Source organism: Schistocerca piceifrons, chromosome X (genome assembly GCF_021461385.2).
Source record: "Schistocerca piceifrons isolate TAMUIC-IGC-003096 chromosome X, iqSchPice1.1, whole genome shotgun sequence".
NCBI classification, from domain to species: domain Eukaryota; kingdom Metazoa; phylum Arthropoda; class Insecta; order Orthoptera; family Acrididae; genus Schistocerca; species Schistocerca piceifrons.
Window position 1 is genome coordinate 427,933,562 of NC_060149.1, and position 144,179 is coordinate 428,077,740.

Here is a 144,179-nt window from a genome sequence, read left to right on the forward strand (position 1 = left end):
ACAATAAAATTCATTATGTAGCACTACCATAAAGTATAAGGCATGAAAACCTGCCAGCACTATAACATTACACTTAGGTTAGCATCAGATCTCTTCTCAGCAGTGGTGTATTACACTGCATCTGAAACAGAAAACCGACAGCAGAAATGTTCTTTGCAAAAACAAACACTGCATAGATGGTACATCATTTAACATAATCAAAAGAACACAACAATGAATTTATTTATTTTTTTTTTTTTTTGAAAGATTTCAGGGTGCCTTCAGTTGCCGTTCTCTTTATTTTATGTATGATTGTACAATTTTGGCCTTAGGCCATTTTCAAGTATTTTATGGATGATTTTTAGTAGTAAATTATGCCTTGTATGTCGTTGCTCCTATGACTCCATGTTATGCTCATAAAATAAATCTGAGATGTTTTAAAACATAGGAGCAATGACATACAAGGCATAATGCTGTGTCTAGACAAGACAGCCTAGACACAATGAGAGGAAGCCGAAAGGCACGCGCTAAGCTAAAGCAGGATGGCGTGAGGTCTGAAACAGGATACGTAATGAATGCTATAAAGAAAAGTACGTAGCTGCTGGAATACTTAACTTTAATCCATCCTTGTGGTACATCTGGAGATTGTGGCGATACAAGTGAGACTCTTTAGATACATGCAATGTTACTAATGGCGCCTTGCTAGGTCGTAGCCATTGACTTAGCTGAAGGCTATTCTAACTATCTGCTCTGCAAATGAGCGAGGCTTCGTCAGTGTGCATCGCTAGCTACGTCGTCCGTACAACTGGGGCGAGTGCTAGTACGTCTCTCTAGACCTGCCGTGTGGTGGCGCTCGGTCTGCTATCACTGAAAGTGGCGACACGCGGGTCCGACATGTACTAATGGACCGCGGCCGATTTAAAGCTACCACCTAGCAAGTGTGGTGTCTGGCGGTGACACCACATTCCTCCCCCCGCAAATCGGTGAACGGTCGTGTTATAAGGCTTCCGCCCGCCGTGGGGAGGACCCCATGTTGACGCATGCGATGAGGTGGGGAGCCTAACAACAGGCGAGGCTGTGCCACCCGCACCCTGCCATTTGGTCTGAGGGGAGCTAGGAAATGCCTGAAAAAGTAGTCCAGGGTGCACGTCAACATGCGGTGTATGCGCCCTTAGCTGTGGAAGACCTTCAATGCAAAAATAGCGGATAACGCTTGGATGGTGGCAGAAGACGTCGTGGAAGACATCCGGACAACAAAAGGAAAATTACTGAAGGAATCCACCACAACCAAGAGGTCCAACTTCGAAAAGTATTTACCCGGGCACAGTTTATCAAAAAGATCGCACGTTGACCCTGGACAAGCTGTCCAAGGGCATCCAATAACGCCTGGGCCTGCTGAGTCTGCAAGCGATAAAATTCGGACAGTATATCTGGCGAAGCCATGACACAAGTAAATGTAAGCAAGTAGAAAGAACAAGACCCTATTTTGACTCGTCGCCAAAAATGTTGTGTCTAGACAAGACTGCCTAGACACAATGAGAGGAAGCCGAAAGGCGCGCGCTAAGCTAAAGCAGGATGGCGTGAGGTCTGAAACAGGATACGTAATGAATGCTATAAAGAAAAGTACGTAGCTGCTGGAATACTTAACTTTAATCCATCCTTGTGGTACATCTGGAGATTGTGGCGATACAAGTGAGACTCTTTAGATACATGCAATGTTACTAATGGCGCCTTGCTAGGTCATAGCCATTGACTTAGCTGAAGGCTATTCTAACTATCTGCTCTGCAAATGAGCGAGGCTTCGTCAGTGTGCATCACTAGCTACGTCGTCCGTACAACTGGGGCGAGTGCTAGTACATCTCTCTAGATCTGCCGTGTGGTGGCGCTCGGTCTGCTATCACTGAAAGTGGCGACACGCGGGTCCGACATGTACTAATGGACCGCGGCCGATTTAAAGCTACCACCTAGCAAGTGTGGTGTCTGGCGGTGACACCACACATAATTTACTACTAAAAATCATCCACAAAATACTTGAAAATGACCTAAGGCCAAAATTGTACAATCATACATAAAATAAAGAGAATGGCAGCTGAAGGCATCATGAAATCTTTCAAAAAATTCATCACAGTTGCAGACCCTATCACACTGAAAATAATGAACAAGCGCTTGGTAATCCTATAAGCTAACATGTTCATTTACATTGTAGAAACACTTCTCAACAAGAAATTATTTTAACTCTGCTCTAAAAGCCATTTCTGTCTCCATCCTCTTTACGTATGTTGACAGTGCAAAATAAAAGTGGTACCAAAGTGGCTCATGTCTGTGAGCACAGGTTATTCTCTCTTGATCCTATGGAGGGATCCACAATAGTGAGTATTATAACTGTGGTAATGAAGTTGGTTAGCAGGTCACCAAGTCTAGCTCTTGTCATCAACACGCATTTGTATATGTAATAGAAGGGTACAATAAACAATCACAACGTTTTAAACATGGGCTTGCAGTGGTCCCTAGCCAAGCATGTGACAAGGCTTTAATAGTATTCCTGTAATGTAATAATTTCATTTAATCGACTACTAATTTTACCCCAGAAAACTATTCCATAAGCAACAAGGTACTGGAAATAACCAAAAGCTATTCTAGCACTATCTGAGAAGCAAACTTCAGAAATAATTCTCAGTCCAAAACATGGAGAATTGAGTCTCTGGGAGAGATTAGTTAGATGGTCTTTCCACTTTAATCAAAATTTCTCATAATTAGAGATAAGAAGACGTGATCCATAACTGATTTCAAGAAAATTTAATAGCAAAGATCACATTTAGTACTTTTCATTACTGATTACTGGTTTCAGCCATGATGACTGTAATCTTCTGATCTTTTAAAAACTTGTTGTTATATTTGCTGCTCTTGTTAAAGATCAGAAGATTACAGTCTTAACTGTTGAAACCAGTAATCAGAAATAAACAGTACTGAATGTGATCTTGACTATTATACTTTTTCAGTTTAAGTCACAGTCAACACAAATTTCTAAAAAATTTGTGCACCGTACCCATTCTAACTCATTTCCAACCAGTACCAGATGGAGATCTTGGTTTTTATTTGTATTCCCAAATTATATATAGTCTGTTTTCTTCACATTTAGGGTCAGCCTGCTGGCACTGAACCATGAATGCACAGACTTAAGAACTTCATCAGTTGTAGAGGACAGATATTCCTTATCATCATTCACAATTACACTAGTGTCATCTGCAAACAACATTATGTTCCTGCAGTGTCAAAGGTGTGTATACCATTTACATAAATAAGGAACAGAAAGGGGGCCTAAACATTACTCTGGGGTACACCTATTTCAACTTTCCTCGCATCACATACTAATCTGATTTTATGATTAACATGAGCTGATGTGAGCTCCACAATCTGGAACCTACTTTTCAAGTATGAATGAACCCACTTGGTTTCTATTCCTTTTGACAGCCTCTGGAGTTGGGGCTGCCACAACTGCAACTATTCACTACATAAAACACTATCATTGCCACTCTCTGGTTCAGTTTGCATATCACTGGAGTGGTGGGATATTAAATATAGTTCTGCCCCATATTCTTTCCTCCAACTGCCAACTGGGGACAATGCACAGCTGTAACTCTGTAGCCTTTCACAGTGTAATACTTTATGATATTCTACTTGAAATTTCTGCTGGATCCTAAAATCAACTCAACCTAATATTTCACCAATCTACTTGGGTGTCATGTTCAAATGAACACTGTGACTGTCTTGCTGAATGCTAACCAATGCCAGAGACTTATTAATGCCATATAAAATGCACTGAGTGTATGCCAAAAGCTTTCAGTGATGCCCAAAATGTTACGTATACGAACAGTGCCACCATGCCAACAGTTAGTAGGAATGAGTAACTGTTTCAAAAAATTGCCATCAAAAATTCTTTGAAACCAAATCAAAGAGCATTAGGCTATGATGTAGGTTAACCACACTTTTAAATCTCATATACATTAAAGCCCTTGCCTCTGTTTACAAAATGATTATTATCTGCCAACCTAATTTTGGTTACTTCCTTAAGAACACAGCCCCAATAACAGGACAGGGCAGCAGCAATCTGTGTCTACTAATATTTCATACTGTGTCCCTCAGTCAAGCAATGTTCCACTACTGCAGATTTCTGTGGTTATTGCAACCTCGTGTTATGGCTGTGTTACACACACCTGCCCTGAACCCTGTTTACAGTCTAGCCTATATAAGTTTTCTCATAGCAGCATAGTCTCTTACATGTATCAGATATCTTGATCCTGAGATTGTTGTTCACAGAGTCCAGGAGGGCAAAAAGCATAAGGTTTCCCAAACACTCAATATATCAACAGTCTGAGGACCCAAAGTCATTGGTGGGGTAGATAGCAACTTATTACGGGCAGATACAAGTCAGTATGCATTTCTATGTAGTGTGTAAATCATCTCTGACACTGACATCCAGTTGAAAGACTTCCACCAAGTCTTTGAGGTACATGGAACAGAAGGCAGAAAACACTGAAAACTACAGGCCCACTCTGATCATTCTTAAAAATCATAGAATCAATCATGAACAGAGTAATGAGTTACATGAACAAATACAACCTTCTTAATGATCCAGAGTTTGGCTTCCAATATAGCAGACGTAACAGTCTTCACAAAAGTGGTACTTGAAGCTCTCAACTTGGATGGCAGTGTTATAGGCACAGCTTTGGCGCTGTTCAAGGCTTCTGACACTGCTGATCATAAAAATACTGGTAAACAAACTAGAAGCACTACATATAAGAGGAATAGATAATGAGATGCTCCAATCACATTTGGGAAAAAAGGCTGCAAAATGTGATAAGGCTAGTGACCCACACAGGCTTCACATGGACTGCAGTAAGTATCAACAGCTGCACGACTTGTGTGCTGTAGTATAGGTTATATATACAAACCTTCATTTTGATTAATTTTATCTACTAGTGACAACCATGTCATAATCCCTACAGTAGTTCCCGAGATTAGCCTTCACATACAGAAAGAAAAATGTAGTGGGGATTTTAGTAATATGTATACAGTTTTTCTCATGGGCCAGCCGCAACTACACAAGTCCATTTTGTAAAATGAGAAAACAGCACAACAGTTGCTTCATCCACAACCTTTTATTGTGTACACAACCAATTTTGGAACACAAGAGTTCCATCATCTGGTGTAAACTGTATTAATGAAAATATTGTGTTACATGACAATGGAAAAGGATCCTCAAGACTGAAATATCAGATAAGGAACTTTGTGGCTAAAATTTCTAAAATGAATTAAAAAGAGAGAGCAGGACATTACTTACAAATAAAATCACTTAACCATCTGAGGGCATCCTCCTCCCAGTGTTGTCATGGAACCAGAGGTTCCGTGTAAAAAGGATAAAAGGGACAAAGAAGAATCCAGAAAAAAATGAAACACCGGACATCACAACACAGCAAACGTCACCAGAATCTTGAAACATGTAAAATGCAACAAAAAGTTAGGGTAGAGAGGGAGAAATCACATATTGTGTGGAATTACTTACATAAATTCCATAAAAACATTCCCCAATGCTGTATGAGTGGGTACACAAATAGGAAAACTATGTAATCACAAATACTAGCCGTGAGTACTACAGATTATTAGATCCCACACATATTAACATAGGTGTGCCTAAGGACCCTATACTGAGACCGCTTCGATTCTTAATCAATGATTTCCACACAATGTAAGACATGGAGAAGAAACTCTATTTGTTGATGGCAGTAACATCATAGTCACCAACAAAACCACCAGAACTCTTAGTTGAGAAAACAAATGAAACCCTCAGTGATGTGTCAGTTGGTCAGTATGTACTAAATTAACATTTAACATAATGAAAACACATAGCATAGATTTCAGCTTAAAGAGAGAAAGCAGCTCTCTCTCTTTAAACATAAATGACGATTTTGGCTGTAATCAACAGTAATGAGAAACAGATTTATTGTAAGTAAAACATGGTAAGTAATGTGCTTTATTTGTATTAGTTATGCTGTGTCTCAGCTACTCACTATCCAGACTTACACCACCATACAGCAGAGGGCCCACACAGTAAGCTGCAGGGATCTCCTTAGCTAGTGTCAGGACAGACATTTTGAGCGACCAGAGGTCACTGGCGTTGTGGACCTACTTGCTTCTACAGTGCGCACGTAGTTTCGACAGTATCCTGGCGCCTCCACCATATTTAGGCCGGTGCTCATCAGTGCTGGGCCAGTTCATTCCTAGTGAGCTCTCTGGGCCAAGTACCGACCACAGTAGCAGTTCATCAGTCAGAACCACTATCAATCGACAGCCATTATCAACGGATTTTATTAATCTCTGTCATCTCCTTGGGCATATTATTATACAATTGTAATCCCTGATAGAAAATGCTATTCAGAGTTTTTTTGTTTGTTTCTCCTTGATATATGTAAGTCTGAACTGGATCTTGTCCCCCAATCACATGTAGAAATATTTGTGACATGCTTACTAATGCTTTTTTCTGCCATCCACAGCAGATTTGTAGATTAACTCACTTGGTTCAGTAAGAATATCCAGTGGTTTTTTCACATCTTACAATGAGCTCGACTATTGATTTTAATTATATTTCTGATGGTCCATTTTGCACTTTGAAAGTTATATGCATGTTTTGCACATTTGATCCCCAATAAAATATGGAGTGATATGTCACCTCATGACACTGGCTGTTACACATTGCTAATGGGACCCCAAGGGCATATCATGCTGATGTCATCCTCTTTCTACTGTCCTTGTGTGTTCATTCCATGTCTGTTGACAATCCGTATTCATCTCTAAAAAATTTGTGTGAGATACCCTGTTCATAGAAAAGCATCCAAGGCCTTGGCTGTAAACAATGGTAAACCACCAATTTAAAAAAGCAGTCAAAGCATACCTCATAAAATAATGCATACTACACAGTTAAAAACTAATTAGAGAACTCAGAGTAAGGATTAATAATAATAATAATAATAATAATAATAATAATAACAATGACTGCTAGCACACAATATTAGTTTCTCACCATTTTTCTGATTTCAGCATATCACTTATAATGACGAGATGATAACTCGGTTGTTCAGACAGGCAGAAGAGAAGATATGGAGGTGTAAGATAGATGTGGCAACACTGTTGTGCTCCTAGTCACCTGTAAATGTGTCTGGCAGGTTCAATGAAAAGTATGGAGAGATTAAATCAATTGTGTATACTTATTTTTCATGTTCCTAAATCATTGTAAAATGACCTTAGGACAAATCATCATCAGGGTCAAACAATCATCAACAACAACAACAACAACAACAACAACAACTACTACTACTACTACTACTACTACTACTACACCCACCTCCATAGCCGAGATTGCTGACACATGCCTGTGCAGTGGCATATAGCTTGGAGGCCAGCTGGTTCAAATCATGATGGTGGAAAATTTTCAGTGCCATTGTTTAGGCAGCAAAGGGAGAAGAGGTGGTGGTATACAGTTCCTGATCACCAGTCTTTGCACCAATGTCCTGGTGTAAACTGCAGTTCTCTCCATAGTGTCACATGAAGTGAGGGCATGCGACACTGTTATGGTGATCCATCCATCGAATGGGGATATTAAGCTCAGCTGCTGTCTTGGCACTACTCAAGAGCAGGCTCTATGCTGGCACCAAACTTCACTCTCTCTCTTCCCTTCATCCTTAACAATACAAACCCAGTGTTACACTGCACAAGCACTTACCACAGTTATCCATACAGCATGCACACACTCTTCACATTTCATAACTGGATGGAGGAAGAAAACAGCAAACCACTTGCACTACGGCCTTGCATAAATTGGCAATGAGGGATTCCTGCATCTGCCCATCGCCCCTATACTCATTTTCCTCATTATGGGACTACTTTGACTTGTGACTGCTACTACATTATGTTCAAGGTGTATCTTATCAAACTGGGAAAGTTTTAAGAAGATTTAACATCAATAGCATGTTGCAACCACTAGCCAAGATTAGAGCCCTTGTGGGGGCCATTACTGATGAGCTGGTGCTAAGGGATCCCAATGCACATAAATATTGTGATATTGTGGGAAAATGCACATTTTTAAGCTAGACTGTATACACAAGTGTGGAACATCACTATCACACCAAGTCCCAATAACCAAATAGCTCGTTCTGCTGAAGCATTGCTTCTCCAAGGAGCAAAGTATGAAATATGAGGAGATACACAGTTGCTGCCACATCCCATTACAGTGTCTTGCATTCTTAAGGAAGCAATTGAAATAAGGCTGGTAGATGGTAATAATTTTATTACTATATATAAAGATTTTCATTTAAGTGAGACATGGAATCCTGGGATAACTTTCAACAACACACAATGCACTATGGATGACAGTTAGAAGATTTGATAGAAATTTTTGATAAAATAAGTTATCTTTGCCTGCTATGACCACATGGTGGTATTGCATGTACAAACTGAAGTGGAGACCACAAATGACAGGTTTTGGTGAAGCTGCTGAGTATTTTCTGTGGCACTGGCATCAACTTGGCACACCCCACCAACATGATCTCACCAGAAGGTAGACCACTGCAATATTCGGTTAGGATGATTTTTAGGATCCAGCAGCAAACTCGAGAAGAAAGCTATTTACAACTGTAGTTACAAAATTAATGGATATTATACAGAAATGAATGTATTTCAGCTGGCTGAACCACAAGATTGCATGCATCATGTCTTTGATCTAATATTTCTGGCATCGAAAGGAAATTTCATTTGAGAAAACTTCAAAATTACAAGGAGACACAATGACTGGTGAGCACTAGCTTGCGTTGCGTGTTAGGCACTTCGATATCTTGAGTCATTACCCCTTTTCTCTACTGATGTGATCTCATTCCACACAAACATCCCATATACGTATGACCTTTCAATGCCCAAGAACACTGCCTCTCCCAACACCCATCTGAAACTCTTCCTTAAATTCATTTATCACCACCCTAGTCAAATTCATCCTCCCATTAATACTCCACATTCGAGGGCCAGAACTACAAACAAAAGAAATCAGAGGGATCTCTATGTGAACTATTCCATCCTGTCACTATCAATGTGACCTTGCTCTACAGAAATATCCCACCAGCACATAGAACTCAAGCTCTTGGAAAATAACTTTTCCAACATTCATCTGAGTGTCTCCCTAAATCTATATTTATAGAAACCCACGCTAACTTCCTCCTTAATCATAACTACTGCATATTTCAGGCTAGGCCCACACACTAAAAAGGAGGAAAGGGTTACTGAGGGAACCAGGAATCCCTCAGCCCCTGCCAGTCTTTTCATTGATCAGAAAGAGAAGTTACTCCTCACGACCCAGAACCTGAGCCTCTTGACCTGTTACAGAATTATCGATGGCATCTTTGTGCTCTGGACTACAGTAAAGAACATCTTCCCCACATCCTGCAACAGCTAAACTACTCAATTCAAATTTGCTTGGTCCTGTTTCAAATACTGAAGCAAGTACCTTGATGTTGACCTCCATCTGTCTGAAGCTCGCATTCTAACCTCAGTCAATGTAAAATCAACCATTAGGCACTTTGACTTTAGACAAAAACATTCCTTTCCTTACAGCCTAGGCATCCACAGTGGCAAAATTATTTGCTCCACCACCAAATACCTTGACACCTATACCAACAACTTCTCACAAGTTTTCTCCTCTGACAATTACCCCCACAGATCTTGCTCTCAAATTTCCCAGGCTGACCCTCCTGTCAACCTCCAACAAATACAACTTTCCCTTCCAAACTCAGGAACACCCCTCTTGTCACCCAGGCCATTAGTGCTTCAATACATTGCTCTGAAAAGGTAATGACTATCTCAGGTCAAGTGCTGAAATGAGATCCTCTCTTCCTGGTAACCTCCAACCACCACCCACTGTCATCCTTGTAAAATCCAGTGTACCCATCCATTACCACTTATGCCAGCCTCACCACTGATAAATCCTACATCATCAAAGACAGAAACAATATGTGAAACTGTGAATTTTGTTTGCTAACTGTAATCATCACATAATGCTTTAACAGTAATGACCACCGCTAAATTGGCTGGGCACATGAAGGCACACAGAATAATTGTTCACTTTGCGGGAACACAATATACGAATGCTGAGCATGCTCTATAGAATATAGAATGACTAAATGTTCACAACACCACACATTTGGATTCTCTCTAGTGGTACAAGTTAACAAGAACTGCAAAGATGTGAACTAGCTCTCCAACATATCCATGCATCCTGCGACCCCCGGGATTTAGCCTCTGTTAACAAATGACTCTCTCCTCTCTTATTAAGTCTTCTTTGATACCTTCGTTGCCCCCCCCCTTTCATACCCGGTAGCTTTTTACCATTTTGCCAATTTCTTTCTTGCAACCTCATTCTCAATTGCATTATTCATTTAATTTATAATTTCTTTTCATCTTAGCCTACCTTTACTTCTCTCTCAGACCACATTGTTTCTAGACAAGTGGGGAAAAGTGCTTACCAATGTAATATCACTGGCCTCCTCACTCGCTCATGCTCTCTCTCTCTCTCTCTCTCTGATGCCTCCCCCTTCATCTTCACCAATAGATGGTTCCCACTCATCCTGGGGTCCAACTGACTTATTTTTTAGTTTCTGACCATCCCCAACTTATGCCTCTTTCCTTCTTGAAGAAGGAACAAACAGTTCTGAAAACTAGGATGGTTTTTTGTCCTATTATAAGTATATATCAGAAGTATTTAGAATTTTGACTCTTGAAGTTAAGTACTGACCAGTCAGTCTGTCCTCCTTATTTTACAGTTCTCCCTCATGTTTTCATTACAGTACTCTTTTCATCTATACGATTATTAAATTCTCGTAAAAATACTGTAGGTGGTAGACATGAGAAATACTAATTAGCTCAATATTGAGATTCCACATTAAATTTAGGGCAAGTAAGTCATTTCACAAGGAATGGTCACTAAAGTATATAATCTGGAATAATATATGCATACTAACACACCAAGATGTCTAAACCAGCATTCGGATTCAGTCCATGTTACTTCAAGTAATATACACGTTTTGAACATGGTCTTCCAAAATTATTTACTTGGACACTTCTACATGCAATCCTCCTCTAGCAAACTAACAAGCAACAGTGACTGATGGGTATATAGCAACTTAAGATTATATTCTACTACAATACTACAAACAGTAGTACTGATAGAGTAAACTTTATAATCAACAGACTGATCTCTCTCTAATTTTGCATCTATTACCTGTACAGTGTACTTTCATAGTCATTTGTTTGTTAGAAGAGGACATGTGGTTATTTACACTAGAGTACATAGTGACAACAGATTTCATTTTCCTCCTCTTTTTCATTTCCACCTCTACCCAGCAAAGAAAGTCACTACACTATACATAGACTTAGCAAGCAAATGTCACAGGATAGTGGGGCACAGATGACGCAGGTGTGTTGTATGCACCCCCCCCCCCCCCCCCTGCCTTTTGCCAGACGCAGTTGTACAGGAGATCAATCTTCTGAGATGCTGTTGTGCAAGTGATTTGTGTAAAATGCAACCCTGTCATGAGCTGATGCCATTCGAAAGGGGTATGGTGGTTAGTGCCCAACAGATGGGAATTTTGATTTTGGCTGTTGTGCAGGAATTTGGTTTCACATGTTCAGTCATGAACAGGGTGTATCGTGAGTTGAATGAGGGTGTCACAGTCCACAATAGATGAACTAACAGCCGTCCAGCTACCCTCAATGACCATGACCAGCGACATTTGAGATGGATCGTCAAGAGTGACAGAGGGGCAATAACGCAACAAATCAGTACTCAGTTCAACAGAGGGCATGCTAGACACATCTCCCTGTGGACAATCCCTTAGAACATGGGTTCCAAGGGGTATGGGAACTGGCATCACATTTGGGTGCCACTGTTAACCCAATGTCATCAGGCACAACTGCTTGCATGTCTTGCCAATCACCAGGGGTGGACACTGGATCAATGGAGTATCGTTATGTGGTCGATCGAATCATGATTTCAACTGCACCATGCTGATGGGACCACATGCAGACCACATGAGTCGATGGATCCCGCCTGTCAAGAAGGTGTGGTCCTAGGCAGTGGTGTGTGTGTTATGGTCTGGGGGCACTTTCCTGGTATGGAATGGGCCCCCTAATTCTTCTGGAAGGGACTGTGAATTGTCTGCAGTATGCTGACCTGCTCAAGGACCATCTCCACCCATTTCTGGTCTTCCAACACCCTGATGGTTCTGTAGTGTTTCATGATCATAATGCACTGCCACATCGCTCCCATGTCACCTCAGAATGGTTCCAGGAACATGTATGGGTGGTCCAAAGACTGAGGTGGCCGGCCACCCCAAAGCCCAGATTTGAACCCCATTGAGCATATCTCTGATGTCATGGAATGCAGGCTCTGTGTTGTGGAACCTGCACACACAAACAGAATTGGTTGCCACTCTGAAAATGATTTTGTGTCAGATGCTTCCAGAGGAGAACCATGGACTTGTAGAGTCACTTCCACGGCATCTCACTGCAGTCTGCAGGGCCCGAGGAGACCCCACGCAATATTAGATGCATATCCCACGACATTTGCTAAGTCAGTGTACTGCACATACATAATACACATTCATCATTATAAACTATCCGCCACCGTAGCCGAGTGAACAGAGTGCCGACTTGTCATGCTGGGGAGCCTGGGTTTGATTCTCAGCTGGGTTGGAGATTTTCTCCACTCAGGGACTGGGTGCTCGTGTCATCTCCATCATTCTCATTGACATGCAAGTTCCCAAAGTGGCGTCGCCTCAAAAGACTTGCACCAGGCGACCAGGTCTACCCACCGGGAGGCCCTCGCCACACGACATTTCATTTTCATCATAAATTCATTGCACATTAATGCACAATTCATATGTATTTCAGCAGTAATTTATGATTGCAATATTTAGTGTGCTTGTATGAAAATGTGTAACCACTAATTTTGTCAATGTCATGCAAAAAACTGGTAAGATTCCCATAACCAATCATAGTGGTAACTGTGATGGGTGCAGGACTGTGCACTACAAAGACAAACTGCAAATACATTATTTCCTTTTTTCGCTGAAATAAGCTTACTCCTAAGTATATTAATCCAAAACCAGAAACTTGTGTATGGAAAGGCAAAAAGTATTTTTTATCTCATGAGGGCCTTGAAATATAAACTGCTTATGTGTTGTGTATGGAAAACACCACCATCAAGATCAGAGCCCTGAAAAGGAACAAGAAATATTTATATGAGGTACGTCTTCACAATCCAATATATGTACATGACTCGTCCATAATAATTAATGTGAAGTGTTGTCAGGATGATTTATAGAGTCTGAGGTATGTAGTAAAGTCACACTATTCCAAGGATAACACTGAGTAGCATCACTCCCGACATAAAAAATTATAAGGAATACACTTCAATGATTGGCCTAAGAAATATTCAAAAAGCCAACAAGTTGCATATCTCACAGCATTATTTTGAATTTGTAGATAATCTAAAGAAAAGCATTCCTGGAAGTTGTTCTGATGTGGATAAGGACATGTGTGATTGAACAAAACTGTAGACCATTAAAATCAATACACATTTCCAAGAACAAGGCTACTCCTTTGTCTCCCCATCAAATGACTGTGTAAATAAAGTAAATCTTTCTTTCTGCAATAGAAAACACATGGTTATGAAAGTTCTTAACAGGTTAAAATTATATCCGACAGAGATTTGGAACTGGATTCAGTTTGAGTCCCAGTTTAGCATTAAGTCTTAATTTGTCAACAAGTTATCCAACATTAATAATTGTTGTCATCATTTTTCTGTTAATAAACATTTATTTACATTTATTGACATCTGATTTGTCTTCGTATAACTGCCAGTTACAGCTATCCAAATTCCAAGAGTGATACTTTGAAATACCATACACACATCCTGCCTAACCACCACGAGAAGTTGTTACTGTAGATGCCTGTGTTCTATGCAACATCAAAATTTAATTAACACAAAACAAAAAGTAAATTACCTATTCAGGACTATTGAGTATTCAATTTTTCAAAACCAATATGAAAATTATAGTATACAATCAATCACAGATGAACATCTTGCAATGAAACACAGTGGAAGACAGAAATAAAAGACAAGAAAACTCCTCTAGAGTACAAGAAACTTAACACAAATGCAAAATAAAGTTATTTAAAACTTTAACATGCATATACTTGGAATTCATATAGTACATTGGATCATTAAAATGTTATAATGATTGTCAGAAACTTTTTTTTCAGGCTGCAGTCAATGTAGCAACAACACAGTGTTTCAACAAAGTATTATATTACAAAACATTTCATTCAGGTAATTAATGAGTCTACCTGTACTTCCATCGTTTTTTCCTGATTTCACTGCATACCTTGATTGTTCAATTTCTTGAAAATTTATGCTCACTTATCACCAGTTTTGTATGTTCTGGATTTTGGTGAACACGAGATACTATTAGATAGCATTTTTCTCCCTAATGTAGAGTGGTTGCAGTGAAGTCATTCACACAAATCATTCAAAACCAGCCAAGGATGAAGGTGTGATTGAGCAAATTTGACATTGACAACACCATTCCCTGTGCATTACTGAGCACACTGAGTGCATTGCTGAATCTTAGCTGTGATGCACTGCCTTATTTCCCATATTCATGACACCCTCCAATTACCACTTATTCGACTTACAGTATTCTCTACACTGAAAGATCTGCACAGATGAGTGGAGTATGAAATATACAGTGTAAGTATTTTCTTTATATGCTTCAAATACGCTATGTGCTCAGAATTATTAAGCTGATACGAATTGTCAAAATATATCAGTACACTGTGTTTCATCACACATAAAAGTAAAGAACAAATTAATCTGCCAACCCAATATTTCTGTGCACTCTTCACAGAAGCCAGTAAAATCATCTTTCTGGCAATATAAAATTAAGCTCTTCAAGTTTTGTTACACACTTACATCCAAAAGGAATCCACTGATGGGATAATATGCAGTCACTGCAAAATGAATCACTGTACAATGAATGTTGACATACAGGTCACAGAAGTTCTGTACAACTTTCACACATTTCTCAGATATCTAAAAAAAAGTCTATCACTCTGAAAAGACACACACTTGATTTTTGTAAACAAGTAAAACAACAATTTTGATGAAGTCTTTACTGTTTTTACATGAACTTATGTTTTCTTGTGAACACAATCACTGCTGTTGTTGTTTCCTTTTGTACTGTGTTGGTTTCTCAAACACTTGCTTCATACCCGCAGCAAGAGTTGTGTGGAATTTCAGATTCTGAGCTGTTTCAGAAACCCAAGGGGAATCAAACTGCGTTGTATCCTGGTCCACCAGGTGCGTATATTTTGTACGCCCACTTCGGCCGAAATTTTTCACCTGCATTACCTTTGGCAGAATAGTTTTATCAAAGTGATCTTCCAAAGTTGCAGCTGAGAAATCACGTTTAAACAATTCTTGATCTTCATCCTATATTACAAACAAAAAGAAAACAAAGTTCCAGTAGAATTCATAACCCAATATAAAAATGCTGAAATCAAGAAATGCATGCAATTGCTGTAGCACTGAGAGGAATCAAGGAAAAAAACCATATATTACAAAGGCAAAAAATCCTAGATCTTCACCTTCATTTGTGACAGAAATAAAACACCCCTCCCCCCACACGCACAGACACAAACTTATTCCTGAAAACATCTTAAAATGGAAAAATACATTTGTTTCACATTTTAGAATGAGGCCAACATCCACAAGCAATATTTCTCAGAATGAAACTGTTTCAGTTCAATAACATACATTAGTGGAGAGTAACGGGATCCTTAACTGTTTTTACAAAATTGGTAAGACTGGCTCTGTGACGTGCAAATCTGGCTATCGTGGAGGTTAAGGAAAATTTATTATGTTGCTATAATGCTCATCAAATTAATATTGGAAATTTGCAGCTGTATGTACATGAAAGGGGGAGAGGATACCTTACAAAATCAACACTATGCTGTTAAAAGGTAGTCCAAGCTGTATCTTCTCCTGGTGTCCTCCACATGTATGAGGGGGACCAAAAAATAATAAAAATTGTTTTACAAAAAATCATTTATTTGACAGAACACTTTCAAAACTTAAACACCTTCAACATAGTGTCTGTCAGACATAATATACTTTTCTCAACACTTTTTATGCTGGTGGAAATAGTTTTTAAACTTGACTGAAATTTGCTGTTTATTGCCTCCAGCATTCTTTTCCTCTTCTTCAACATCTTGAAAATACTTTCCTTACAGGATTCTTTTCTTTCTTGTGATTTTTTAAAAAAACACAGGGGGGTAAATCTAATGAGTAGACGGGGCAAGGGGTGGGAGAAAAGGGGTGGGAGAAACTGTTGTCATTTGGTTTTTGGGCAAAAACTGCTTGCAACTCAATGCTGTGTGCACAGAGTCGTTGTTGTGGGACAAAAGCAAATCTCCTAATTGCCACAATGCAGGTGTTTTTCTCTCACTGTTTCACACAATCATTTTAGTACTCCCAGGTAGTAATGTCAGTTAACTGCAGTACCCTGGGGAATGAATTCACGATGGATGATCCCCTTGCCATGAAAAAGCAAACCAACATGCCCTGGGATCTCACTTTCCTTGCTTTCTTTGGTCTTGGTGATGATGGAGTCTTCTGCTCCTTGGATTGTTGCTCCATTTCTGGATTATATGCATAACACCATGAATCATCACCCGTTATGACTTTTGCCTCAAAATCCAGATCAATTTGTAACTGTTCCTTCACTTCCCAGCACATGCGCAAATGATTGGCTCTCTTGCACATGCGGAATGAATTTTGCCACAATATGTTTCATTTTCCATCAAAATTCATTTGTGTGAACTCCAGGATGTTCCAGCCATTTCCATCAATTCATCAACTGTTCGTTGCAAATTTTTGACATCTTTGGAGAATACCATTTTCGACTTTGTTATGAGATTTGAAAATGGATCTTGGCCAGAAAGTAGTCATTAAAAGAATAAAAAGTAAGAATTTGCAACTTGGAGTGGTTTTTTGTTCTAATCATTAAAAGAAGTTGCTGATCCAAGCTACTTCAGCATGCTGGAAGTTTGTAATTTATCAGCTGTTCTACTATGATTAAACATGACCACAATACAATTTTTTTCAATGTTTACGTCAATTCTGGAAGTCATGATTCATCTTCAACTGATAATTGACCACTTTTAAAATGAGAAAACCGCTTGTAAGTCTTTGCCTGCCTCACAGCTTATTTCTCATAAACAGTCAGAAGCACTGGGAAGTTTTTGCTGCTGGTTTCCCCAACAGGAAACTGAACTTGATGTTAGCACATTGGCAAATGTCCGCCACTGAAAAATTCACAAAACACAAGAAACAGTCACGCTGACCACAATAATGTTTCTACATCAATGCCAAGGACAACTGATACAAAATGGTCTCTAATGAAGGCATTTAGCAGGAGAATTCAGAACTAGCGTTCCACCAACTGCCAGAGAAAAATGCTCATTACTTTTGGGTCCCCCCCTTGTATGTCCTGCTTCTGGAAAACGCATTAAACTAGTCTCACTGAATCACATTAGTTGTGTTCAATAGTTTGTTCCAGTTACATTGTTAATACTGACCTTATGGTCTCCAGATACATATTAAACTCAGTAGTTACTTTTTTATGGAAGTTGTCTTCTTTATTACAGATAACAATACTATTTAATGCTCATCCGTCACAATAAGTAACTGTACTTTGTCTTCCACTTCTGTGTTAGCCACATAAAGCCTTCCAAATGTGTGTGTCATCAAGGAACTACATACAGCAGGTCTTGATATCCACAACAGTATTGCAATTATTGTCACATATGCCTCTCCTAAGAAATTTACATAACTTTTCTCTAAATTAAATTTATGCAAGGACAAACAGAAAATTTTTCTGTCTGGCACAATTTTCATGAAGTATAGTTACTGTTATGGTTATATGTTCATTTTGCAGTAGCATAAACAAATTGATAACTTTATCAGCAGACTAGTTCTGTTTACCATACATGGCATTTGAAAGCATTCATGTTGGATGCATTTTGTTCAAATGTAAAAACAGTGTCATCATACAATTCTATGTTTTAGATAGGTTATAACCAATACACAATTATCCGTCCGCCCCTGGTAGCTGAGTGGTCAGCGCAACAGACTGTCAATTGTAAGGGCCCAGGTTCGATTCCCGGCTGGGTCGGAGATTTTCTCCGCTCAGGGACTGGGTGTTGTGTTGTCCTAATCATCATCGTTTCATCTCATCGACGCGCAAGTCGCCAAAGTGGTGTCAAATCGAAAGACTTGCACCAGGCGAGCAGTCTACCCGACGGGAGGCCCTCGTCACACACCATTTCATTTCACAGAATTATCCGAAGCTAAATGTTGATGTGAATCCTACCCTTCCTGAATTATGTATTAATCACTGCAATGAATGTGGGAAGAGGAACTGGGATAGAAAAAGAAATGAAATGTGTGGAAAGAGGATAAATGACCAAACACAGATTTAACTCTGCTCCTCCCAAATGTGAGTCCAGTGTACTAACAACTGGAACACCCAAATTGGTAAGAAGTGAAACTAAGGTACAAAACAAAGGAAGCATTTAGAGTAAGCTTAGGGGGTCCAAGACTAAGAGTATATTGTTGAGTAAGCTCCAAATTTGCAGTTCTGAGGTACAGGTGTTGAAATCAAGAATCCATGTTGCTTCTGGGGTGAAGCGCAAACTAGAAATCCTTTGAAATAAGATACTATAGGCTACATACATGGTGTGTAAAGTTCTGGAAGAACAAAATTCTGCTGGTAAACTGGGGTGAGGGCTTGTGTCAAGTGAAGTGGGCAAGAGCAGAAGGGAGATGGGAAACAGGAGGGGAAGAGGTTTCTTTCATTGTTTTTTTTAGATCATTAATACATCTGAGACAGAATAAGACAGCATAGGAAACCAGATTGTGGACTAGGCTGATTGTGCAACAAATTATGGTCCAAACTAATACATTTATAACTAACAAATAGGTTGTAGGACAAGGTCATTTTGTGTGAAAAGGATGGTAATCAAGTTTTTTTTTTTCTTGGTTGGTTTGGCATGTACTGAAATATAGAATTGGTTATCAATGAAATAAAGACCAACACCGTCATAGACAATGAGATTTTGAAAATTATCTGTCAAATGTTAGTCACTTGCATGTTCCCTGGGTTATAATTGCAGTCTCTTTTTATTGTGTTGAACAAGTCAATTTAAAACTCTAATACATTCACTCAGGGAAAAATACTACAACACACTGACCATTTACATGCCCGTCTCAAGCCTTTTTTCCCCATACAGTGATTTATTTTCAACTATGTTTCATCTCACATGCAACATACACATTATATTACTACACATTAAGAAATTCTTCTATGAGTAGAAGGAGATATGAAGCAGATATGATTTCACTTTGTGTTTGACGTTACTTTAATTATCTATTACATTGTTTACATCACAGGGTAGATAGTCAAGGATTTCTGTACTAAATACATCACTTCTTCCTGTGCCGCTAAGACAGAGTGCTGGATAACATGTTTCCAAATTGCCTAACTGTTTAAAGAGCTGTCTACAAGAGACTCTAGGACGAACATCACATATTATTATTATTCTTATTACATGCTTCAACAAAACAAACATTTCTTTCCTCAAAGAAAGGTTGCCTCAGAATGCCATAACACATTCATGAATGAAAATAGAAAACTCATTCCCTATATTTTTACCCAAAAAATCAGCAACTATCATTAATAAAGAAGTTGCAGAACTTAGACATTTAAGACGCCCTATAACTTTCGGTTCAGGTTTGTAATATAAACATGTAAGTATTTACAATATTCCATTTCATTTAGTGATTTAACCTCACTCATTATTTCCAATGGTGTGTTCCAAGTCTTATACAGAACAGAATTGCATGTATTGTGTTTTATCAAGTTTCAGTCACAATTAATTTAGGCTTAAAGAAAATAACCAACTATTAATTTTCATTTTTTTTTCCATTTTCAAATATTGAAGTTTCTCTAATTGTATAGTCAGCACAGAGAACTACTCCTGCTTCTTAGTTATATGTTGGCAGAACATTTAGATAAAACAAGACTGAATCCAGTATTGATCTCTATGGTAGATTGGTATCGATTATTCAAGTTTCTGAAGACGCTGTCTCTTGTGAGCACTCACCAAGTTTCTTAATAGACAGGATAACAAGCAGTTACCAGTGCGTTCTCTGATACCATTATATTTGAGCTCCTCTAAGAGAATACTGAGAACTGTACAATCAAATGCTTTTAGTAAGTCACGAAAAATACCACCTGGTAGGTTTTTTTTGTTATTTAAATTTTGTTTAATATACTGTGTGAATTTAAGAATGGTGTATTCTGATGAGAGACCATTTTGAAATGAAAAGTGACTAAGTACACACATTAACAAACATCTTGCATCACCCCTTTATTTCAAAATTTATGGCACAGAAACCTAAAATTGGCTCCAAGGCACTGTCTCTGGCCACTGAAGACAAGACTACTTAAATGTATAGCAGTAATTCTGTGTGCTTGTCTGTGACTCAACATCAACAGAGTAGTAGCCTATCCTTTTCATAATATTATCAGTACTCCATCCTGGATTTTCCATCGTTTTATTTTGGAGTAGGTGTTTTATGGTTCTTGCATACATATTCTTTTCCAGTATCTTTGAGAAGGAGCTAAGCAGTGATACTGGTTAGTAATTAACTGATTATTAATCTGCATCTTACTACCCATCGTATTATGTGGTCTCACAACAGCATATTTCAATCTGTGTGTTATACACAGTTTGATAGTGATGTGTTGCAGATTTCACTGAATACACTGCATGTATGTGAAGGAAAGGATTTTAGTAATATTTCTGAGGTATTATCAACTCTGTGACAGTTTTTGATTTTTTAGGGAGTGAACTATATTCCTAATTTTCTTTGCCAGTACACTGAGTAATTTTGAATTGGTTGTATGTGTGTGGTACTGACATCGCAAGTATTCTATTGCTATATCATTCGAAATGTCCATTCCAATCTTCTGAGTTACTTCCAGGAAATGGTTATTGTGTACTGGCTATCAGACTTCCATCATTTATTACTTGGAAAGTCCACACACTCCTCAACTGGTTTCTCTTTTACATTTTGTCCACACACATTTAATTTTGTGTGGATTATTAATTATAGACATCATACAGACTTTTTGATCCTCTAGCTGCTTCTCCTAAGACAGTAAAGTGCGTCTTGAAATACGAAACTAGTTATTTTTCTCTGTTCATCTTAATCATTTCATATAATTTCCTTTTCCTCACAGATGATACACCTATTTTGATTCCTTCTGTAATCAAATGATTTTTACTATGAGAAGGATATATTGCTACTTACGATATAGAGGTGGTGTAGAGTTGCAGACATGTGCAACAAAAAAAACTGCTATACATTTGAGGTTTCGGCCTAAGGGCCTTCTTTTAATGTAGGGAAAAAAACTACACACACACACACACACACACACACACACACACACACAAACCACTTTAGCACTTGTGTGAATGTGTGTGTGTCTTCTACTCTAGAAGTTCTTTTAACCGAAAGCTCAAAACTATAGCAGTCTTTCTGTTGTGCCTGTCTGCAGCTCAATGTCTCCTCTACATGGTGAGTAGCAATCTATCCTTTTCATAATATTGTCATTATTCAATCTTGGATTTTCCATTGTTTGATTTTGCAAATGCTTTTCTAATTGTTTTTATTAGTGCCATACCCTATTGCTTTTTTTTCTTTTTTTTCCTTCTTCTTAAAGCAGTCATTAAAGATGGATTTCTATCAATGAAAATATTAAATTTAAACAACAGAAAAATTGGGATGAAATAACAACAATACAAATTAGGATAGATTGCTACTCATCACATACAGGAGACAGGCACATTTAAAAGTAGACTATGCTACTGGACAACTCCATCACTGGGAGATACCATGAAAATCCTAGTGCCACTCCCAAGCCTGCATAAAGGAGGAGCATTGGGCATGGGGCCAACAACCCAATCTCAGAAAAAAAGAGCTCATTATGGAACCAAAGGTGAAAGGAAGCTGGACAGATGCATGGACAAATGGCCTTTGCAACAGAAACAGCATATAAGTTGGTATTTAGTGACATGGAAAGTAAGAACACTGAACAAGACTGGAGGACTGCAGAATCTGAAAAAGCAAATGAAGAAATATAATGTGATGATGGCAGCAATACAAGAGGTGAAATGGAAAGGCAGTGGAATATTAGCATCTGGGGCACACACATTGTTCTACAGCTGTGGAAGCAAAGGATATGGAGGCACAAGTTTTCTGTTTGATAATGCTCCTAAGGCTGCCATATTGACATTAAAGCCTGTTGGCAAAAGAACCTGTGTACTACAAATGAAAGCCCACTTCTTCAATATATCCTTCATATGTATATATGTTTCAACAGATGGTGGAAAAAGATATATTCTATGGGCAACTGGAATACGAAAAAGCAAGGGTGGCAAAGCATGATGTTAAGTTGGTTATGGTGGACTTCAGTGCTCAAGTAGGAAGAAGAATTACATAAAAGAAAGCTGCTGGTAAGGAGAGTCTGCATGAAGCTTCTAATGATAATGGTATCAGACTAACTGATATTGCCATCGGCAATAACCTGGTTATATGGTTTTAAAAGCACAAGAATGCAAAGGAAGGATATCCAGAAAGTTACATGGTGTTCCCCAGATGGAATCACAAAAAATCAGATTGATCACATACTCATAGATAGGCAACATGCTTCAGATATATTAGAGGTGAATAGTTGTCGTGGTGCAGATGGAGATAGTGATCACTATTCGGTAAGAATCAAATACCGACAGAGATAGCCAATTAAAGACAGACCAAGTAAACTATTGTGCCAAGGTTTGATGATGCCAAATTAAGAAATGATGAAAATAAAGTACAACAGTATAAAACTATTTTGACAAATAGACTTAATGAAGCCAAAGATCAGGCAGGAGAGGGTATTGAAGAAAGATGGGAAACAGTCACAGATATAATACTTGAGACAGCTGAAACTGTACTGGATAGAAAGAAGCGATCGAGAACACAGGTCTGGTTTGATAAAGATTGTAGGAGGAAGACAGAAGAAAGGAATGAGACAAGAAAAAGAATGCCACAGAGGAGAACAAGAATTACTGTAGAAGAATACCAGGAGAAGAGAAAGGAATCAGATTAGGAATGTAGGAGGAAAAAGAGAGAATTTGAAAGATGGTGGATTGATGAATTAGAAGAGAGAAAGACTGCTCAGGAAACAAGGAAATTCTATATGAGGGTGAATGGTATAAAGAAAGGATTCCAACTCAGAGCACCTTTCTGTAAAGATAAGGAGGGAAATCTGACTGGAGGAAAAGATCAGATTTTAGAGAGATGGGTGAAGTATTGTAGTGAACTACTGAATACAGAATCGGAAAAAAAGGTGAGGTTGATGCTGGTAAGGTAGAAGAGGTGGAGCTGGAAGTAAACAGAGAAGAAGATTATTAGGAATCCGTCAAGGAACCTTCAGTGGAAGAAATTAAAGCTAGTATCAAGACTGTTAAAAACAATAAAGCTCTGGGAGAAAAACTAATAAGGGTTTTGCATGACATTATAGCAGAAATATGGCAGAATGAAAATATTCCAGAATAATGGAATACAGCAATACTCTGCCCTATTCATAAAAAACATAACAAAGCCAACAGTGCAAATTATAGAGATATTGCACTACCCTGCATAGTACATAAAGTATTAGGAAAAATCATGGCTGGGCGACTCAGAACATATGCAGAAGAGTATCTAGGAGACTACCAGTGTGGTTTCAGAACTAATAGAGCCACTACAGATCAGATTTTTACTATTAAACAGATGCTTGAAAAATGTTATGAGGATAACATCAATGTCCACCAGCTGTTCATTGATTTCAAACAAGCTTATAATAGTATCAAAAGGGATCAACTCTGGAAGGCAATGCAAGAAGAAAGAGTACCCAAAAAACTGATAAGACAGGTTCAAATGACTTTGAGAAGAACAGTATGCAAAGTAAAGGTTGAGGGCACTTTATCTAAGGCATTTGAAGTTAATCAAGGATTGCAGCAGGGTGATGTGCCCTCCACTACTCTGTTTAATGTCGCCTTGGAGAGGGTAACGTAAAAGAGACAAAGTGGCAACACTGGAGGAACACTGTTTAATGGAGTGATGCATGATATTGCATATGCAGAGGTAACTGATTTGTTATCCAGGAAGAAACAGGACCTGGAAGAAAAGCTTGGAAAATTAGGAAGATATGGAGTGGAAATGGGGCTGACAATAAATCACTCAAAGGCCAAGTATATGTTAACATCTGGGAAAAGGTATAGTGAAGGAGACAGAAGCATGGCTTTGAACGGGAAAGAATATAAAACCTGTGAGAGCTTTAAACATCTTTGGTCACTGATAACTGAGAATAATGATATGAGAGAAGAAATACATGCATGGATTGCAGATGGTAACAGGAGTCTGCACTGATTAAAGTATTTAAAGCAAGAAGCCTTGGTAGGAATCTGAAGCTGACTGTGTATTGTACAGTATTGAGACCTGTAGTGATGTATGATTCAGAGACTTGGATAATGATGCAAAATGATGAGGAGTTGCAGAGATGGGAAAGGAAGGTAATTAGGAAAATATACAGGCCAGTGAATGATAGGGGGTTTTGGCGAATCGAAATAAGGAGATCAGAGAGTTGCATAACAAATCAGAGAGTTGTATAACAAACCAGATATCATGACAGAAATAAAGAATAATATACTTTGTTGGTTGGGACATGCAGAAAGAATGGTGGAGAGCAGCACAGTCAAGAAAATTTTCAAAGGAAAACCATGTGGAAGCCATATAAGGGGCAGACCAAGGACCAGATGACTAGACAACGTGGAGGAGGACTTGAGAAGAATGGGAGTTAGAAGATGAAGAGCCAAAGCAGCCAGCACAGAAGAGTGGACAGAGATTGTACAGGCCAAGGCCCCACAAGGGCTGTAGTGCCAAGGAGTACATAAGTAACTAAGCTATCGGACAAACTCTTATTCAGATTTACAAGAACACACACACATTCATACATGCACAACTCACACACACATGGGCACTGTTGTTGCATCTCAATGATCAGAAATAACAGTGGCCATGTTTGTGTGGAATTTGTCTAATACCTTGGTTTGCTTTTCAATGTACTTTTTAATGTGCCTGTCAGCTACTCAAAGCATCCTCTGTGTGGTGAGCAGTAATTTATCCTAATGCATATTGTACATAACATTTAAAACTGTTATGTCTGCCATTACACACATCCCTTGAATCAGCTTCCTTCGAGGATGTCTGAAACATTCTGTACCCTGTTCATTAATTACACCAATTTTTGTCATGATACCATTTCATTTTGACCAGGTAAGTTGATAGGAGGGCTTGCTGAAAATTAATACCTAAAAATTTTTTATGTGAAAACTCTGAAAGCTTTTTAAATGAAACAAACATTATTAACATTCTACATCTTTATTCTTCATGTCTACATATTAATTTGTCAATATAGTCTCCCTGGAGACAAATGCATTTCTCCCAACACGAGACCAGTTTGTTGATACTGACACTGTAGAATGATGACTGTTGACGGAGCCACAACCTCACCTCTGCTTGCACCACTTTACTACCACGAGAGTGAAGTCCATGAAGGTGTTCTTTAATGTTCTTTAAGGACTGGATACAGATGAAAATCAGATGTGGTAAAGTTGGGACCATATTGAGGATGACCAATGACAGTGAACCCAAGGCGTTGAATTGTTGCAGATGTTGCAGTGCTCGTATGTTATCTGACATTGTCATGCTGAAGGGGAGTGTGATCCATGTGTGGACAAACTCCTTGAATTTGAAACTCAATTACAGCACACTGTTCGTCATGCATTAACATAGTTATGTTACACACTGCCATGTTACACACAACAATTTGGAGCCCTCTAGCTGTAGATGGCTGCAAATATTTAGACATGAATAATAAAGACATAGAATGTTAATAATATTTCTTTTATTTAAAAAACTTTACAAGTTTTCACAGAAAAAATTCGGAGGCACTAGGTTTCTGCATGACATACGTATGGCTACTTACAAAGTATGCACAGATAGGCAATTATCTGTGAAATTACGTTAATTTGTTGTAGGAAGTCCAATAGTTTTGCTCAGTCATGGGTAATGATGGTGTATATATCATTAATGTATCTGAACCAGAGGGATATCAGACTGCTACAAAGGTTCAAGACAAAACTTTTAAATACTTAAAAACAATTGAGCACAAAAGTGAAGTTAAACATTATAATTAAAACCAAGAGATGTAAATTCCAGTACAATTGACAGAATTACTTGAAACACATCACAGCACACACAACTTTCAGAACAGCAGGGTCCTTCTTTGAGAGGAAAGAGGACTGGGTTGGGTGAAGATGGAAACTGAGTTCCTCCATCGTGAAGGAGTGCCATGATCTATTTCAAATGTTTCTACTGGCAGTAGAGGTAGCTGTTCCTCCTGAAGGTATGAACTGGCCAGGCTTTCTGTCTCTCTGTGATTTTAACCTTTTCAGACCTAATTTTTTATTCACTTATTAAAAAAATATCTGACATCAGTTTTACATTCAGGTGAGTCTCCTGACACCATTTTTCGAAGAAAAACTTTCATATGATCCCTAGTTTTCTATATATTTAATGTACACAATTGTGTTCATCAGGTGTCGAGCTTCGTGTCATACATTACGGAGGTTAACACTATGGATCAAGTATACCACTCTTTATTTCACTTTAAAACAGAAGAAACAATAAAAATAATTTCAAATTACAGTTCTTATTTAAACAACAATGGTCAAAACACTGATTTTAAGGTTTTGTATGAAACTGCAAAAAAATTTCTGTCCTTTTGGAGACGTAAATGAACTTTACATTTTCTGCACTGAATTCTAGGGCGCCCTGTACATTTTGGAAATTTGCAACGACTTGGAGCTCGTACATCATGCAAAGGCAAATGGTCAATGGAATCAAACTGTATCTCTGTACCTGGTCATAATTCTCCTCTTTTTCTTGGTATACCTCTCATGTCGGAAACCAGTCCTTCATCAGTCACTTTCTTCTGGCACAGTATCAATCCATCTGCTACCCTGATACGAAAGGAAAGAAGGTCCATTTGCTTCTCCTTTGGGATAGACAGGTTGTCTGCATCTTGTCTGTGTGCCAACCAACTTTGCGCGATGGCAGCGTCAACAGCATGAAAAATCATACGGAAAGGCCATTTTCGAGATCTGATGAAAACTCTGTAGTAGCTTATCAATTGATCAAATAGTTCCACACCATCCATTGCATAATTATATCTTCTCAATATTTCAGGTCTTTCTACTTTCACATATTTGTGGTGTTTTTTGTCCCAACACTCAACTTCATCCACTGAACCGTTACCAACAAAGTTTGAACAAATACAACTGGACAACAGTCTAACCACTTACACATGATAATGTCATCAGCACTAGTGATTTCTTCTCAGTAACCTCTGGTTTGTTTCATTATTGTTTTACCATCTGAAAAAGGCAAGTTCTTTCCAAATCTGTTTTGACAGACAGTACCTGCTGCATTGATGCCTTGAGATTTCAGAACTTGAAACAGATGATAAGGTAAAAAAAAGTTGTCAAAGTATAATTTATGACCTTTAGCCTACCTTATGAGAGTGGAACAGAAAATTCTAAACCAACAGCAGGAACTAATCCAAATTTTTTACAGTATGTGGTATTTAGTTCAGTTGTAGCACCTTGATACAAAAGGAAATCATGCACTGTTCCACTCTTTTCACATGAAGGCTTTGATTCCCCATGGACTTGGTTTCCCTTTGACATACGGCTTTGCAGAAAACTTCCCAGTGAAAGGAACAATTCCTTCACTGACACAAACATTCTCTTCTATAGGAAGCTCACTGTAGCATTTTCGAATGGCTGAGTAAATTGGCCCGACTTTGTAAAATTTATCTTTATTTTTAGGTGGCTTTTCCAGATTGTTCACCAAGTGTAAATTTGTTCATGATTCTAAAAATCTGTCTCGTGACATGTTTTCCCAAAACACATTTACCTTCAAGCTTGTATCCCAATACATTCATAATCTGGGAAATTTCAAAGTGCCAGTCAATATATGCAAACCAAATAGCATCTCTAGTGCTTGAGGAGTTGTCTGCTTGAATGAGGATTTGCCTCATTGTAATACATAAATATAAGTATGTGCTGCCATGCTAGTGAACAAGTCATCTGGTAGGCTATATATCATTTGAAGTATTGCATTGGAGAACACAAGAGAGATTCTTCAAAATTTGGAGCTTTGTACCTTTCTGCCATGGTACTTAGAGGCTTTCGTTTCTATTTTATTTATTCTTTAGGTGTCACCATTATGTTGTCACACAGGTTATTCAATTCTGGGTTGTTTTCACTGCATAAATAGTTCATTTCAGCATCCACAACCTCTCCATCATCTTCAGATATGGTGTCTCTAGACACATCATTCACACCCACTTTATTTGCTCCAACACGTTTTACTATTTGTGGAGCTTGCCTTTCAATAAGTGGTACACTGTCTTCCTCATCCCTACTCAAACTAAAGTCAGAATTGCCACCATTTTCAATTATGTCCATAATCAAGTCCCAATCTTTCTCCACAGAAAGACATTCCTTATCCATATTTGTAAGTCAGAAGCCAGCAATATAAAATAAAATCATATGTACAGGTCACTTATTCTCCTCCTTGCTGCTGGTACTGAAATTAATGGAAAAATTACCAAACACAACTACCATAGCCATGCAAATATAGCTGATACACATTTTAGGTTATTTTTATTTTACACCATTAAGGACCTGCTGTGCACAAATGTGTACATTAATCTTACCTGGTACATAACACAAATATGAATTGAATGAAATTGCTGAAAATTCCACTGAAAGAATGTCTAATGTTTCCCAAAGAAGGAAACCACACAAAACATTCATAAACAAAACCTACAATATGACTATTATAGCAATAAAGTCAACGAGTAATGGCTTACCACAGAGAGACAACACCAGAGAGTATATTTTACTATGTGGTTCACAGACTGCTCACAAGAGAGCAACAGCTGCTGGAGCATGGCTAAAAGAAACATACACAAATGTGCACAGTGGGTTTGGATGCACCTGACATTTCTTGTCAGCGAAATATTAGTGAACCAACTTTATGTATACAATTGTGACCACCAGGTCTGAAAGGGTTAATTATTTTGAATTTTCCTTTATGTACAGTCAACCATGATGCAACTGACAAAATATAAGAATGACATACATAACACAAGCATTTGCCCAGAAGAAAGCTTTCATTCAAAAGATAAGTACAGTAACTATAACTGTCTACTTATGGTGCTCCCGTATTAACCCTTTTGCAGCTGCTAGGACCGAGTACCCAACCTGCCCGACCGGCTGAAGGGACGAAGGCATTGTGCGCCTCACTGGTGGGTAGCTGACTCAGTTCTATGACTGCTGCATGCTATGGCCATTGTCGGCTAATTGCACATTCCAGTGCACACAGAACCACTCTTCAATAATGTTCTTTATAAAACCCCTATCACACTGTACAGTCATTGTGTTTGCAGTTTTCAATAACCACAATAGATAAATTTAAAATTAATCCAAGCTTTCTGTTTTAAGTTTATCCTGAGATAGGAAAATGTTAGTTTAGATAAATGATAAATTGTGAATGGAAAATTCTGTAACACGAGTTCTACACTAGCAATACATGTGCCAGCAATCTATTAAAATCTCATTAATATCAGGTCAATACATTTCAACATATATTAAGTTTTAAAGTGAACAGTTCTCAGTGAAGACTCCCATAATTTGGACTGTCTTCTGTTCCACATGGCACCCACTGTTGCTGAGAAACTGCAAGTATTTTGCTACACTGCTCACATTTTATAACGTCTGATAGATGAATTGTGTAGGATAATTCATGTCTTTTCACATTAACATGTATCATGTGTACTTAGTAGATTAGGAAATCAAATTACAGATACTAGGCCATGCGTGCCATTTTCTGTTCTGTGTGACCACATGGGTTCTGAGAGACTGCAAGTATTTTGCTACACTGTTCGACCTGATACATCAGTTCTATAGGATAATTCATGCCCTTTCACATGTTTGTATCATGTATTCTTTGTAGATTATGAAATCAACTTAAAGTTACTTGGCAGTGCATGCAGTTTTCTGTTCCACGTGGCTGCAAGAGTTGCTAAGAAGCTGTCAGTATTTTGCTACACTTTTGGCCCTTTGAATCATCTGATATGTCAGTCCTGGATGATTATTCATGCCTTTTAACTTTATATATATTTGTATCATGTGTATATTGTAGATTAGGAAGCCAAGTTACAGTTACTCAGTAGTATATGACTTTTCTGTTGCGCGAGGCTGAAGGTGGTGATGAAAAACTGCAAGTATTTTGGTGCACTGCGCACCTTTTGAATATCAGTTCATTAATGTAATACAGGCCCTTCCGATTATATATCTGTTTGTGTCATTAGTCTTGTGTACATTAGGAAATCAAACTGTATTTATTCGATTTATGTCTAAGCAGAAAGTAACGTCTAAGCAGAAAAGAACCTGGAGCAGGTGAAAGCTGTAGCATTTTCTGACAGTACAAAAGAAGAGCAGATAACAACGGCGCTGGAAGGAATATTGGAGTGCAGACAACCGTGAGTCATCATTCTGTCGTGCCTATTTATCTGCTCCTGCGCCCAGCATCAGGCCTTCCTTCCTGTTGGGGGTACATGAATGCCCTTCGCCATCTGTGTGTTCTACCTGCTGAGCATACAAATACGCCCATAGCTGTCTGGGTGCACTACCTATTGGGCATACACATATGCCCATAGCCACGAAAGGGTTAAAGCTATACAATGAGAGACAATAGCTGTGATTATTATATATTGATAATGAATTATTGATAAGCAAAGGATAAAAGGATGCAAATGAGCAGCAAGGGAAGAATAAAGAGTGAAACACCAAAGACTAGATATATGGCAAGGGTGTTGTAAATAGTAAATGTAACTAGCACTAGGGAAGAAAAATAAGGATTTCAATTAATTACTAAGATTAAAAACTAACGGAAGTGGTAAGATGACCGAAGGAAATTAAAAAGAAGAAGAAAAATGCTGTGATAATGAATCACTAAGAAAGTTGATGAAACAAATGAAGACACTGGGAAACAAAAATATAAATAATTTTCAGCTGTGACGAATTTTTAGGTGAGATTTAATACAAAAACAAAAGGACTAGTTTCTTATTATCATTACTGAAAGTGGACACGACAAAATATCTAACTGAAACAAACAAAGCAGTGAGGCACAGTAGTATATTACCACAATATTTTTTCATTGCCATAAATGATGACACTGCAGACACTCTAAGGTCACTTATACATGAGGAAATTCAGATACAGTTCAATGTAAAACTTAAGAAAAGCATGAATAATCCTGTCAAATGCAAACATTTCAACGAAGTCTTGCACAAGGCGGAATATCTCACCAAAGGAAACATGATCAGAAGGTGAATAATAATCAAACTTTTATCATGCACAAAGTTGAAGCTCAATAAATGCACATAAACAAACTCAAGGCTTACAGGCTACGCTCATGTAGTCAAAACAGATATTCAATGCACTCACCATATAGAAAGCTCCCCGATGATAATATTTCTGCAGAAATTTGTACTTTCCTTTGGCTGCTTTGTTCGTGACATGTTTTGGATTGTTGCGTAGTTCAATTCTGCGTTCTTCTTCTGTCATATTTCTCAGCCGTTCAATTTCCATACGTTCTCTCTCAACCCTTGAATGATTGAAAATATTTTTCATTCACAAGTAATGTGGTCCCCCACTGATAGATGTGTTGCATAGCTCACATTCTTACAAGCATTTAAAATACTATTACTTCAACAAAACACACATTATTTGCAACTGAAATCATAACAGATAGCCCACATTGGAATCTTTACATATGGACTCCTCCTATTCTCTTTACATATGGACTCCTCCTATTCTCTGTATGAATACATCAGATTTATTGTTGAAGTACAGGCACCCCACTCTATTCTACAACTTTCATAATTACTGTACGAATAGAGTGGTGAAACAGACAGCAGGCACACAAAAAGTAACCAAAAGATCAATCAAGGGATGCCCACAAGGGTCAATTTCCAGGCCAGTATTTTAGAATTTGATAATCATACATCTCTTGTGCCAATTAGAAGGGGATGGTCAAGGTAAATTGTATGTGGTGTTGGGGAGGTCAAAGAGCTGAGCTGGAGAGAATGGCATATGGGGTCCAGTACCAAATCCAGGGACAAAGTAGACAATGAACTATTTCTCCACAGATAACTAAAAATACACAGTACATCAGTTTTTCCCTAATACTTGTGAATACCTAACCCTTAGCCACAGAAACCACAGCTAGGACACAGTACCTTGCTTGACTCTGTGGACGTGTATACGTGTCCTGCTATGCGAGTTGCCAGGTGCTGTGGATGTGTATCCAAGCATCACTTGAGCTTTTCTACAGCGCTATGGACGTCTGTATGCAATCTGAGCTGCTGAATTCTCACTGCTGCTGACAAGTTACTTCCAAATATTGATGAAAAAAAAAGTTTCCATTATTTATCACACAAAATATGTGCCTCATTTAGGACACATGAAAATCTGATATGACCAAACGATTCACGAGGTGCATGGACATGAATAGGTGTGTAGTGTGTGTGTGTCAGTCAGATATAAAACCCAATAACTCGAGAATGAAGTGAGATATCATTCTGCTCTCAGTTTTAAATAAAATTTTGATATCTTAGCTATATTTCATTCACTGCAATGTAAGAGCTAAAACTGACTACACAATGTTTGCGCAGCGCATTCTTACTTCTGCAATCTCTTTAAAATTTCATTCAATGTTTAACTTAATCTGATGCAGCGGAGTAAGTATGATGGATAATGAAAAGAAATTCAGTTCTTTATCAAGTGAAGATACCAGACTGTAAGATGTGCAAAAATCAAATATCTTCACTAACAGTTTTCAAAAAATCGAATGATAAATATTACCTATCAGCTGGAATACTGTCTCTCAGCACAGGAATCAGCTTTCGGTAAGCAGTACAGCCACAACAAAAGCCGCTCTCAGCGCTGAATGCAAAGAGCACATCCGCAACAGTGAAAGGATTAATAGTACATGGCCTGTATCCAGCTTACTAGAACAGATTCAACAGGAAAGAGAATATGTGTGAGTGTGGTCACAGGAGATCACCCGACCATATCAACTCTAACCCTACCACTTGTAATGGAATTAGAGAATCTACGGAGACAAACAAATTCCCATATACACCCCTAAGAAACTGTTAATAGTGAATGACAACAGACAATATTGCTCATAAAATTTCACGACATGCCTAAGACAAATACTATAGGATATGACACTTACCAAATCCCCTATTCCGCACAGCACATTTATAACAACAGCAGTAGAAGTGATACTGCAAATGGAAATGTGTGATGACAAACTAGCACGTGGAATTAGTGTTGTAAAAGATGTAGGTATTGTACATCACTTTATAAGCTGATGGTCTTTACTCTAATGGTCCTCTTTACCCCTAACTATGTTTAACAGAGAGGACTGGAGGGGAGGGTGACTGATGGTTGTAAGGAAGAGGCAGCAGAAGCACAGGACAGGAATATGGCAACAATGAGTTCATTCTGCCTGCAGGCAGGAGTTGTGCAAGGCACTCAATGGTGTGGATGAGTGGTAGGAGAGAGAACAGAGGAGCAGGAAGACGGAAGAGGAATGTGTGAGTGCATGATGAGTGATGTTCTGGTCACAGGGGAGGAGTGGAGGTGACTGTGATGCAGGGGCTAGGGGAGAGATCAAGGCCAGGACAATTACAGGACTGACCTATCTGTTGCAAGGACAATTCTCCCAACATCACCATCTCTGATTTATGTAGCTAAAAATCATCATTACAACACATCCTTTGAACCCCCAGTCACCCTGATCTCAATCTCTGCCAGCTGCGGCCTCATAACCACCTACACTCCTGTTCCAAGAGCCTAACTGCACTCATCTTGCACTTACACCCTCCTCTTCCAGTCTTTCCCTCCTGTTCTATCTTCACTTTTAAATTTGCCCCTACATGCCAACGAGTACCATGCCCAATTCCAGTTGCCTGCATCCAGAACAAGTTCACTGGTGCCTCATTTGTATCCCATGTGCCTGCTGTTTCTCACTCCCAGTTGTCTACCACCCTACCCCATACCTCCTTTCTGCTCCGTTCATCCTTTATTCTACTGACCACACCACCCAATGCAACACTTCACTCCTGTTAGGTTGCAGTGCTAGCACAACGAAGTCAGCCAGGACAATGCAGCTGTTTAGGTGTCTATGTACTTTATAGGTTGAAAGGAGTTGTCTGAAAGCATGTACTTAATGATGACTCAACATCTCATCAACTCAGAACCTCAGTTCCTTCCATTATTCAAATTACCATATGTTTGTACATATATGGTAAAAACAAGATAACTAAAAAAAAAAACCAGTCATTTTTTTCGTTTTCACAAGGAAGTATTTATACTTACGCTTCTCTCTCTTCACGATCACGTTTCAATCTCTTTAACTCCCGCAGTTTCCATGCTTCATATTCAACTTCATCATTTTCATCATCAGTATTAATATCATTTAAGGAAGGTTCTTCCGTTTCTTTAACAGCCATTTCTTTGCGAACCTCATCTTCTACCATCTGCACAAAAGAAGAAATGGAACACATTACTTTTATGACACAAAATATCTAAACAGTCACACCACTCATTGCGTTAAATCAATACCACCTAAATCACAAGGTCTTACAACCCTCTGCCAATAGGCATACAGTCAGTGCCACTTTCTGGTATCAGAGCGACCTAGATGCCTGTAGGAATGCTATGTGGAGCCATCTAAACAACTGTTTCGGAGCTGTAGTGTTAGTGAGTTGAATTCTCTTGGCACTTGTTACTCCCATACCTGTGACTCAGGTCTTTGATGTAATTCTCTTGTGAATTTCTGCTCTTTGAAGTGTATACAGCCTGTAGCAGTTCAGAAGTGATCTTCACCATGATGAATAAGTGTTGTGTTCCTGTTTGTGATGGTAATTATGACGAGAAGGTTCACATTTTTAAATTTCCAGCCGATGAGACTACACTAAGGAAACGGTTATCTGTGATCAAAAGAGAGAACTTCATTCCTAGCAAGCATTCTTTGGTGAGTGCCTTTCATTTTAAGCTGCACTTATCAACAAAAGTATATCACAGTTGAAGTTTGAGTATCAGTATGAGTTTCAGTGACATGCGCGCAGTATATTATTTTCCACTTCGTAGGTCTGCCATTTGCACTTCTGCGAAATTGATATATTGTGGGAAAAACAAGCAGTAGACCGGAAAACTGGGGCTATGTTAACTGCACCACTAAGCAAGCAACTACTCCAACAAAACGCAGTCCCAAGCAAATTTCCTAACTGCCCTTCATATATTTCCAAAGTAATGCCAAAAACCAGAGAATCTTCTTCTGAAAAACAGGAATGTGGTGCTGAGCACAAACTCATTAAATATGTTAATATAGGTGGGTAGCGATATCCACAGAAAATGCCATTGCTGATAGTAATGTATTCTTTTTGTTTCATAAGAAAACAATTATCAAATGAAAACTGTGACTCCTTTCTCAGGCTTCAAAACCAACGGCAAACAGCTTGTAAATTAATTCTTGATTGTGTTATGGCCAATGATGATTTTGCAGTTGATGTCTGTGACAAACATTCAGCACAGGAATGGTGTAAATCTGTTGTTTGGGCAGGTGTTAATATTTTGCTTAATAAATATTGTAAAATGGAAAATGACAAGGTGCATAGGTCATTAAACAAAAGGAAACTGAAAACTGTGGTGGAAGCACATATTTTAAACAAAGTAAAAAGAAATGTACATAATTTTCATTAGTAGTCATCCACTTTTGCTAACTTCACTAAGCAAGTTTTCTGTACTAACTACAGTACATCTAAGCTCTCCCTATACATATTTATTTCCTCAGCTCTGATGTTACAAAACTTTCACCATTTTCAATATTGAGAGAATATACTTTGTATCTACTATGTTACTGTAATGAGTATTACTTAGAGGAGTGTAGGATGGTGAGTGAGCTGTTAGGTGTTAAGAGGAAGGACTGATAAGTGTATCTAGTAATAACTGTCTGTCATGTTCCTCCTATTACATATTCTCAATGTGTTTTAAAAATATTACTGGCACTTGTTACTCCCACACCTGTGACTCAGGTCTTTGATGTAAGATATTATCATTTTAGATACTATGCAAATACTTAGTGTGTGTGTGTGTGAGCAGCAGTTAGGTGGTACGAGAAAAAGGGGGGGGGGGGGGGGGGAGTGATAAGTGTCATTAGCCATAATTGCTTCCCTTGTTCTTCCTATCATTTTTAATGTGTTTTGAAAATATTTGGTTTCTGATAGCCAAGAGGTCATTTAAGAGTTTTCTAATTTCTATTGTTCTTTGAGTGCTGCTTTCCTTAAGAATGAGGTGTGTGCTATTGCTGACACATTTTATCCAATTCCTTTGACTCTTATCCTTGATATGAGGTGATGTGGTTTCAGATAGTGTGCAAATGTCAAATAGTGTGGGTGTGGAATTGTGAGAGTGAGTTGTTAGGTGGTAAGAGGAATGGCAGATAAGTGCATCTAGTCATAATTGCTTGTCTTGCTCCCCCCTATTGTTTTTACAGTGGAATATTTGGTTTCTGATATCCACCAGGTTATTTACAAGATGTCTATTTTCTATTATTTTTATTTGAGTTTTGCTTTTTGGATGGATGAGGTGTGTGCTTTTGCTGACACTTGTTATTCCCATACCTTTGAGTCTTGTCCCTCATGCGACAACAATTTTAGTTAGTTAGTTAGTTTCATGTTCCAAGGATCATTTTGCATGATAAACCATAATGATTTGGAATGAGTCATTTTAAATTCACATTGCAAATTCATTTTTACATATGGCTACATGCTGAAGACTTTTAAAAGTATTTTACCATGCAAATGTGAAATAAGCTGTTCCATACTTGTGACCTGAGATGTTGTCTGCTTTTCTGTGAAATACACTACTGGCCATTAAAATTGCTACACCATGAAGATGACGTGCTACAGATGCGAAATTTAACTGACAGGAAGAAGATGCTGTGATATGCAAATGATTAGCTTTTCAGAGCATTCACACAAGGTTGGCGCCGGTGGCGACATCTACAATGTCCTGACATGAGAAAAGTTTCCAACTGATATCTCATACACAAACAGCAGTTGACCGGTGTTGCCTGGTGAAACATTGTTGTGATGCCTCGTGTAAGGAGGAGAAATGCGTACCATCATGTTTCCGACTTTGATAAAGGTCGGATTGTATCCTATCGTGATTGCGGTTTATCGTATCGCGACATTGCTGCTCGCGTTGGTCAAGATCCAATGACTGTTAGCAGAATATGGAATTGGTGGGTTCAGGAGGGTAATACAGAATGCCGTGCTGGATCCCAATGGCCTTGTATCACTAGCAGTCAAGATTACAGGCATCTTATCTGCATGGCTGTAACAGATTGCGCAGCCACGTCTCGATCCCTGAGTCAACCGATGGGGACATTTGCAAGACAACAACCATCTGCACGAACAGTTCGACGACGTTTGCAGCAGCATGGACTATCAGCTCAGAGACCATGGCTGTGGTTACCCTTGATGCTGCATCACAGACAGGAGTGCTTGTGATGGTGTACTCAACGACGAATCTGGGTGCATGAATGGCAAAACGTAATTTTTTCGGATGAATCCAGGTTCTGTTTACAGCATCATGATGGTCGCATCCGTGTTTAGCGACATCGCGGTGAACGCACATTGGAAGCGTGTATTCATCATCGCCATACTGGCCTATCACCCGGCGTGATGGTATGGGGTGCCACTGGTTACACGTCTCGGTCACTTCTTGTTGGCATTGACGGCACTTTGAACAGTGGACGTTACATTTCAGATGTGTTACGACCCGTGGCTCTACCCTTCATTTGATCCCTGTGAAAGCCTACATTTCAGCAGGATAATGCATGACCGCATGTTGCAGGTCCTGTACGGGCCTTTCTGGATACAGAAAATGTTCGACTGCTGCCCTGGCCAGCGCATTCTCCAGATCTCTCACCAATTGAAAATGTCTGGTCAATGGTGGCCGAGCAACTGGCTCGTCACAATACGCCAGTCACTACTCCTGATGAACTGTGGCATCGTGTTGAAGCTGCATGGGCAGCTGTACCTGTACACGCCATCCAAGCTCTGTGTGACTCAATGCCCAGGCGTATCAAGGCCGTTATTACGGCCAGAAGTGGTTGATCTGGGTACTGCTTTCTCAGGATCTATGCACCCAAATTCTGTGAAAATGTATTCCCATGTCAGTTCTAGTATAATATATCTGTCCATTGAATACCCGTTTATCATCTGCATTTCTTCTTGGTGTAGCAATTTTAATGGCCAGTAGTGTATTCTGCTGGTCATATGCACCACTTTTCATTTTCATATTTGAACTAGTAAATTCCTGTATTCTTAATGTTTTAATATGTACCTTCTCTTAGTTCTAGTGCCTTTTTTGTGCTGCATTGTGTGTTTTCTAAATATGTTACTTACTGTGTGTACTCACCCTAATATTTAGATAGGTCTTTTCCTGCTATATAGCATACCTTATTAATTAAAAGATACAGCTATTTCATCCCTCCAACAATCTGCTTGTAGTTTTCCACTGAAAGCAGCAAACTCTTGTTTCACATTCAAGATGCAATGATAGCAACTCTACTGTCTCTAAGATGGCTCTCATTCATATTGCTTATTATCAGCACAGCATTCTTTGCCACACTGTCATTCTGTAGAGTTTGGTGAGAAGTATTTGCACATCTTTGACCATGTGCTATGTTGATCCTGCCTTGAACATTAACTGTGGTTGGACAAGGGTTTCATGTTTGTATTTCCTTTATGTGTCATGAATTTGGATCATCTTGTTTTTCTTCCTCTATTTGCGTGAAAGCTATTTTTGTGTAGAAATCAGTTAGTGAGATGTGATCTCCCATTTGAAAACTTACATCTATTATCTTCCCTACACGTTGTGCTGTGCCCCTCAGCACAATAACTGAGAACCACACTGTTAATATTTAAGATGTTTTGTAGAAGAAAATTTGTTATCTAGAAGTGCAAATGTGATATAGTTTGAGTAATAATTACCATCTGTCCTTACATTAACTATTAAGAGGCTTTGACATCAGTCATTATGTCTGTGAAATGCACATAGCAAATGAAAACATTCACGAGGACTGCTACTTTGTAACTCTGCACAATGTTTCCATTAAGTGTAATGCAGAATGAATGCTTTCATTGTTAGAGTAATGCTGGGCTGTTTCATGCAATTCATAGATACTTCTGTATGTTTTGGTTGTGATCATAGGTTTAGTGAGAGTTATCAGTAATCTTTTTTCCACTTTTATTGTTTACAATTTACTTCAAACCATATATCTGAAACATGTTATGGATGTATATTATGATTTGTTGAATATTGTTTAGATGTGTAAGTTGCATATTCTACAATTTTGTTTGTGTCAATGTTACGAGAATAAAACTGTGTCAGTGCAAATAAAAACTTTGGTACAATTGAAGGTGTCGTATGTTATTTTACAACTGACATACCTTAGGAAAAAATGCTTTATGTCTCAGTAATGTCATTTCTTACAGCTCAACAGCTTTTAGTGCCTTGAATTGTGTTAAGTGCAAAAAATTTTCATGATTCTAAATCTGACACAGATGAAAACAGTAAATGCTTCCGCTTTGTTTCCTGAGATAACAAATCAACTCGCAGTAATTTCATTTATAGTCAAGCTTGATCATCTTAACGTCTTTTACTGTCTTATATTTATCCGTTTCTGAAATGGTGTTAGTGCAACGATTTGGCGAAAGGTAGTGTTGACACTAAGTTCCTTACCTGGGTTGTGTGACGTCATAGTTAAGTTGTGAGGCCTTGTCGTTTATACGCTGTTAGTTAAACAGGGATGAGAATGAGAAACAACAGAAAGGAATTACATAAAAACGGAAATTGAGCACTAACAACTCCGAAAATGGAAATAAAGTAATTCGAAAATAAACCACAAGAGAACTGTGAACTGTAGCATGTGTATGGAGAGAGCAGTAACACAGTACACACGAAACATAAAAATACACAGTTTGACAAAAAAAAAAAAAGTGAAGCACTCAAAACAAGATAGTCAGATGTCAATGTAACTTCATACATGTACACACCATTGGTGGGTATGTAGATTATTAGAGTTGCAATTCTCTGCAACAGGTAGAACAGCCACCAGACTGCATTAGTGCTGTTACTAGGCGTGGCAGGGTATACAATAGTATGGGTGTGAACAGCATCATATGTTGACTGAATACTGTGAAGAACTTACAGATGCTGTGTACTCATGTGAGACAGCATTATAAGCTCCACACATACACAGCGAGGACAAAAAGGGCTTTACAACTTTGGAATGACATAGAAATTTGTTGAGATAACTTACAGAATTGATAGAATTGTCATTTTGTAGCAAATAACCTCACGTTTGATTCACGTAGTGCATCAGTATCCCATTCTGTCACCAGAGGAGCACCAGCATAGTGTACAGTTAAAACAGTTATTTTCATTGGTGTGGAGCATGCTTGCTGAGTGTTTTGGTTTCATGAAACGAACTCTGCAACAAATGTTTGGTACAAATTTCACACTGACCACATTAAAGAACCTCCAAGCAGACCTAAAATTTACTCTTGACACAAGAACTTCATACAGATGTGTTGTTCACTGTGACACGTTAAATCACCAGATCGCCCGCATGCTGATGACTATGTCAAACAGGTTAGGGAGTGCTTTGCTCACAGTCCACAAAAGAATGTTTGATAAGTACTGTGAAGATGTTTACACTGGAAACCATAGAGATTCACAATGACACAACACATTAGTGATGCAGATAAGGTTGCTCATTGGGAATCCTGTGCAGAAATGTTGCATTGGATAGTGGACAAGATATTTCTGAACACAATAGTCTTCAGTGATGAGTCAACATTTCATACCAGTGTCATAGTGAACACCCACCACTGCAGAATATGGGGCAGCAAAATCCACATGCAATGATGGAACATGTTTGTGACAGCCCCAAAGTTAATGCTTTTTGTGCCGTTAGCAAATTCAAAGTGTACAGCCCTTTCTTATTCACAGAGAAAATTGTCACTGGTATTGTGTATCTGAATATGCTAGAAAACTTTTTAACTCCACAGATGAATGAAGATGACCGAGATGGGATGGTTTACTTCCAGCAAGATGATGCAGCACCTCATTTCCTCACAGAAGTCCAAGGTTTCTTCGATAAGTTGGTGGACTGGCTGTGAAGAGCCAATCACATGGCCACCTCGCTCCCCAGACTCGAAGCCACTGGGGTTTCATTAAAGACTGTATGTATGTTCCTCCCTAATAAACAATTTATCTGACCTAAGAAATTGAATCTACACTGCCATTACGCAAGTTATGCAGGATTTGCTGCAGTGAGTGTGAGAGGAAATTGATTACTGAGGGATGTTTGCCACATCACAAACGGTAGTCACATTGAATCAAAATGACACTTGACACTAATGTAAAACTTGAGGTTGTTTGCTACAAAATCATGCATCCACCAATTCTGTAAGTTATCTCAATAAATTTCTGTAACATTTCAAAGTTAAAAAGTATTTTTTGAGTCATCCTGTAGTTTGAAAGGCGCGTCATTGTGGATCTCCATTTGGCCAGCAATCATGCCAGATCTGCGGGGCATTTGGCTGTGACAGTGGCTCTACGTTGGATTGCATCAGAATGTGAAGATAGGCATGCTCATTGTCAAGAGCAGGACTACAGAATCAGTGTCCCATGAATAGGCTGCAACTACCACCACAATACATACAGAAGAAATATTAGGGTATAACATCCCATCTACATGAATATCATTAGAGATGAGGCAAAAGCTCAGATTGTTTTGCTAAGAACTGGGAAGATAATCAGACATGTCAATTCAAAAGAAACATCCAAGCATTTTCCTGGAGTGATTTAGGGCATTCACAGAAAACGTAAATCTAGATGGCCTGAGGCGAATTTGAACTGTCGTCCCTCCGAATGTGAGTAATGTGCCTACACAAATGGCTACATTTAGACTGGTGCCGTGACCAGGAAGCATGAATGGCATCTCACTGTGTTCAATGATGATTCATGATATCCCATTACCCTAGATGGTCATTGTGGGCGAGTACGGCAGAGAACTTGGGAGGGGTCCTATTTTTCCAATGTTTCAGAGAGTCACAGCCACATTACTCTTGGCATCATGGTAGTGACTGAGGGAGCTCTGCTGGCACAAAGGTATGTCACGGACATCCTGAGTCCTCATATGTTACCTCTCACACAACAATATTGTGCTGCCATTTTTCAACAGGACATTGCTCATCCATACATGGAATGCATCTCTACAAACTGCCTGCATGATGTTATGGTTCTCCAGTAGTGAGCAAGATGCCCAGATCTGTCCCTAATGGAACATGTGTGGAACTAACTCAGGCATCAACTATGTCCTAATGCCAGTATCTGCAATGTCGAGGTCCAGTTACTATTATAGTACACTAGCTTGCCTCCAGGAGAGGCTATAATGGCTTTATAATGCCCTTCACAGCTCTATCAGAGCATGCATCCATGTCAGCAGGAATGCAAAGTAACAATGATAGGTGGGCTCATACTGTCAAATTATTCTTAAAGTTAACTCAATACTGTAATCACTGAAATAACATCACATACCCTCTCAACCAGTTAAGGTTCATTTCATTTCCTCTTTCCCTCCTGGGTGCTTCACTTTTTTCATCAGGCAGTGTATGTGATTGCACAAGAGTTGCATAAAATTAAACTTAAACTGACTTACACTTCTTAACTACAATACACACACAAGGATCTCCCCCCCCCCCCCCCCCCTTTTACATTTAAATACATTCTTCCGTATGAATTTTCTGACATGACTTTACATCACAGAGCATACTTTCACCAGACGGGTTCAATGGAGGGGGCAAAGGTTACCTAAAAAATGCAGCTGGCACTGTTTACCTACGAGCTTCTGTGTGTTTCACATCATTGTTTTAGTATAACACTGTCTATAAACTCACTCTAATCTTAAAATACAATCTTGTATTTAACATCATTACCCCATCTAATTCTGTGTAGGACTAGGGCAAACGATGGCCATGATCCAGCAAGTGCTTAAATGTGAAACCCTATCAAAGCCACTGTTTTTAGCTGGGCAACTTGTGATGCTCGCCTGCTTTATTATCTCATTGATGGTCCTCGATGTTGATGTACTACATTGTTATACCGGCTGAAAGACGGGTGGGGGAGGGGGCGGGGAGGGGGGGGGGAAGTTCAACACTGACTACTGTAAATGATGTACCCGACAGCTGCACAGTTGAGTTTCACAGTTCTTTACTTTCACTGTTCACCTTTTATGAAAATGCAGATTATACTCATGTTTGTTAATGATAATAAGTCAAAATGAAAAAAAAAGTATTTAAGGAGTCATATGGCAAAACAAAACAGGAAGTAACAAGATCCAAGCTTGCTTCGTCACAAAGTGAAGACAGTCCTCAAAGGAAACCACCATGAGAGCATGGTCGAGGCCAAAGCAGCTTTGATGCACTGCTTGAAGGATACTGCAACAGCACAGCAGAAACGCATGAGCCACGCTTGCCGCCCATCACTTGCTTTGCATGCATGGCGGGCACATGCAGCTGGCAGTTTTCACATTCAGTATCATGCAGCGCGGACTCACTGAGTGGCCCTGCCACGCAGCTAAGAAAATGTGGACTCCATACAACTTTGTCACAATGTAGCAGCACTAATCGGCCTAGCAAGAGTCGGAATGCCTTTAGGATTAGAATTTTTCATTAGTTGTAGGGCAATTCTTTTATTGAAACGACAAGGAATGAGTCACCTTACAGGATATGTACATGATTAGTTTTAACACTGATGAACATGCAATTCTCCAGTCCTAATCATGCAACCAAACTTCAAAGCTAGGTTCTTTTTTTTACAGGTTACCACTTTCCAGAAAAAAAATCATCTGTGGAATAGAAGAAGTTGTCAAGGAGAGATTTTATGCTGCTTTGTAAATGATTAAAGATTTTTGTTGATGCATATTGAAATCCTTTCTGACCCAGTGACAACTTTAATTATGGGTAATAAAAGCCATATTTTCTTCTAATGCTGTAGGAATGCTATCCTTCTCATATTGTGGTGGATCATTTATAACAAATTTTAGCAGTGAAGTCATGTTTTGTGAAGGAGCAGTTAAAACGTCTAACTTCTTGAAGAGGTATCTACATGACGACTGCGGGTGAACACCATATATTACTCTCATTGCTCCTTTTGTGCCACCAATACTTATTTTCTAAGTGATGAGTTATCCCAGAAAATTATTCTCTAAGATGTTATTGGGTGGAAATATGCAAAATGTAGTGTTGGCAGAAGAGCCAACACTGTTTTTCTAGAGGAGGCCGAAATGCACGCGTTTAATTACCCGCTGACTGGCGTGAGGTCTGGAACAGGACAATATCTTGAGAATTGCACATAAAGTACGTAGATGATGTAATACTTAACTTTAATCCACAATTGTAGAACATCTCTCGTTACGGTATATGCTTCATAATATTAATTATCAATTGAATACGGCGCCTTGCTAGGTCGTAGCAAATGACGTAGCTGAAGGCTATGCTAACTATAGTCTCGGCAAATGAGAGCGTAGTTGTCAGTGAACCTTTGCTATGAACGTCGGCTGTACAACTGGGGCGAGTGCCAGGACGTCTCTCTAGACCTGCCGTGTGGTGGCGCTCGGTCTGCTATCACTGACAGTGGCGACACGCGGGTCCGACGTATACTAATGGACCGCGGCCGATTTAAAGGCTACCACCTAGCAAGTGTGGTGTCTGGCGGTGACACCACACAAAACATGTTACAAGATTGATTAGTTTGTTTCCAAGACTAGGAATTATATGAAGAGCAAGAGTGGCTGAACATACTGGTTTGAGCAGCTCAGTAGTATGATTCTTCCAGTTCAAGTTCCCATAATATGTACATCCAAAAATTTGGAGCATTCTACCCTATTTGTCAACTCCTGTTCATGCACTACATCAACTGTCGATATCTCTATTTGTTGTACAGAACCGAATATACTGTGTTTTCTCAAAGTTCAGGGGGCATTCACAGAAACCCACTTAATAATTCTTTTAAAAATATCATTAACGGTTCCCTCTATTGTTTTCTCCTTAATGTGATTTATTATAACATTAGTATCATCTGCAACAAGTACCAATTGTGCTTGATGAATGTTAAGTGGAAGGTCGCTTGTTCAGCAGGACAGATGTGTTTCACAGCAGTATAGATGAACAAGTACTCATAGGTCTTAAGTAATGCATTTTGCAGCCCACGTTTACCAGACTTTTTAAATTTTTATTTTTGCTTCAAACAGTTGTTCCTGCCATATCCCTGAATACTGACCATTTCTCCTGGGACACACTTTATAAGGAATATGAGTGGACTCAAAACTGAACTCTGTGGGATGCCCTTCATGATTCCTCCTGTCACTAAAATTTTCTCTCCTTTCAACACTGTTTGAATTATTCAGCATAACTTTTTGCATTCTGCTTCTTAAGTTTGATTCAAACCAGTTTTTTGTAAAGCCATTGATTCCATAATATTCAAGCTTTTGTAAGAGAGTAACATGACCTACACAACCAGATGGATTGGAAAGATCACAAAAATACCAGCTGGTGATATTTTATTATTTAAGGCTTCCAATATCTGGTGAGGGAATAATAAACAGCATTCTCAGTTGAGCAACCCTTCTGGATCCAAACTGTGATAAGCTACGAAAATCATTTCCTCTTAAATGTGTGACTACCCTTGAGTACATTACTTTTTCAAATATTTTGGAAAAAGACATCAAAGAGGAAATTGGACAATAATTATTGAAGACTTTCTTGTCATTTTTCTTATAAACAGGTCTAGCAATTGCATGTCTTAATATGTCTTGAAAAATTCCCTGTGCCAGTGTCTTCAGAATCAATGCCACATGAGCTTTTTTTTCCTCCTTAATTTCAGTAACAGATGTTAGTGATAATTCAAGTTGCTTAAAACTTTTGTGGAATGGTATTTTTAATATATTGTCCTCCTTTTCCAAATGAACAATTTAATCTTATTTTTGCTACTACACTTAGAGAGTGATTGTTAAAGATACTCATAATTTGTCAATTATCAGTCACAACATTGTCATTTAGTTTGTAATGGTATCTTGTGCACACTGACAGGGTGTATACGTGGACAAGGAAAAAAATTTCCGGATTTTTCCCGGATTTCACAGTTAAAAATACACTTTATTCCGGGTGAAAATACACTTTTTTCGTGTTAAGTGACAGTACACTCTTCTTCGGCACTGTAAAATTCATCAATTCTTTGAATGTTTATGTTTTTATATACCTATGTTCCTCCCCCCTTGAACCATGGACCTTGCCGTTGGTGGGGAGGCTTGCGTGCCTCAGTGATACAGATAGCCATACCGTAGGTGCAACCACAACGGAGGGGTATCTGTTGAGAGGCCAGACAAACGTGTGGTTCCTGAAGAGGGGCAGCAGCCTTTTCAGTAGTTGCAAGGGCAACAGTCTGGATGATTGACTGATCTGGCCTTGTAACAATAACCAAAACGCCCTTGCTGTGCTGGTACTGCGAACGGCTGAAAGCAAGGGGAAACTACAGCCGTAATTTTTCCCGAGAGCAAGCAGCTTTACTGTATGATTAAATGATGATGGCGTCCTCTTGGGTAAAATATTCCGGAGGTAAAATAGTCCCCCATTCGGATCTCCGGGCGGGGACTACTCAGGAGGATGTCGTTATCAGGAGAAAGAAAACTGGCGTTCTACGGATCGGAGCGTGGAATGCCAGATCCCTTAATCGGGCAGGTAGGTTAGAAAATTTAAAAAGGGAAATGGATAGGTTGAAGTTAGATATAGTGGGAATTAGTGAAGTTCAGTGGCAGGAGGAACAACACTTCTGGTCAGGTGACTACAGGGTTATAAACACAAAATCAAATAGGGGTAATGCAGGAGTAGATTTAATAATGAATAGGAAAATAGGAATGCGGGTAAGCTACTACAAACAGCATAGTGAACGCATTATTGTGGCCAAGATAGATACGAAGCCCACACCTACTACAGTAGTAAAAGTTTATATGCCAAATAGCTCTGCAGATGATGAAGAAATTGAAGAAATGTATGATGAAATAAAAGAAATTATTCAGATAGTGAAGGGTGACGAAAATTTAATAGTCATGGGTGACTGGAATTCTGTAGTAGGAAAAGGGAGAGAAGGAAACATAGTAGGTGAATATGGATTGGGGCTAAGAAATGAAAGAAGAAGCCGCCTGTTAGAATTTTGCACAGAGCACAACTTAATCATAGCTAACACTTGGTTCAAGAATCATAAAAGAAGGCTGTATACATGGAAGAAGCCTGGAGATACTGACAGGTTTCAGATAGATTATATAATGGTAAGACAGAGATTTAGGAACCAGGTTTTAAATTGTAAGACATTTCCAGGGGCAGATGTGGACTCTGACCACAATCTATTGGTTATGACCTGTAGATTAAAACTGAAGAAACTGCAAAAAGGTGGGAATTTAAGGAGATGGGACCTGGATAAACTGAAAGAACCAGAGGTTGTACAGAGTTTCAGGGAGAGCATATGGGAACAATTGACAGGAAAGGGGGAAAGAAATACAGTAGAAGAAGAATGGGTAGCTTTGAGGGATGAAGTAGTGAAGGCAGCAGAGGATCAAGTAGGTAAAAAGACGAGGGCTAGTAGAAATCCTTGGGTAACAGAAGAAATATTGAATTTAATTGATGAAAGGAGAAAATATAAAAATGCAGTAAATGAAGCAGGCAAAAAGGAATACAAACGTCTCAAAAATGAGATCGACAGGAAGCGCAAAATGGCTAAGCAGAGATGGCTAGAGGACAAATGTAAGGATGTAGAGGCGTATCTCACACGGGGTAAGATAGATACTGCCTACAGGACAATTAAAGAGACCTTTGGAGATAAGAAAACCACTTGTATGAGCGTCAAGAGCTCAGATGGAAATCCATTTCTAAGCAAAGAAGGGAAAGCAGAAAGGTGGAAGGAGTATATAGAGGGACTATACAAGGGCAATGTTCTTGAAGACAATATTATGGAAATGGAAGAGGATGTAGATGAAGATGAAATGGGAGATATGATACTGCGTGAAGAGTTTGACACAGCACTGAAAGACCTGAGGTGAAACAAGGCCCCCGGAGTAGACAACATTCCATTGGAACTACTGACAGCCTTGGGAGAGCCAGTCCTGACAAAACTCTACCATCTCATGAGCATGATGTATGAAACAGGCGAAATACCCTCAGACTTCAAGAAGAATGTAATAATTCCAATCCCAAAGAAAGCAGGTGTTGACAGATGTGAAAATTACTGAACTATCAGTTTAATAAGTCACAGCTGCAAAACACTAACACGAATTCTTTACAGACGGATGGAAAAATTAGTAGAAGCCGACCTCGGGGAAGATCAGTTTGGATTCCGTAGAAATGTTGGAACACGTGAGGCAATACTGACCCTACAACTTATCTTAGAAGCTAGATTAAGGAAAGGCAAACCTATGTTTCTCGCATTTGTAGACTTAGAGAAAGCTTTTGACAATGTTGACTGGAATACTCTCTTTCAAATTCTGAAGGTGGCAGGGGTAAAATACAGTGAGTGAAAGGCTATTTACAATTTGTACAGAAACCAGATGGCAGTTATAAGAGTCGAGGGACATGAAAGGGAAGCAGTGGTTGGGAAGGGAGTGAGACAGGGTTGTAGTCTCTCCCCGATGTTATTCAATCTGTATATTGAGCAAGCAGTGAAGGAAACAAAAGAAAAATTCGGAGTAGGTATTAAAATCCATAGAGAAGAAATAAAAACTTTAAGGTTCACTGATGACATTGTAATTCTGTCAGAGACAGCAAAGGACTTGGAAGAGCAGTTGAACGGAATGGATAGTGTCTTGAAAGGAGGATATAAGATGAACATCAACAAAAGCAAAACGAGGATAATGGAATGTAGTCTAATTAAGTCAGGTGATGCTGAGGGAATTACATTAGGAAATGAGACACTTAAAGTAGTAAAGGAGTTTTGCTATTTGGGGAGCAAAATAACTGATGATGGTTGAAGTAGAGAGAATATAAAATGTAGACTGGCAATGGCAAGGAAAGCGTTTCTGAAGAAGAGAAATTTGCTAACATCAAGTATAGATTTAAGTGTGAGGAAGTCATTTCTGGAAGTATTTGTATGGAGTGTATTCATGTATGGAAGTGAAACATGGACGATAATTAGTTTGGACAAGAAGAGAATCGAAGCTTTCGAACTGTGGTGCTACAGAAGAATGCTGAAGATTAGATGGGTAGATCACATGACTAATGAGGAAGTATTGAATAGGATTGGGGAGAAGAGAAGTTTGTGGCACAACTTGACCAGAAGAAGGGATCGGCTAGTAGGACATGTTCTGAGGTATCAAGGGATCACCAATTTAGTATTGGAGGGCAGCGTGGAGGGTAAAAATCGTAGAGGGAGACCAAGAGATGAATACACTAAGCTGATTCAGAAGGATGTAGGTTGTAGTAGGTACTGGGAGATGAAGAAGCTTGCACAGGATAGATTAGCATCGAGAGCTGCATCAAACCAGTCTCAGGACTGAAGACAACAACAACAACACACCGACGTTTTGAAAGACCTTTGATGTGCAGCAACATTTACGCTGCACATTTCTGTATTACGAAGGTATAAATTTGAATTCCACCTAACACCCCATGTAACTTTCCGAAGCATTGAAATCGAGATTGCGAGGTGCTTTTGTAAGTCAGTCATAGCTCACGGTCACGTGATCTCGCCAGCTGATGACAACACAGACACGTAATGTAGTAAGCCAATAGAAAGATAACTCTTAAGTAGCGCGAACACACAAATAAGAAAAGTTAATGGTTTAAATTAATATACATAGCATTCACATATAATATTGGTCTCTAAGATTAATAAGCTGGAAGAGAGGCTAAGCTTCCACATATAATGTTGAGCTGATTTTTAAATTAGAGTCAAAAGTTTTGTGATTTAAGTAATTCATCGTACGTTCTCACACACAGTTCATCTTGTGTTAAAAGGAAATTTGGTTTGAATGTAACGCTTTTCAAACCACCATTCGCAATATTTTCCTGCGATCTGTTAGAAATAGGTTCGTTTCAGCAGTTGGAAGAGAGCACCAGATAATAGGTGTCACTGCGCTTATGCAGCTACGATGACGCAGGAAGCCCATATGTTCGTACGTGTAAAACATTAAAAGATCTTACATTATGTCATAAAAGAAACAAGACATCAGAGGATACTTCAAGAGCATCAGAATTTCGTGAACCATGCTAAAATGCATAATTCGGCTTAAAATGCACATTCATATGTCCAGATTTGTATGTAAATTTTCTTGGAGTACCAATACTGTATTATCTCATGTTTGGTTCTTTATTATGGCATAATGCCATACGTGCACTTGAAATGCAGCAAACAGTTGAAACTAGCCAATAGTGTGAAATTAAACACTTCATTTCAAATAAAAAAGAAAAGATTAATGAAAGCCAAATCTCTTTAGCAAACTGACAAAAATAACTTCACTGTCCTGGAAGGCGATTAATGCTTGACTGTCAGGAAGGTGGAAATAAAATCTAAAACTAACAACATATTTTAGCCTTTCGTAATTATGCGAACGTATTTTAATTCATTTGATTACTCCCGGCCGCAAAAATCCATTTGTTATCATTTAACGTGAGAGCAATAAACTAAGAGGAAAAAACAAAATCACTGAATGTAAACACAGGTCACGTGGAGACGATCATCTCTCCACCACAACCCAGAGGGCATCAGTACCAGATTTACTATATTTCCGAACCGGGGCAATATTAAGTAGTGGCGCCCAGCCATACTTCTGTAACCAGAAGCGAAAGAAGGTACTACTCATACGCGACTCAACTGTGGATACGCAAGAGCCCGCCCACCACTGTTCAAACGAATCTAATTTAAACATTTGTCATATCACGGTCATCGGACGCAATTTGTTGTTAGGAAGCATTGCATAGTCTTCCTAAAGCCTTTGGCCGGCCGCGGTGGCCGAGCGGTCCTAGGCACTTCAGTCCGGAGCCGCGCGACTGCTACGGTCGCAGGTTCGAATCCTGCCTCGGGCATGGATGTGTGTGATATCCTTAGGTTAGTTACATTTAAGTAGTTCTAAGTTCTAGGGGACTGATGACCTCAGTAGTTAAGTCCCATAGTGCTCAGAGCCCAGTCTATAGCCGTTGACACACTTTGCTGTTGGCAGATACACTGTGTTTTGTTGTTCTACACGGCGCATTTCCTTTGCAACTTAAGTTTTATTTTCGTTTTTTTCCTCTCGTTCTTGTTTTGTTGCTGCAGTGTTGTTCTACAACAGCGGGATACAGTAATATCCTTTGTTAGAGTATTGGTTCTTACCAGTCAAAATCACAAAAATTTAGCTGAAAACTAAAACAATGAAAAATTCCCGGAATTCTAAAAAAATCCCGAGTTTTTCCCGGTTTTCTCCCGAATGAAAAAATTCCCGGGTTTTTCCCGGATCTCCCGGTTGTTCCACGTCGTGTACACCCTGACTGACTAGTTGTCCTGTCTCCTGTTTCACAATATCCCATATAGTTTTAATCTCATTAATGGCATTATTAATTTCTGTCAGGATGTGCATATTTCAGGACATTTTAATGACTTCCACTAAAATATTACACTATTTTTGTGGCGAGCAAATAACATCAAAACTTGACTTGTTCTGGCCCTTAAATTTCTTTTTCCTCTTATACGAGATTTTAATATCTTTAATTATTCATAACTTATTTCTTTTATTGGGCTTTCTGGATAAGTTTTTAGGAAAGATACTTTCAAATACTGACCAAAATTTACTACAGAAAACACTGAATTTCACATACGCATCTCTTTCTGTATGCATCTCACCCCATACCACAACTAGTAACTTGTTCTTAAAACACTGTATGTTGGTCTCATTAAAGCCTCATCACTGCTTTGTAGGAACATGCCTCAGAGTTTTAAGGTGCTAGATTCTTTATTTCCATTAACTGTGCATCATGATCAGATAGTCCATTAACAATTAGGCAGACATTAATTGTTTCAACTTGAGCACTGTCTATAAAAATGTTATCAACCACGATCTTGCTATCTTGCAGCAAGACATGGAAAATTCACTACTGAAATTGAAACAGCCAAATAATGATTCAAGTTCATTTTTCCTGTCAGAATCTTTTAACAACCCTATTAATGCAACAACATTCTGAGAAGTAAGGCAGAACATTTATTACTTCTCTACACCTCTTATACATCTTTTCTTTCACCCCGAGAGATGGAACAGTCAATTCCAAGAAACAGAGATTCTTGTGCTGCTCATCCTTCTTTATACAGATAAATATGGACTTATTGTTGCTTCTGTTTTTAAATTCTTTGTTAGGCCAAAGTTCATTTCTTGTCTCATTTGCTTTTCAACAAAAATAAACCCTTACCTTGAGGGTGTACTTGCGACGTTCTTCAGCCATTTTCTTTGCTTCTTGTTGTGCTAATTTCTTCTTTTGTTCTTCTCGCTCTTTCTCCAATACAGTCACTCTATCTTTCTTACGTACAAAGACTGGCTTTAGTCTTGGTCCAACTTCTTCTTCTGAGTCTGGACAAAATTAACAACTAAGTTACTAAAAAGTAAAACAAGAAGTGTAAGAAATTAAACAGTCTGCAAACAAAATTCCAATATTAATGATTTAGGGATGAAGAATAAAATAATTATTACATAACACTGTACAACATCACCAGTTTCCCTCTGCACAGGATTGTCACTGATAATTACTAACAGACGCATATTAAGAATGTAACAGTTTGTGTCCTTAACAGTGAGATGTAAATATAGAACAGGAGAGACAAAGGACTTCAGACAGCAAAATATACAATGGACTAAAAAGCTGTCACGCATAAACTACAGAAATTTTTGAAGTATGTAAGGTCCTATGTCAAGTTTAGACCACATTTCAGTTAAGTGAACTTGATCACGTAATTTAAAGAAACTACTAATGTAATGATGCAATGCTAAAAATAACAGCTATTCACATCATAAACTGTGTACATAATAAATCTATGTTCAAGAGCTACAAAAAGCTGCGGCCGTAGAGAAGTCATAATCAGTACACATCAGTTAAAAGATGTACTTACTACACGCTTGCACACTGCAACCCATTAGGGACTTCCGGGTAATATCAAGTCACACTCTACTATGTCTTTTACATTTTATGACACACTTATTTTAACATCCAAACCGGAAAGCAACGCATCCTAATTGATGAAACATTACAGCAACAAATGCAATAAAGAAAATGAAGGAGGGTACGTAAAGGAAAAGTAATACTTTCAATTTTTATGTTTACTAACTCACCTTAGACGAAATGCTCACGCCGGTCTGAACTCACATCATGTAAGAATTAAAAAGTCGAACAGACCTAATCAATGGGCTCATCCATTCAAAATTTTTCTTAATCTGACACTGAGGTCGCAATCTGCTTTGTCCATATGAGCTCTTGAAAACAGTGATGATGTTATCCCTAAGGTAACGCTAAATGTTGTTGCTGTTGTGGTCTTCATTCCAAAGACTGGTTTGATGCAGCTCTCCATTCTAGTCCATCTTGTGCAAATCTCATCATCTTTGCATAACTACTGCATCCAATTGAAACTGCTTACTAGTCAAGCCTTGGTTTCCAAGTAGAATTTTTACCTCCCACACTTCTCTCCATTACCCAACTGACAATTCCTTGATATCTCAGGCTATGTTTGTTCAATCTATCAATCAATCAATCCTTTATCTTAGTGCGGTTGTGGCATAAATTTATATTCTCTCCAATTCGATTCATCACCTCTTCATTGCTTACTGATCTTCTTTGATAGCATCATATTTCAAAAGCTTCTATACTCCTCTTCACTGAATTGTTTATCATGCAAATTTCACTTCCTTGTCTGGAATATACACCAGACAAATGCGTTCACAAAATACTTACATTTATATTTCATGTTTAAAATTTCCTTTTTCAGAATTTTTTCCCCCTTGCTATTTATCAGTCTGCATTTTTATCCTCTCCAATTCTGCCAGAGTCGGTTATTTCACTACCCAAATAGCTAAACTCATGTACTACCTTTAGTGCCCATTTTCTTAACCTAATTCCCTCAGCATAGCCTAATTTGATTCAACCACATGTCATTAACCTTGATTTACTTTTGCTGCTAATCATCTTATACTAATGTTTAACAATATTATCAATTGTGTTCAAATGACATTCTGTCTTTTGCCATCTCTAACAGAATTAGTATGTCACCAGCAAACCACAACTTTTTATGTCTTGTCCCTGAACTTTAATTCCCTATACAAATTTCTCTTTTGATTTCCTATGCTGCTTCCTTAATGTACAGACTGAATAACATCAGGTATAGGCTACAATCCTGCTTCACTGGCTTCTTGATTAATGCTTCCATTCCATGTCCAACTTTTATAACTGCAGTCTGCTTTCTGTACAAGTTGTAGACAACCTTTCACTCCCTTTATTCCTGCTACCTGCAGAAATGCAATAAGCATATTTCAGTCATCACCGTAAAAAAGCTTTCTCAAAATCTACAAATGCTGTAAATGTAGGTTTGGCTTTCTTTAGTCTATCTTCTGAAATAAGTTGTGGAATCAGAATTCCTTCGTCTATTTCTACATTTTTCCGGAACACAAACACATATTCTCTGATGTTGGTTTTGCCAGTCTTTACATTTTTCTGTAAGTAATTCATGTAAGTATTCTGCAATTGGGCTTATTAAACTGAGGATTCAGTAATATTCACACCTGGCCGCATCTACCTTCTTAGGAACTGGAATTGTTACAGTCCTCTTGAATATATGTCAGTACTTCACCTACCTATTATACCAGAGTGGAATACTTTTGTCATGGCTGGCCCATTCAGGTGTCACAAAAAATAGTGGGAATGTCATATACTCCTGGCCTGGTTTCAGATTACGGTTTTCAGTGGTCTGTCAAATTCTTCTTGCAGTATCACAATTCCAATCTCTTGTTCATCCACTCCCTCTTCCCTTTCTGTAACACTGTCTTCAAGTTCGTTTCCTCTGTACAGCTTCCCCCCCACCCAAACACTGGACCTTCCCTTGTTTGCTTGGTACTGGGTTGCATTCTGAGCTTTTGATATTCATACAGCTTCATATCTTTTCTCCAAATGTGTTATTTAATTTTGCTATAAATGGTATCTATGTTTCCCATAATTATTCATGCTTCTACAGCTTTTGTGGTTTTCCTCTAACTATTACCGATTCACTATTTTGTGTTTTCTGTCAACCTTATTTTTTAAATGTTTGTATTCCCTTTTGCCTGCATCATCTGCTGCAGTTTCATATTCTATCCTTTTGCCAATTAGATTTAATGTTTCGAGTGTTATCTAAAGATTTCAACTAGGTTATTTTACTCATTTGAACTTCTGCTCCCTTCATTATTTCATCTCTTAAGCCTACCTACTCGCCTTCAATTGCATTCCTTTTCCCTGCATCTGTAACTCACTGCATAATAACTCTTTTGAAACACTCGTTAACCATTGGTTCTTTCCAACTTATCCAGGTCCCATATCCTTAATTTTCAACTTTTCTGCAATTTATTCACTTCCAAACTGAAGTTCATAACAAATAGTTATGCTCAAAGTCCACATCTGTTCCTAGAAAGGCTTTTAAACATTTCTACTACCATTATTAAAACTATCTAAAATCTTCTGGCGTCTCATGCCTCTTTCCTGTACACAGCCTTCCCTCATGGTTAGGAAACAAAGTGTTAGCAATGATCAAATTGTGCTCTCTGTAAAATTTTACTAAGTGACATTTCCTCTTTCAATCCTTTCCCCCAGTCCATCTTCTCCTACTATTTTTCCTTCTCTTCCTTTTCCTAATACCAAATTCCAGTCCCCCATCACAATTAAATTTTGATCTTCCCTAATGATCTGAATATATTAATATATTCTTTCATCTCCTCATCATCTACAGAGGTATTATGCATATAAATTTGTACTGAAGTGTTAGAAGTTGGCTTTGTGTACATTCTGGCTACAATGACATGTGAAAGATAGGTAAGCTAAAGGATAGTGATGTGCTGCCCCCTTCCCCCCCCCCCCCCCCTCCCACCACCACCACTGGCCTAGCCAGGGATTTCCACTATCATTGTCATCTTCTGAGTATGGTTTGTTATTGATAGTACACATTGTAATAACAACTTCTGTAGCACCATTCTGTGCTTTTAACTCAACACATGAGGAATGATTCAAGTACTGAGCACACATCATGGCGCAGCACATTATTTTCTTCGAACAGTCAGTGTGTCAGTGCACAGGCTTACCTGAAAACTTTTCCCCAACACCCATCCCGAAAGTGTTCCTTATGAAGAATTAATTTCTGTGCCAGACAAACAATTTAATGAACAGATTAATAAGGCAGCTGTGCGTTAAAAATTCTTTCATTTGCAGAGGCAGCTTAATCAGACTACATTACTCACACTAAGTCAGATCCTCGCATGTGCGAGAAGATTCCTAAGTATCCCGAGCCTAGTTTGCAACAAGTTTTTGAATTAGTGGAGCATCAGGATTTGTAAGACAGTGCAGAGGTTGACTTTTGATTCCACCCCTATCTGTGCCGTACAGAGTAGTGGTAAACAGGTTGTGCCTGTAGTCTGTGCACTGCGGCACACAAAGTCTCGGCCACGGTAGTGATACATCTACATATATACTCCACTACCCACCAAGAGGTGTGTGGTGGAGGACACAATTCACGACAAAGTCACATTCACCCCCCCCCCCCCCCTCATTCCACTCGCGGATCGCGCGAGGGAAAAACAACTGTCTGAACGCCTCAGTACGAGCTCTAATTTTCCTTATCTTTAAATGGTGATCATTGTGTGATCTGAAAGTTGGTGGTAATAATATATGCTCTACATCCTCAGCGAAGATCGGATTTCAGAATTTAGTGAGCAGCCCCTTCTGTTTAGCACTTCGTCTATCTGCAAATGTTTCCCTCTTCAAACTTTCAATGAGATTTGTAACGCTCTCGCGATGGCGAAATGTGCCAGTCACAAATCTTGCCGCACTTCTTTGGACCTCCTCAATCTCTTGAATCAGACCCAACTGGTAAGGGTGCCATACAGACGAACAATACTCTAAGACTGGATGAACTAAAGTATTGTACACAATTTCCTTTGTTGGAGGACTGCATCGCTTCACGATTCTACCAATAAACTGCAATCTAGAGTTCACCTTGCCCGTTACTTGTGTAATCTGATCATTCCATTTGAGATCATTTCGAATAGTCACACCCAGATACTTGATGGATGTTACTGCTTCCAAAGACTGGGCATTTATTTTGTACTCATACACCAGTGGGGCTTTTCACCTTGTTATACACAGTAGGTTACACTTACTAATATTGAGCGATAACTGCCTGTCATTACACTACGCATTTATTTTCTGCAAATCTTCATTGATTTGTTCACAACTTTCTTGTGATACTACATTCCTGTAGACTACAGCATCATTGGCAAACAGTCTAATGCCGCTGTCAATACCACCAACCAGATCGTTTATGTAAATCGTAAAAAGCAGAGGACCTGTAATGCTGCCCTGGGGCACACCTTAAGTTACGCTTGTTTCTGTTGAAGTCACCCCATTCAGTATGACATACTGCTCCCTGTCTTTTAGAAAACTTTCTATCCAACCGCATATGTCATCGGATAGATCATAAGTGCACACTTTTTGGAGCAATCGACAGTGCGGTACTGAGTCAAACGCCTTTCAAAAGTTGAGAAATAGGCATCAACCTGGGAGACGGAATCTAGAGCCTGTTGTATATCATGCACAAAAAGGGCCAGCTGTGTCTCGCATGACCACTGTTTCCTAAAACCATGCTGGTTTCTGCAGATGAGCTTCTCAGAGTCTAGAAAGATCATTATGTCTGAACACAAAATGTGTTCCATGATTCTACAACAAATCGATGTCAGTGAAATTGGCCGGTAATTATGTGCATCCGATTTTATACCCTATTTATAGATTGCTATGATCTGGGCCTTCTTCCAGTCTCGTGGAACTTTCCGCTGTTCCAATGATCTCTGATAGATGATGGATAAGAATGGTGCTATATTTGTAGCACAGTCAACATATAATCATACGGGGATACCGTATGGGCCAGATACCTTCCTAGCGTCTAAGGATCTTAACTGTTTTACAATCCCAGATACACTAAACTCTACGTCAGCCATCCTCGCGCTTGTTCGATAACTGAAAGGGGGAATGGTGCTGCAGTCCTCTACTGTAAATGAGTTTTTGAAAGCTAGGTTAAGAATTTCGGCCTTCTGTTTGTCATCATCCGTTACATTACCCGTACTGTCAGCAAGAGAAGGTATTGAATTATTTGTAGCATTCATAGATTTTACATATGACCAAAAATTTTTGGGGTTATTTTTAGAATCTGCAGATAAAATATTGCTTTCAAATTCTTTAAAAGAATCTCTCATTGACCTTTTGACAGCTGCTTTCAATTTGCATAATTTCTGTTTGTCAGCGAGGCAGTGACTAAGCTTAAAACGACTGTGCGAAATTCTCTGCTTTCTCAGCAACTTCCTAATATGTTTGTTATACCAAGGTGGATCCTTTCTCTCCCCTATATCTTTGCTAGGCACATACTTCTCTAGCACGTGGTGGGCAATACCTTCTGACCAATAATGCTCAATATCTTTTGCGTCCTGCAGAGAATGCTTGGAGCTGACTATGAAGATATTCATTAACGACACTTTTATTTGATTCCCAAACAAGAAAACTCTACACTGTTTCTTTGTTTGTTTGTTTTTTTTTTGCAGCTTCCACTGACATAGAAGTCACAATGACATTATGGTGGCTAATACCATCTTCTAGATTAACTTCCTCAAAAAGATCAGGTCTGTTTGTCACCAAGATATCTAATATGTTCCCATCTTCAGTTGGTTTTTTAACCACTTGCTCAAGGTTGTATGTAGAAAGCGCTCCTAGAATAACTTCACACGAGTCTTTGCTTCTGCCCCCTGTGATAAACGTGTAATTTTCCCAGTCAATGGATGTCAGATTAAAGTCTCCACCTACAACTAATGGGTAATTTGGATATTATTTTAAACAGATTCATGAGCTAGGTACCATACTAGTGGTGTTAATTCTTGCCCTTGGTGTTTCACAGGACACAAGCACCAGGTGTGCCCTTCGTGGCGCTAAGTGGTGTTGTTGTGGCAAGTGCAGTCAATCACGCTGCCTGTTTGCAAAACTGCAAGCCCAACACACACTTTGCATATTCTCCAAAGTTCCAGTCAATGAACGTCAATGCAATAGTTTCAAAGCCAAGCAGTGACTCTAATATAGCACAGGGTAAATCAAGCGCAGCAATGAAAAAGTAACACATTGTTTCTATTCAGTGTCAGGCAAATAAAATGTTTGTGACTTTGCAGATTACCATTCACAAAATACATTTTCAGTTGGACACTGCTGTGTCAGTGATTTTCCTGAACAGAAGCACTTACAAACTGTTAGGTAATCCTAATGTACACTACTCACAGGCAAATCTTTCTGGTTACGGTGGAGGACATTCCTGTGTTAAGTATTAGCAGCCTACCTACCACTTTTCATAATGTTACCAAGGTAGTTTCATTTATGGTTTTGTGCTCACTTGACAGTGAAAACATTTCTGGCATGGATTCTTTTGATTTGTTTGGTCTACACATTCAAAAAGAAATATTTTCTCTCTGTGAACTCTCTTGTGCCTACGGACAGGGTAGCTGGACTGTGTGATGAATTTGGTAACATTTTTCAAGATGGCTTTGGCAAAGCTATTAATTTTGAGGCTCACATTACCAAGAAAGAAAATGCACAACCATGGTTTGCATATCACTCTCAGAGATCAGGTGGCACAAAAACTCTTTTCTTAACAGGACAATGGTGTGATTTCCCCTGTAGCAGCCAGTCAGTGAGCATCACCTTTAGTGATAACAAAGAAACATGCAGGCAGATTACGCTTATGTGCAGATTTGAAGGCAACACTAAATCCATAGAGTGAGATTGACTCTTTTTCCTTTGCCACAGCCTGAGGAACTCATGGACAAACTTAGTGCAGGTCGCTCCTTTTCCACGATTGATCTGCGTGATGCTTATTTGCAGCTTCCCTTAGTTGAACAGACACAACAAATTTTTGTGATCAACACCCACAAGGGGTTAATTAAGTTTCTGAAGTTGCCCTTCAGCTCACTGCTACAGTTCCTTCTTGTTCGAACTATTTGGAAGAGAGTCACTTCAAGTCTTACAAACACCTATCCAATCTCAAGAAATTTCTTCAAAAGCTTTCAGATGCTGGGTTGACATGTAATAAAGACAAGTGTTCCTTCTTCCAGATTCAAATTGAATATTTAGGACATATAATTAATGGTCAAGGTATCCATGCTTTGTAGTCACACTTAACCATCATACAGGACCTCCCAGCTCTTAGGAACGTTAGTGAACACCAAGCTGTATTGGGTAAATCGATAAATTGACTTATTATATTTGGTTCATTCTGAGCACTGCATATATTGCAACTCCATTGCATAATCTCCATCAAAAGAATGTTCCATTTGAGGCAACTAGAGTCAACTAGAGTGTGTCAGGTTGCATTTCAGAAACTGAAAGATGCTTTACAGAGTGATTGTTCTTTGGTACATTTTCATCATGCTAAGCCAGTTGTGCTAGTGGTTGATGCATCCTCTTAAGGGGTTGGTGCTGGTCTCTCACACAGAGTCGAATCACAGAACGAGTCCAATTGCCTTCACATCCAAACTCATCAACAAAGCACAGGGTAACTACTCACAGATTGAGAAGGAAGCTCTTTCTATCTAAAGTACAACCACACAGGCAAGAGTGGCTGCCCATAGCGGCTACTGTCACTGCGTCAGCTGTCACACTGTGGAAGTGGCAACAATTTCATTAGCAGTTAGGCTTGTGTAGCACAGTATGACAGAGCTGCCACATGCCACTGCTGCAGTCGAATGCACCAGCAGGTGCACACAGTTACTCTGGCTTCCGGTGAATCTGTTTTCTGCGGGGAGAGTTAAATGCCTCATCTAGAGTTGCTTCCCCACCCACTGACTCACTAGTCTAAACAAAGCTACACTGCCAACAATTGTGCATCGAGTGGTTCTTCTTTACATTGCATGTGTATTTTTGTGCTATGGCGACTATGCGGAAGCATGTAGTGATTACTTTTGCCAATAAACTAGCAGCTATCAATGAAGTTGAAGAAAGGAAGTTTATTGAAAACTGTTGTCACTAATTACGGAGTTAGTGTTTCTAACATTTCAGAATGGGTGCAGTGGAAATATAAATTTCTACAGCAAGCCACGAAAAATCCTCCTAGAGAAACTCTGAAAACATATGACACTCAAAAAGTAGGTGAAGCTCTTTATCTTTGGTTCACCTAACAATAAGAAAAAGTTTTGCCTTTGACGGGCTTGATACTGCAAGAAAAATATAAAATGTTATCCAAGTTGTTAAGTGAGGAAGGAAAAGGATTTTCTTCAAGCTATGGGTGGTTATACAGGTTTAAAAACAGATACAGCATCCGGCAGCAGAATTTATGTGGAGGAAAATTATTTTCGGATGCAGATGCAGTTGATGTTTCTAAAACAAGAGTTTTGCACCCAAGGTTACACCAAGGATCAAATTTACAATGCCAATGAGACAGGCCTACAAAATCCTTAGCTTGCTCAAAAGAAATGTCTCACTACGACTTTTTAAAAAACAATGGATAACTTTTCATTTGGCATCTAATGCTTCTGGCACACACAAACTGCTCAAAATGCATATCAGGAAGCTGAAATAATCTCGAGCCCTGAACGATGTTGCCCAAAATGAACTACCAGTTTTTTATAGACACCAAAGAAGTTCTAGGGGGTCTTGTGACCTCTTTACCGAATGGATAGGAGATCAGTTTGTACCGAAAGTTGAAAATTGTTTAACTAAAAAACATCTGCCTAAAAAAACCATCTTATTAACTGACAATGCGCCTACACATCCTTGTGAGTTAAAATGTGGCAATTATGTTTCCTTCCCCTGAACGTTACCAGTCTCAGTCAACCATTGGACCAGAGCATAACAGCAACATTTAAATGGCACTACCTTGGGCTATTTCTGGGCACCATCCTACAAGACCCACAAAACAAAAACATGCATGAAGTGCTGAAGGCAGAAAACACAAAACATGCAACTTATTGGTGTGTGCATGCCTGGGATAATGTAAAAACAGAAATTCTTCGAAGGTGCTGGAGGAAACTGTATGATGGGCTTGAAGAAAAAAAATCAGAAAATTTTGGAAGCTTGACAGAAACGGCAAAGAGGACTTCTGGATGTGAAGACAAGGTTATGTGCGAGGTGGATGAAGGGGTTGTCACAGCCAATTCGCAAGAAATCACAGACCAAGAAACTTTAGAAACAGTATTGTAGACAAATACAGATGTGACTGAAAAGCCTGAAGTAGATAACATGGATGACAAAGTCACAGCTGATGGTTTTCGAGCACTAGAGGTAAACCTATATTAAGCATTTTTCTTTCAAAAACATATTGTGTATAAAACACAGAAATTCCAATACTTGTGTTGTTGTTATTATAGATTGCCTTAAGATTTGTTGAACAATGCAATGAGTTACTGCCTGCTGATTCTAATGAAACGATGGCGGGACATGGCTGCTCGTAAATGTATGGAGGGACACAAGAAAGAAACAAAAATTACTGAGTAATTTATATGCTACAAACTACTGAGTACAGTATGCTATAGATAAATATTAATGTACTGTAATCCTAAACATGTAATTTTAAATATAATAAAGAACATAAGTATAGCCTACAAAGTGACTTTCCAATTCAACTCACCTTTCAAAAATACATGCTGTAATTACAGTTCAAAACACTTTAGTACATTTTATTAGACATTCGTAGCTGAACCGAAAAAATATTATCCTGAAAAGTACAGACATGAACCAAGATGACAGAGATCTTAAATAATATTCCTCAGCATGTTCATCTCTTACATTGGTAGCCTTGGCTAATAAGAAGAACGTCATCAATTTTTCTTATGCTAATCCAAAATTATGGTTCCTGCCATTAAAATCAAGACTCCCAATCTCAAAATAGGAAAAGAAAAATTTATCTTCAAATATGAAGCAAAGAAATAAAGCAAGGTGGCACTAGAAATGACAAAACTGCATTCATAAACTCTGAAATGTGGGAAAAATTTTAGGTTGCATGAGGCTGTTATGGACAACTGCCAACAAGAGCATTACAATAGGTAATGGCAATGGCAATCGCATTTCCACATTTGTCAAAAAATTTCAATTTATTGCTAGTGATCCTTGGATAAAAATCTTAAAATGTAAACATTCAACAAGACAGTGAAAAATTACCAAAAATGATGATGTAACTTTGAAAGAAATGGCAGAAGCAGCAGAGAAGTTTTGCATACAGACACGATACATAATGCCAAGATTCAAACTTTGTTATATAATTAACATGACCACCCTAGATGTCTGTATGAATCAACATATAACAGGTCACTGGATTACAAGGAGGCAAAGACTGTTTTGATGAAAAACCTCAATCTCTCTTACATAGTGCAGTACAGTTTAACTGCTCAGGAGAACTGATACATCTTGTATTTTAGATGTATGCCAACAAATTTGATCCGTAAGTTGCTGTTACTGCCAAGAAATGAGAAGAAGAATATAAGAATGTTGTCGTTACTTGCTCCAAGTCAGGAAAACTAACAAAAGAGCTTAATGCAAAATTCTTGGAAACAACATTAAAGTCATACATTGCTAACAATAAGTTCCTTCTATTGATGGATTTGGGTGTGGCCAAGTAGATCTGACACAGTATGAAGACACACTCATAAATGAGGAAGGCGAAGTAACATATACAATAGAGACCATTCTGCCCAAATCTACTTCTCTTGTTCAACCCTCTGACGCATATTTCTATCATCAAGTCAAACACCCAATTAAAAGACTACACAAAACCCAAACTCAAACTCCGCCTGGAAAGGCATCAGAAAGCCCAATGGTACTGACAACTGTTGTGTAATCCTCAGCTAATAGGCATCACTGGATGCGGATATGGAGGAGCATGTGGTCGCCACACTGCTCTCCCGGCTGTTGTCAGCTTTCGTGACTGGAATTTTCTCAGTCAAGTAGCTCCTCAATTGGCCTCAAACAGGCTGAGTGCACCCCACTTGCCAATAGCGCTTGGCAGACTTGGACAGTCACCCATCTAAGTGTTAGCCAAGCCTGACAGTGATTAACTCTGGTGATCTGACAAGAACACGTGCTACCAATGCGGAAAGGTTATTGGGAAAAAGACTACAAAATGCCCCTTAACTGCTACAACACCAGTGAGAATTATCATCACCAGAAGATGCAGTTAAAATACATTTGATCGCACAGCATCAATTCAGTGCATCTGTTTTCACCCCACAGGTTCAGTATGCATCCAAATTGATATAGGAAAACATTCATTTAAGAAACTGAATGATGTATACTTCCCACTTAAGCATATTTCCGAAAAATGTTTTCGCTAAAGAAATGCTTTCATAAAATATGTGTAGTGTGAACACTATTTGTGTTTTAAATGTTTCTCTGTTGATTATCACCCTAAAAATGTAATGTACCTTCTAATAATAAATAAAAAATAGATAATTAATTTCTAGAATTTCTGGAAATTTTTCTGACATTTGAAACTTTGCACAATTACATAAACGAAATCTTTAAACATATTATTTAATTAATTTAAAGTAATCTTAACTAAACTGAATATATTAACTTTAAGTATATAAATTTAACTATTTAAATTTAATAATTAATAGTTTAACACAGCAAGGAATAAAATAAAATGAATAATTAAAAATTGGTAGCAGTGAGAATAGAAACCAAGCCAATTAATTTCCAGACATTGCACTTGGCTGATGCGCCATGCCACTGACTTGAAAATTCAAAAAACACCCTCACAGTGGCGAGATATTCCATGAATTTGAAAGGGGCACCTACTTGCTACAACTAACATAGTTTTGGCCAAATCAGTGAGCCTCATTCCAGAGCCTCCCCTTGTTAGTTATGTGAGAGTTCCTTCATTGTTAGAATAAATTCAAAAAACTAAATCAAGGTGACTCATACTTGGTCAAAGAATAATGATGCGTGAAAATCCAAAAATTATGTAACCTGAAATATTACAAATTTACTGCGGCAGAAACAAAATCTGAACCAGGGTTGTTGCTCCAAATCTCAGAATTCCGTTATTGACAGAAATACAAAACACAAAGAATAATAAACAAATAGCTCTCAAAAGCTTAATGTACAATAATATTCAACATAATACAGTAAAACTGATTTAACCTGCCTTTAAGACTTACCTGTTCCTTCCTCATATTCTGATGACTCTGATTCAGTGATTTCTGGACTTTTGTTTTCATCTTCTTTGTCCAATATTTCAACCTCCTGCACAAAGATATGTATTTTACAGAGGATAAAAGAGAAATAAGGGTTTAATTTTATATAAAAGAATATTCCACATTCCTAGACATGTGACACTTTCCTGAGGGTAATTCAACAATCACCAAACTTCTAAAACACCATTTGCATACCAAGAGTCACATTGGTTACTAATAAATGTTTTATACACAATAATCTTTCCAGTAAGGAATATATAAAAGTACCACTGTACAAACCAAAACACCTAACAATGAGCATAATGAAAGTCTGAACAACAAACAAATTACATACGAATGCAAACCCATCATTTAACAACTGTTACCAGGGGAGCAGAGGAAGAGAATTTTGCACAAGGGTGCCTGCAGTATCTAGTAATTAATTACTATGCCTCATATGTCCAATAAGCCTGCACTGTTCTACACCTGTCATGGACATTTCACATTCCACAAGAGCCACCTGTGAAACAAGTTACATTTTATGTCATCTCTACTGCAACAGCCATATAGCTTTACATCCAACTGTGACTATAAACGATGTTATCTACTTGTATGAATGGCCAATACAACATGAAATGGAACTGATCCAGTAACAGGGCATGCTCTTCAGTACAAAATGAGGAGCTACAACAGTGTCTTCACAGCATATGTCACTAGACTCATCTCCCAACAATATTATCACATTGTACTTACAAAATCAAGTCCATACCCAAAAGCAGGGTCATTAGTAAAATAAAACACTTAGCACTGAAAGCACATTTATTACTAACACTGACATACAAACAGAACAGAACTGACATCTTAGAAAGAGAATGCTCCTATTTACACAAACATCAAATATTCCAGCATAAGAATACAAATATCACAAACATAAGAAATTTCAAGAAACTTCCAGAAATGATGTATACTAAATAACAAATATTTTCTTGTGGTCTGGTCTGAAATGGCAATCTGCAGCACACCTGTCCACAACACTAACTGCTGTGGCACACTACATGTAGCCCAGCTTGTGGCATTGCTCCCTCCCCTGGACAAACGAGACCCACTGTTTCAGAAGTTTTCATGGGAGCTGACAGCGATCCGCTGTTTCAGAAGTTCTCATTGGAGCAGATAACAGCTCCCTGGATCCTCTCGTTCTGGTCATGTTGTCACATCCTCTTCACTAACACAAGCATCGAAGGTAGTCCCTTCCATCGAAGATTTGCAATCATTGAGCAACTTCAGTTTCCATGAACAATAAGCCCCCCACTGTCAATCTGCACCTCAGGAGTGTAATATGGCTTCATACAGAGGACACAGATAATTCTCTATGCTTTTGTCTTTTGATTAAGCGTCATAATCCTTAATCTCATATCCGATATATAATAAGTGACGAAGGATACGATATGGACCAATGTAGTGCTTCATTACCTTTTTCGACAGTCCCACTTTCCACAAAAGCATAAAATCCCATGCCAAGTCCCCCAGGCTACATTTCACTGTACAGCCCTTGATGTTATAAAGATCTCAATCCTTTTCCTGGACAATCAGGGTTCATTCGTGAGCCAGCTGTATTGCTTCTTCGGTCCTGATGAGGTGTTTCACGTAATCATACTGAGTACCATCTGGTTGAAACAGGAACAGTGTTTCCACTGCAGTTTCAGACTAGTTATCTGTCTTATTAAAGTGTCCTCCTGCACCTTTCACCTGTGGGCAGTATGCAGTTGTCATCCTGTGGGTGATGTTGCACATGAAATTACCTCTGACACTACTCTTGACTGGAAAACTTTTTCACTATCAGAGATCACCACAAAGAGCTTTCAAGATCTCACAGTAGCTCAGGCTACCTTTTCCACAGACTATGGTATGTCAGACCTGTATTCTTGATTGACAAATGCAGCTCGACCAAGTCCGCCTGATGGTGAAATTGCAAAACTGTCTTGCAGTGCAGGTAGAAGTGGAGTGGCCCCTGCTTGACAGCTCGGGCATCAAACCCCATGTCATCGCAGCTTTTCAATTCAGTCTCTGCGAAATTCTCAAAGACTGCTCATTTGTCCTGATTGTTTTTCTTTACATGCTAGAAAAACCTGTCCATGTAATAATGATATCTGTTAACAGTGTTTTCACCAGTGTCATATAGCAGATGATTGTTGGTGTCAACTGAGTCACGAGTGGCCCAGTGTACAAACACAAATAAATGGCATCAATGCTTCATGGGTCGCAGCATGTCACCTTACACTGTCAGCAATAATTTATGGTACTTCAGTTTTATTCCATTTTGAAATAGGGGATATAGTCTCAGTTATTAATCAGTCTATATATTTCCATCTGCCTCCATAGCTGAGTGGTCAGTGCAGATGACTGCCACGCAGGGGACCAAGGTTTGATTCCCAATACTGCCGGGGGTTTTTCCTTGGTGGGAGGACTGATAGTGGGTGCACTCACCCTCGTGGGACCAACTGAGGAGCTACTCGATTGATTAGTAGTGGTTCCAATGTCAAGAAACCCAACAATGACTGAAAGAGCAGCATGCTACCTACTTGCCCCCCCATATACCCATCCAGTGACACCACTGGTAGAGGGCGACACAGTGGTTGGTTGGGCCAGACTGGCCCACCTAGGGCCAGAACACTGTACTTTACCTTTTTTACCAACGTATCTCCAATTTTAATCTTCCCCAATACAATCAATAGCAACACAGGTGTTGTCTTACACTCATCAAGAAATGCGGATACAAAACAGGCTGTTCTAAAACTCTTCCTGTTTAATTTTTGTAAAATAAGGAATGTGTTCTGCAAAAAGTTTATGGTGTGTGTGTGTGTGTGTGTGTGTGTGTGTGTGTGTAATTAAAAATAATAGCTCTTACAATACTCAGACATGCCAGAACTATGAATCTGGGTTACTCCTTCTATGTACACTCCTGGAAATTGAAATAAGAACACCGTGAATTCATTGTCCCAGGAAGGGGAAACTTTATTGACACATCCCTGGGGTCAGATACATCACATGATCACACTGACAGAACCACAGGCACATAGACACAGGCAACAGAGCATGCACAATGTCGGCACTAGTACAGTGTATATCCACCTTTCGCAGCAATGCAGGCTGCTATTCTCCCATGGAGACGACCGTAGAGATGCTGGATGTAGACCTGTGGAACGGCTTGCCATGCCATTTCCACCTGGCGCCTCAGTTGGACCAGCGTTCGTGCTGGACGTGCAGACAACGTGAGACGACGCTTCATCCAGTCCCAAACATGCTCAATGGGGGACAGATCCGGAGATCTTGCTGGCCAGGGTAGTTGACTTACACCTTCTAGAGCACGTTGGGTGGCACGGGATACATGCGGACGTGCATTGTCCTGTTGGAACAGCAAGTTCCCTTGCCGGTCTAGGAATGGTAGAACGATGGGTTCGATGACGGTTTGGATGTACCGTGCACTATTCAGTGTCCCCTCGACGATCACCAGTGGTGTACGGCCAGTGTAGGAGATCGCTCCCCACACCATGATGCCGGGTGTTGGCCCTGTGTGCCTCGGTCGTATGCAGTCCAGATTGCGGCGCTCACCTGCACGGCGCCAAACACGCATACGACCATCATTGGCACCAAGGCAGAAGCGACTCTCATCGCTGAAGACACACGTCTCCATTCGTCCCTCCATTCACGCCTGTCGCGACACCACTGGAGGCGGGCTGCACGATGTTGGGGCGTGAGCGGAAGACGGCCTAACGGTGTGCGGGACCGTAGCCCAGCTTCATGGAGACGGTTGCGAATGGTCCTCGCCGATACCCCAGGAGCAACAGTGTCCCTAATTTGCTGGGAAGTGGCGGTGCGGTCCCCTACGGCACTGCGTAGGATCCTACGGTCTTGGCGTGCACCCGTGCGTCGCTGCGGTCCGGTCCCAGGTCGATGGGCACGTGCACCTTCCGCCGACCACTGGCGACAACATCGATGTACTGTGGAGACCTCACGCCCCACGTGTTGAGCAATTCGGCGGTACGTCCACCCGGCCTCCCGCATGCCCACTATACGCCCTCGCTCAAAGTCCGTCAACTGCACATACGGTTCACGTCCACGCTGTCGCGGCATGCTACCAGTGTTAAAGACTGCGATGGAGCTCCGTATGCCACGGCAAACTGGCTGACACTGACAGCGGCGGTGCACAAATGCTGCGCAGCTAGCGCCATTCGACGGCCAACACCGCGGTTCCTGGTGTGTCCGCTGTGCCGTGCGTGTGATCATTGCTTGTACAGCCCTCTCGCAGTGTCCGGAGCAAGTATGGTGGGTCTGACACACCAGTGTCAATGTGTTCTTTTTTCCATTTCCAGGAGTGTACTTATGCTAAACCCCCATTTAAGGAGATTCATTAAAAAGGGGTTTTACGATACATGCTCTCTGATGGATTTAATTATTATGACCTTGAGATACTTGACTATTTTCTGGACACTGATTTGGACTTCATTATTTCCTGTGGCCAATCTTTGGCTTGCACAGATTTATGTCAATTTCCCTAATGTGGCACTGACTCTGTTCTCTATTTGACTACATGTTGTGCCTTCTGTGAGTGACCTGACAATGTGTGTATGTGCACTGAGAGAGTGGTATATATTAAAGTGTCTCTCAGTTTGCTGAACTTACAGTGTTCCCCAGTACTAACGTTTGAGTTAGTGAATAACACTCCAGAGTACTTTAATGGCCAGCAGGTATCCACCTATAGAAGTCTTTGTTGCTGGTTAGTTAAAGAAGAGCCAGGATGTATTGTATTCTGTGCTTTATTTGTATTTAATTAGTATTCAATAAAACCTGTGTTGTTGAAGAAGCAGACTTGTAACATTATCCAAGAAGAAAACACAGTTCAGATAAATATTTATCAATGACAAAGGTGAGGAGAGTGCACCTAACTGTCTGAAACAATCTATCTTTATCAAAATACAAGATACAAATGTAAAACCAGTGCCATTTTGCTGAAGAAAAAGGCTACCAAACTGGGAGACATACCAGAATAACAAACATATGTTGAATTTTTAAAAATTTTTTTTACAAACATTCCACTTTATACTACTTCTACCTTCCTACCAGAAAACTAGAACACTGATGAAATTGTAAATGGTATACTGTAACAATGACATAAATAGTGATGACCGTAAGCTTCAGACATTACAATATTCATGTAAACTTATCACACTTCAAAAAGTGTAATGCAGATTTAATGTTGCTAAATAGTTTCTACTGAATTTCATCAAGAATCTTTGTAGGATATCCAAAAGTATGCTCAGGAATTAAAACTTACAACTTCTTCTTTGCGGCTCAATAATTTTTCTCGAAGCTGTTGTCGTCTTTTTTCTATCTCTGAATCACTAAGTTCTTCCTCCTCCTCTTCTTCACTCCCTTCATCTCGATGTGGTTTTCCATCGTCTTCATCTGATTCACCACCCTGAAGTACTTCAGGGGCATGAATATGTCTGAAATATTTCACACAATATAGTAAGTGTACGTGGAAAACATTACAAAGAAAGTTTCAGAGATGGAAGGAAGAAAGATTAAGGTTTAAATCTAGTTGACAAAATCATTAAAGATTATGTACGAACTCTTCAATCCAATCACACAATTGGTCTCATAGTCCATATGCTCTTACTTTGTTCATCAAATGACTGTGGGGAACTGTATCAAATGCCTTGCGTAAGTCAAGAAACATGGCATCTACCTGGGAACCCGTGTCTATGGCCCTCTGAGTCTCGTGGACGAATAATGCGAGCTTAATGTAAATTTAAATGGTTCGCTTATCCCTCAAAATAAAGGCTTCCACCATTGAACTATTTATTCATCTTTACTGCTTTAGACGATGATCTGAACTGTTGATCAGGTATCTGTGTGAGTGGCTTTTGAGCTCTAATGTTCAGACATTTCTACTGGGCATGGACTCTTCAAAACATTAAATTGGACCATCTTCCATTGTGAACCATATGTTCAGATCAGTACCATTCAGAACATGTAGAGTGTTCCTTTTCTCAATGAGACCACATACCAATGATGAAATCAAAAAGAACACAACAAGTGAGTTTGTTCACCTCAAGGCCAATTTCTCTTAGGTTTTATACATAAAAATTTGCTACAATTCCAATGAGTATGTTCCCCATAGCTACACTTATCAGTTAATTTGTAGAACTTATTGGTCCACTGCAAAGTAAGTTGACATGTGGCAATTCAATTCATGAAAGGACTAGCAAAGTTCTTTGTGAAGATATCTTCTTGCAGTGATGTCATCTCATTCACCACAACCATGATAAATAAAAACAACATTATAACATTTGAATATCATGCCTCTAAGATATAATTTGGAAGTTTAGTATGTTTCAATAAAGTAAGTAGAATCCTTTACATATATATGTGTAAGTTTTTCCCGTAAACAGTTGTAGGAGTGTGGCCAGTCTATTGTGCAAACAGAAACTGGGTAGGTTTATTATTAGTTCAAGCACAGAAACTGTGGGGTGGCTCATTAGAGAGTGGAATTTGACTCCACATATTTTCACTGAGTGTCCCACGGACAGAAAACTTTAGGTTGGAAATATGACTTATACCTTGAGTGAAATTCCAGAAACCACATATAAATAGCAATATACAACTGAACATTTATTTACATTTTTACTTTACACATTTAAAAGACATCTCATACTAAGAGAATGCTGTACATTGCACAAGTTATGGTAGAATACAAACAGGAATTTTAAAGGCAAGCATGTATGAAACTAATTAAAGGAGTTGAAGTGCCTAGCATAGCCTGCAAAAGTTGACTACCAATTTCGATTTTACTTGGACATTCAGCTTCGCAAAAATATTTCATATTGAATCGTACTTCTGAAAAATAGATTGGAGGAACATAAATTTGTTCTACTCTACAGCTGTTTTGGACTCTACAAAAGTGAATATGCAAAGTGATCTGACCATTGTCAAGTGGTAAGGAATGTCCCCTCTGTGGAAAAATACAAGGAATCACCACCAGGAAGAAGTGCTCTGAGACAGCACACGGAAAATTACACGAGGCATTAGTAGCACTATGTGTGTACCCCAGGGAGAACAAAATCAAGCCAAACGCTCAAAGGTTTCACCTTCAAAGTGCTTACACTATGACGACAACTACGCCTCAACAAAACCATATGTGACATATAAATATGCATCAGTGTTGGAAGTTCCTACTTCTAATATGTTCATCAAAACTATCTCAAGAAGCATAATAGGACTGCTTCTCAATATACATCAATGTGTTATCACATGGGATCAACAGCACACACTAATTGTTCACTGATGGTGGTATTGTCAACAGTAATGTATCATTTACTACAGTATTTTTTGTGGAATTCTGGGAACGTATGTTACATGTCTCAAGGAAACAGTACACACAACACCAGTGTGATCTACTGTGTACTTCTCCACTGTCTGGAGTGCTTATTCAGCTGACACCACAACTACTGTAAAAAGATCAGTAGGCTATAAGTCTGAAAAAAACTGTAACATAGATACCCCACACTCAGAAGAAAGTAAATGAGGTATTTGGGAGAAGGATGATTTGTTCTCACAAAACCCTCTTGAGTAAATTTAGAGAACTGGTGTGTAAATATGCAACAGTTCTGCCCCCTCAATTGTATACCTCCCTTGGAGAGCATATAATTAGATAAGAGAGATTAAGAGGAATATTTTCCCTTTGAACCACATGCAAATGGATTAAGACTAGTAGCGGAAGCTGTTAGTATGAAGTAGTCATCACTATACACTTTACAATCATTTAAAGAGTAGAAACATAGGCAAATAATTACAACAGCTTAACTGACATTGTGTTAGTCCACTTCAAGTGGCGAGGTAGGGACAAAATGCAAAATTTTGTGTCATGGCTTCTACAAGTCCTTGATATGTGATAGCAGGTGGATGGTAAAAGGTTTCTCTCCACAATTGATAAAATACCTTTAGATTAGGAGGAAAAGGGGTGATTTATAACATGTAAGATGGCACAAAATGTAGCCCCAGATGTTTCTAACATCCTAATGCACAGTAAATTGTTACAAGACATCAGCTGCCATTCTTTGGCATGCTCCTCAAACTAATATAACACCATCAGACCTCGTGGCCAAATCAAATGTTTTATTTGAAATTGCCATGTAAGAAGTGGGTGATATCAGCCATGAAAGGATACAGTTTCACTAAAGTCTTCTTTACCAATTAAAACTCCCAGAGAAACCAAATTTAATGTCATTCACAGTATAAAGCTGACATCACTGGTCTGTGTACATCATGTCAAGCAGGTGTCTAGCATGGATTCTCCAGACGGACAGCATATTTTGACAACCACTAACACACTGTGACTATTTGGTGTTGCAACATATTTTCACTGTCCCAGGGACCAGTCCCAATGTTCCCAACCCAACAAGAACATAACTGATGATAAAACTTTCGGCAGATCAAAACCGTGTGTCAGATCAGGATTCAAACCTGGGACTTTTGCCTTAACTTTGAAAGGCAGGAGATGAGAGACTACCAGAAGTAAAGCTGTGGAGGTGGAGCATAAGTGATGCTTGGATGGCTCAGTCAGTAGAGCACTTGCTTGCGAAAGACAAATGTCTCAGGTTCAAGCTCCAGTCTGGTATACAGTTTCCAATCAGCACACACTCCTATGAAGAGTGAAAATTCTTTCTGATGACTGATGATAATGTTTGCTCAAGAAAGAGACACACAAAAACACCATCATTCATTAAAAAAAATTATACTCGCTTGCTCTTTCCAGTTGGTGTATGCAGCATGTATCACACTGTCTAGAGCTTAAATTATTTTTACAAACCCTTCCTCAAATTGGAAGACCAGATTATCAACATAGTATACAGGCGGAAAATGGAGGTTTGCATATCAAAACAGTTTGCACAGGTATCACAAAAAGTGGGACACCCTTCATTTATCAGGTAATAAAGCAGACCAGCAAGTTCTACAATTCAAGATCTGGGCGAGAGGGGCTGAAAAGCATTAGAAACTGACAGAGCATCATTAAAATGGATTCACTATATTGCAGATTATTTTACTGTACCGCTCAAGCAATTCCAGTACTGTGCAGCTGATGCTGGCAGGAGCGCCACTTATATTCTCTTCTTGTAGAAGCCGCTCCTGTTGTGGTGCGGTCCTAATCAGTGGGCTATTGGCTGACGTCGCCTCACAGCTTTCTATGCTTTATGTTCTTCATCTTCGTGCCAGCACGTGTCGATATGCCAGAACACTAATTATTTATGTAAATAGTACCGTTGCAAAGCTCAATTAGTGGCCTTCAATAACATTCTCCATTCAATAACAACTTTAGTATTGGTTACACACAATCACATTCAGTTGCTGTAATAATACTAAGTGATTCTCAGGGATGCAGGATATACTGAAAATACCATGCCTAAAAAGGAATTCAAATTCAAGATGCGTTCCACTGCATACCAGATACAATCCGCAAGGTAGAATTGTGATGAAGCTAGCCATTATATTTCTTTAGCCACAGGGCAGGGGCCCACATCTGTTTCCATGCACTAGGCAATCGCTCACCTGCATGAAGGCAAGTGAGGGAACTGTTGGTCACCCAAAGATGGGCTGTGCTGAAAGTAAGTAACGAGGAATAAGTGTTGCACATGTGACTTCACCATCCAGTTGTATTGCTCTAGTTGGAACTTAAAGTGTATGTTGTGGTCTAGTGGGTACAGCACTAAACACCAGCCTATGGGGTCTCGGATATGATAGCAGGTAGGAGCAGGGAGTTTTCTTCACTCCAGTCCCTTCAGGATGGCCCTAGTTCCACTCAACCTGCTATCAAATGAGTACCGGGACTCGAGTTCTTTCTTGGGGGTAAAAAGTGGTTGAGGCGATGGGCCAATCACCCACCTCCTCCAAATACCACAGTAACGAAAGGCACTCTAGCTACAGTCAGCCCAAAAGTCTAGTCCTGTGTTTGTACCAAGGGGTGAGGAGAGGAACCAACAAGAGAGAAAGACTTGGGAAGTTGTCTTATTAGATCTACAAGGAGCCTCTTTATCATGAGGTAGGAATCTGCTATAGACACAGGCCTAGTGGATTTTCTGTACTACATGATTGAGCTCTTCCATAGGTTTTCCGAATCCATTCATGTTTGATTAAATTAAGGGTGACATCTTTCAGTAAGCCTTTCCTTTTACCCCTTTCTCTGCTGTGGTGATTTGCAGGAGATGTAAGGGAAGTCCAGCTATTATATACCTCCATTGGGAGGAGCATTGCGCATGTCATCACTGTTGACAGAGCTTAGTGAACTAATGGTTTTAATCCTATTTTCTTTGGCTTTGGTCAGTTCTTGTTTTAACTTTATACTTTATTTGGAGGTGGGCATGTTTGTATGGGCAAGAAAGCTCACTTTTTAGATGTTTGGTAATGAATATTTTTGTTTACAGTACTCACTGGCATCATAGCATTTGAACATTCAAAGGAAATAGTTCCTTTGCAGATGCAGCTGCAAGTACACGCTGATGGCTGAATTTTTGGCAAGGAATTTCTCTGGGAGGCTGGTTTCTTAAGAGCTTCTGGAAAGGATGCAGTGAATGACGAAGGTTGCATGACCTTGAATGCTTTTTTAGCCTCACCAAAAGGCATTCTCCTTGTTAGCTGCTGTTTACAATTTTTCTTTCCTTGGCATAAATACGACAATCCCTGCTCCACATGGGATGATCCCCAAACAAGTTATACATCTTGGTGGAGATGCACATGATTAATTTGCTCCATGTGCCTTTGATCCACATCTACCATACATAGCTTTAACATTACATCCAAGAATTGTATGTCTAAACTTCTGGTATTTAAAACTTTAAAACATCTCGTACACTTTGGTATGTAGGGCTAACTTTGAGGCAGGTGAACTGAGCAATGATATGATTTGGCAGTAGGGGGAAGTTAAATGTTAAAATGCATGCCGAAGTTCTTTGTAGTGACCTCCCCCCCCCCCCCATAATGCTGTTCACCTCTGAGATGCCAACGTTTGCCCATTCTTCCTCTAATTGTTTGGGGATTATTCCCATTATATTGGGCCATGTCACTATTACCTCACTGAAATTAAGGCTATTATACATTTCAGTCACTATACAGTGACCTATTAAATTTTTGGACTCTGAAAGCTTAGACACTTGTGATCTAGATGTTCCAACCAGCAGAGTGTTGTTTTGCAGTAATTTGAATCCTTTTAAATACCTTTGTGAATGTAAAAGTGGGAGATCTTTTCAAAGGATCCTCTCTTAAGTACTAAATATGAATGTTGAAAAACTTGTGCCCTATTACTTTCTTTATTACAATTATTACGGCATGTTTTCTCAAGATGACTGTTTACCCAAGTGCTCTTTTTTAGCTGAGTGTTGGTACTCCCTAAGAGTTCACTCTTTTCATCACAAGTTTGAGTTAGAGCAATAAGAATCATTTTGTTCCCCTCAAGGGGTGCTGGGGGGAAGGGGGGGGGGGGGAGGGTTGGTTGCATCCACCCATGCACACTCCTTGCTTGGGTAAGCCTTATGCAACTGGGGTGTGGGCAGTTGGTACCCCAGAGATTATCCACTAGTGTCTGTCCCCTCCTCCTCCAGAGTAACAGTCATCCACCCGACTAGCATGTAGCACACCTTGAGGTTGTTAGCTTCTTTTTATATTTAACAGAGGTTTTTATGATCCTTGTGATCCAGAGAGTACAGCCAAAAATCCCCCAACACTGAAATACACAAAATTCCACTGTTGAACCCCACAGTGGTTGTTGAAGCATGCCATGTGTTTTCAGTAATAGAAGGCCAGACAGCACTGACAAACTTGCAGCTCAGGAACACCAAGACTGCCTGGCCTGTAACCAGTAACTAATGACTGGGTCCCTAAGGGGAAAAATAGAACAGTAAGATGTTAGACTTGCAACCCAGAAAGGCAAGCAATACTGGAAGGGCTTGGAGCCTCATGTTGACCAATAATATGCACAGCTGAGTGGAACTTTTTTACTATATAATGCATTCTGTTGTCTAGTTGCACATTAAACTTAGAAAAGATGATGATTACCTGTGTCTTTCAAGTCTTCCTTCTTCATTGGATGCTTCCTCCTCAGCCATAATAGTCTGAAGTCTTCGAAGTCTTGGGTCATCAATTTCTGCTTCTGCTTCTTCTGGAACATCACTCTCCACTGTTTCGGCATTTGGATATGTACGGAAAGGCTGTCGCCTTTTTTGTTCAATAAAATCATCATCATCTGATTCCTCTTCACTGCTTGACATAGGTGCATAATCTGGCCGTTTCCCAGATACATAACGGTGAACTTTCACCTTTTGCATTGACACTTCACCTATAAGAAGGTTTCCATTGCCATTAACACACAAAATAATATTCGCAATACATGAGGGACATTCTGAAAGTAAGTTTTGTCATTTTTTTAAAGAGAAGATGGTACATACGTGACACAAACAAATGTCATATGAATCCACACCTATTGCTGGTTCAATGATGGAAAGTGCATATGGTGAAGAGGCCGTGTCTTGTCAAATAGTTGACTGCTGGTGTTGCATGTTCAGAGAAGGAAGGTAGTGTGTGGAGGATAGAGGATGAAGTGGGCATCCTTCCACATCCACACTCGAAAACATCATTGCTAGAGTATGAGATACAGTGTTAGCAGAGAGCTGCATAATGGTGTCAGATGTGGCATCCACACTGTGTACTGGCTGTGCTCAGGCCCCCTGCAGTGCTGATCTTGCCCCATAAGACTTTCACCTACTCTCTGCTGTGAAAGCCGTACTCTCAGGATGTCACTTCCAAACAAATGCTGAGGTGTAGTAGTCTGTGCGACAATTTGGTGCACTGCAGGCCTCCAAGTTTTATCTGAGTGGTTTCTGGAAACTGATTCCATTCTACAACAAATGTCTCATGTTGTTGGTGACTATGTCATAAAATAGGTATATAATTAATGATGTCATACTGTATCGGTTTTCAGCAGTAAAGTTTCCAAGTGAAAAAAAGACAAATTTACTCTCAGAATGTCCCTTGTAATAGAAATCATAGATTCATTTTAAAGCAGACAATATATTGTCTTATTCCTGAAAATTACAAAAGCAAAGAAAACTAAGATACAAGGACACAGTGTGTTATTTAGTTCTTTTAGAAAAAATCTTACAATAAGTAATAAACGAAAGATTTTGTCAAAGAGTGAAAGGGTCCAAACCTTCACGAACATCAGTTTATAATAAATAAAGAGGTCATAATAACGTCTTTAACTGAAGAGCAGCATGCAAGGTCAAAAACATTGAGATACATATCTTAGAAACATGGCTTGTACTGGTGGCAAAAATATCTCCAATGTCTTCTTTCAATTTCAGAAGGATCTAGAACTTTGCCTACATAAACTCAAAATCATTATTACTGTATGGCATTAAGTGTTTTCTTACATCCTAATGTTGGAACACGTGAGGCAATACTGACCTTACGACTTATCTTAGAAGAAAGATTAAGGAAAGGCAAACCTACGTTTCTAGCATTTGTAGACTTAGAGAAAGCTTTTGACAATGTTGACTGGAATTCTAAAGGTGGCAGGGATAAAATACAGGGAGCAAAAGGTTATTTACAATTTGTACAGAAACCAGATGGCAGTTATAAGAGTCGAGGGGCATGAAAGGGAAGCAGTGGTTGGGAAGGGAGTGAGACAGGGCTGTAGCCTCTCTCTGATGTTATTCAATCTGTATATTGAGCAAGCAGTAAAGTAAACAAAAGAAAAATTTGGAGTAGGTATTAAAATCCATGGAGAAGAAATAAAAACTTTGAGGTTCGCCGATGACATTGTAATTCTGTCAGAGACAGCAAAGGACTTGGAGAGCAGTTGAACGGAATGGACAGTGTCTTGAAAGGAGGATATAAGATGAACATCAACAAAAGTAAAACGAGAATAGTGGAATGTAGTCGAATTAAGTCGGGTGATGCTGCGGGAATTAGATTAAGAAATGAGACGCTTAAAGTAGTAAAGGAGTTTTGCTATTTGGGGAGCAAAGTAACTGATGATGGTCAAAGTAGAGAGGATATAAAATGTAGACTGGCAATGGCAAGGAAAGCATTTCTGAAGAAGAAAAATTTGTTAACATCGAGGGAAATACGGAAGCGTCCGATCCCACCCGTCTGCTTTGACCCATGACGTCACGAATACGGCAGAAACGAAAACAAACACACACACTTTCCACAAGAAGCCTAATGACATTAACGGGACAAGCGCGGGAAATGGGGTGTTTTGGGTGGGGGGCAAACTAAATATAAACAAATTTAGACGCCTAGCGTAGCTACAACGTGTAAGTGAAGACAGCCATGCATGAATACCCACCCACCTCCCCAGGGGTCGTAACCCCTGCAACCCATAGAAGATAAAGATGCTTCAGTAGCTGATTAGCGTTTTTTGTCTTTTAAAAAAAAATCTCACGGGATAGAACGAACAGATCAGAAAGATAAATATAATAAACTAAAACTGAAATTCGAGGAAACATAATTTAAATAAGTAATAAGTGTTTTTAAATAAAAAAAATAATCTCACGAGATAGAACGAACAGATCAGAAAAGTAAATAAAATAAGATAAAACGGAACTGGAGACAGCCACACTCAAACCAAACTCCGCGCCGTCATGACGTCACACACGACAACACCCTTACGTCACGGGTCAAAGCCGACGCGTTGGATCGGACGCTTCTGTCGACCCACATCGAGTATAGATTTAAGTGTCAGGAAGTCATTTCTGAAAGTATTTGTATGGAGTGTAGCCATGTATGGAAGTGAAACATGGACAATAAATAGTTTGGACAGGAAGAGAATAGAAGCTCTCGAAATGTGGTGCTACAGACGAATGTTGAAGATTAGGTGAGTAGATCACGTAACTAATGAGGTGGTGTTGAATAGGATTGGGGAGAAGAGAAGTTTGTGGCACAACTTGACTAGAAGAAGGGATCGGTTGGTAGGACATGTCCTGAGGCATAAAGGGATCACAAATTTAGCATTGGAGGGCAGCGTGGAGGGTAAAAATCGTAGAGGGAGACCAAGAGATGAATACACTAAACAGATTCAGAAGGATGTAGGTTGCAGTAGGTACTGGGAGATGAAGGAGCTTGCACAGGATAGATTAGCATGGAGAGCTGCATCAAACCAGTCTCAGGACTGAAGACCACAACAACTCTGAGGAAAAAGCACTGCAGTCAGCAAGTCTCCAAATTGCCTGCTTCTAGCAGCATGTAGATGATACATTTGTGGTGTAGCCCCACAGAACAGAGGCATTACCCATGATCCTCCAGCATTTGAACTCACTCCATCCAGATATTCAGTTCACTATGGATGTGGAAAAGGGGGGTGCCTTACCATTCCTGGATGTTATGGTTAGAAGAAAAGTCAACACTATACAGTATCTATTGCAAACCAACTGACACACAGTTATATTTGCAGGCCACAAGCTGTCATCACCCTGCACAATACAATAGTGTCTTACACTCTCTGGTACACAGAGCATATATGGTCTCAAGATACCAACAGTTGTCTGGTCAGCTACAACACCTAACAAAACTGTTCCAACTGAATGGCTATTCCGATAAACGGATATGCAATGAATTCTGTTTTAAGCAAGTTCAATGCAGGGATGTGAATGACGATGGGGAGGCATCCAGTGCAATGGTGTTCTAGCTGTATCCTGGTGGAATGTTTTCAGCAACAGAAAGAATCCACCGGAGACACAACACCAAGGGTGTTTTTCGCCCATCAGCAAACTGAGGAATTTGTCGCATTCGGTCAAAAATGATCTTGGCCTTAGGAAACATGGCGTGTGTAAGACCCCATGCCAATGTGGAAAATCTTATATTGGGCAGACATGTTCAAATGTACACGAATGCTGTATTGAATACCATTGTCATATACACCTGGGCCAAACTGATAAACCATCAGTAGTGAAACATTGGCTGAATACTGGGCATTGCATTTCATGAACAACTGTGAGTGCCTTCCCATTCACACGTGCCTCCTGGGCTGATAAATTTTGACGCTACCACACAAAAATCATCATTCTGGGACTTTTGCTTTAAGGAAGCCATACATATCCATACAATGAACAATCTTATAAACAGGGACGCAGGTTTTCAGCAATGTGCCATCTGGAATCCAACAACAACTGCCATTAAATTAAAACAGGCGATACACGATCTTCCAATTCATGACCTGACACAGCACAATGCAGAGACTTAATTTAGCAGTTAACCACAGAAATGTACAGCAGCATAGTAACTGCCCACTGTACACACGGATGACCTCTTCAGCTCATGGTAGGGAGCACTATGAGTGCCACTTTCATCCAACTGTGAGTGCCTTCCCGCACACACGTGCCTCCTGGCGTGATAAATTTTGACATTAACACACAACTATCATCAGTTGCATGTTGCAGCAGTGACTACAGCAACTACCAGTACCTGAAGATGTCAGACAGTTGTATCAATGAAATATTGCGTGATTTGCACAATATGATCCATTGTCAAACCTGAGAAGTGTATTTGCATTTGAAATATCACATATGAATGCAAATGATACTTGAGCATCTTTCTGTGTAAACTTGAACCTATGTTAATTCCTATGAACAAGAAAAAATACTGCTTTAGTAATCTGTGAGGATTTCAATACTGATAGTCCATTCCAAGAGGGAAGTGGTAGCACATAAGCAATTTATTCAGATATAATCAAAGAAATATATAATGAGGACAGTGTTGAGGAAGCAAATGAAGTTTTAGTCATCACTTCAGTGAAATGGGAAACTACAGAAGTTACTAGCATCATTGAGGTTTGCAACAGCTTCAATGATAATTTCTTGGTAAATTAATCAAAACTTTTGGCACATCAAAAATAGCGTAAGATTTCTTATAGAACACATATTCATAAAAACAATAGGACATGGGTTACTGAAAAGTACTATAAAGCAAATTGGGCCAATAATTAAGTCTGTGACATGCAGAAAACGGTTGTGGTGACACACTGATCTGTAGCTTTGCCTGAGGTCTAGGTTAGTTTGGAAGGTGACAAGTTAGTATGTGAGTTCATGAAGCCAATGGAAGTGATACTAAAAGACCTGGTTGAGGTGAGAAGACTGATCTGTAGCTTAGCACATTTAAAAAAAATAACCAATAACCTCAGGTTACATTTACCACATTGTTTGTGGCATTTGCAGCATGTTTCCTATGTCACTGGTCAAAGCTGATGACTTGTACTAAACATTCCTCTACATCCCAAGGATTCATATTGTTATGATCAGATATTGACTCGAAGAATGATGATTTGTAGCCCCTACATTGGCACTACACTTAATTATTTGTTTAACATAAATTTTTAGCTACATGTTTTACCAAACAAATATTCAGCAGTGTGCCCTCTGTACAAGAAAGGGGATAAAAATAATGATAACCACAGGACTATATCATTTCCTGAATTTTCAAAAATTTTAGAAAAGACAGTGAACAATATCTCTTAGCACAACTTATAGACAGATTTGTAGTTCAGCTTTACAAATGGATTAACAGCTGATCACACAATATATTTTTTGATCCAAAGGATAGTGCAAGATACTGATTTTAAAAATGTGGTTATTCAGTATCTTGTACGGAGTCAAACAAGGTTTTTGATTGCTTAGAGTATAGCACATTGCTAAATTATGGAAATATAGAGGAAGCATTAAACAGATATCAGTCTTACCTGAACAGCAGTAAGCACAAGGCAATCAGATTATCACATAACACAAAACGAGGTAGCACCAGCCTATGGTGCTGTAACATGGGGTAATCTACAGGCATCCATATTAGGGCCACTGCTTTAACAGTTACACATTAATATGTTGCATTTGGTTGCATGAGATAACTCTGAAGCTGTGTGAATGTAGACTTTCCCAGCATACATTGCATGTGAAAAATTCTTGAGTTTCCACCCGGGTGGTGATATTGATATACTAATTATTTAGAAAGCGTCATTCTCATCATCTCTGCTCTTGGAGTATAAAAACATACTTTTACTAACTCAAGCCAGGAACTGAATAATACAGTGAATCATGTTTGGAGAGTAACAACTCTTGGTTCTATAGTTCCACTCTTAAATGCATAAAACAGCACATTCAATTTTCCACCCATTTAAATTAACATTCAACTCAGTGATAATGATGGAATGATTCATGATGCAGAGAATGCTACATTTATCAAGAGAAGAGGAAGAGAGATTATACATTAACTCTCCATCAACGACAATAATTAGATACATAACAAAAGGCTAAGATGGGGCAAGAAAATGGTCAGCTATTTTTCAAAGAAACCATCCAAGTAATTGCCTTTCTGAATTTAAGGAATTTCCATATGGAAATTTAAGTTATATTTCCCAAACTGTAAGTCAAATGTCCTTTATGAAATCAGAGATTTCAATATGGCTTGTTCGAAAGGAGCAGCAGCATACACTCAAAGCACAGAGAAATGATCACTACATCATGAGGATATCCACAGACACTGTTCAGAAATGTAGAGAGCATACTGCAAGATTGTTTCAATGAGTTCCCACAAGTGTTGTTAGTAGCACACACCAAGTTTGCAAACTGAACTTGAAGTTTCTGCTCTTCGCGAACTATTTTCTTATTCCCTGCCAGTATACTTAGGGACAGTTTGATTGTTTCTTCATTAATCACAAGTCACTGAACTGAAGCAAAAATTAGAAGAAAAAGTTCATGTATCTGTTCAGGTTTGTTCAACTGGACCAAACACCCAGATTTGAGTTTTCCCAAATCATTCCTGGTGAATGCCACAATGACTTCTATGGCCAACACTGTACTCAGTATTTACCTATTGTTGGACGGCATCAACTGTAGTACATTCTCACGCTGTGTGTGTACTTATAATTGTTATGGTTACAGTCATTATTTCCCAACAGTTCGTACTTCTGCATTCTCATATTTTTGAGCTCCTCCCTTTATAGACTTCTGTATATGTGGTGCATTCCATGACATGTCAAGCAAAATGAGACTAAATAAAACTTAAAATGATCAATGTTGATTTATCACAGCAGAAGTTCGAATGTTTACATAATTCTAACATACAAATGGGTGGCATGCAATGTGAAGAATGCTGTATTCCAACCAAAGTCTCACTTACAATGTTCTGAATGATCCTGAAGTAATTCGAGACTTACACCAACAAAGCATAGTTCACAAGTGTGATTGCTATTGCTCACAACATCTGTAATTCTTTAACATCTGGGACTAGTATTTCTTAACCGCAAAAAACATACGTGCATAACATAACAATTAGTGCTAGTCACAGGATTGTTTTAGTAAGATGTACGAATATATAAATTACAATACTTAAGGTTTCTTAAATTTCAGTATGTTCACTCGTATTTGCAACTAACTGTTACATGACGATGATTTTACACTTAACCAAATACCCGATTCATACTGTTGGCACAAATGCAACTACGGTATAACAAACTGTACATGAATCATCGTCGTAGAAATAAGTTGCAATAAAACATATCTATTACAGCTAACATGAGAGAAATAGCAATTTTGCCATTTGGTAAAAACCGCAACAGCAAAGTGTTAGAAATGATTAATTCAAAACTTTACTAATATTACTCGAACAAATTCGCTATTAAACAAGAGGATCCAGATTTGGCACATCCGAGATTTCTCTACATCGTTAAAGAGGAATGCCAGAATAGCTCAATCCAAATAGTCATAACCAATTTGCAGCCCAATCCCAACAAATCATCCTCCCTTACAACAATGTACTTAATATGTGCTATGATAGTGTGCAAAAAGGTCAGGGAGAAAGCAGAATAAAATTACCTTTTTCATTTCTCACAGGAACAGCACCAGCTGTACTCTGAATAGCAATATTCGCAATGGCACTCATCTTGAACTAAAAATCTTTCGGGTACAAGTAACTTCTGAATTACCACTAACGTCAACCACAATAAACAAATCACTGTATCACTATGGCAAAGGAATTCAAGATGTACAATATGTTTGTACACAATATTGGCCAAAGACAACTTGCAATCGATTGTAACTTACAATCGATAGACCACCGAAGATGCAAATGATAAAACTGAATTACCGGTGAGGTTACTTTATACAATCCCATCAAAATATAAAAAGTATTTTAACTTAAGGTATGCTCACACATTCAGATAACTCTCTAACCGGAACATCTGTTATTCGGCAATTAGATGGAATATTGGTCTCCTAAACCGCTAGGACTAATAAACTAAATTTTTCTCCCCAGTTTTTACTTTTCCGCTACTCGAGATCGTTTTTATCAGTCTTTAAGGTATATATAAACGTAATACTAACAAATACAAAATTATTACTAGAAAGAACTTCAATCTGCAGTATTTGGTTGTTTAAATTTTACTCGTTCACAATTTTTTTGTTTTTACATTATGCCAATTACATGTAAAGAAACTGAATACCCAAAAGTAATGCAACAACAAAATTTAAGGTTTATTTTTCATGACAGAAGTTTTGCACAATTTTCGTGAACACTCCAAGCGCGTTGGCTCTTAGCAACAAATACACTTGTATGCAGTTTTCCTCTTTTTTTGATATGGACAAACTTGACAAGGTTTTCTTTTTTCAAGCTTGTCCGTTGGACATGGAGTGTCATCAACTCGCAATAAAAATGTATTACGTTTGCTAACGATTTGTTTTTATTTTGCTGCCTCTTCTTCTACAGGTGAAAAAATATTTCCCAACTCTTGAGGCAGGTTGGATGTTGTCAGTCGCGATTTCACGAAATATTAGACCCAATACAGAACTTTTTCAGGAAATCAAAAAGTGATATGGTTTTTGTTTTTTCAAAAAGACCATAAAGAATATTTGAAAGTGATCCAGCCATGGTAAAAAATTGCCAACAGTCACGTTCTTGTTTTACGATAAGCAGAATAAACACTGCACTTCATATCTAGTGTGTCTACTCCATTTTTTGTGGTGTTATAAAAATAGGTTTTCAGGTTTACCATTTGCAAGGTCAGTGTAACTGGAATGATGCATTGTCGATACAAGTAGGACTTCCTTATTTTTTGTGGACATAAGGAAGCAGGGTCATGTCTTTTGTCAAGTCATAAGTGCTAGATCCAATTTCACTAGCGCTTGTTGCTTGAAATGCGACTGGTATCTGCGGTTCGTTCCGTTTTACTAACCCAACCAATGTCAAATTGTGAGCTAGTAACTCCTAAGCAAGTTCTAAAGAACAAAACCAATTGTCGCAACTGGTATTTCTGTTTGTGACGTACAGCCCTTTAGATAGACGGATTACAGAGTGAGTGGGATTGCTAAATATTTTTTTTACAACTGAAAGTGTGGCTCCATCATCTAACTATATGCATTATGTATGTTTTTGGATACGGTCTGCCTTTAGCAAAACATAATTTTGTTCTTTAACCCAAACATGTTTCACTGCTGTTGCAGCATCTTCAGTGGGCTTATATTTCTCATCTGTTAAAGATGAAGAATGTTCTTTACTGTTTGTACACATGTAACTATTAGTTTTTAAATCGTATTTACATGTATACAAACAATAAAGAACATTCTTTATCTTTGACAGATGATAAATAAAAGCCAACTGAAGATGCTGCAACTGCAGTGAAACATGTTTGGGTTAAAAAAACAAAATTGTGTTGTGCTAACAGCGGACCCTATCCAAAAACATACGCATTGTTAGAGCAAACACGGAAAAAAGAGCTTCAACCCCAAGACGATTATACGTATTATGTGCATCTGCCAGGTCCATGACTTGGATGCCATATGTTGTTGGTTTTTTGGGCATGTGTATGATGAATTTAGCCCGTCCTCTTAAACTCACCAAAGTTTCATCAACTGTCAAATCGCTCCAGGGCTATAAATTTACTGACAGTTCCAAATAAATTTGTTAAATGTGTCCTTAATAGCAGCAGCTGGAGCATTTTTCTCTCTCTGTTTCCTCATGCCCAATTCATTGAAATGAAATGCTCTAAGCAATACTCGTAATCGCTGTTATAATTAATCGAAAAATTGGCCTCCCCAAGACAGATGTGGGAAACACCGAGGTCATAGGCTCCCTCCCAGATCTGAATGTGCTGTGAGTCCAATCACAGCGTTCACTTCACGCACATTAGTGTCTTTGTATGCTATATTTTCCTTTAGTTCAATAGCAGAACGCATTTTCGCCAACTTTTCATTGATGTGAATTACAATCGTCTCAATCATATCATCGGTAAAGAAAAGGCGCTTAACTTCTCCTGACACTGTCTTTTTTTTTTTTCCTTCCAGTGAGGGCAGTACCTTGTATTTTGGATAGCCGTACTTTTATTATGTTGGACGCTGCTGTTCGCATCCTAGAAGGTACAGGAACTTATGACCATGTGAAACATTTATTTCTTCTGTAGTAAAATACTGGAACACAACCCTCATCTTGATTGTCATGGTCTGAACGCATAGAGGGGCTAGAAACATCAATAGTCAGCTGTGGAGTCATAAGTCTTCTTCCTCTAGAAGTTGTGTCAGGCTGTTATTGTTCTCCAATTTCTTCATGCAATGGGGTATTTTCTACTTCAAATATTTCTCGAATAGTTTCATCACCACGATCATCATCATTGGGAGAGTCATTGTCATTACCTGTTTCATTATGAGGTCCTAGGATAGCTAGGTCCTCATTTGGAGTGTATGACTCATCTGAATCCACTTCCGAGTCGGATTCCTCAAAGTGATCTTGAGAGATTGCGTGGGCTACAATTTTTTTCTACTGATTTGAAAAGTATTTCGGACTGTCTATTGTAAAACTGTAAGTAAATAGGAAAAATGTATTATAACGAATTTTGATGGAGATATTTCTATTGCTGTAACAAGTTTGCATAGTAAATTGGATTATGTGTGAATAATGGAATAATTAAAATTAAAACTTAAAATGGGAGTTGCTACAATTTTTTGTTCTGTTATGAATACAAAAATATTAACTGTAGCGTAGAAGCAAAACTTCTAGTCAAATTGATGAAATGTTCCGAGAAAGAAAACAAAAGTGTTGGAATAAGGGAACACCAGTCACACAGACCGAAAAATATGTGACACTTTTGGGAACACACGGTTGGAGAGACTGGCAAACACTTGACACTTTTAGGAACACCAAGCCTGTCAGACCGAGAAAAGAATGCCCATTTACGGAACACGGTCTGACAGACTGAATATGTAACGAAAAATCTATTTACTGGAAAACAATGAATGCACTGGCAATGAGCTGTTGACCAGCAGCCGTTCAAGACCTGACTGAGGATTACTCAGCTATTCCCTTCCCTCGGGCACCATGCGGCGCCATCAGCATCTCAGTTGTATTTTGTCTGTGATGCCTCTTCCCTTACCCCACCAATGAATAGCGCCATGCGCCTGCCACTTCTTGGCTAAATTTCAAAGACCCATTGCTATATTTTGGATTTTGTGTTTATTGTTTTCTCCTGTGTCTTTCGCAGTACCAAGTATAGAAAGTGGTCAGTAACAACGACAGTTTCTAGAACTGTGTGAGAAGCGGTCTTGATTGAAAAAACACAAAGTGGTAGAAATACAGAGGTTTAAGAGATCAAGAATTTGTTTATAGATACCATATGCCATGGGCAACCAACGATGTTTACGTTCACATGTGGAGCGTACATAGTAATAGACCTACATAGTGAATACAAAAAACTCAAGTAACAGAGTCAGCACTATACATCAGTTCTGGTGCTGCGTGTTCAGACTAACATATACATCTCAATTATGTTCTCACTGTGCTCATGACGAGAATGTATGATTTTGTTGTTACACAGGGCACTCAACACTCTCATAAACTTGAGTAAGAATTATAGTCTCAACATACCCTTTTTCTGATGTATTTATGCACTGTATGATATACATCGTCACAATTTAAGTATGTCTTCTAGATAATTGTCCATTATTGTGCAGTCAGGTCACATAGTAAGCAATGCAGCTTAAACCAAATGCTGACAATGAGCCATGCCAAGTAGCGATGTACACTAAAAAATGTGATATGTATTTTGTGTTAGAACCATTTCACGTTAACTGTTTATACTGTGTCATTTCCTGAGATGCAATTTTCTATGTATTACATTTCTGAGGATGAATAATTAATGTAGACAAGTCTTACCAATATAAAAAAAATTGTACTTGTGATCTTGACTAACTAAGAATGTTTCTGAAACCACAACTTTTAAGACCAAAAACTGATTGAAATTGTGGATGTTATAGGGGGAATATATATTAGGTTGTAATTTATGGATCGCAAAACCTAAAATAAGAAGTAATCACAATTCCCATACAATGAACACAACAAATTATTCAAATCTTATAAGAATGGTGCGCCTGCAGGTCCATTTGGCACATTGATTTCCGCAAATGTATGATTGCACATAAAGTAATTTAATCTTAAAAAACTTGACACTTAATTTTGTGTGTGTTTAGAAAAAAAAATTCTGCATTTTCTTTAAAATAAAAGTAAAATAGTTTGTGAGATTTGGATACAAATAATGGTAGTATTGCAATTACTCAATACAAAAAAAAGATCATTTTATGCTGTATGGTAAGTGCACTACTATCATGACAACTAAAATGATGTGGAGTATGATTTCATTATACAGGGTGAGTACCAAGCAACTCAGATGGGAGTGGTTTTATTCTAAATTGTGTACCCGTAATTGTGACAACATGGTGTTTGTTTTAATAGGGACAAAATATTAAGTTTACAAACAAGGTTGCTGGTAGCTAAACGTTTTGCCATTATAGATATAAGCACATCATTATTAATTTATGTAGTGAAGGTATATAATATTTCTATAATCTGACACGTCTTCGCGTCGAAGAGAAGCTACAATTTTCTCAGGAAAACTCTCTGATATCCCGTACTTGCAGTATCAACCTTAAGTTCTTGGATAGACCACTGTTTCAGTTGCCATCCTGGTATTTTGAAGGATGTTTTAGTGATGATGAAATTACATGCTGGAACATTGACTCACTGGGAATGTATTTGTGTTTTGTCATTTGCCGAAATCAACATTGATTTCAGAATTTGTTCTGATCAGCTAGATACCTGTACCTCACAGCAACGTTGCAATTGTTATGGTGAGAGAGTTGCTTAAAACTTGGAAGCAGCCTTCCTACTACAATGTTGATATTCAAATGACAGATGCACTCTTGACCGAAATAATTGTTTTCCTGACCAGTATTTGCTTTAGTACTGTGGCTGAAATAGCAGACATGTGTGCAAAGAATACTTCTGTCCATGGAGAGATAGCTGTTTACTGCAGTTTTCATACTCAAATGACAGTTGCACTCTTGCCTGAAATAATTGTTTCCTTGGCCAGTAATTGTTTTACTGTTATGGCTGCAGTAGCAGACATCGATGCAAAGAATAATTCTGCTGGAAAGAGCTTGGCGTTACTCACAAAGACACTTGTTTTCAGCACCCATGTGATCCTCTGAAACATGTGTGGGCGTTCGGTGACGTCCCACATTAGCTAAAACCCTTGAGGAATCATATACTCGATCAAAGAGTTATGTTGGAAAGCAAAGGCTGTTACAAAAGCCATGGTCGGGAAACTGTTAATTATGGACACTGGCGGGATGAAGAAAATAGGCCCTAAATTATCTCAGAAACACATTGTAGTGATGGGCATAGAACGACAGCGAGTGCGTTCAGCAGCTCACTTACGATCTCACACAACTGCAATGACGATTCGCAAATTTAATGTCTGAAGAAGAGCACGCTAGTGATTTTACACAGATGGTGGATGAAACCTTTCTATATGCTCAATTCTAAGACTCACGAAAGTAATAAACCATTAGTCGATGGATTGGATATGATTTCAGGCTCAGACGCAATGCCAAAGTAAATTTCATATATGCAGTGAGAACATGTACGATGGCTCCTCAAAGCACCTTCCACCATCTCAAAAAGGATTTTAAAAGGATTTTTGAAAACTATTTGGTCACTTATGGGTCTGTTCAGTGACTCAGAGGCTTACTACATTGTCACTGCAAGGATAAATCAAGACAGCCCGGAGATTTTTTTTCCCTTATAACAGGCCCTGGAAGTTTTTATTACCACCTATCGCCAGTCGAGGCAAAGAGACAGATAAGACTGTTCTTTTGAGCAAATGTTCACGATGTTCCTCTTTCAAGTGCATCGTCTGTTGAGCCAGGTAAAGGAAGATTTGTGACTGCAATGGTGTTTGGCAGCATCCTGCCAGATGTGTCTGAGGCGTTGGCGATAGTTGAAGGAAGAAGGAAATTGAAGACCTAGATCTCGCAGTGGCAAGTTCCGATGTTTCAGCAGAATAGACTCCTCAACAGGCGTCTAAAGCTAGCGAAATGAGGGATGCTCAACTACCGGACCTACCGATAGATGGCTCTAGCGCGTGCCGGCAAGACGTTATATGACTAATTGAGTGTCCGCCATATCTGAATTTGGCAAACAAACGAAGTGTCAAAACACGGATGAAAATGTTTTTCGTTCTGCGCCCTCATAAGTATTTTATATTGGATGTTGTAGATATCTACACATCAACATAATGAAGTGTTTCTAATCTAGCGAGAAAAAACAGTGACAGTTCTGCTATGAAATTCCTAAATTCGAGTGTGTTTTGAAAGTTTGACAAGCTGACCTATAAATTGTTTACTATTTTATGAGTGCTTTACTTATTTGCCCGTTTTAAAACACTATTTAAGATTCAATGGAGGTCAACAAATTACCTTACTTGCCGAAACTTTTAACTACTGGTATAATTCGGAAAATCAAGTGCGGACAACAGTGAAGACATCTCTTGAAAACAAGTTGACATCGTTTGCTGAGGGGTATCTTTACTGACAACAGAAATTACGACTGAACTATTAAAGTATTACTTACGTATAAACAGAAAAAATTGTTATTTTTCTTTATCTGAAGTGATGCATTGCCGATCTGCATATATGCTGACACTGTAATTGCAACATGCACTTACGAATTTGGCTCTCCCTTTGATCAGTAATTTAAATGCCATGATTTTATTAACGCCTGTACATGACACGGTGTATTTAAACTGAGTGATATGGTAGAAGCACCAGTATTTAACAGTGCTTCAGTCTTTGATACGAGACAAGAAATACATTTAAATGAGATAAACACAAAGCCCAACATTAAGGCTCCTCTTAAATGCATGACTTGTATTGGACTGATCCATGATGATGTAGGAAGTGAAGGAAGTTGTTGAAAATAACCTTGATCACAGCTGTTAATTTTAAGGTTGGCGTGTCTTAAAACTGTAATTTTCCAGTCTGACACCCAGACAATTTTAAAATTGAATTCAAAACATGTCAGTGAGCAAAATTAATTACACTTTGACTTACAACCACAGAATTCCATTTCTGTGAATCTTGGTTCCAGTCTTTGACATGGTGTCAATCACTGGAATGAGTGGTTGTCAGTATACGGCCCAAGCAAAAAACAAACCTGAAAGTGAAAGCTGCAGAAGCTGGCCAGACAGGCACCCCAATGGCTGCTACAATCTGTGTGAGACAAGGGTGACATTATATTTCAAATTTATTGTAAAAAGTTCCATATTGTCTGAATTTGTCCTATACTGACAGGACAATCTAGTCCAGTCGATTTTCTTATCTGCAAAAGTACACTAGCCAATACCAGTGGCACAAAGGTAGTGCCACATTACAAACTGTCTGGTAACAACAGAAGTATTGGTGGACAATGTACAGTAAATAATATGTAATAATCTGAGAAATTCAAAATTGGTTTGAAGAAATAGGACAGTATTGGAAAAGAAAGTAACATTTTGAAAATAACAAATGACGCAAGTAGAGTTCTCAGTTATGAAAGCTCGCTTAAATTTTTTTCCCCCCTCTCTCTTTTCGATTATCAAGGGAAAAATGTGATAACATAAAAGTGCAAGAAAGTTGTGTACAATGTTGGAAATGATGAAAAAGAAAATCTCACTATGCTTCCTCCTCCATGTGAAGAGTATTCCTGTAATAATAGCTAATAGCATACCAAGAACATGAGGGTGTCACAGTGGAGATTTGTTTTCTGGTACAGACACCTGATACAACTATTCCACAACAAAACGTACTTTCAGTAGGTGTGGTACCAGTGCACTCCCATAGGATAACAGAATATTATGTCCTCCAGGAATCACATTGGGTACACCACATACAGCATAAATTGTACAGCAACTACAATGCTTTGTGAGCGAGTAATAATAGTCAGTATCTTTAATTTTAACATAACTCTTTACTCCCATAATTATCTGCTTATACGTGTGCTTGTACTACAGGTTATTGGTAAAGCAAATACTAATTGAATACGTCTTCACACTTTTAATACTTAGCAGAAATTCTGAAAAAAGTAAATTGTTTTATTACTGTATCACCTCTATGGCGAATTAAGAGGTACTGACTGGTTTCTTTGAACATTTAATAGAAGCCTTCTTTTTTACCTGCTATTGATTAAGAGCCATTCCAAGTTCTGTACAAAACAATCTCTCGCATTTTTCACGAGGTTTGTTATTCTGTACACTAATATTTCTTCTTCTAAATGGTAAATAATGCATTCAGACAGTGCTGGTATTAAAGGTAATTCATGAAATAAATTATATTTAAGCCAGAAAATTAAAGGTTCCACATGGCACATGAAAAGTACCTTGCTACACACATGTATGTACAGATTCCAAAATGTCTGTGAATTTGAGTTACAAACTTTTTTAAATAGAAATATGAAGATCACAATACTTTGGGTCTGCAATAACTCAAACGTAAAATACTTTAGTTCCCTATGGAAAACTTTGTTCTTTATGTGACTCGTGCAACTGCTTTCACTCTTAATGGAAAACTAAATGGTTTATGTTAAAGTTAACTAGCAAAAAGTGTAACCATTGTTACACAATTTCTGTGAAGTAAGATTCCTTAATGTTATTTCCTTCCTTTGTCATCATAACTCGATAATTTCAGTTCCGTATGGGACATAAGAACTAACAAAATGAAATGCTTTTATTACTATGACCAAACAAAATCTTTTTAACATGTAGTACACAGTTCAAATCAGCAGAAAGTGTAACCGTATAATTAAGGTAAATGTTGATGAAAATTAGGCATGTAACATGAATACTGAAATTTCCTAGATTTCCACGTGTACCTGTAATCACTGTATTCTGTACTTTATAATGCTAGAAAGATAATTCTATATGATTATTTGCATTCTCCCCCCCCCCCCCACCCCCCCTTAACACAGGAAAATATAATAGAAAGACATCCTAACAAAATAAGGACAAAATTCAGAAAATTAGGTTTTGCCTGACTCAGGTCCCCTTATTCTAGAATGGTTATAAAGTAATAAGAATGCTTATGATCAACTGGAACATTGTGTTCATTATAGGAAGTATTAAAACAAGAATTAACAGAGTAACAATTTTATTGCTCTTATGTTGCAGAGTATCCACAAACATTACTGTTTGAAACATAGGGCCACTGCATACTTCATTAGATCACACCCATCCTGTGATTAAACTGTTTTCTTAAAGTGAAAAATTCAAGTTAACATAGTTATTGAGGGACATATTTTCTCACACTGAAAGCCATCTGTCAAATAAGTCTCAGCACATTTTTTTTCATTAATTTCACAAAAATCACCCGTTTTTAATGGAAGTACATATTTTGTAACACCAAACATCTTAAAATAAGCTTGTATAATAAACAATTATAATTTTGTTACAATATCTACACAGGATGTAAAGACTTAATTTTACTTCAATGTGATTCATCTTTTGAAGTTCATCATTACACAACAACAAATCTATGGACAAAATAGTTTTAAAAAATCTGTCAAAATGTCACACCCATCTGCATGGAATGTCCCATTACATAATTTTTCCAATTTGAGCACTATACATGATTAAACAATATGAGTTTATTTAACTTCTGCCTTATACTTGATTTGTTGTTTAAAATTTTCTCAGCAGGCTTTTTTTCCACATGTTTTTAAGCGTATGCAGGAGTATAGGGATGCAATCTTACAAACAAGTTGAGTCTGATATAAGTCCTCAATCCTAATTTCATAACAGTAATCATGACCAAGGGCAGGAAATGGGTAATCTACAAATTTATTTTTAACACAATGCAAAATCTTGGCCTGTATATGTTTGTCACATATCCCCAGCAGTCACAAACATCTGAAACAGTTTCTGAGTATTCTACAACAGAGTACACGCAGTCACTTGTTTTAACCAGTTTTCCCCGTTTAACAAAATTTACAAATGCATTTTTATTGGCCATATTGGGAAAAGCATAGAGAGAATCACATTCTAATGCAGATTTAACTACTGGTGGCTTCAGTACGTAAAGACAGTCTTTGCATGTGATCTGCCATGAAAGGCGCAATGACACATACCCTGCAATATAATTGAGTATGTTTTACTTGTGAAATGAGAACTTAATCTTATCATCAAGAAGTGCACACCACTCCTCTACTTCATTTTCTGCAGCACTTTCATCACTTTCTACTACATGCTTTCTTGCATGAAAATCATAAACAGGTGGCAAACAACACACATTAAAATTTGAGCAATTCCCATTCCTTGCAGTGACACTGTTACCCAAGAGCAACTTTCTCATGACACATTTGAGCTGGTATGCATTTGGATTGTTGTTCCAACCACATCTGGACCGAATGCAGGGGAAAAAAAGCTCTATGTGGTCTTGTGACAGTTTATATGTTAGCAAATACTTCAAAGGAGATTCAACACGAAGCATACTTGTCAGAGCTATGTGCCTTACTGATTGCACATTGAAAATTATCCCAAAAGCAAAAATATTTCTTGCATGGAGCAGCACTGGAACACCAATGATTTTTAAGCTTTTGATATAATTTTCAGTGTGTCTGAAAATACCAACGTGTTGACTGGGTGTTGTGTGATGTCCTTAGGTTAGTTAAGTTTAAGTAGTTCTAAGTTCTAGGGGACTGATGACCATAATTGTTAAGTTCCATAGTGCTCAGAGCCATTTGAACCATTTTTTTTTAATTTAATTTTTTTTTTTTAATGCCAAGCTAATAAGATTTGTTGTCAAGTCTCAGGGGGCTCTTATACCCTTTACCTAATGGATTTCTGGAGTTCAGAATATCAATAATCGTATCAATATTATACAAAAATTCTACTGTTGCTTCACTTCCTTTAATATTTGGATCACCAACCCTCCACAAACACTCTATACTATCTGCCACACTAAAAAGTCTGTGGAGCTAATGAAACATTCATTTTTCTATTTACATAACTTATATGTTGTCCTGATAGTTTGTTGGCAAATGTCATACCTTCTTCTTGTTGTACCTTGTTCAATTGCTCAACGAAATGCCATCTAATAAAGCCAGTTGGAGACTCAATAGCAGATACTTCTGCTAGAGCATTTCTGGCAAACTTAATCATATGACATGCCCAAGATACAATAAACATTGTAGCTCTTAAAGTCACCCTTGGAAAAATTTAAAGTACAGCCAAGTGTACGTAAAGTGTTTATATTTACCTTGCAGCCATCACATGTAACACACCAAACCCTAATGCCAGAACTATGCAGCCTGTCTAAAGCGGATTTTATCAGTGTGGCCTGATTATTTGCCTGTACACCGTTGATAAAGAAATATGCAATCGGGCATATAAATTTGCCTTTAATAGAGACAAGCATGAAAACCAGAGCCTCAGATGCCTCTATTACTTCTTTTGACTGAGGCACTTCCCCACCAAACTCTAAAAAACCTGTGTATTGCTTAGTTCCTTGGTCCCAAACTACTTGCTTCCTAAGTGCCACACTGTCTACAATTAGACATGAATCGCTGAACTGGTCCCTTACAATTGGGTTCGAATCAATGTACTTAAAAACATCTTTTAAGAAGCCAGTTTCACAGTCGACACTTGCCCCCCTTTTGGGAATCAATGATTTATGGGTCAGAGGCATTAATTTTTGCAGGTATTCATATGCTGCTGGTGAATAAAAGTACACAGTCATCGCAAACATTTTCGCATTTGTTGTGTATCTATTACCCTTTGACGAGAGAGAGTTGTCCACTAAATTGCACACTAATTCCACTTGTGTTCCTTTCTGATGATTGAGGAAGTTATGTAACTATTCAGGAAGATGCCCCTTCTCCTTCAATGAACTTATGATGTCATCCATGGAAAACACTTTCTTCTCTCTTCTTCGAAGTTTTTCACGGACACACTTCAGTTTACGTTTTAATTCGTGCACAATGTCTGAGAAAAAATTGCAAGTTTCGGTCGCTTGTCTTCCATTTCTACTTTCGGCTGTATACCACAATCAATTACTTGAGAACCAACTGCACTCTGCAATAAAGAAATAATTTCGTTATATATGATTGAAATAACTCAAGGCTTGATGAAAAAATATTATAAGAAAACTTTGGGGGTGTGAAAACATCCTTATACTAACGATTTCGACACAATTCGTAGCTTCTGCATTGGATAAATGGGACATGCTTTCCACGGAAGAATTCTCATTGACAACATTCTCCACGCAATCAGTTGCTTCTGCAGAGGGCAAATCAAGCACGGATTCCAGGACAGAAAGCTAAAAACAAAAATATGGAACTGTATTACAACATTGCTTAGACCTATGTAGCCTATTTGTGTCCGTACGAAATAAATTCACAAAAGTCAAAACCACACACATAGCAAGGAAATTAATTAGCTACCTCAAATGGAGAAGCACCGAGCGAGGTGGCGCAGTGGTTAGCACACTGGACTCGCATTCGGGAGGTCGACGGTTCAATCCCGTCTCCGGCCATCCTGATTTAGGTTTTCCGTGATTTCCATAAATCGTTTCAGGCAAAAGCCGGGATGGTTCCTTTGAAAGGGCACGGCCGATTTCCTTCCCAATCCTTCCCTACCCCGAGCTTGCGATCCGTCTCTAATGACCTCGTTGTCGACGGGACGTTAAACACTAACCACCACCACCAAAAGGAGAAGCATCGTTGTCACTCAAAATCCTAAAATGTCGTCGTGGCTGCTTATTTGGTGGCATCAAATATGTCGGAAAGTAAAAAATTGATGGCACTGCTTCGGATCTGAGACGTTTCTTCCACGTTCCAGGGCTCACTACGTAATCATCTTGTGGGAAAAGGTTTCCGCAAAGAAAACTGCAAGACGTAGGTTTAAAATCTTTCCGCTTCACGGAAGTAATCCACTTCTTTAGCAGCTCTGGGTGCTTTAGAGGAAACCTGTTCAAAAACATCGAATTAGCAAACGCACTAAGTCTGTATTGTTGTATTGTATCGGCAGACTTATCACCTGTGAAATGGTAAGTCACTTTCCTTACTCCATCGCTTCGCACAATTGAAAGCGGAACAAGAAATCACCATTTCGATAATCCTTAATTCCTTATACACCGTACAGACCGAGAGAAACTTCTTGGCAAATTCAAATATGGCGGGCAATACAGACGATAGTAATCAGCTGGTAGAGCCATCTATCGGTTGGTCCGGTAGTTGAGCATCCCTCATTTCGCTAGCTTTAGACGACTGTGACTCCTCACTCCAGCGACAGCGTAACTCGGGAAGTGACGTAGTTCACAGACGTTACCACATCCAGTTGTAAGCGTTGCGATTATTATCTTTGAAGGCGAAATTTTTGGCGGGCAGTAAAATCTGTGTTTGTTTGTTATTGTTTTCGACGAGGTGGTATATGCTGCATAAAACTGTTGTAACTCAGCAATAGGATTTTTGCTATTGTGATTTCTAAGAGGCGAAAAGTGGAACGCATTGTGATTTCTAAGAGGCGAAAAGTGGAACGCAAAATTGTTGAGGAGAAAACAGGAAAAGTGATATACACTAGCATTCTGGGAGGCAAATAAGCTGATCGGTTAAAAAGATTGTGGTTGGAATAGCGTATTTTCCCACAGAATATAAATGTATACGGATAATTTAATACTGTGAGGTATGTACTCAAGCTGCAGTGTTGTTCTCATGAACGTTCTAAACGGCAGATTTAGCTTCATACCTTTGTTGTATGCAGCTTAGTACTGTTGCAGTGGCGTTTGGAAGGCTTCTTCAAAGGTAACTTCCGTTTAAACATGTTGAGATGTTAAGTAATGGAGTTGTTGAACATTATTTTTAGTCACTGAAGTATATAGCGATGAAACTTTCTAAAATTAGGAGGAGAAAGGCAACAAAACTGGAGATACTGTGGGAAATTTCTATTTGCAAAACAAGATGCTGAAATAGCAGGTAAGGATTCTTATGAATGTCTTGCTTGACAGTTAGAAAATTCGTAAATCAAATCATGACTTTATTATTAATCATAAGTTCCATTAGGAAGTAAATGGTTTATGATGTAAGTATTATTATTTCAATGTTAGAATGTACAATTTTTAGAACTTAGCTGCGCCGCTTTGAAAGAAAATGCTGTAGGACAAACTGAATAAAAGTATGCTGTCTGACCTGTTTGTGGGCCAGTACAGTGAGAAAGTTCTCTTAAGTAGGGAGTACTGGCCGTTTTTGGGTTGTACCATAAAGATTGAAACTCTGAATAAATGTTCCGACAGTGATTAAGTTTCATTCTGATAATTTAGTCCTGCTTTCTTGCCAACTGGCAGTCATTGCTTCATCACTATTTCCTACTCGAGGCTGACGCGAGGTTATTCGCACAAGGTCAAGTGCTGATGCAACACCCATCCTTTGGCCTATTATGTCATTGTGAGCCTTGATGTGTTTGAGGCTTTGTGTTTGTAGATTGTGTGTTGTAGTATTTGGTGGCACTCTCTTGTGCTGGATGTTTGTTATTGAGTTGTTTGACATGAATGTTTCAGGTTGCTATTGAAAGAATTTGTGCTGGCTTTCTGGTGAGTTACTTTGAATTTGCATATTTTGGCTGATGGATTCATTGTTATGTTTGGAAATATTAGTGCCTTTAGTTTGTTGTGGTCGGAGATTTAATGTTTTTCTCTTTTCTTCAGTTGTGAAGAAGATACAGATATTTATGAGTAGCTCATTGCTTGTTGCATTAGGTGTTGTTGTTTGTGTATATTGAAATTGGTGGTGAAAGTTTTCATGAATTTTCAGGAATTCCATGTTAGTGTTCGGTAATTATTGGATTGTTATGGGTAGGTATTATGGGTATTGATATACCATCGTTGGTTAGGATACATTTCTAATATTAGTCATGTGAGCAGCATCTGGTTTGTTATACTGAGAACTTGGATTTAGATAAAGTGAAAGTGTGGTATCTAGGGCTTTTTTGGGCCATGTAGGTCGAGTGAAAATTGTGTTGAGTTTTTTAGGTCTGTATGGGTTACTGGTATTGAGGTCTTCATTTGAAATATATAGGTCACGTGAAATTTACAACAGCACTAGTTTCCATTTTTGTGATTTTTTTTTTTTTGTGTTAAATTTTGAGGATTTCATGTTCTTGACAGTTGGGCGAATATTTGTTTTGCAGTGATGTCACTATTGCCACTGAGTGGAAGAAACCACTATTCTTATGAAATTGTGATTATTTATTTATGTGACACCACATTAGTAAATTTATATATTGTGAAGGTGCTGTGAGAATGCTAAATGCCTTGAAGATGCACCTACACTAGCGTCACTATCTCCAGCCTCTAACTTACAATGTGACGCAATATGTGAGCAGATTAGACGAATATGTGCTTCAGCTTTTGACAACTTGATATTTGTTCAAATGCAGGAGATTTTACTCATAAGTACTTCATTTGAGGTTTATTTGTATCTCATTGGAGATGGAGTGGTGTGCTCTACATGCAAAATTCATGTTACTAATCACTACATACTTAGTTCTTTTCTAATTTGACATGCAGTGATGATATTCTACTTACGTTTGTTATTTTCATTACTGCCAGATTCTATCATAAAGCATTCACTAATTCATTCAGTATATCTTTGATTTATTTTCAGGAACACATTGCAAATCCAGTACCGTAACAGAACTACAGGATTGTACAACCAAACGCCACCTGCCACCACCCTATATTTTCTGAGATGGCTACTAAGGATAGGGCATGGCAAATATCAGAGATTTTTATTTTATATTTTACCATCTGTGCCAAATTAACGTGTCTGGTAATATATTAATATTATGGCACTGTCAATAGTAGTATCATAGATCCACTTTAAGAGAATGAAATGGTTTACATTCCACTGTGAAACCCCACTGTCATAAAATGCTTATTCAAGTATCTCTTGTGTTGGCATTACTGTTGCAATGAATGTGTTTTTTTAGTATGACATGTTAAAAACAACTGCAGTAAAATAAATTTGTTTATTGCAAAAGGAGTTATGTCTCTTACATATGTTACATCATCTCATTTTATATGTGTGTTATTCACAATCCTTGCTCCCGTCCCCACCCAGAGAAAGTAGTTACAGAGCCATTGCATAATGTTAAATTGTGTGTGTTTTGTTTGTTGGAAGGGGAAGGGGTGCATGCACTTTTGACAAAAGCTTATTGATCCATCCACTAATGATTATAGGTCCAAGGATAATACTTTTTAACTGAGTTGCTTACATTTCATCAAAAGTAAAGCTGTGAAAAGTAGTATGAAATTAAAATATTTTGTGATTGGCTCTGCATGGAATGTTGAATGTTTTGTTATAATATATTCAATTACTCAAAACTTTTTTTCTTACTGTGAACTGTTAGACATCAGCAGTATTAGGTATAAATGTGATACCTATTAGCGACAAATGAATATTTCTCCTCAACTGCAACTTGTACCTACATTTCTCTCGTGTTGCGAGGAAATATTCCATGAAGTTCTGGGTTTGCAGTCAGATGTTACTGAGCCAGTCTATCCTAGAAAACTCATCAAAACATTGCCTTAATGGTTTTTTAGCAGAGGTATCAGTATGGTATACCATCACAAATCAAGCACTGGTTATAACAACAAAACCAGTTGACACCAATAACTGTACCTGGATTACTTTGTCATCTCACAGCAATAAAAATAGGAAGATTAACGATTGACAATATTATAAAAAGGATAGTTGCTACTCACCAAATAGTGGAGATGCTGATTCACAGTTAGGCACAACAAAACGATTGTCAAACAAAGGTATCAGCCAAACAGCCATTCATCACAATTATACAACATATAATCAGTATCTCTGCTATATGGTGAGTAGCAACTACCCTTTCCGTAACACTGTCGTTATTACATAATGGATTTTCCATTGTGTGAAGATTAGTGTTTAATTTCCCATTGACCACAAGAGTAAGGACTATCAGGTTTCTACCAATAGACAGTACATGCAATGGATATCTTGCCAAGAGTGGAGCTTATCTCTTACTATGTGGTCTCCATCAAGATGGACACAGTCTTCCACAAAGCTTTTTGCATCAGATCTGTGGCTGAGTAGCAGCCAACTGAATGTTGCTTCAAATTGAATTAGTGATGAGTAAATAAAATAAAAAGAGAGGAAATTTGTTCAGGGCATAAACTTGAAACTGATATTAAGATTTGCAGAAGTAGTTTTCTTCTTAATAGAAATTCATGACAGTCTCTGCTCATCATTATGTTTGAGAATTATTCCCATACTAAAAATTTTAGTGGCAACTGAAGTATAGTAAGTTTGATTTCATGGCTATTATTTATTGCCGTTTATCTGCTTTTCTTTCCTGATTTTCTTCAGCTGGCATGTGTGGCACAGCTGTTTCTGCCAGAATGATGGATTTTCATTTCCTTCCAATGCAAATGAAGGTGGAAAAAATACTGCTTAAGTCAAACAAGATAAAAAATATGGAAATATTGTGTAACTGTTTGATTTGGACATAAACCTACAAGAATAAAGTCACTTCTTTTGTCTTGGATGAATACAGTTTAAAATAATATATGATACGGCTATGTTACTTACCTGGTTTATGCTACAAGAGCAAAGGTAGTGAGAATTTCTGATCTTCTGATGCAATAAATCCATCATTTTAGGATGACCTGGCCAATAATTTACTTATTTCTGCAAACATGTTTGGGAAAAATACTTCTTAATAGAGACTCTGCTTCTGTGTATTTAATAAGATAATATTAATGACAAAATTTCTGTGATTGAAATGGAAATGTCTAGTTGAGGGCACTGATTTGATTGTGTAACTTAAGCTATAGCTATTGCAAATGTAAATGATGTGGTTGAGAGATGGTTATGACAGTTCACCTCATGGAGTGTGGCTGGTGAGTGCCATGTCTAGACTTTTGTGAGGAGATTTGTGGGGGAAGCCTGTGAAAGTTTACACTGTCATCTCATATCTGTAACTGAGTAGGCTGGTGACCAAACAAAAAAGATAGCACCGCTGTAGTTTATTTGTTGCTGTAAACATGATGCTGCAAAAGGGTTTTAATGTCTACCTGATGTGTCTTCTGCTATGCAGTGCTGTGATGGGAGACCTCAGCAACATCTTTTGACACACATCAGGCTGGTGTTATGCAATTTTCTGGATCACTGAACCCCGCTCACAATAGTTTCACTAAGATATTGATGGCAATGAAACAATTAACTCTGAAACACGCATTGCCTGAGAAAGCAGAGAAATGTAATTATGATTTTTGCAGAAAAGTTGCTCAACATATTCAACAATGTTTTGTGTTCAGTAGCTGCAGAAGACTTATCATCAAGACTGCTATGCTAAATTAGTGTCAAACCCCTCCCTCTGTTTGAAATGGGGTCCACACTCTTGGTATCAAGTTTGATGCCACTTTGCAGGGAGTATTCAGTTTTCTAGATTCTTCAGAGAAGAGAGAGAGAAAGAAAGAATTTTCTTTGTTAGTCTAGCTCATTAAAGGATAAATCTTAAAGCTAGCAAGTTTTCTTTCTTGTTCATGCCTATTGACAACTAAAGTATTGAGTATTCTGTTTTTCGGTGAGTGGTCTCCTGTAGTCCTAAAGTGTTTATCTTGGTTAAAACGTGCATATGAACTTCTTTGAGCAGAATTTCACTAGAAATATTTTTTTGTCATAATAGATGTCTTCAAAAGATGAACTGTTTTTCATAAAAACAGAAAAATAAAGTTAAAAAAATTGGATTAGGGGCGGTGGAGGCAGACGCTCACCCACTAGGGGAGGGAACTGTTTTGTTTCTCACTACTACATCCAGTATGAGTATTTTCCTAAAGTTTCAAAAGCTTATAAATTATTTCCTCTATTTTTCTTAATTTGCCTGGGTATAAGAATGGCCGCAAGCTGCAGGTTGTCCACTGATAGTTCTTAAATGTTTGGAAAAAAAAATGTTTTCTCAAAGAAATAACACAGACAAATAACTATCAGCTGTATTCCCTGAGTAACACACATTTAGAACCATGGGTATGGCATGTCATTAACAACATATCTTCATACTGTATCTTATTTTTATTGATATTAGTAGACACAAATTAATCCATTGCTATCCAAGCCCCACCAAAATTCAAGGTAAGGACATTATCATCCTCCCCACCCCCCCTTCATTCTCCTCCGTCAGGGGGAGGAGCAAGCTGTTTGAGGGCATGCTAACTGCCCTTTCCAGCGATAGGTTTTAACAACTTTTATTTTTATTGCATTTATATCCCTTTTCTTGCAAAAAGCATGTAATTTCTTTTGTTCAGTCTTACCATTTTAAGTTCTTTCCTTAGAGTGGTGTTACAGATTTTACACACAAATAATACATATAGTCAAAGAAAATACTAGAACACTGAATTTATATGTGGTACATGTATAGCTAAAGAAAATATTATAAGAAAATGGCAAGTAAATAATGTTATGCCTGGAGATTTTTTCTCATGTTCCAGCCTTAGCTGGGACTAGTCTTTTACCTTCCAGTATGGTAGCCAAGTAGTGGATTACTTCATCGGTTATCACTGTTTGGTCAATCTTCATTGTTCAAATTGATCTGACTATCCTCTCAGGTAGCCTCCCTCATTCGTGTTGTGCAGTTGGCCAACATCACCTTTTTGCCTTTCATCTCAGGGTGATGGTTGTGGATGTCCATCTGTCTCTCATGTTGTTGAGACTGATCTTTAATTTGGGAAGCTGTTGTGACACCCATTTGTGCACTGACCTGCATCGACCACAAACTGCTTGTGCTCGCCAGTGGTGGGCTGCTCAGTAGGTGGATGGCCTCATTCAGCAGGGGTCAGGCTGCTTCCAACTCAGCAGATCGTACACTCCTTGCAACGAAATTATATAGGATTCCCAGTGAAATATGTCAATGAGTGTGACGATTCTCGTTGTAAATAGGTTGAATTCATGTTCACCTATAGTAACTTCATTAACAAACTAGAAATATGTAATTTAAAGAGGTGTCTAATTTTAACTATGATTTGACAGAACTTTATAAAATCAACACAAGACTGTTCCCACACCAAAATGTGGGAATTAACATCATTCACATAAGTTAGCCCATTCAGTTCAACTACTGTGTATTGTGTCAACGCTGTCAGGCTATGCTCATATACTGTTACTGCATGCTTGAGGAATGTGCATAAAATACAGCAGAAGATATCATTAAGTGCTTCAAGAATGACTACAGATTTTTGGCTTATTTAAGATACATGGGCACGTTACAGAAGTGCTCAAAAATGCCTGTATTCCAATCATGGGATGGTAAGTAATGTAAAATAAATAGCTTATGATGTGCGCATTTAAGGTGGTTTTATTTTTCCTGTCAATAAGTGAAGAACAGTTCTTGGTACATTTCTTGAGTTTCATCCTTTGTGGCCATTATTCTGATGCAGTTTTAAACTCTTATTTTGACGTGTATATACACATATATATGTATTAATGCCCCACTCTCTGAAGAATTTGATTCTATTCTACATTAAAGTCATAAATATGCTAATCAACAGTGGTTAATGTTGTGTCTGTAATTGTTAGCTAATTCCAGTACTCACGGTAATTTGTACAGAACTGATAGTATTTCTACACACTGTACTGTGCTCTTTACTGTTACATTTTTACAGATTTATTATTTAGTTGTGGCAAAGGAAATGCACCCAAAGTAAAGAAGAGCAAAATGTGGAATTGTACTTGTATTAAACATTACAGAATTAATTGAGATTTAATTGAACTGGCATTCATTGTCTAATATCCTAGGTTCAACTTGGTTTGCGGGGACCAAGGGCATAAGGTAAATTGCATTAGTAACACCACTGACAAAGTACTGCCAAAGGATGTGAATTTTGCCTTGAGGGAGTATCCTGTACAGCTTGATTCCTGTGTTGAAATACATATCTAATAACTCTGTATTTGTGGGAAAGCAATTTCTAAATAGCTAATTTTTAATCAGTGATTTTGTAACACTGAGATAAAAAAATATCGCAAACATACAAATCTGCTAGGAGTGATATTACACAGAAAACCTAAATACTTGGAGCCCATGATGCTTAAAAATTAATTTGTATTTAATGTTTTTTGTGTAAACATGCTGAAGTCTTGAGTTATGTATTACACCAAGGAACATGTGCAAGGCAGTTGCACCCTAGTTTCCTTTGGTCAGAACACAGTAAAAAATGAAACCAATATTTTTCTTGGCCAATGGCCATGCCGCAGTGGTAACACCAGTTCCCATCAGATCACTGATTTTAAGAGCTGTTGGGCTCGGCTAGCACTTCAATGGGTCACCATCTGGGTCTGCTACATGCTGTTGGCAAGGTGAGGCCTTTTAAGAAGCTGCTTGACTGAGGGGTAGTGACACTGGTCACAAAAGGTGACGACGACTGGGAGAGTGGTGTGGTGACCACATGGCCCTCTGTATCCACACCCGGTGATGCGTAAGTGCTGAGAATGACACGGCAGCCAGTCAATACCATTGGCCCTTCATGGGCTGTTCGGATGGTATTTTTTTTAATGCTTTCTTGTACATGCCGGAACCATGTTATAAATGGGTCTACATACACTGACTATTATGTCAAATGTTTGTTGATAGTAAATATTGGAATTGAGAATAGTTAATTGTAAATAATGATGATACAGATGTAAGTTTGATACCCTTTAGAAGCAATCCTGAAAATTTGAACTGATGCACAAATCCAAGAGGATATTACACTTAAAAGCATCGACTGTAATTAATTTACACAGGAAACTTGGGTGCATTTTGTTGTAATACACAGCTTCCATTACATTTTGTTGCAAGGTATAACTTCCATCCATTTGAACCTGCTTACAGTACTAAAACCTAGGTGCGCCTCTGTAATTTTTACCCCACTCACTCATCTCAATGATTCCTTGATGCCTCGAGATGTGTCCTAACAGTCAGTCCCATTTTTTAGTTGTGATATTAATTTCTCTTCTTACCATATTTATTCAGTACCATCTTCACCATTTTTCTGTAACACTACATTTCAGATGGTATTTTCTTACGCAAATTAATTTTCAGGTTGGGTAAACACCTACTTTATCTCCCTCAATGAACACTGACATAACAAGATTGAATGAGCATTTTGTTGTGATGACTGATCTGTAGTGTAACCAGAGGATTAGGTTAAGGTGGCTAGGTGACAGTTTGGTTGCATGTGGCCAAGCTGAATGGGGAAGGAGAGTGTTAAGAGTAAAGTATTGTTCCATACCCGTGCAGATAGTATTGTATGGGTGGGTACAGTGGAAATTCATTGTGTGCAAGCGCTATCTAGTAGGTGGGATTCAGTTCAACGGATGAGGCCTACTCAAAAGCAGGACTCCTAAGCTACAGTTAGTGAGTCCGCAAAAGATCATACGGACAGCTCATCCCAGTATGACTAATAATATAACTGACTGGGGAGCTTAATAAGAAAGTAACCCCATTAACAAATAATGCAAATGCTGATAGTGGAGGAAGCACACTGCTCAGCATATTACTGCAGACTAAGATGGTCACTCCTTCCTAACAAAAAGGTACACACTCCTTGGGGCTGTGTGGGTGCCAAGCTATTTGGAGCTAGGTGTAAAATATTGATTTGTAGGGTAGCACGATGTCTATGTTCATGCCATATTTATTGCACTTTTTGCTATAAAAACTAACTGCAAGGTAAATTCAGAAAGCGCATATGGGATAATAAACAAGTATCTCATGAGTGCACAACATATATTGTCTGTAATCTAAAAAAATGCAGTTGGGGAATGCCATACTGTCTTTTAACCACATACAATAAATAGTTCTAGTTTATGTCATGATAAACAGTCGATAAGATCTAACTGGTATTATTACATGACTTCAGTTTATCACTGTTTGTTTACATTCCATGCAATGACTGAAATTTAAGTATTACATTATTTGGTCATCTTTTCATACAGGGTGGTCCGTCTGAAGTTTCAGATGAGAATATCTCGAAAAATATACATCGTGTAAAAATAGTGGGTAAGACAAGTACGTAAGCTCAAAGAGGGACATCAAATGATACTACACGTGACCCTCAGCCCCCGCCCCATAGGGTGGGAAACTTTTAAATCTTAAATGGAAACCCCCATTTTTTTATTGCATATTTGGATTCTCCATAAAAAAGTAATCAAGTTTTCTCTATTTAAACCATTGACAGAAGGCGCTGAAATCGAGAAAAATTAAAATTGCAGAAGAACTCAGATTTATTTAGAATGATCCGAGAAGGACTCATCAGATCGATACAAAATGTGCACAAATTCTTTCATTACACCAAATTAAGCTATTTTTTTACAAAATATATCCTACTCGCCACAGGTTTTGATGGAAGGAGGTGGAATGGTGTTACAATCTCGTTAGGGAACTCTTCACAATTGCATTACTCACTTGAATGTGGCGCTACCACGACCAAACTTCAAACTATGGCTCAGTGTAGAGGCCGGTGCAATGCAATCACATGTCACTTCACTTTCAGATTGTGAACCGTAAACATCAACTGACCAAAGTAAATTATTCTTTAGCAAAACATGGCTCATTATCCTCCTACAGAGAGTGTTGATATTATGTTAATTTTAGGTGAATGCCATAACAATTACGCTGCAGCTGCACAGTTGTATGCAGATTGTTTCCCAAACAGACGACATCCAAGCAAAAACATTATTCGAAATTGCACTCAAAGAGGAATGGATATATGCACCATCCACCTCGTCATCTCGAATACAATGAAAATGATGCTTATACCCTTACCATTCTCGCCTGTGTTCAACTGGATCCCGAAATTAGTAGTCCTGCAATTCAGAGACAAGCTGTAATAGTGAAACCAACTGTTTTGAGGATTCTGAAGGCATATAAATATCATATGTATCATATCACACTGACACAGGCATTAATGCCAAAACGTATGCAAGTATGGATGCATTTCTGCCAATGGGCCTTGGAAATGATAAGAGGTGACAATGATATTTTTAGATATGTTATGTTCACCGATGAAGTCACATTCAAAAACAATGGCGAACTAAATCGTCTTGATTGTCATTATTGGTTCCCTGTCAACCCACACTGGCACAGACCCGTTGACAATCAACACAAATGGTCGTTAATGGCCTGGTTGTGGGGCGGCTGGTAGAAAATTATGTTGTTGTTAAAATGTAGAATGTTATTTATGCTGTCTTTCGCCGTTCTCAACACTGGCTCTCTAACTACAATATTGGCAACCAGAAAGTGATTAGCAAAACGTGAAGCATGTAATTAGAATTCCTAGTGCCCAATTTATCTGAGAAATACACTTATAGCTGCAGCTTATAGCTCTGACAAATTAGGATATTGTCTGGGATTCATAATCAAAAATGATCGTGTAAAAACGTTCTCTGTATTATGATAAATGTTTAAGTGAATGCTCACCATAATTTGATGATAATGCTCATCAAACGCCATGCTAAATAATGGTACAATGTCTGTCCCGCGGCGGCAAGTGAAAATACGACATACGCAAACTGAAGATAGATTATTAAAGTCATCGCAGAATTAACACTTCACTCGAAAATGATTTCATGGTTACGCGTATCCCAAGTAACTTAATACGGCATCCGAGACTGTTTATAGCAATGATACCGACGCGGCGCGACTCCTGACACAGATGGTGTGCTATTCATCGTCTGGAGAGAACTGGGGCCTTGCTTCCTCGCGCAGCGTTCTTATATATAAAGCCGCGGTGCGGATGGCTAAGGGAACACCTGATCAAATCAGCTCTCCCGACTAGCCGCTGGGCTAGTAATGCACCACTTTAAGTTATCGAATAAATCATAGCTACTTTTGCTGATGGGAGATGAAGCTCTCAATTTAAATGCGCAATCAGCACACACGTAAGTAATCATAATAAAAGGCTGATGTGGCTAAGTCAATTATTTTGGGCGAGAGAATTAATTTAATTACACTACATGCAGTAGACGAGCTCTGAACTTGCCCTTTGGAGATACGCTATCGCTGTAGTTTTATAGTTATTCAAATGAAACTTCTCACATCTTTATGGTTATAGCGGATCTCCATTCTACTTAAATATAAACATCCTAGCCTTATTTATTAGCCTACTTAATCTATCTAGCTTCCTTAATTTTTAAGAGAAAAACCAGAAAATCATGAATTTCAACTAAAATCTTAATTTATGAGATCCAGAAGACTGTTTCTATTAAATAATTATGAAAAAGGAATCTAAATATAAATTTTTAAGTCTCTAGCTCTTTTCTGTTGCGCCAATGATTTTTACAGAAAAACGTCCAAATTTCGAAAATGGTTAAAGTTATTGAACTGGCATTCAACACATGTTGATTTAGTATTACTCCTGACATGCTAGAAATGTTTCGGGTTATTTACTTGATTTTTAAAGTATTGCGCAACATTTATGGCGTCAGAGCTAGTTACAGCGGACTGGCTGGCACACAATGGAAAGACTGATGTGAATTTATTACAGCGTGAGTAGGCTGCTTCCCTACATGATGTCGAATGTTAAACGGTTACTTGAGAGGACCATATTTTTTTGACCAAAATGTAACTGGGGAATCTTATTTACAACTTCTCCACAATGAATTGTTGGAGTTAATGGAAGATGTTGATTTAGAAACTAGGCAACGAATGTGGTTCCAATAGGATGGAGCACCTCCTTACTGTGCAGAACGTTTTAAATTTACGGTACCCTGGTCAGTGGATGGACGCGGTGGACCATTTCAGTGGCCTCCATGTTCACCAAACCTAACACCCGGGGTTGTTTAAAAAAAATTGTGTATGACAGACAGCCCACAATGTGAAACAATATGGAGCAATGCATTCGAAGACCGTGTGCAGCCATACCATGGGATGTGCTGCCCAAAACTGTGCACAACTTTCGCAGATAATTGACTTTATGCATTGGAGCAAATGGGGATAATTTTGAATAATTTCTTCGTGGCTAATTTCATTAATTAAGCACCCCAAATTGTGAGAGTCAAGGGACTCACACTAACGAAGCACACCCACATGTGAGAGGCAAGGCGATCACTCTAATGAAGCACCCCAACATGTGAAAAGCAAGGGCACTCACACTAATGGAGCACCCCAACATGCGAGAGGAAAGGGGACTCACACTAATGAAGCACCCCATGGGAACATCATTCTACTATGTCCATGTCGTCATTCCTGGGTAACACTAAAAGTACGATACAGTAAATTTTGTACAAAAATAGCTTAATTTGGCATAACAAAAGAATTAGTGCACATTGTATTGATTTGATGCGTCTTTTTCGGATCATTCTAAATAGATCAGAATTCTTCCCCTATTTTACTTTTTTCTCGATTTCAGCACAATCTATCAGTGGTTTAAAAAAATGTTTCAGTCAAAACCTGATTACTTTTTTATGGAGAATCTGAATTTGCAATAAAAAATGGGTGTTTCCATTTAAGATTTAAAAGCTGCCTCCCGCCTCACCCAAGAGGGCAAGATCTGTAGGTCATGTGTAGTATCATTTGATGTCCCCCTTTGAGTTTACAAACTTGTCTTACCCACTATTTTTACCCGATGTATAGTTTTCGAGATAATCTCATCTGAAACTTCAGATGGACCACCCTGTATATCTCCTTATGACAGAAGACTATGTATAAAGTGAAGACAATGATGTGCTGCTGTCTAAGAATCCACCTTTAACCCTTTGTGGTGATGACTCATGATTATTCTTTTATATAAATGTTGAGTCATTAAAAAATAAAATTATTGGTAATCTTAGTATTCTGTTAGGTGTAAACAAGAAGACTACATTATGTGTTAATAAACACTGGCTCAGTGAAGATAAGCTACAACTGCACATATCACGGGGGATGGTCCTGGCATACTGTGGCAGATCGAGCTGACATCCGCCACCCGCTTTAATTACACCCCAACTACTACCAATAATTTTTCCTCTCTTTTCGGTCTCTGGGCATTTTTTGGTTCTGATTTTCAGTAATATTTGTATGTGATGTAGGGATGAATCTGCCCATTTGTTATTTAGGTCAGATTTCATTGTTACCGTTTTAGTCTCAGTATATGACAGCAAAAATAGTTAGTTTTGTTTAAAACCATATTAATTAAAAGTTACGTCTGATTAAAAATTTTACTACAGTAAATAGCAGTGAAAATATTTTCAGCTAATAATAGATTTGGTAAGGATGATACCATTCATTGCAAAGACTAGCATTCCAACTTTTCATTAACATAGTTAAAATTTTGTAGAAAAAATTAACTTACAAGATAATTATAATTGAAGTTCAGAAGTACACACATTTTATATTGCAGATTTTGACTCTGTACTTATTACTTTGACTGCTGTACTTCTGTTACTCCATGCATAAGGTGGCTTACTTCATTAACTGATTGAGCCATTAGTTATGAATACTGCATGATCTCCCATGATGTTCAGTATTGTGCTTGTACCCAAAAAAGGATTAGTGCCAATGCAGATGCATAAAATGATTCCATATACTTTTCCAAAGTCCAAGATCACTACACTTTTTACTAACCAAATTATTAATAATAATTATAGCATATCCTCAGTAGTATTTTTTTTTCATATGATGTTAAGAAATTGGTCATCATCCAACAATAAGACCTTGAAGACAATAATGAAAAAGTAAAACCAAAATTGTGGTGGTGTGTACATTTTTGAGCAAACACCATCCTGAAATCATTAAGATTTTCAGCTTTATGACTTCAGACTGATGTGCTACCGGAGAGGTATCGTAGAAGAGACTACATAAATCAAGTTGGTGGGCTTACAGTACTTGTGCGTTACAGTGTCCTTAGTGTGGATGATACAAGCCTAGAAAATGCAATGAAAGCAGCTGTACTGTTACAGCCCATGTTAAAAAGCAAAACTATATATTTGTACTGTATGCCAGACACTAATATTGAAGCATTTGGGCAGACCTTGGAAAAAATTGACTCATTTCTTGCAAAATGGTCTAAGGAAAGGATATCTATTCTTGGAGACATAAATACTGATTTAAGAATAAGGCAACCACACAATTCAGTTTTCTTAAAATGCTAAGATTGGATGACTTGTATTGCGTTAATGATAGTTCATAACAATTTTTCTGTCATCATCAGGGTTCATTAATCCTCAGACAATGGCAGGGTTTCAACTACTTCCCATTGTGTCCTGAAATGAAAAATATCTCATGTAATTTTTCTGAAGTTTTGCATCAGTGTAACCAAATACACTCCTGGAAATTGAAATAAGAACACCGTGAATTCATTGTCCCAGGAAGGGGAAACTTTATTGACACGTTCCTGGGGTCAGATACATCACATGATCACACTGACAGAACCACAGGCACATAGACACAGGCAACAGAGCATGCACAATGTCGGCACTAGTACAGTGTATATCCACCTTTCGCAGCAATGCAGGCTGCTATTCTCCCATGGAGACGATCGTAGAGATGCTGGATGTAGTCCTGTGGAACGGCTTGCCATGCCATTTCCACCTGGCGCCTCAGTTGGACCAGCGTTCGTGCTGGACGTGCAGACAATGTGAGACGACGCTTCATCCAGTCCCAAACATGTTCAATGGGGGACAGATCCGGAGATCTTGCTGGCCAGGGTAGTTGACTTACACCTTCTAGAGCACGTTGGGTGGCATGGGATACATGCGGACGTGCATTGTCCTGTTGGAACAGCAAGTTCCCTTGCCGGTCTAGGAATGGTAGAATGATGGGTTCAATGACGGTTTGGATGTACCGTGCACTATTCAGTGTCCCCTCGACGATCACCAGTGGTATACAGCCAGTGTAGGAGATCGCTCCCCACACCATGATGCCGGGTGTTGGCCCTGTGTGCCTCGGTCGTATGCAGTCCTGATTGTGGCGCTCACCTGCACGGCGCCAAACACGCATACGACCATCATTGGCACCAAGGCAGAAGCGACTCTCATCGCTGAAGACGACACGTCTCCATTCGTCCCTCCATTCACGCCTGTCGCGACACCACTGGAGGCGGGCTGCACGACGTTGGGGCGTGAGCGGAAGACGGCCTAACGGTGTGCGGGACCGTAGCCCAGCTTCATGGAGACGGTTGCGAATGGTCCTCGCCGATACCCCAGGAGCAACAGTGTCCCTAATTTGCTGGGAAGTGGCGGTGCGGTCCCCTACGGCACTGCGTAGGATCCCACGGTCTTGGCGTGCATCCGTGCGTCGCTGCGGTCCGGTCCCAGGTCGACGGGCACGTGCACCTTCCGCCGACCACTGGCGACAACATCGATGTACTGTGGAGACCTCACGCCCCACGTGTTGAGCAATTCGGCGGTACGTCCACCCGGCCTCCCGCATGCCCACTATACGCCCTCGCTCAAAGTCCGTCAACTGCACATACGGTTCACGTCCACGCTGTCGCGGCATGCTACCAGTGTTAAAGACTGCGATGGAGCTCCGTATGCCACGGCAAACTGGCTGACACTGACGGCGGCGGTGCACAAATGCTGCGCAACTAGCGCCATTCGACGGCCAACACCGCGGTTCCTGGTGTGTCCGCTGTGCCGTGCGTGTGATCATTGCTTGTACAGCCCTCTCGCAGTGTCCGGAGCAAGTATGGTGGGTCTGACACACCGGTGTCAATGTGTTCTTTTTTCCATTTCCAGGAGTGTATATTACAACAAAAAAAGATGAATGTGACAGGGTTCAGATCCCATGCAGAGCCAAACACTAAATATTTTGATTTCATTCATCACTTTCAAATTATTTTTTAATTCTGCTATATTGACTCAATGATAAATCTATAATGGCAGACCCATGATTGTGCTGCAACTACTTAATTAACACATGCAAAATAGATTTTTCCATGCGAGCAGTGCAAACTCCCCCCCCCCCCCTCCCCCACAAAAATTCATAAGACCAGTTTTATTCATAAGTTTCTTTGGGTGGCTATGGTGAACAAGGACATAACTGACAAGAGACACATAACACTGGACATTATAACAAATCCATACTGGAGATGCTGAGTCACAGGTAGGTACAACAAAAAGACTGTCAAACAAAGCTTTCGGCCAAACAGCCCTTCATCAGAATCTCTCTCTCTCTCTCTCACACACACACACACACACCACAGATGTGTGCGTAAACACAACTCAAACACACATACCTGACCACAGTCTCTGGCTGCCAAGGCCAGCATGCAAGCAGCAGTGCAACACACTCATCAAAGTCTTGCCTTGACTGAAAAAGACGGTGGGCATGTCTGCGCGCATTGCATTTGTGTGTTGTATGCTGTATAAATCTAATGAAAACCTGTTTAGCTGAAAGCTGTGTGTGACAGTTTTTTTGTTGTGCCTAGCTGCGAATCAAGTGACTCCACTATATGGTGAGTAGCAACTATCCTTTTCATAATACCGTCAAACATAAATCTTCCTTTTTTATTGCTGTGAAATGACAAAGCAATCCCGGTACAATTACTGGCATCACTATTTTAAACCAAACAACTGCTTTTGTTGTTATATCCAGTGCTCGATTTGTGACGGTATGCCGTACCGATACCTCTGGTAAGTCACAGTACTGGTACCTCTTGTTTTTTTACAAATCAAGCACTGGTTACAGCTGTTGCTACTTCTACTTGTTTTATTTCTTCAAGATCATGTTGCATCCAAAAGGTCAAACCAAACTAAACATATCTACAAGAAACTGTTGTAATAAGTGTACATTTTCATAGCCCATTACATACTCTCACAGACTGATCAATCTGAAGTTACAAGCAGAGGAGAGGTGATATGTGGAAAGAATCGAGGAAAACGAACTGTGTATCAATGGCTGAACACACACACACACACACACACACACACACACACACACACTCTGCAACATTATTCAGTGATTCTGTTCTGGGTGGGGATGAGAGCAGGGATTGTGAACACCACACCTATAAAATGGGACAATATAACATATGTAAGAGACATAACTCCATTTGCAACAAACAAATTTATTTTGTTTGTTTTTAACATGTCATACTGAAAACTCACATTCATTGCAACAGTAACACCAACACGAGATACAAGTGTCATCCACTTCAATAAACATTTTATGACAGTGGGTTTTCACAGTGGGATGTAAACCATTTCATTTTCTTAAAGTGTATCTATGATACTTCTATAGAAAGTGACATAACATTAATAAATGTGATTTGAGACTTTCTCGGCGTATTCCATTCGTGAAATCTTCTCGGGTGATCAGCCGAGTAAAGGCGTCGTCTTCTCGCAACGTTTCGAAGGGTTTCGTACCCATCATCTTCAAGCAAAGTGTCGAGATGCTGTGTTGCGCGGTCCTATAAAGGCTCCTGGACCAGTGACTGATTCCAAGCGCCGACCAATCAGGTACCTGCAGAATCGGCCGCCGCGCCAGTGGTGGGGGGTTCGCAGCGCGGACCGGGCGTCGAGTCCCTGCCGGTTCCTAATACGTCTGTGGCCGCTACCGTCTTCATGCCGGAGCGTTCTCTTCTAATTTTAGTTATTGCGGGATTCCAAGCTGTACTGAGTTGGAAACCAGTGTCTCGATTGATCAGGTTGCTGTTCAACCGAATTTCTACAGCCTCTTTGAAAACTGAATCCCAAAATCCTTTAGCGTCACACAGCTTCTTCGTACCCTCAAAGAGGAAGGTGTGTCCTTCGTTAAGGCTATGTTCCGCTACCGCCGATTTTTCTGTCTGACCAAGGCGTACATTTCTAATGTGTTCCGAGCGCCTCTGCGTGATGCAGCGCTGCGTTTGTCCGATGTATTTCGTACCACATTCACATTCAATACTGTATACGCCCGGAGTCTGCAGTCCTAGGTGGTCTTTGACTGAGCCAAGTATGTCCTTAATTTTACTTGGGGCATGAAAAATTGTCTTGATGTTGTGTTTCTCCAGAATGCGGGCAATCTTGGCTGTTGGCGGTCCCGCGTATGGTAGAAATGCCAGGCATCTGGTCTCATCTTCTTCTTCTGGTGTGTCTACCTTCCTGCTCTTGTGTAGGGCGCGCGAGATTTGCGTCTCATTATAACCGTTGCTGCGGAAGGTCTTCCTTAGGTGTTGTAACTCTGCAGGTAGGCTGTCATCATCACAGATAGACTTGGCCCTGTGCACAAGTGTGTTAAGCACTGAGTTGCGTTGTGCTGGGTGGTGGCAACTCTGTGCATGAAGGTATAAATCCGTATGTGTCTTCTTCCTATACACAGCGTGACCCAAGGTGCCATCAGGGTGCCTCTTGATTAGAATGTCAAGGAAGGGCAAGCTTCCGTTTTCTTCCACCTCCATGGTGAATTGTATGTTGCTGTGTATGCTGTTGAGATGTCGCAGGAAGTCTTGCAGGTTCTCTCTGCCATGTGGCCACACGACAAAAGTGTCATCCACATATCTGTAAAAGGCTTTCGGTTTCAATGGGGCGGTGTCCAGGGCTATGTCTTCAAAGTGCTCCATGTAAAGATTAGCGATGCCTGGAGCTAAGGGGGACCCCATGGCTACACCATCCACTTGTTCATAAAATTTGCCTCCACACTTGAAGTAGGTGTTTGTTAACACATGACGGAACAGCTTTATTGTGTCCTCACTAAAGCGTGTTTCGAGCAGCGCTAGGGAGTCTTCCAGCGGTACTCGTGTGAAGAGTGAGGTGACGTCAAAGCTGACAAGAAGATCTTCATTATCCAGGCAAAAGCCTTGTAGTACCTTCACAAACTCCGCCGAGTTCTTGACATGGTGCTCACAGTGAACCACGATCGGTTTGAGCAGTTGTGCTAGGTACTTGGCTAAACCATATGTCGGTGAGTTGATGGTGCTCACTAGGGGTCGCAATGGAACTCCGTCTTTGTGGATCTTAGGGAGCCCATATAGCCGTGGTGGTGCCGGTGCTCTGGGGTACAGCTTCCTGATGACGTCCTTTTCCAGTCCAGAGTCATTGAGCAAGGCGATGGTCTTGCGAGTCACGGAAGCTGTCGTGTCCTTGTCCAGTTGCTTGTAGGCAGTATCTTGTAGCAGTGAGTTTATCTTCTGCCAATAATCTTCTTTCCTCAGTATCACCGTGGCATTGCCTTTGTCAGCAGCTAGAACGACAGTGTCCTCATCCTCACGTAGGGCCTTAAGAGCCTTCCATTCAGCAGAAGTTATGTTGTTCTTGGGCATTTTTGCCTTCTCCAGGACCCTGCACGTCTCTCTCCTAACTTCCTCAGCTGCTTGACATAAATAAACCAACACAATTTCAAAAGAACAGATATTTCTTCTACGCATTCATCGTATTCTGTACATCCCATCAAGAAGGTGAACCTACAGGGCTAAGGAACAAGTGAAGGCACACATTAATAAAAGACAATCAAACATTGCTTAAGCTGTACACTATATTAACAAGGAACTATCACAATACTGCTTAATACTAGGTCTGTTTATACCAGTTAAATGTCCCATTATTTTCATCATGGCAGTGACAACAGCAACCATTACGAAATTGTCTCGAATGAAAAACAGCCCACAGTTGCACTAAATTATGTTTATTTTAAACCTTGACCATGGTTTCAGCTATAATAATATAGCCATCTTCAGAAGTCATACACACTAATAAATGAAAAATGTCTTAGCCCAGTGACTGTAGTGTAACAGTGGTAGTGGCGTAGGACATTCAGTGCCATATGTAATTTTACTTATGTTTGAAACAGGCTTATGTCTGTTGAAGTTATTTTATTGGTCTTGACACAGCTGCTGGGCTAAGACATTTTTCATTTATTAGTGTGTACGACTTTTTCTGAAACGATGGTCAAGGTTTAAAATAAACATAACTTAGTGCAACTGTGGGCTGTTTTTCATTTGAGACCAGTTAAATGTGTTCAAGTGAATTAAAAAGAAAGCAGCTGCTAATTCAGTTATATTAGGTAGCTGCAGGCTGTCTTATCAGAAACTTAATATTTACTTCATTAATCAAGTATTTTTTCAAAGAAAACAATAACCTAAATATGTAATTACACAGGACAGTTTACAACACACTTCTTGCCATCCATCTGAAGAAGGAATCAAATCCTTGCACTAAGACAATCAGTGGAAGGAGACACTAATGAGGTATGTTTTAAATTTTCCTTTAAATTGGCTGAGATAAATAATTACCTGCTGTACGATAAATGGGAGCTTCTCAAATATCTTCATACCATAGTACTAGTGCAGATCACAGTTCACCTTGAACTGATTTTTCACAACCACACTACACGTTAAATAAAGTAACTGATTGTGGCAGTGGCTAGGATGCAGCCAAGTGCAGTTCTTTCTTGACACCTATGTGCCACCTATAATAACTGACTTTTTAGGCACCACAAAGCTTTCTCAGACACAGTACGGTGCACAGGAAGGGGAGAGCCAAATGTTGCCCTGTCCACCAACCCACTGATGTACTTCCCACTGATGCTGACAATGACAACAATAAAAGTAACATATGTTTTGCTCTATTTGCATTGCATGTGCAGCTTTTGCTCGGTCTAAGTACGTGGAATGATGTACATAACGAACAAACCTGCGCCACCATAGCTGTCTGTAAACCAAGAGGTTATGTTAATCAAAATTCAGAACAAACATAATAATCATTTTTATCACTAAGTATGGCAAAGGTTCACAAAAGCTTTCAACAATAGCCACAAAAGTTTTCTATTATTTTCCCACTAATATAATCTGACATGTGCCCAAAAATTTTGAAACTTTCCAGAAATTACTATCAGCCACCTTTTGTATTATTTTTCAATCTTTATTAACCAAGACCAGTTTTGGATCACTATCATTAGATGGTATATATTTATTGCATGTTTGTAGCATTGTTGGAGTTTTGCAGCTATGGCCAGGTGTGAACAGTACATACTTCTCACCACATTCGGTGCATATATGTTTTGTTCTCTTGCCATAACTACATGAGCCACAAGAATGCTGCAAATATGCAATAAATATTTACCATCTAATGATAAATCGCTTGTCAATTTAAAAGCAGTCGTGGTGAACAGCAACTGAAGAATAAAACCAAAGGCAACTGGCTGCTATAAATCTTTACACAAATTTAAATCTGAACTGAAATATCTTCTTCTGGCAAATTGTGCTCTAAAGATGGATATTTAACAAAAAACTTGTGGTATAAAAGACTACAATGATTGATTGTGCTATTCAGAAGTAGATGTAAACATCTTGTAACAGTAACATGAACAGTGACACAGACCAATATGTTCATTATTATTACTTTTAAGCCAATAAGCTGGCTGGTAATCTGTAAATAGCCATTATGTAGCCATAAGCACAAAAAAGACACAGAGTGTAAAAAGCAATGTAATCTGCACCATTTTGAAAGAAGCAGACCAATGGTTCTTGGAACATAGCACTATTTTTAATTAATTAATCAAAACACAAACTATATAAACTGATTTTGTTCTTAGGATATAAAGTGATCTACTTCTCTATTATAAAAGGTATATTGGGGGAAAGTCATGATTCCACCCACCTGTTTTAACCATTAATGCCATAAACATGGTGTAAACTATTTCAAGCACATACAACATGGTGACGACGACATCACTCGTTACATCTGCGAACAAACATAAATAACGTGTAGTATTTAACACCAGCAATAGAATCAAAACCAACAGGAAAACCAAATGAAGAGGACAAACTAAACAAATGACAGTAAGAATAATGACATCACTGCAAAACAAATATTCACCCAAAAATCAAGCACACGAAATCCACACAATTTAACATAAAAATTACAAAAATGAAAACTAGTCGTGATGTAAATTTCGTGTGAGCTATATAACTCAAATGAAGACCTCAATACCAGTAACTCAAAAACTCAACACAATTTTCGCTTGACCTGCATAGCTCCAACAATGCCCTCAATATCAGGAACCAACCAATCTAAAACACGGTGTTGCAAATTTCACTTCACCCACATAGCTCAAGCAAAGTCCTAGACACCAAACTTTCACTTACTCTATCTAAAACAAAGTTCTCAGTACAGCAAACCAAACCATGCTCACATGACTAATATCAGAAATGTATCCTAACTAATGATGGTATATCAATACCCATATACCTACCCATAATAACCCAACAATTACCAAACACTACACAGAAATCTCGGAAATTCATGAAAACTTTCATCACCACCAATTTCAATACCCACAAACAAATCCACCCATTGCAACAAGCAATGAGCTGCTCATAAAAATCTGTATCTTCTTCACAACTGAAGAAAAGAGAAAAATATTAAATCTCCAAACAAAATAATCCATCAGCCAAAATATGCAAATTCAAAGTAACTCACCAGAAAGCCAGCACAAATTCTTTCAATAGCAACCTGAAACATTCATGTCAAACAACTCAATAACAAACATCCAGCACAAGAGAGTGCCACCAAATACTACAACACACAATCTACAAACACAAAGACTCAAAAACATCAAGGCTCACAATGACATCACGGGGCAAATCATATGGGTGGAGCATCAGCACCTGACCTTGTGCGAATAACCTCACATTAGTTTCGGCTAGGAAATAGTGATGAGGCAATGACTGCCAGTTGGCAAGAAAGCAGGACTAAATTATCAGAATGAAACTTAATTACTGTCGGAACGTTTATTCAGAGTTTCAATCTTTATGGTACAACCCAAAAAAGGCCAGTACTCCCTACTTAAGAGATCATTCTCACTGTACTGGACCGTAAACAGGACTGACAGCATACTTTTACTCAGTTTGTCCTACAGCATTTTCTTTCTAAGCAGCGCAGCTAAGTTCTAAAAATTGTCCATTCTAACACTGAAATAATAATACTTACATCATAAAACATTTACTCCCTAATGGAACCTACGATTAATAACAGACAGTGAATTTACTAGACACTGATTTGATTTACGAATTTTGTGATTGTCAGGCGAGACATTCATATGATTCCTTACCTGCTATTTTAGCATCTTGTTTTGCAAATATAAATTTCCCACAGTATCTTCCTGGTTTTAGAGAGTTTCATCGCTATATACTTCAGTGGTGTTCAACAACTCCATTACTTAACATCTCAACATGTTTAAACGGAAGTCACCTCTGAAGAAGCCTTCCAACAGCCACTACAACAGTACTGAGCTGCATACAACAAAGGTATGAAGCTGAATCTGACGTTTAGAACGTTCATGAGAACAACACTGCAGCTTGAGTACATACCTCACAGTATTAAATTATACGTATACATTTATATTCTGTGGGAAAATACGCTATTCCAACCACAATCATTTTAACCGATCAGCTTATTTGCCTCCCAAAATGCTAGTGTATATCACTTTTCCTGTTTTCTCTTCAACAATTTTGAGCTCCACTTTTCGTCTCTTAGAAATCACAATAGCAAAAATCCTATTGCTGAGTTACTACAACAGTTTTATGCAGCGTATACCACCTGGTCGAAATCAATAACAAACAAACACAGATTTTACTGCCCGCCAAAAATTTCGTCTTCAAAGATAATAATCGCAACGCTTACAACTCATGGAGGTAAGAATCATGGAGGTGAGGCCCGTCCACACGCAACGATCTGTCTGCGCAAATGTCTGCGCACATCAAATCTGCGCAGACAGATCGTTGCGTGTGGACAGGAGTTTTGCACCAACCTGAGGTGTGTGCAAACATGGAAGTTGGAGTTGGAGGTTTGAGCGAAACCTCTCAAATCTGTGGGTTCAAACCACATCTGCGCAGACAAGTTGGAGCGTGTGGACAGCAGATTGCCGCAAATCTGGCGCGAAACAGCTGTTTGCTCAGTCTAGTGTTTGTATTTGTGCGCACAGGGCATTAAAATGGCTGATACTCGTCAGTGTTCTCGAGAGTTTGTAAGTGAATTCATTGAAATATATATAAACCACCCATGTTTGTGGAAGATTAAAAGTAAAGAATACAGTGACGAAGACAAAAAGACAGCAGCATACAATGCTGTAATTGAAAAATTGCCGGCAGTTGCCGCCACGGCAAACAGAGAAACAGTAATAAAAAAATAAAAAAATTCGTTGCGAACTCTGTCTAGAATTCAAAGTGAAGTTTTGCATCCTGTAACAAAAGTTTGTAACAGGTTGCTTCTACACAGTAGCGAACTGAAAATGCCTACTCAGAAACAAAGTAAACCATAGCTCATTGGTCATGTAGGTATATAATCTCTAATAATATAGGCCTACTGTGTTTCAAACACGTCTACAACATTAAAAATATTATCTGTAACTTTGCAGACTTAATTTACTTGACTTGCCTTCATGAACTCATCCTACAGGACAGCGTAAATAGCTTCACATGTGTTGGGTATTATTTCACTCAACGCTTGTTTCGATATTGCCGTTGAAAATTCCAAATCATTGTAGCTCCTTCCTGTTGCTACAAATCTTAACGTTACTGCCAGCCCTTCATGAGGAGAAATTGCCATTCTCATGAAGTATTTTTTCTCATAATATGAGGGGTTACAAGCTTTAAGAGATAATTATAAGTTTCGACATCCATCCGCAAATAATTTCGACAGTCGTTAGGTTCGCCCTCCAACTCTCGCAGTAAATTTACGTGAGAAAACTGCTTTCGCTTTAGCAGCCACTGTCTACACCATTTTTACCGTTTCTCTGTTTCCTGCGGTTGGTCTGAATGTTTTTTGCAACACAAGTTGCGAACACAGACCACAACAAAACTTCCTCCATTTCTATATTTCAAAATAACTGAATTAAATTTTTGACGTTTACGGAGAGCGTAGTCGCTTGCCACTGATATTTCTTTTCTACACCGACAGATGGCGGGCGAGTAGTAGATAGGGGTTCGTGTCGTGTGAACACACCACATTTGCAGCGATCTTTTGCATGTACAGACATCTGCGCCGATGTCTGCGCAGACAGATCGTTGTGTGTGGACCGGGCTTAAGAATAGGGGGAGATGGCGCTACGTATCCCAGCCGTACTACGTTTTGAAGCCAGGGGGGCGTGGCTCGCTGCCATGACACTCCGACCAAAACATTGCCAGTGTGCTATAGCGCTGCGTGTATTAAAGTCGCTAATTGCACCGTATACCCATGTAACGTCATCGGATTGGTTGTTTCAAAGTTTTTGTTTAAAACAAAACCTCGTATAGGCGAAATTACGCGTTTCTTCTGATTAAAAATAGCTTTTAATGTAATATTACGAATAGCTAGTCTTCAATGTAAACGATACAATTTTGTTAATTCAGTAATCAACGTGTATCACAAACTAGGGTTCTTTCTTTACTTATTCTTACGATCATCTGATTGGACGAAGCAATGCCAGATTTACGCAAAGTGACGACGTCTTTTCCGATTTTCGTGACATACAAATCAGTTGTTTGAGTTCAGAATGATGTATTGTAGCAGCTATTTACTAATGTGTAACAGTCTGATTGCGGTTCTGACCACCATCTATATCTGAAGAGGTAACCAAATGATCTGTCTTTGTTGTTAATTATTTAAACAATGAAGCAGCAGATAAATAAGTCTGATAAAATAGCTCAATGTGGGTTAATGTTTAGCCAACAACCTGTCACATTGTGCACAACTTCATTCCGTTGTCAAGTGGAATATAACTGCGGAGAATCCCAAGAAATATAAATTAGGTGTTTGTTATACACAAAACAGGTACTTTCAGTTTGGATAACATTGACCCTGAGGAAGAAAACAAAACTCTTTGCCATACAGTTCATACACACTTCAATACATACCCACATTTCTTCTCTTAATTGATATGCAGCAGCTCTGATATGAGACCGGGGCACTTTTTTTAGTAACTAACAAATCAACTGCAGCAGCAGCACTTAAATGACATGTCTGTTAGCCAAGGCAGTATAACAGTGTTCCAATTTTCATCTGCTATGGGACTCATTTTAATATTAGTAAGGAGTTCTACTTATTGCTTACTTACCTTAGGTTCCAATTTCTTATTTTGGTATGGAAGAGATTTGTTAACAGGGCAACAATGTCCCAGTGTTTTTAGGTAGCGTAGGCATAAACCATTCTTCATTGAGCTTTGTTTATGTCATTCCCTATTTTATAACTTTCATTCTTTTAAATGCAAGCCTTTCTTGTCAAGCTGACAGGTATTTACAGTGGTACAAAATGAAATGATGAAGGGATTGAGACAGATCATGGAGAAAAAGTTTACATCATAGTTTGAGAAGGGTGGAATGTCTCAATCAATAAGCAGAAGCTTCATTGCTTGCCAATGACAAAGTTTTACTAACATTGAAACTAGGATTTGCTTTTGAAATCATTATCCTAATAAAAATATAGGCTATATATTCCTTATTCATTCATAAAAAGTATGGGAACTGGGAATGAAATAAAGCATAAATATTAGGGACTATATTCAGAATTTTAATCCAGCAAAAAAGCTTTTCTTGATCTGTTGTTATCCACTTTGTTGAACTGCTTGTTACAGGTATACAGAAAAATTATTACAATGTGACTTTTCAGTTAACTGCCTTTTTCACAAGATTGTGGAATTTAAAAATAACACAGTTCTATGTAAAAAAATATTATATGAAATTGTAACAAAGTCCACATCATTGCTTGTTGAGAATGAAAGAAATGTCTCAGTTTCCTGACTGATACAAATGTAATACTATTTACCATTCCACATACATATGATTTATCACAGTGGTCTTGCATAAACCAGGAAAGTAGTCAAGCAAATAAACATAAGAAAATATGCAATCATTTATAAAATATGTCTTACTACATATATAAATGTTGTGGGCTGTAGTTTCTGTACAACATGTGGGTTACATTTCAATGGATTAGGGGAGAGACTGCTAGAAAATTTAGTGCCCAATGAAGCAGTGAAAAACCAATAACGCCCACCTGCAAACACTACTATCTCTCATTTTTGAGAGTAAACCACTGTTGGACTAGATCACCAAAAAATATAATTTGTAATGACACACAAGCAAAAACCATAACATACCACACAATGATAGGAATGTATTTCAATGTGACAAAAATGAGGCAATTCTATTTCTCATTAATATGTTGTCACTCGTGGAAACTTCATTGACAACACTGGCTAGAACATACTACAGCATATTCTGCCAAACAATGGCTAAATATTTCAAAAAGAAATTATGTCCCATTTGGAACCACACAGATCACAAGCTATTGCAGAACCAGTATTGCATACTGGTATGGTGGAGTATCAATCACTTGGAAACACTCTACATATAATGTTCCAAATGTTGGTTTGAGGAAGATATATTTGAAAGGTATTACACACACACACACACACACACATAAAATTATAATTGTCTGACTCCATCACACACCAGGAACAAATTTTCATAGATACACTGAATATGCTAGTACTAATAGTTTTAAGATACAGCTTAATTTCTCTGATAGTGCAATGAGATGGTTTGAAAGCTACTTAAAAGACAGACAGCAATGTGTTGTCTGCGTAAATGAAAAATCTTCTTGGAAACATGTTTCCTCGGGAGTGCCACAAGGATCAGTCTTAGGACCACTTTTGTTTTCTTTATATGTCAACGATATTTCGTCGGTTCTGTCCTCCTGTAAATATCATTTCTATGCCGACGACCTCCAGCTCTACCTAAGCGTCAGACCTGAAGATGTAAACACTGCAATCGCTCAGATGAATGATGATCTGTCTTCAGTAGTGAGATGGGCGAAAAACCTGGGGCTTAAACTAAATGCAAAAAAGACGCAAGTAATCTTAATAGCCCATCAGAAATTAATAAGTTCAGATCTCCGCGAACGGCTACCTCCTATTCTGCTCGACGGTACTCCAATACCATATCAGAAAACAGTGAAGAACTTGGGTGTAACTTTGGATGAGCATCTCAACTGGGCAGAGAATACAGTCGCAGTGTGCCGAAAGACGTCTGCTTGTCTCTATGCTCTCAAAAAGTTTCGGAACATATTTCCACAGGACTTCAAACGCCAGCTCGTGCAAGCACTCGTTCTACCGAACCTCCACTATTGTGATGTGATTCAACAAGGCATGAGTAGTGAAAACAAAAGACGGCTAGAGCTAACCATGAATGCCTGTGTGCGTTACACCTGCAACATTCGCCGATATGATCATGTTAGTGCTTCATACTCCGAGCTAGGGTGGCTGCGGCCGGACAAATTGCGTGACTACCACACTCTATGTCTACTCCACCGACTCCTCATCGCGCAAGCACCCCAGTACCTTGCTTCAGAGATTAAAAACCTGTCATGTCATCATAATCGAAACACGAGGTCACTGTTATTTGGTATCCTAACTGTGCCCACTCACAAAACAAAAACTTTTGCAAGCTCCTTCTCAGTTGCCGCTGTCCGCCTCTGGAACAAACTGCCCCTTACCTTGCGCAAAATTCGATCTCCTGCTGCTTTTAAGAAGAAGTTGAAGCATTTCCTACTATCATCCTCAAAAGTTCTCCACAAAATTAATGTACAAGGACAATCCCCTCATCTGTCAAATAGCAAAGCTAGCGTCTCCTATCTTGCCTTCCTCTTCATCTTTCTCTATTAGCCACGCAATCTTCTTTTCCTTTATATTTCCTTAATTATGTTTCATCATGTCTCTATTCGTCTCCTCCCTTCACCATGAGTCTCCCTCATACTCCCTGCTGCCGGCACTCCTATCTAAAATCTGTCTCTTCAATAATGTCTAATTATAACAGTACTTGTGACCTAAGAATATAAATTCTATATGTATGTATTTTTCCAGGTGTACCTTTCAAATTGTTTATTTCACTTTTTGTACTAGATGTAGTTTAACATGCCTACTAAAACATATGAATGTAAAATAAGTAGAATGCCTGGTTAGATGTAAGAGAGGGCCTGATGGCCCTAATCTTGCCAGGTTAAATAAATCAATAAATAAAAAAAAAAAAAATAACAAACATTTTGTAGCTGGTTATAACAACATAGACATAACGGAAAAGGAAGAATGTGCATCATTTATTAATTACAATAAGGTTACATTCCCAGTTTGCCTCAATACAATGAGTGCTTTATACAAGATGCCTCACACACTAGACCTCTGTGTACAAATATCAGTTACTGACCTTTAAAGAGTACCAGTTTTGTATAGGTTGTCCTGATTTTATTTTAATGCAATGCATAACTTATTCTCTTGGCTGCATGTTTTTGCCTTGTCAGGAGGTATCGTGTGGCAATTGCTTTAATCAGCAGTATCATATGATTGTCCAAGGGATGCTGATTTTTCATGTGGTCTGCTAACTCCTTAAACAGTGGCTTGAATATGAATTCACTAAGCACCTCAGACACACATTTGGAAAACTGATTTTTCAAAGGAACTTTAGAATTACCTGTAGTATAGCGCCTGAACACTTTTTCTGCACACACACAGATGTCAACAACATCATTCGATGGTAAAACCAACCATCCCCTACTCTTTCTATGAGTGAGAGAATAAGCAACATGGCTACCATCCCCTCTCAACATGGATAAACATGGTTCACATTTTAAGGTTTTCTCTAAGTGACACACTATAAATCCAGCTATATATACTACAATATGGACTGCCACTTCAGAGAGATAAATTCCAGTAGCAAAGTAATCGTGGTCGTTGTCAGTTGTCGCTGCACTATTTTCCGTGCTTAGTAACTGCCACCGTTCCAAAGTGTTATTTATGTGATCTTCAACATCGGAACTGCTGAAAGTAAGAATGGGAATATCTTCCAAAGTTATACAATTCCCTCTTTCTGATCCACGGATCTCACTATGAATTAATAGCCTCTTGTATGCTGCAACAAACTGGCGAGCAGTGGGGTTGTTATTCCAACCACCACGACTTCGGATGGCACTAAAAAACATTTCCAAGTGGTCCTGAGAACATTTGTAAAGAGGCAGAAACTTCAATAGAGGAGCATGAGTTTGTGTCCCCACTACTTTGCTATACATGTGTAAAACACTGGATATACACACCAGGAATCCAATAAACCCTGTCTTTCTATTTGAGTCAACAACTCTCATTGCTTGAGGATTTGGACCAACAGTGAGTTCCTTGATGTACCTCTGTGCCTTTAAAAGAAATCCCTCTACAGCACTAGAATTTACTGTGTTTAATGCCTGCTTGAAACCACTTTGTAAAAGTGTTCTGGAATTGCAGACATCAAAGAGACAGTTGAAAATGCGTATAAATTTTACTGTTGCAGATGCCTGTTCAAAACCTGGGAGTTTCATATCACAACAGTACTGTATGGCATCTGCCACAGAATTGATAAGCAGCTGAGTAGCCAGTTTCACCTTCATTTTATTCTTAAAAAAATTAAGGTGACTGGCAGTGATCTTGTTGCCTATGTGGAGCCCTTCCTTGACCTGTAATTTATGTAACAGTTCCAAAAAGTGCCAAGAAATGACACCACCTTGCTCATCCCAAAGAAATTTTTTATCTCGTGAAGCATTGTGCACAAGTTTCAACATATGTGGAGGGTCTAGGAAAAATGACATTTCATGATCATTCCCTTCAACTGAAAAAGTACTTTTCAAAGTTTCACAATTGAGATTGCAGCCTAAACATCTAGCCATTGACAAATTGCTAGCTGAACCATCACATGTGAGCGAAACAACTTTCACACCACTTGAATTGGCAAGATCAATGCACTGTTTAACTATCTCGGCTTTTTGCTCACCAGTTATACCAGCAGTCAGGAAATACCCAACTGGGAGCTTCCAAGAAGCGTTAATAGCCACAAGCATGAGCACAAATGCTTCTTTGGCAAAATGCTTCTTTGGCAATGGGCAAATTATCTTTGTCTACAGATGACCCCATGTCAACATAACCGTAATAGCATGTACCATCAAATTCTACATGTTGCGTGATGGCAATTTCATCAACTACCAAGCTACATATAGTTGGAAACTTTGTTTCACGGTGACTAGCTTCTGCCGTGATTACCTTAAACGCCTCGGATGTGAAGCCAGGTGCTCCACCCACACACTGGTACCACTTTGTTAATGTTCTGGGGTGTGGCAAACATGTATAAAAACAGCGCCTAACATAATTATAAGCCCTGTGGGAACAAAAATGCAGTGTTAAGGCAAAGGAGCGTAGTTCTGGGCTGTATGACCTAGGTACAGCCTGTGCCCCAGCTTTCGCAGTTTGTCGCTGCAGCGAGTCTCTCTGCATTCCAGGTATACTTTCTAGTATATTTAGTGAACTTTCATCCACAAGGTGCTTGTCCTTCAGTACCTTAATGATAGCACTCAAAGAAGCCACTTTCTTCTTAAGTCGTCGCTTAGACTGCTGAAGAGTTTTAATTTGTTTTTTGTACTGATCAGTTTTTCTTAGGAGGTGTTCACACTTCGTCTTCAGTTCCTCACTTTCAGAGGATGTCTGACTATGTTCTGGTGGTCCTGCAGTGTACTCAGGAACAAGAGCAGGAACTACTTCATCCTGCACTCTGCTGACAGCAGCCAAAACTGAAGATGGAAAGGAAGAGCTCTCCTTCCGCAATGGTGGCTTTCTCTTCTTGTCTCCCTAAATGAAATAAATTGATGGAAAACATTAAGAACTGTTTTTAACAGATGGTTAAAGGTGTTACAGTCTTTGTCATGAACAGCATGTTACAGCCCACTAATTACTCCTATTCTTAGTCCTTTCTAGAAATATAAATTCTATTTTTCCAGCAACTATTTATCTTGTTCATAAAATACTCATTACTCTAACAAAAACCGTTGTTGTGTTCAGCAGACAACTTGAAATGCCTCCCATGTGCGAAGCTACAATTATTACACACTTACTGAAAAAATATAAACTTTGAACATGTAAAATATTTCTGCTGGGGTGTCTTGTTTAACTATCACACTGTATCGCTATGGGTGCTGTCAGTTAACAAGTTACCGGTCCAACAGTTAATGATATAAAATTGTGTGTTATATCTAATTTTGCATTAGTGGTTGGTGCATATTCAATGTTCCACAGTTGTGGATAATGTTAACAAGAAGGTACTGCCAAAGCTTTTTAATCAATGATATCTTTCAATGGAGAATGTCAATGAATAGTGCATCAAACAAAAGAAATGTTCATTTGCTGTGCTTAACCCAAATACAGAGTTATATTTAACACAGCCCAAGTGTTGATTATTGTGACGTCACTAAATAATTATACGAGACAAACTTGTTAGCTTCAGTAGTCTCATAATCTAAACAGCGAACCTGAATTTTCTTCTCAAATATTCTCTTGTGTGCAGAGGCTGATGCTCATCAAAAACGAGTTTCATAAATTTGTTTCTACATGACAATGTGGAGAACCAGATTATCTCTTTATAACATACTGTGTAGCTGCAGAAACACTTCAGTGTTCCAGCACCTCCCCTCTTAAATTCTATATACAGCATGGAATCATTCCTAGGCAAAAGCTATGTGTAAGGACCTAATCAGGTGGAAAGTGAAATTAATGTATTCAAATGACCTGAAGGAATCCTCCCAAAATCAACATATATAAGTAAAACTAGAGCTGTATCAATTACTCCTAAAACATAACTGCCATTAACTAGCAAAGACAGTGCAACAAAAATGTTGTACAACACAGTAGACCAGACAAAGTGAGATGTTCACAAACTACTGCCTTAAATATTCACATAACTAATATAATTTACTTCACACGTGTATTCCATTACTTTCGGAGTTAGAGCTAAATAATAGAAACTGAAAACTAAGTTAGCTATACCCTCCCTCCAAAGCCCCATAAATACATTTTGTTTGTAATACGTACTGGGACATTTCAGTTACGTTACTCTACTGGGAAACATTGTTCATTACCACCAATATTTACTGAAATACGGTACATAGAATGGCAAATCTACACAGTGTACTGTTTAGGCCTATACTTTACGCCAGTTAATGTAGTGTTAGCTTTTAATTTGGTACATGATGAAGACAAAGTGAGTTACTCAACACTTCGATTATCGACGATACGTACGTATTATACTGAAATGTGAACTTGAAAACTAAGAATTTAATTCTTTGAATTAACATACCTTTTGCAAATGTTTTGGGTGTGTAGGGAAAACCGATGGTACAACATTTTCTCGGAGCCTTACTGTTGAAAGGGAAGTTCGGTCTATGTCCTCTTCTCAGAAATGCAGAGAACATATAGTGCTCCATTTAGACGCACGCCAATTCTTCCTCCTCACGGCATTCTCCCACAGAGCTTTCCGACTTTCATTTTTAGGAAATCTAAAATCATACAGGAGAAAAACACGCTATAGTACAAGTACCGATGTAGCACACGTTCATTCACAATGAAGTTGTAAAATCACACTTAACGAGACAACTTACACATGAAATGTTATTCCCTTCGATTTCGCATCACAATCAGAACGATTCGTACATCCGAACACCACACAAGTCACCATAATAACGCAAAATCTTTCCAAAAGCGAGCGACAAGCCTATGCACACAAGCTTACAGCAGCAATGTTTTGGTCGGACTGAGATGGCTACCCTCGGCTTCACATAGCTTCACAGCTGTGACGTGCTGTTTGTCCTAAGGGACATCATTATTGGATGGTTTTTGTTCATTGGAGCTCTGGATGTAATGAGTGTGTGAGGTGCAATCGTATTTGCAAAAATATCTGTAGAGTTATGATGCAATTTGTTAGGTCCATCTAGTTTTTGAAGGAGAGACTAGGCCTTCCTACTAGACGTTTCTCTGTTTTGACCCATTTCTATCGCCGAGCATCGTCTAGGCTATGCAGCAGGTCCTCTGCAATCTCAGGGTCTCGACTCTCAAGGAATCTTTCATACTTGGTTTCACACTTTTTGTCCCAGCGTAGTACATATTGTTTTCAGAACCCCCTTGAGACAATGGCTTTTGATGCACTTTTAACGGCACCTATGTATCTATCATAGTTACTGGCAGTTGAGTGGATCAATCCCAGGCATTTATCCAGTTTCTCCGCCTCAGGCGTTGTGTGGTTGTTAATAGTGGTATATTAGTTCCAATTTCGATCAGGACTGGACGGTGTTGGCTGTGAGGGAAGTCTTTTCAACACACGTCTTGTTGAACTCAATGGGTTTTGGTTTTTGCCAGATGTCTGAGTTATATTCCTTTCTCCAAACTGCTGACCGGTCTGTTATTCAGTCCTTCAGGTTGTTACTGCCTACCCACTCAATAACAGCCTCGCCATTTCCATCAGCTGTTCTGCATTTCCGCAGATGGTGGTGGCTATTAAAATCCCCCACATATATGGCTGGGTGTTCTAGATAGGGCGGGACTTCTTGAGGCCAGGTACTACTTGGTGGTTTATACACATTATTCACTGAGAGTTCTCCTGTCTTAGCAACAATGTCATGTAAGTCATCGTGCACTGTTACTGAGAACAGATGGGCATCTCCAATTGCAGACTGAGCATATGTGGCCATGGCATAGGCACGATGATATGTTGCGCCAACTAGAGTGTAATCTGGGATCTTGCCTCTCCGTTTAAGTTTATCTTAATTTTCAGCGTGAGTTTCCTGAACTGCAACCAGATCGATGTTGTCATAACATAAAATCGTACTTAACACTTGGCATTTAGCCCTATTTATTCTTTCTATGTTAATCTGGCAAATCTTGATGATTCCTCCAAAGGGCCTCGTCCATGGGCTATGAGAAGGGCCTTCTCTATAGTCAGGCACGTTGGTGTGTCTCATATCAGTGTTAGTCGATGTGCAAATAGCCAGGAGATCAAAGATCAAGATCGAGGATTGTTTGGCTGCCTAAAAGTGGCTGTTCTTTAGCACCACACAGTGAACTTGTGTAGCTTAGGTATGCTATGGACAGAAACAGTTGTTGACCATTGGGTACAGATAGCTTGCTGAATATGTACCACTCCAGAGAGTACGACTAACTACTGACCAGACCCATTAGCGAATTACTGACAGTGCCAGAGGATACATCAAGTGGATGGCTGAGCATAATTCCGTGTGAGAGTTTGCTTGTGCCCTCAGAACCTCAGAAACTGTGCTTGAAACCGCTAGCAAATTTCAATTAATTTTTGCCGAGATCTATGAACATGACACTTGTCGACAGCAACTGGCATAATTAAGAAAATGTGTGCTGTACTTAATGAGCCTTTTCCCAATGTTCCTCCAGAAATAATAAAAATTTGCGTCAGAACAAGGACCTTTATTCTACTACACTGGCTGTTATCAAAAGAAAAGGCAAAGAAGGCAATGGCTGCTCACCATCACAAAGCAAGGAAGCGGCACTTGTCTTCGTTTTTGGGTACAAAGGAACAATATTTGCAGAAATTAAGTTATGTAGGAACCTAAATTAGTGACAGAAGTGAAGGTCCTCTGACAGTGTTTGTTTGACAGCTACCCAGCAAGATTCCAAGACTGACAGTGCCAAGATTTAACTTAATGCCTCCCTCACTACATCCCAGCAATGCTGGACAACAGGCGTGGTAAGTGAACTTGCTTATTTTGCAATAGAGTTAAGTTCTCAGTCTAAAGTACTTTTATATGAGTTAATATGAACAACTGGGATCGACATTCTCTTCCCACTTGGTTAAAAAATGGTAAGGTTAGAGGTGCGACTAAAATTATAAATTTGTGTGCAGCAGTTAGATTAGCTAATTTGAATGCCTTCTACAAATAAGACACTTACATGGCTCCTTGAGTGAAAACGACAGTGTCCACTTGTTAGTTGAAGTTGTTTTGAACTTGTGATATATGCAAAATGAAAATGAGGATTAGCTACATAGATCTTTTTATTTGTTAAAACTTTTCTCTGAAACAACTTGGGAAATTGAATTTACCTTGACAGAAAACTATGAAAACAGACTATACTTTGCATATATTTTTAGATGTTTGAATTCGATAGAGTTTTGATTTTATTTTAAGTCAGCAGTGTCCATTTCAATTTGGAGAAGTTGCCGAATGTACCAATAACATTATAGCAATACAAGAATTTACGTTTCATTATTCCAGTAGAGACTAAAATATACCACAACGACATGGCATAAATGCGCGGCTCGCATATTATAGCGCTGTTCCCGAGACAGACACTGTTTCATAGTGACATCGCAGCGTCAGCTAATCGCAGCTTGCTTACTGGAGACTACTAACTGCCCAACCTTATTTGTCTACGGACCTCGGCCAGAATCATCTCAAATTTAACAACTTCTTGACTGATGTCATGAGCAAATATTAGCAAAATTAGGTACTGAATGTACATGAGTTTAGTTTCATACTACTGGTATGTATTATTTTTAATTACAGTCACATTCAAAAGTGATATTCATGGGAGAACTATCCAAAGTGTTTTTAATTAAAGCTCGGGTCTACAGCATAATTACTGTCGCCAGTTCTCTTCAACTTCATGTTAGAGAAGGTAATCCAATAATGGAAACAGGAATAACTTGGGAAAAAGTACGTCAATATACATCTGGAACACACACACGCGCACACACGCACACACACACACACACACACACACACACACACACACACACACACACACACACACACACACACAACTGGAGATACAATTTCATAGGTTAGGCATATGAAATGAGACTTCACCCAAACAGATCTCAAAAGGCCCACACAACACTGACACACCACCATTTTATCCTCAGCCGAAAGGTATCAGTAGATGCAGATATGGAGTGGCACGTGCTCAGCACACTGTTCTCGCCCACTGTCAGTTTCCATGACAAGAGCTGCAACTTCTCAGTAAGGTAACTACTCAATTGGCCTTACAAGGGCTGAATGCACCCCACTTGCCAACAGCGCTCACCAGACCCAAATGTTCACCTATAGTCTAGGCACATACTCATGCTATTAACAAGGTTACATATAAATGTAAGAGTTTTGTTTAGATGTGTGTATATAATTTTCCTTTCACATACTGAGTCCTTTTTAGTGTTATAGCAGCTATATGTTATTAAAAAATTGCTTCAGTTCTACTTTAAATTTATGGAATTATCCAAGTTTCTTTATTATAACAATCAACATACTGAAGCGTGGTATAGACTGATAAGTACACTTCTTTGGAAAAGGCTTTCTTGTGCGTTCTCTGTTAAAAACTGAGCGAAGTGGCACAGTGGTTAGCACACTGGACTTACATTCGGGAGGACAATGGTTCAATCCCACATCTGACCATTGTGATTTAGGTCTTCTGTGACTTCCCTAAATCGTTTCAGGCAAATGTTGTTATCGTTGCTCTGAAAGGGTGTGGCCGTTTTCCTTCCCCATCCTTCCCTAATCTCCTCCTCCCTCCTTCTCATCTCTGTTTCTTGCTTTGTACTTGCAAACATGATCGTTCACCATCGAAAAATTCTTGATGAGTTTTCAGAAAACAAACCTGTTCCAATATGTATGAAACATGAATCGTCAGTATTTCAAATTCTTTAATGATATTCGTACATGACTCTCTTCCATAATTCTATTAGTCCTTTTTTGAAATCTGAAACTTTTTGGCATATCTGTGTTTCCTCATAAGATTACACCATATCTAAGCAAGCTGATCATATAAGAATATTAGGTATACCACAATGATTCAGTGCTAAAGTCTAAAATAATTTTTTATTCATAGTTTCTAGATGTTTTCCCACATCAAGTGCTCATCCATCCACATGCCTAGAAATATGTTGTATTAAGTCTGTACAATAATGTGGTTCATCTTTTCCAACGTTCTTGACACTTTTTCCTGGTTCAACCTGGAGCTTTTCTGTCCACCTGGTTCTTGGTGTTGGTTTTTCTTTCCCATAGCATAGCTCCCTAAATAGACCTTTTACAGATTCATCCAGGTTTTCTTCATTACCAACAGGATTTGCATCCAAACCTTTGTTAGGCAGCAGATTCAGTATTTCCTGGCGATCTAATGGAACAATGCCTGTTTTTTTAAACCACTCCTAATGTTGTCTCCACAACTTTCACTCAGCACTTAAATGAGTTTCTTCAACATAGGTGGAAAATGTATCTTAGTCAGAGAACCTCGGTTACCCTGATTTCTCCACATCTGGAGGAGTGACCTCCATTTACTTTTCAAAGGCTTAAAAGAGGCCTCATCTAGAGGCTGGGCCAGATAAGTTGAGTGTTTGGAGAGCATTATACAGTCCCAGGGGGTGTCTTGTAAAACCTAAGCATCTTTTTCTACCTAAAAAAATTTAAAAAAAGTTGAATTGCATTGAATTTAGGTTCAGTGGAGTGAAGTGATACATGTACCACTTCACCCCAGGTAAGAAAATTATTTTTTAGTTTTTAATTTTTAGAAAACCTTTCTTAAATGTGTAATAACAATAGCAAGTTAATGATCTTAGATACATTCCTTACCCTTTACAAGAAATTCAGCTTTATTCAAAAGTAGGATATGTGTTAGTTGAGTAAAGTTTCCAGTACCTTAAAAAAAGCGCAACATTACATGTCAAAGTAAACAACTCAACTGACCAGAAAAATTGGCAGGAAAAAATAGTTGACGGTCACAGGATTTAGAACAGACCTAGATGGTCAGACAAACATCATTGTTGCCATCGTTTACTTTGAGTTGCTAATACAGAGACATATTATAACAAACGTTGCATTTTGTCTCATTTCCCCCCATCATATCACTTAATCCCAGATTATAGTAACAGCTCAGAAGACTTCGTGCAAAAGTGACGCCATTTTTACGTCACAGGAAGTATCGGAAATTTATTAAAAAAACCTTTGTTCATAGTACGATTTATTGTTATAATTGAACGTCACATAATGATTTATCGGTGGTTAATGCTTTTAGGAGATCAAAGTTATCGTGGTGTAGTGGTAATGAGTGTGGAATTGTGAAGAGAACAATTGCTCGTTCCTGGTTCGAGTCTTGCGATTTCCAAATTCTTTTTCCCTCTCTCCATTTAATACTGATTTTGATGAAGTAAAGCTTATGCATTGCCCCATGTCTGCAAGCTAAAGAAAAACAGTATATCAGACATTGTTATTGCAGACTTTCTTTTCGAGTAATTATTTTGTAAGTTACATTGCAACAATAAAGTCTTAATTCATAACATATGTGACACAGAGACTTTTCCAAATGTGAAAACTATTTTGACAGATGTAAGGAAGGCCTTTCTGAAACATTTTGAAAAATATTTAGTTAATTACTATAACGAACATAACTGAAACCAGTTCTGAACTGGTCTGGTATTACTGTAAGGAAGGCCTCTATGAAAAATTTGGGAAAATATTTAGTAATTTACTATAACAGACACAACTAAAATCAGTTCAGAATTTATTTAGTATTGCTGTAGTGTTAGAAACGCCTAATAACTTATTAGATTACTATTTTTTCAGTTCTGATTTGTGTTGGTTTTAGGTACAGATTCGTTCATTTGATGTGCATCCTCATATAGATTTGGTACATAATTTCTTCTTTTAGTGTAAATTTTCTATATATTTGTGCATATTTTCATCCATAAATGAAAATAGAGAGCTGGATAACTAGTAATGGCGGCAGCACCATCGTGTTTGCATTAAAAAAAAGATTAATAAAGATATTAGAAAATCTATGTCATTCGATATTCTCATAAGTCGAGCTTAACATGTGACACTCCATAAAATAGAATAGGCTAAGTGCGAGTAGGACATGCGTTCTGAGGGTTCTGTACAAACTTAATTATGTATATAGATAGTTCATTCATCCCAGGAGTAGAGAATCTCGACGATTCGTATCTGGCAAGATATCGGTCTCAGAAATTCCAAGCTCGAGAATGTTTTATGTTTAACCCTCCTAATATTGTGGGGCCGTACTGACCCCAGTGTGGTATTCTCGCTAAAATAAACCTTATTCTATATTCCTCAAAGTTCTAAAAAACTCTGACTTTTCCTGAAATAAGTACTAGTTTCATAATGCATCAACAAACTTTCTGAAGATCTTCAGTTTTGCAGAAAATCATGACACATTCGACTCCACTTCTCTCGTGGGGTTTTATCATATATAAATGTTGTTTTACAAGCTATACTTGTTGTTGTATTTGGTTTGTCCTCATATTGGAAATATTGTTGGAAAGTTTAGTTGTTAACAGGAATTAATATGCGACCAGCTATTTGTTGCATGCTTCTGCTTCCATGTCTTGCATTTCTGAAAAGAAAGTGCTCAAAATATTACTGCAAGATAATCCTCTCTCAGGAGAGTGAAACAGTGATACAGATTTAGATGTCTCACGTATTGATGGAGAAATAGATGTCTTACAAGAGAATATTCTTGAATTATACGGAAGTTCGGAAGAAGATTTGGGCAGTGCAGATGTCCAGCATATAAAGTGATTGACACATACTTCTGACTTTTATAGATAAGTAATTATTGTATTTTAAATTTGTATATACGTGCAGTAGCGTCTAGTGCCATGACACATAGTTTTTATCTCTTTGGTCTAGGTCAAAAAACAAAGAAGTAGTGTAGCACAAACAGAAGTTGAGAAGAGGTTGTGGAAGAGAGGAAAGTTGCGATATAATGCGAGTAAAGGCTTGCCAGCAAAATTCGTTGTAAAAAATATTGACATCATAGGCTCAGCTTTTCAATTGTTTCTTAGGAAGAACATAGTGAATGATATACTAAAGTGGAATAACAAAGATAGCAGTCTTGTTTACAATAGTAGATGGACAACAATAGACGCCACTGAACTGAAGTGCTTTATCAGTGTCCTCATCCTAGCAGATAGATGCTTACAAAAGGCCCTAAAACAGCAACTGCACATTTGTGCAATAAGGAGGATGGCAAACCCATTTTTAATGAAGCAATGGCTAGAAATCGTTTTACCCAAATTTCAAGGTTCATCCGATTTGACGACAGAGATGCGAGATGTCACAATCATACATCTGACAAGCTGGCTATCGTCACAGAAATATTTGAAATGTGGGTAATGACATTTCAAGACACATATGTTTCTCACAGCAATGGAACGATTAATGGACAACTTGTGATGTTTCGTGGTAAATGTTGTTTTCAGCAATTTATTCCTTCAAGAGCAGAAAATTTGGGTTTGAGTTATGGGTTATACGTGATAGTGCAACAATGTATTCTCTCAGTCTGCAAGTGGACATTGGTCGACAAGAAAATGAATCATGTGAAGTTGGTCAAGGCAAGGGAGTCGCTTTAGATATGGTGAAAGGCTTAGAAAACAGTGTAACAGCTGACAATTTTTTCACAGGTGTTACTCTGGTTACAGCACTTCTGAAAATCGATCTCATACTTTTAGGAACAGTTAGGAAAAACTTTTACTCAGACCAGAAGTCAACTCAAATATTAATCTATGTAATAATTGATTTGTGTGGTCCAAAAAAGGGCAAAGTTGTAACTTTTCTCAGTACTATGCATTCACAGAAGGAAGTGGAAGTTGTGAAGAATCCAAGCCGATAATGATTCTGGATTATAATACAACAGAGTGAAGAGTAGATACAATAGACAAGCTGGACAGAACGTGCACTACAAATAGGATGATCAGGAGGTGGCCAATGATGTTAGTCGAAATGAAACGACTTTCCGATTTCTATTCTTCCCATTACTATCTGCAGATCTTAGTACCTTCTTCCAGTTTTATGCAAATTATATGCAGATCTTAATTGCAAATTATTAACTTTAATTGTTATTCAAATAACTTTTATATTGTGTGCAGATCTTAATTATCATTTTCTAGTGTGACATAATTATTTGCATTAATTTTAAGTGTTAATTTATTAATCTTCCATTTCCAAAGATGTTAATGTTTTGTCAATTGTTTGTTCTTTGGGGGGATGTGTTTTGAAGGGAAGTTGGAACGGCAGTTGAATGCAAGTGGTTGGTGTTGATGGAGGAATTGGGCAGTAGAAATGTTTTGTATTTTTCGTGAATAAACGACGATGACTTAAAAATTCTGCAGATTATTATTGCAACATACACATATAGGAAGACCAGCTGCAGTAAGACCAAGGATTCTCTTTCCTAGCGGAGCAACCTACATCCAAAGGAATTTAGTTTAAGTATTCTTTAACAAGCAACAGAGAACTGACTCTATAAACAGAAGTTTTTTTAGTTTTCTGGATGTTTATCTGGTGGTGGAGGAGACAAAGAAGCATGTGCTTAATTCTGTAAATGCAGACATTACTATTCGATGTAATTTTTAGTGTGTGAAGAACCCACTGATCACGTCGATAGTAATTGGAATGCTTCCCAAGGTAGCAGGTACATTTCATAGTGTACTGAATGTATTTCTAATACGACTGCATCTTATTCCAGGCTAAGCAGGAAGGAGTAACTGCAATAGATGTACATTCCTCATAGAACTGGGAAAGCAATTCATTGTCAGAAAACTAGACAATATGAGTTCGCAATACTTTTACCAACACCACACATGATAAAATAAGGATGGTGTCCGTATTGTGAAAGTTCTCTGGATAGAGAATACAATGATAAGTGTTCATAATGTGGATGTTCTGTGTATAAAAACCACTCAGCAATTTCTTGCCTTAAATGCAATGCCTTATAATTGTCGCACTGGAATTTGATAAAAAATATCTGTAATTTCATGAGACTCGTTTGAACCTTGTACTGAAATAAATGGTTAAAATAATTTTGCATTTAGATTTATGTTCATCCCACTAGCATAAAGTTTTAGAACATGAAAATAATATAAGGAACACTATTATACTCATCGCTTATTAAAATTATCCTCAATGAAAAATACACCAAACCGCCAAAGAAACTGATATAGGCATGCATATTCAAATACAGAGCTTTGGAAACAGGCAGAATAAGGAGCTGCGGTCGGCAACGACAATTAATCGCGCAAACTAAGTTGATCCTCGGCGAGGTAGTTGATGGGAGCGACTGTAAATGTAAAATGGATTTATGAGCGCTTCATCAGCCACCACAGCAAGTGTCAACTTACATTGAGAGATTAAAATGTAAGACAACAAGTGTTTTGTGCAGTTGTTAGGTTGGTTACTGCTACCACAATGGTAAGTTATTAAGCTTTATGTGACAAACAATCCTGTTCGAAGAACATCCAGAACTGAGCATTATAGCAGAGGTTGGAAATACCGCTTCAGTTGTAAATTACTGTATGTTCACATGAACCAGTATTTCCAACCTCTGCTAAGCTTTATGTGAGTTTGAATGTGATGTTATTCTTGGTGCATGAACAATGGGACACAGCATCTCTGAGGTAGCGATGAAGTGGCGATTTTCCCATATGACCATTTCACGAGTGTACCATGAATATCAGCAATCCTCTGAAACATCAAGTCTATGAGATCACTGCCACATGAAGAAGATCCTGCAAGAATGGGATGAACAATGACTGAAGAGACTCGTTCAACGTGTCAAAAGCGCAATCCATCAGTAACTTGCTGCAGAGTTCAACGCTGAGTCATCAACAAGATTTTGCATGTGAACCGTTCAAAGAAACATCATCAATATAGACTTTCACAGTCGAAGGTCTGCTCGTGTACCCTTGATGACAGTACAACACAAAGCTTTACACCTCGTCTGGGACCATGAACACCAACTTTGGACTGTTGATGACTGGAAACATGTTGCTAGTTGGACTGGTCTCATTTCAAACTGTATCGAGCGGATGGACGTGTATGGGTATGGAGAACACCTCATGAATCCATGGGCCCTGCGTGTCAGCGGGGGACTGCCCAAACTGGTGGAGGCTCTGTAATTGTGTGGCATGTGCAGTTGGAGTGATATGGGACCCCTGACAGGTGTAGGTACGACTGTGATAAGTAACATTTATGCAAGCATCCTGTTTGGTTACC

At 38.7% G+C, this 144,179-nt stretch overlaps 1 protein-coding gene and 1 long non-coding RNA gene across 2 annotated transcripts; both read right to left on the reverse strand.

Annotated features, from left to right (window-relative positions):
• Positions 1-13,873: 13,873 nt before the first annotated feature.
• Positions 13,874-86,126, reverse strand: LOC124721428 (microfibrillar-associated protein 1). The gene is made up of 8 exons (XM_047246402.1): positions 85,916-86,126; positions 78,111-78,390; positions 71,338-71,509; positions 65,991-66,075; positions 52,999-53,156; positions 34,814-34,974; positions 31,871-32,030; positions 13,874-15,568 (listed from the first exon to the last, which is right to left on the reverse strand). Exons 1-8 carry the CDS (start codon positions 85,980-85,982, stop codon positions 15,290-15,292), a joined length of 1,362 nt encoding a protein of 453 aa, XP_047102358.1. The 5' UTR covers positions 85,983-86,126; the 3' UTR covers positions 13,874-15,289.
• A 33,444-nt stretch (positions 86,127-119,570) lies between these two features.
• Positions 119,571-123,915, reverse strand: LOC124722139. Its single transcript, XR_007006445.1, has 3 exons — positions 123,650-123,915; positions 123,391-123,571; positions 119,571-122,021 (listed from the first exon to the last, which is right to left on the reverse strand). It is a non-coding gene; the product is annotated as an uncharacterized LOC124722139 (long non-coding RNA).
• Between the last annotated feature and the right edge of the window lie 20,264 nt (positions 123,916-144,179).

Excerpts from the sequence above, each read along its gene's own strand:
- LOC124721428 (XM_047246402.1), bottom strand. The coding sequence starts at position 85,982 with ATGAGTGCCATTGCGAATATTGCTATTCAGAGTACAGCTGGTGCTGTT. Across the intron at positions 78,391-85,915 it reads TCCTGTGAGAAATGAAAAAG|GTGAAGTGTCAATGCAAAAG; the intron begins GTAATTTTATTC and ends ACCTTCTTATAG. Across the intron at positions 15,569-31,870 it reads ATCGGGGAGCTTTCTATATG|GATGAAGATCAAGAATTGTT; the intron begins GTGAGTGCATTG and ends TTTGTAATATAG.